At 47.5% G+C, this 144,179-nt stretch overlaps 1 protein-coding gene across 1 annotated transcript; it reads right to left on the bottom strand.

Annotated features, from left to right (window-relative positions):
- Nucleotides 1–26,695: 26,695 nt before the first annotated feature.
- Nucleotides 26,696–115,798, bottom strand: LOC147736880 (uncharacterized). Its single transcript, XM_086953555.1, has 2 exons — nucleotides 115,686–115,798; nucleotides 26,696–29,213 (listed from the first exon to the last, which is right to left on the bottom strand). The coding sequence occupies exon 2, from the start codon at nucleotides 28,509–28,511 to the stop codon at nucleotides 27,762–27,764; it is 750 nt and encodes a 249-aa protein (XP_086809681.1). The 5' UTR covers nucleotides 28,512–29,213; nucleotides 115,686–115,798; the 3' UTR covers nucleotides 26,696–27,761.
- Nucleotides 115,799–144,179: the final 28,381 nt, after the last annotated feature.

Raw genomic sequence — 144,179 nt, 5'->3', positions numbered from 1 at the left:
ATCAGAATCTTCCAACCCCAGGTCGACATTAGGCCCCAAAACCACCCAAGTAGCGTCCAATCCCCTACGTCCACGTGTATGGACTCAGAGATCTTATGCAACTTTGAGATGGCTTGATAGACAGTCAGAGCGTTATCTGGAATGAAAATACAGCAGCTCGAATGGATCACCTTACATTCTCCACCTCGATCTGCTAAAACAACGTCTAAAACCATACGGTTTTGTAGCGTCATAAGCCTGTCCGCCTGAAGTTCTGTGGTGATATTACCAAGGGCACTGGCAGTGATATTAGCTGTCGATTCCACTACACGAGTCAATTGTCTCAGGTTCCTACTATTGACCATAGGACCCCAAAACGGAAGGAAACCCTTGAAAAAGTCTCCTGCCTCTTGACCGGCAGTGTCTTCTTCGCTAATCACACCTCTCACAACTCTAGTCTTGTGATAGTCTGCATCAACGGTGAACGTCGGAGGCAACAAATTTGCGATATAACATGAGCCCACAAAGTCAGAGGGCAACCACGTATACGCACGATCATGACAGACGAAGTATGTACCCTTGGCAGCCAGAAACACAGGGGAAGAGAGCATCGGCAGGATATAAGTCTCGGAGCAAGCACTCTCTCCAAGACTAGCTCTCGATCTTCGGCCACAACCTAGTAGACAGAAATTACCAAGGTGGGGTACGATCCATATCGGAGGCGAGCTTCTAAGCTGTCTTTCACCCACGAGCGCACTGTACTCAACCTCACTCAGGACCCTGTAGGCTCGCACCTCTTCCTCTGGGATGAGCAACGGCTCATAGATATCCCTATCTAAATCGTCAATCGCTATGGCCAAAGGCTTGTGGTACGGACCAGGACCAGAGTGCGGAGGACGTGGCTCTCGATTGGGGTGGGAATCTAGTGCACTTCGAAACATTGTTTGGAATGCTCGAGCTGAACCCTGGGAACTATAAGGAAGGATCAGATATGGAATTCCCTTATCCGTGGTATGTGGCATTAACCCACACACCCAACAATTAGTAGTGTTAACCACTAACTGATGCTGATGAAGGAGCTGAATAAAGGAATTATTTCTGAATTCTGCACGTCTAGCCTGTTCGTGTTGGGGTAGGATATGGAAGGAATGAGGGGAAACGGTTGTAGCAAGTGAAGGTATAGGAAAAGAGGTAGGTGAGGCAGAAGGCAAAAGTGCATGTATCATGTAATACACCCCACCCACCAATAATGGGGAAACAGTTAGGAACAGAAGGAACAACTGAAACATGAAGCATTTTCTTTTTGCAATTCTACGTAGTTCGAATCTTTGAGCCTGAGCCTTTTCCAAGTCCGACAGCTTCGAGAAAGCCATCCTCTAAAATCGTCCACAACGTTTCTTGACGCACTTCGTTCTGTGTAGCAATAGTCAATCCCCAGGAGTTCCTAGGAATCGACGGCCTTTAACCTAGTGTCAAGACCTACTAACCAGAAGGAAGTACACGCGTGGCCCTACGATACACCCGGATGCAGGGTATCGAAAATATACAGTATGTACAAAGTCTCTTAGCTGTGGAAGCAAAAACACATGTATGAAAAAGACTCAAAAACTTTCAATATTTACAATTCAGCCAGTGTGTTCAAAGCTGGATGATAATGTTGGGGGTAACGTAGATGTCAAGGGAGAATCAAAAGTATGAATTTTTATTTGTCTCTAGTGTTAGAGCGGAGAGAATAACGATGTCTCCCAGGACGTGTCTGTTCTTCAAACAATTGGTCCGATGATGAAACAGAGTTCTGTGGATCAGTCAATTGTTCGGATCTTGAGTTTGGTGACAAATGTTCAACAATATCTTCCTGCTGCACTGAGGTATCTCCGACAAGCTGTGCGTCGCTAAAAGGGACGAACTTCGGTATTGTTTCGGTCTCAGATGAAGCAATGCCTTTTTTCACCCACGAGTCTGCTGGTAAAGGTATAGGAACCTTTTTAGTATGGGTGGCATGCACCCAGTTCTTCCGCCCTTCCAAACGAACAGCAGTCCTCGTGGCGAGCAAAACCTGATGGGGTCCGGTGAAACGAGGCTCAAGACTGTTCTTCCGGCTGAAGTTCCTCGTAACCACCCAGTCACCAGGTTGGAGCTGGTGACCTGGACCCTCCGTCTGCGTCGGCAGTGCTTCAAAGACCTGTTGATGAATTAACCTCAGTTTAGCAGTCAGATCATGAAGATAATCGATCAACATTGGGTACTCAAGATCAGAAAACACACTAGGTCTAGGACCCCCCCGAACATTCGCAGGACGGCCGAACACTATTTCGTAGGGACTAAGCCCTACTCGGGAGTGTACAGTCGCCCTTGTTGACAACAGAGCTAGAGGCAAAGCATCAGGCCACGAAAGACCAGTTGTAGCCTGAATCTTTGCTAATTTTAGTTTTAGGGTGCCATTATACCCTTCGACTAAACCAGCTGACTGGGGATGATTGGCGCTGTGGAATTTCTGAGTAATCTCTAATAAAAGAGAGAGGGACCCCAAAAACCAAAGGGATAGGGTTCCACGAATGACGCAAGTCAAAAAGAAATTCCCTTTGGGTAAATTCGCAAAGGTACGTAAATACTCACAGAACAAACAAATAAACTATTGACATGGAAGCAATGTAAACATTACAATATATGTGAAAACACTCTGGCAAAAAAGTAAAGTATAAAACAATTTATTATGCACACATTACATCAATTAAAAAATAGGGAAACATATATAGAGGACGGTACATTTAATAATAAAAACACCAATTCAATTAAAAAGGAGTGCACAGGGAAAAGGATTAAACCCAAACACAAATATTGATTTTGAATTTCTCCTTGACTTATAGTCCCTGATTAGCTCCTAGGGCGTCGACGCGTTTCGGCGGTACAATCAATCAGATCCGCCTTCATCAGGACATTAAACAAATACTGTTTCCCAGACAATTTCTCGAAATAGATGATAGATAAAGCAGTGTGTAAAAAAAGGGGTATTTCGCCTCCTTCTTTGAGGTTTTTCGTCCAGCGAATATTCCTCTGTCTGAATTCAAAGTATTCATAAAGTTATCAACACATCAATGTATGTACGCGGTAATTCTGCCGAGGTGACGAGCAGGACCACACGCGGGACGTACATCTATCTAACTCGGAAGGGCGCTTAAAGAGGGTATCTCCCCGAGTAGACTGAGCCCGGAACGTTAACCTCTCTGTCAGCCGACATTAATTGCTGACATAAGGTGGTGTATTAAACGGTATTTGGAATCGTATCCAGAATTACCGCGTGTTCATGTGGCAGCGTTTTTATTTGCTGTCTTCCAGAAATCTAGCTGGATGCGTGCTCGTTACCCTCATGCAAAGCACATACTTGATGTGTTGATAACTCCTGTTTATTTGTTTGTTCTGTATATATTTACGTACCTTTGCGAATTTACCCAAAGGGAATTTCTTTTTGACTTGCGAATTTCTGAGTAATTCCAAGGCCCTTACACACATTCTTCATCACACTCCCCACAAACTCACTTCCGTTATCAGACCATACAATTCGTGGCATTCCATACCGAGGAAAGTATTCCTTCAGTAGGACTTTCGCAGTGGACAAGGCAGTATTGTCTTTGAGAGGGTAGGCTTCAATCCATCGGGAGAATGCGCAAACCACTACTAAAACGTATTTCAGGTTATTGCATCGCTCCATATGGATGAAGTCTAGCTGAATGACCTCAAAGGGACATGAAGGGGGAGCAAAATGGCCAGCAGGTGTAGGGGTTCCCTTCCCAGGATTGTACAACATACATATCATGCAATTTTTCACCAATCTCTCAGCACACTTCGTGATACCATCATTCTTCCACACAGGAGATAACAACTTACAGATACCTTTCACACTAATATGCGCTAACCCGTGTGCCATCGTCACAACGGCTAGCACATACGCATCTGGCAACATCCATCTTTTATGTTCCGACAAGTCAATCCAACAACCATTCGCATCCAACTTTCCCGTACTCTCTTTCCACTTTGTCTTTTCAGTCTCGGTGGCCTCATTCTGTATCGCTTTCACACTCTCGATAGTATCCTCACACATACCAGTCTCTGCAGGCCACCTAACCGAACTCGTCACATACATTCTAGTGCTAAGGTTTCGAGCAGTCTCCTTAGCAATCTCATCCGCAAATGCATTACCACGACCAACATCATCCGTCACCTTACGATGCGCACTACATTTAACAATCGCTACCTGTTTAGGCAATGTAAGTGCATCCAAAAGATCATTCACAAGTTGTCCATGCTGTATCTTCGTACCATGCGACGTCATAAAACCTCTCTCTCTCCACAATCGTCCAAAGCTATGAGCGACGCCAAAAGCGTATTGGCTGTCGGTAAACACATTCACACGTTTATCCATCGACAACACACACGCTCTAGTCAAAGCGATCAGTTCTGCAGCTTGGGCAGAATTCTGATTCAATCTCGCGGTCTCCACAACAGTATTTAAAGTTACCACAGCATACGCAGTCGTCACATCACCATTCGGCAATTTAAAACACGAACCATCCACATACAAAGTCCCATCGGGATCATCCAATGGAGTATTTTTCAGATCGATACGGCCTTTTGTTTCCTCCTCTGTTCGGAGGTAGCAATCGTGAGATGCAACCTCGTCTGATTCCATACTGATTGGCAACAAAGTCGCCGGATTGAGGACATTACAACGTTTTATCTGAATATGACTTGCCAACAGCGTCAATTCGTACCCAGACAACCTTGCACTCGTCAAGTGCTGAGTTTTAGTACGATTCAAAAGAGTGTCGACTGCATGCGGAACCATCACCGTAAGCATATTATCCATGACCAATCCTGCTGATTGTCGGATGGACACCGCAGCTGCCGTTGTTGCTCTCAAACAACTCGGCAATGCTCTAGCTACCGGGTCCAAGGTCGAGGAAAAATATGCACATGGACGTTGCTTACCACCAAAATTCTGCGTCAAAACACTTAACGCACAACCTTCCCTCTCGTGAACGTATAATGTAAACGGCTTGCTGTAGTCAGGGGTACCTAACACAGGAGCCGAACACAACGCGTCACGCAGTTCAGAAAAACTTTTCTGACAGTCTTCCGTCCATGGTAAAGGAGTTGCACGTAAGAGCCACCAATGGTTTCGCTAGCAATGAAAAGTTTGGAATCCATTGCCTACAGTACGACGTGATACCTAAAAAGGCACGCACATCTCTCTGAGTAGTTGGCACAGTCATTCGAGCAATCGCTGCAATTCTCTCTGGGGTCAACCTTCTTCCCTCCTTTGACAATAAGTGACCTAAATAGGTTACTTCTTGACAACAATATTGAAGTTTGGAAGGTGACACCTTATGATGTAAGTCACAGAGATGTTGCAACAACGACACTGTAGCAATTTTGCAAATGTCCTGAGTATCTGCGGCCACCAATAGGTCGTCAACGTATTGGATCAAGGCTGCACCAGCCGGCAACGTAAACGCATCAAGTTGGCTCTTCAAGGCTTGACTGTATATCGATGGACTCTCACAGTAGCCCTGAGGAGCGCGTTTAAACCTAAAGCTGCGACCACCAAGAGAGAAACCAAAAAGGTCTCTACTCTCTTCAGCAATCGGAATGCTAAAGAAAGCATTCTTCAGGTCTATCACTGAAAACCATGATGCAGAAGCTGGAATCAGAGTTAGCAGAGCCGTAATGTCAGGCACTACAGGGAACTGAGGAATCACAATTTTATTTACCTCCCGTAAATCGATAACAAAACGATAAACAGGCGGTTTTGAAGGATCAGTACGCTTCAAAATGGGCAGCACAGGACTATTGCACACGTTTCCCCGAGTCTCCTCAATAACATCTTTCTCAATCAAATCATAGATGATCGCTAACAGTGCACGTTCTCCATCAAGGGAGATGCGATACTGGGGAATACGTGGCAAACGCACATTAGATTTCAAATGAACAACATAAGGGGAGATATGAAGCAGGCCCACGTCATTGGGACCTGTCGCCCACAAAGATGCAGGAAGAGAACTCAATTCCGGTGGAAGCTTGTCGAGAGACAAGTACATAGGAGAGATCACCTTCTCACCCAACGTAAGCTTCACTCCCGCAGGAGAACAATACAAAGTTGCATACAGACGTTTTAGCAAATCCAGGCCTAAAAGATTTTCACCACAACCAGTAGTCAAAATCAAAGGAGCTTCCAGCTCACAAGGCCCAATTGTAAGAGGCAAAGGACATGAAACTGGATTGCTAACGGGGGCGCCAGAGAATCCAACGGAAACATTTGTTAAGCCAGACAAAGGTGCGCCAGGGAGTTTCGAATGCATGATGGAACTTTTCGCTGCACCAGTGTCCAACAGAAAAGGCTCAACGACGCCCGAGGTGCCCTAACATAGGTCTCTCTGAAGAGGAGTCATTTCGTGTTTGCGATCTATTTGGCTGAGACTGCGATCGATTCCGCTGTTGCGAATCATTCTGATTCGAACATGGAGGATACGCTTGCTGCAACAAGACTTTCGTCTTGAGTTCTTTCGTCTTTTTATCGGCACGATCAGCTTCTTCTTTCTCTCTATTCTCATAATATTGGGCCGTAGCCAATATCTGAGCAGAAGTGGAAACAGCCCAAGCACTTTCTGAATTCCTTAATTTATTGCTCAAGTCTGGTAACAAATTTGACACGAACTTATCTACGAACAATCTCTGACCACCTTCAGTACCCATGTCCTGACCACTATGATCAATGAATGCCTCCTCAAATCTCGTGAAGAAATCAGAGACCCTCTCATCCTTCTTTTGCTTACATGCTGACAACTTGTCCCAGTTTACCTTCATAGCTGGCATAAGCGTTTTCATAAGGGTGATTATTCTCTGAGGGAGATCTGTAATTAGCTGTTCGGGCTTAGCCCCCACCAACTTGTTGAGTATCTGCCGCATTAAGAGCAGCCCAATCACCACCTAATTCTGCGCCATGATCTTGGTGACGAATCTTTGCCCATAACGGTTGCGGTACGACATTGCCAAACAACATATCGATATCAGCAAGATTCATTATCGTAGCATCTACGAGCTGCGATAATTCCTTGTAATACCCTGCAGGATTCTTGCGAGGGTCAGGCAATGATTGCTTCACCTGCAAAACTTCTGATCGTTTCCACGGAAGATGTATCCACACTCTCTGGAAATGTGCCACGACAGGAGGTTGAGCCTGAGGATTAGCTGGCATCCATACTGGAGGAACTTCACGCATGGGATACTGACCAGATGTATCTAGCGGTCCCTCAATGTCTTCTACAAACAATGCTCGAGGCATCATACGAGGACGGAAAGACAGCAACTGCTCGACAGCACGTCGAACATTGCTTCCCACAATCATTCCACTCGCAAACTGAAGCTGAACATTACTCAGAGCAGTCAATGTGTCGTCAGACGCATCAACCTATATTAGGTCACGCAAAACCTTACATATTTCCTCAAAAACACACCTTTGAGTCGGTTCGTTGAATTGAAGGAACGTGTCAAGTACCACACGTGGTGGTTTTCTAAGGGGATATTTCATCCAAGCCATCGCCATATTATATAAGTAGTCACGTTCCCTGCTGCCGGGAAGCCGACTTCGTCTTTGGGGACCATCCGAACCAGCGGACTCAAGAATCGGTCCAAGAGAATTGAAAAAGTTAGCAGCAACAGAAGGGGCACGACGTCCAGTAGACGGAGTATTAGAATAAAGCAAAGGTGAAACAAGAGAAGTGTTAGAAACAGAGGGAACAGCAGAAGTAACCAGAACAGTAGGAGCAGTGGAGACAGGAGTATGGGGTAGTACAGGCGGAGGAGCAGTAGGAACGGGAGCAGGTTGAGGAACAGGCGGAGGAACAAGAGGAGGAACAGGAGCAGGGGGAACCACAGGAGCTGCGGTACCCTGCGCATACGGAGGTGGAGACTTCAAAAGATAGGACATTAAAGGATCCTCTATAACTTCCTCCTTCTTATCCCTATCCGTCGGCAAAACAGGATAACACTTATCTATATTCATACGCTGTAACCTATCGAAAACTTCCTTTTCCTTTTCCTCCTTATCTTGCTGAAACTGTTCTGCCTTCTTTACTATGGTAGCAACACCATCTCTCTGATTACGTTTTGTCTGTCTGATTTCTCTCTGTTTGGCTTCTTTGCGCCACAACCGAAAGGCATCAAACATGGGCGGCCTTGATTTTTTTCTAAACAATTTAGCCTCGAGGTTATCTAAAATCGGGGTCTCAAAACTACCATGAGTTGGCCAACTAAGGACACCATCTTTTTTAGTATATCGGATCCAACACTGATTGAATGTAATAGGACCTAAACCGTGTCGGCTGTAGAGCTCATAAGTGGGAGTTCCAACAGGAGGTATCGAACATGAGTCCTCCAATCGGGAATCCTTACCACAACTTTTGAAGCAACTAAACAAAGTACTACAGTTCGACATCGTGCTCACTAACCAAGTTTCACAAACTTCAAGGGTTACGGGATTTACCAAGTCCCTGCAAAGAACAAATACCCTCGGTTTTTGGCGGTCAAACCCACGAAACAAACGAACGGTTCAGGTTAGCACAGCGAAACTGCGTACACCCACTAAACTCGTCATTTGCGGTTCATAGATACTAGACTCGACCATATTCGTGCGAGTCGAAAACACCACTTACAATCGTTACGGAACCTCACGCTAACTCCGCTCTGCCACGGAGGCATATTTTTTGCCTATTATGCGTTCGACATGGAACGTGGAGTAGGCAAATCTCTGCAAACTCCGCTGGCGGAGTGGAGTTACCCGTCCAGGGTTAGACAATACATATAAAAGATTTGAACCACTATCTACAAAATTAAAGATAGTAGACTTAGGGCCCGATGTAGGTAACCAAATACCGATGTAGGTAACCAAATACCGGTCGGTAATGGCCGAATTTCAGGCGTTTCCGACCGGTATTTGGTGTTTGAGATGTAGGGGCGACAAAAACGTCTGATTCGGTAAATTTACTGAATCGGTAAATTTACCGATTCAGTAAATAAGAAATGGTAAAAATGACTATTGAGATGTAGGTAACCTCTAAAATACCAAATTTGCATGTAATTATGTATTTAAGAGTCTGTATTTACCATGGATTGAAATCAGGTGGTAACCAGGTGCAGGCTATAAAAAAGGGACCAAAATGCAAGTTTGACCAGAATGGCGGCATTCTACGTGATTGTGAGGCGGCTACGGCTACAGGCAGAAAGAGAGAGGGTCTGGAGAAGAGAGGAGCAGGTCTACAGGCAGAGAATCACCCTATTCCAACTGACTGAGCCAGAGATCCTACAAAGGTACAGGCTACACCCCCAAACCATCCTGGAGCTGATCAGGGACCTCCACCCACTTTTGGAGCACCCAACCCCAAGGGCGCACGCCATCCCACCCCATGTGCAGGTGCTGTGTAGCCTACACCTGCTTGCTTCTGGGAGTTACCAGAGTGTGGTTGCTGCGGTAGGTGGGGTTTCCCAGAGCTGCCTGTCCCTTTTTTTAGGAAATTCCTAGAGGCCATGATGCAGAGAATGCATTATTACATCAGCCTCCCTGCAACGCACGCAGAACTGCTCAGAACCAAGACAGAGTTTTATCAAATGGCACATTTCCCCAACGACATTGGCTGTATTGATGGCACCCACATACCAATATGCCCACCTGCTGCCACAGAGTACATTTATAGGAACAGAAAGTCTACCCACACCATAAATGTACAGGTGATCTGTGATGCAAAGTACATCATTACAGACATAGTTGCCAAGTTTCCTGGAAGTACCCACGACTCATAAACAGTGTGATCTACACACTCCTGATAGCGGAAGAATTTGGCGAAGGAAACCTGCTAGGTAAAACACTGTGTGACACTCCCTTGATACATATTGCATATCTATGTGCATGTGTGCATGTGAGTAATGTCTTTTTCTTTTACAAATAGGGGATAGTGCATATGTGGTTGAGTCTTTCATCCTTACTCCCTACCTCAATCATTCAACCCCCAGCCAGAGGAGATACAACAGGGCACACAAATCTACCAGGAACATTGTGGAGCGCACCTTTGGGCTGTGGAAAATCAGGTTCCGCTGCCTCCACAAAAGTGGAGGGGCACGCCAGTATACGCCAGTCACTTACTGCCAGATGATTGCAACCTGTGCAATGTTGCACAACCTTGCCATGAAGATGGGCATCGAGGTGGAATTATCAGATTATGAGGACCATGATGACGAACAAGCACTGCCTGAACCCAACACAGCTGGAGTTGCGACACCGACAGATGGCAGACACAGACAGGAAGAGATCACACGCAACTACTCTTAAATAAGTAAAGAGACACAGACAGGTGGAGTATGCACCCAAAGTAGTTTAATATTTGTCACTACGCAGGTGGTCAAAAGCACAAATGTGCAACACAAATGTCATCCAGGCAATAATGGTAGTCCTGGGTCACTTCCCCATTAACTGAACAAGGCATTTACCCCCACGCCTATTGTTAGAAATGGGATCCCTGGCCGGCCAGGGCTTGCGCCAAGGTCAGTCAGAGACCACCACTTCCACGTCAGGGCAAGGGAGTTACACACCAAGATAACCCCTGCTCACCCCCTTGGTAACGTGACACGAGCAGTAAGGCTAAACTCGGAGGCAATGTGAGTGAAGTGTTTGTGCACGCACCCAGCAACAACACCCAAGGCCCACCACAAAGGAAACTCCACACAAGGTTATGTATAAAAATAGCCTTTGTATTACACCAAAACACATTAGATAAAAACACACACTTTACAATGTGCCAACAGGCACGGGCAGAATTTACAGGGGATATGTACAAGACAGCGCCACATGGATCACTGTCAGGAATATGCACTTTTAGACTTAGTACTTGGTAGAATTAGCACTTGTAGGAATAATAATTAGCACATAGAACACTTGTAGAGCCAAATAGGAAATGTAGCACAAAATATAACAAAGTACACAACCAGTAACCACTGGTAACCGGTAAGTACCACCTACGCAACCCTAACCACCTTAGGAAAATATCACGCAGGGAACCAGGACCTCACTAGCAACACCTGTACTAGGAAGAAGAACCACCTAAGTATCACCATACATTTAGGGGTATAAGCATGAACATATTACACGTGATGCATCACAACATTCAGAGGTGTAAGAACAAGGCACATGACGCATCAAAACACATTCAGAGGTGCAGGGAAGGAAAACACATTATGCCTAAAAACATTCAGCGGTGTAAGAACAATTGCGCAGCACTCACATAAGTCACCACCTGTGACTGTCCCTAGGCCGACTGGCCTCTCTGGGGCAAAGACGCCCTGTGTCCCAAAGTCAGGGGAGCCTAAACGTGGCAGCTGCCCACTAAGTGCTGGGCAGCTGTAGATAAAATGATGGGGCCAACGTTGGAGCCTCACAGGCTCTGAACAAAGTATGCCCCTGGAGCCCTCGTGGCTCTAAAACAGTGTGGGGCAAGGTGGGAGTGGCCCGCTGCCTTCCGGGGCCGCTCTACCACTGAAGAAAGGTGCCCCCTGAGCCTCTTGGGGCTCTGGAAACAACTGTGGCACCTTGAGCCTCTCGGGGCTCTGGAAACAACTGTGGCGCCTTGAGCCTCTCGGGGCTCTGGAAACAACTGTGGCGTTGAAATCGTAGGAGTCCCCTTGGGGACTCGGAGAAAGGATGCACCCGGAACTCTGGTAGGCTCGGAATCGCACCGCGCCCTCTGAGCCTCGTGGCTCCGTTTTCACAAATCCCCCGCTACGATAGAGCCCCCCTCCTGGGGGCTCGAAATAGGTTTCTGGCACTGAGAGCCTCTGTGGCTCTAGAGAAGGATGGTGCCCCTCTCTGGGGGCTCGAGAGCACTCTCTTGCACTTGGGTGCGCTGTGCGTTGAGGCTGGAACGCCTCGTAGCGCTTCTGTGTGCCTCGTAGGATCACCGGCACAGGAGCCTACTGAGTCTCACGCAACCCGTGTGAGACGCGTACTCTGGTCACTGCAGGCTGGTGCGAGGCGTACTGCCAAAGGACCAAGGCGGTACGTCTCGCAAGGGAGAAAAGCAAAGGCTGGTGCGTTTTTGTACGCCTCAGGCGTACGTTCGTGGTGTACTGGGGCCGTACCCTGGTGTACGCTTCTGGCGGGCGACGCCTTTGTTCGAGGCGTACCTCTGTCCCTGGAAACGGCTTCAAAGCAGCAGAGTGCGGCGTGGGCAGCCGCGGGACACCAATCCAGTGGGGCAAATGCTGGGTGGGCACCGGCTGAGAAAGTGCGGCAATGAGCGGAGTTGGCACCCACGCTTCTCCGCTCCACCGCACAGCACGCAAGGAATGCCGGGTGGGCCCCGGCCTTAGCAAATAAGGCGCTCCCCGGCGCTAGCGGACATAAAAGTGCTCCCAGGCGCTAGTGAAAAATAAGGCGCTCTCAAGCGCTAGGGGCCAAAGTCAAGCGCTTCCAGGCGCTATAGGGCAACACAAAATCCAGCAAAAAGTCCTTGGAATGCAGCAGGATTTGGGGGGGGGGGGGGCAAGGCTGGGCCCAGGGCCAGCTCACTGGTCCCTCCAGGCAGGAAGGTGGTCCTAGTGGCGGTCTCTCCTGGCGCCCAGCAGCAGCAGGCCCCCCTCCAGTCAAGATCAGGAACAGACATTTGTAAGGGGACACAGTCCCTTTTTATACTAATAAATCCTTTGTCTGGCTTCAGGGTGAGGGGAAAACCAGTCGCAGCTGGTTTGTGAGCACTCTTGATGTGCTCAGCCCCTCACTCTATTCACTGGCAGGGCTAAGGACATTAGACGCACCACAGGGGGCGGAGCCAGCATTGTGTGGGCAAAGCCCAGCCCTAATCAGGACCCAGGTGCACCCCTCCCTCACATCACTCATGCTAATCTCCACACTCACCACCGGGGCAGACCCACCCAGACTACTGGAGCCTGGCTCACCAGCCAGCTCCAGCCAATCACATGCCAGCACACTCACTGCACACACACACCCCTGTCTAGAAGTGGCACTTCCACACTAGACACATTCACGCCGCACACATCATTGTGCAGCATTCAATCACACGAGTCCGCACATACCAAACTAGAGCCTGCACACCTCACGCATCAGGAACTACCAGGGACACATACATTCCTCATGCATTCCTATGGGAGGGCAGGCCAACCTTACTCCACACACTCAGAGTGCGCACGCACTTTCCACTGGGACACAGTGAAAGTGCGCAGAAAGCAAAAATCACTACCACCAATTCACATTCAGAAGCAAAACGTTTTAGGGGTGAACCTGCCAGAAGGGCCAAGTCCAACACCTACCAGTGCCAGATGTAAGGGGCTGGCTCTCTTGACTGTGCGTTTGGGCTGCTGGCTCACCATGGCACCTGCTGCTCCTCTGTGTCTCCACAACAAGGGGGCTTGTCATGCTGCTTCTACTGGCGCTTTCCTCACTTTCTGGTGCATCCAGAGCAGCAGTTTGTGCTGTCTGGGAATTAATCAGCACCTGTACAGCACTTGTCAAACTAGCAATGCTCCTAGACACCTCATTGCTGTTGTGTGTGAGTTCATCCTGCATGTTAATGCATCTTCTGCATAGCAGGGAAGTGGCTGTGGCAAGGCGGTTAATAGCTTTATTTTGCTGCTGTGCACGCTGCCTCTCCTTGCGCCTAGCTGCCATGTCCTGGTTCAGTTTGGTGCACAGAAGCTGCACCGATTGTGTCATCTCTGTTCACATCTACCAGTTCTCTAATGCCCTTCCCTATTCCTTCCATATGTGTGTTTAGGTTACTCATCTGGCGTTGCACAGACTGGATGGCCTTCCCCTGGATCCTCTGGATTTTGACCATGCTCCCCTCAAGGCCACAGAAGACACTGGGACCCTGAACATGTGCTGGTACAATGCTTTGTCTGTGCTTGCAGCGTCTGGTAGCTGTACGGGCAACCTCTGCAGTGGGCTGCTGTGTTGCAGGGCTACCTTCACCTGCCATGGTTTGTGTGTCATCCACCTCCATGTCACCTGCTGATAACTCCACTTGAACTAGTGGGGCAACTACATGCCTCCTGCTCTTTTGTGTCAGAGGCAGTGATGCAGGCAGTTCAGGTGAGGACAGTAGCAGAGGGGATCCTGAAAGTTCAGGGGACGCATGCAGTTGTGGAGCCATTTCTGTGTCTTGGGATGGTGGCTGTGTAGTTGGTGCACCCGTGTCCTCTGACATTCCCTGCACTTGGTCCTGGATCCTGGCTGTCATCGCTCTCTGGTGCCGTGCCTTCCGTCTCCCTGGTGTGCTTGCGAGATGTCTCGCCTGTGGACATATAAACGATCATTAGCTCAGTGCTACTGCCTCACAACCACTACAATTACATTTTTCACACTTAACTAGACTCATGTCTGACATGATTTGCCTGACTTTTTGCTTGCTGTGCTAAATGACATGATCTTTCATTTACTGACTACCTGTCCCATGATGCATTGCTCCTGTATAGTGCAACCTCTACTGGACTGGGGTTAACTATGCCACATTGGGAAAAGGGAAGGCTGATGGGGTGGGGGTGATCGCTGTGCATGCATCTTACCTTTTTTGGTTGCAGCTCTGGCTGAGCTGTCTGCATCTCCCAATCCACAGACGCTCTCAGGTTCAATGGTGGACCCCACCAGCTCCTCCAGGTCAGTCAGGGGGGGGTGCACAGTTCTTCCCTCCTCCAGTTTTGTTTGCCTGTTTGTGGATTTCAGAGAGTTTCTTTCTTGGTCAGGCTCCTGAGGTCATACCACCTCTTCTTCAGGTCCTCTATGTCCCTTGGAGTCACTCCAACAGCATTAACCTTTGTTTGAATGTTCAGCCAAATCTTTCTCTTGGCAGATTCAGGCACAGTCAGGGACAGCTTGCCAAATAAATTCTGTTGTTCCTTCACCACCTCCTCCACAAGGACCTGTAGCTCCATGGAGCTTAATTTTAGTTTCCTCTTCCTCTCTGGCTGCTCCTTTTCACTGCTGCTTGCCATTTTCACAATTTAAAAGTGCAAAACTCTTTCTGTGGCTCCTGCACTCAGCTCAGCGCCAACTGCCTCTCCAGAACCTTCTAATTACTTGCAGCTGCCTCCCCCTCCCTACCACTTCCTGGTAGGGAGGGGGAGGGTGGTAGCACCCGATTTGCTGCCTGATTCAGTTTCAGTTTTACTTGCTTTCCGATTCGGTATTACCAATTCGGTAAATTCCGAATGACAGATACCGAATTTTACCGAATCGGTAAAAAATACAGATTTTTTTATCTACATAGCATTTACTGATTCTAAAATACCGGTAAAATTCGGTATTTTAGAGTCGGTAAATTACATTTAATGAAATTAGGACTTTCTATCATTGACACTGTGAACACCTGGATTTTGCAAGACTGGAGATTATCATTGTGCTATTTTAAAGCTGCTTATTAACAGAAGAAGCATGAACAATTGGTTTGTAATGGAAAGTTTTGAAAGTGGAAATTGAAAGCAATTAGCAGCTCTCATAATGTTATGTTATTGCAAACGCTTAGGAAGCCATGGCAGACCTAGAGGAATGACCCCATGAAACAGGTTCTATCAATTCTAGATTGTTTCATGGACCACGTAACCCATCTGGAAACAGGACCAAATTATACAGGACAATGAAGTTTGCTATAGTAAATAAGGATTTGAGGATCAAGCGTTCTGAGACAGATGTTCAAACTTCCTATTCTTTAAGACATCTTTCTGCTGCTTAGAAAACAGATAACTATCTTCGGACAATTCCACTCGGAGGAGAAGGAGACTGGCTCAGGGGTACCTCAGGGCTCAAGTTTGAGCCCTACCTTATTCAATCTTTATATGGCGCCCCTGATCAATCTCATTGCTTCCTATGATGTGAGCACTATTGCATACGCAGACGGCACTCAACTGGTCCTGGTTCTGGATGATGATACAGATAAGGCCGAACAGGTTCTGAAAGAGTGTCTGACAGCGACTTTCAATTGGATGCATGATAACCATCTTAAATGCAACTCTGCTAAAACAGAGATCCTACCATTTGGGAAAAACAATCTCTTCCCTCCACACACTTGTTGGCCGTCTGATGCGGAAGCCCTCCCAAACACCATCAGTGCAACTCGAAACTTGGGCATAAAATTCGATGCCATGCTTTCTTTTAAGCAACAATCTAAAGAAGTAGCTGCCGTCTGTTTCAATATCATAAAAGGCCTACGCAAATTCTTTGATTACCTGCCTTTTTCTTTGCCTACTGTAATAGTCTGTATGCAGGGGTGGCAAAATCTACCCTGCATAAATTACAGATGGTTCAGAACTCGGCGGCTCGGCTGGTCCTGAGGTGGCCGAAAAAATCATCAGCCGCCTTAGATATGTTGCACTGGCTTCCCATTCAGAAACGAATACTATTCAAAATCCTCGTGATTACATTTAGATCTTTCCACAAGCGTGGTCCAAAATATCTGTCCAACAAATTTCACAGATACCACCCCACTAGTAAGTAAGTAATTTTATTTGCACAGTTAATTAAAACCAATGCAATGCAATACAAAACATAAAAATTGAAGCACAATGTAAAATCACATATGTTTAAAACCATCATTGTATGAACATTTATGTTCTTTTCTTAGTAATTTTAAAATCATATCAGCCATTCAGTTATCTCTCAGTATTTGATATTAAGTATGATTTGTGTTACAAGACAAGTTGGAACCAAGTCAATTCAATATTCTGGACCTGGCATTTTGTCCCCCACAGCCTTCAAAAATTTTACCAGGCCGCAGCTCAATTGAGGGTCCTGAGATGAAAAGCATGTTAGTACTGCGCTCCTTCGTGTACGTATCCCAAGCCGTATAAAGTGTTGTTTTAAAAGGAATTTCCTCTCATCCAGCAATTTCTCGCAAGAGCATAGTAAGTGAATCATGTCTTCTTCTCTATGACCGCATAGCCGGCATGACAAACCTGCTTTCTTTTCTAACCAGCGCGGGAAATGCTGGATGCAGGGCAGCAGCCCAAATCTGTATTTTAAGAAGCACATTTTTGTCTTTTTTGCATAGCCCAAGCCCAAATAGTTCTGAGGAGCTTTAGCCGAGTAAGAATTCAAAATCATCCAAGCATGCGTTCTTTTTGCAAAAACTGTTTTGTCTTGTACCCACGACTGGTGTTTGATAGGTTTCTTAACCAGTTTGTTGAAGGTTTTATGGTCTAAGGAGGATGCCCAGAGCTGTTCCAGCCCGGTGTTTACAAGACTTTTTGCAAGATATTTGGCTGCAGGCGAGGTAGAAGTCTGCTCTATTTCCCTCCATAGATGATCGTTCAAGGTTCCCTGTGCAGATTTCCTCACTTTGTCCCATACACAGATGTAGGCCCCCTGGCGTCCCAGGAGCTGTTGTTGAATGCCAAACTCCAGCCTAATCTGTGATGGGGAGGTCCACTTAGGAAGACTAAAGATGATTCTATATGCAGCTGTGATTGTATTGTCAAGTATTATTGCATCTCTGCCTCGTAAAACCTCGCTTCCATAAGTGATTGTTGGCAGAAGTTTTGCTCGGATAGCTTGTACCAGTGGTGTTAATGATGGACCAGATAGCTTGTTATTCAAGGTTTTTAAAGCAATTGCCAGAGCTATCCCTTTGCCTTTGATGCAAGACCTTTGTGCAATGAATCGGCCGCCGTTATCAATTTTCACGCCTAAATATTTATATATTGACGTATCTTTAATGCGAGATTTGTTCCAGAGCCACGTGAAGGTTTTTCTTTTTCTTTTGCTGATGGTCATAGATTGAGTTTTCTCAAGGTTAACTATTAGATAATTTGCCTCAGAATAGCTCTGAGTGATGTTCAGGAGTCTTTAAAGCCCTACTTTAGTATGGCTTATGAGAACAATGTCGTCCGCATATAAGAGGCATGGTATACTAAGCCCTCCTAGTTTGGGGGCGTGTGAGTTGCAGTCAATCAGATTTGGCGCCAGGTCACCCAAGAACAGGTTGAACAATGTTGGGGCCAGGACGCAACCCTGCTTGAGGCCATTGTTTGTCGGTATGCGCCTGGACAGCAATGAGCCGTCCCCCACCTTTATTCGTATCCAGGTCTCCGTGTGCAGGTTTATTAACAGGTCCAGCAGCGGTTTTGAGATCCCCCAATTCTTTAGTTTAGACCACAGGAGATTCAGATTGACGTTATCGAAAGCCGCTTTGTAATCTATGTAGCAGAGATGTAGTGGCAGTTTTTTCGTCTCTGCCTTGTCTATTAGTAGGCCCATGGTTAGGATATTAGTCATCGTGCCTACTGTTTTGACAAAACCTGTCTGATAAACTGGTATCAGCGATTTCTTTGCAGCCCATTCCTGTAGTTCCTCCAGCAGTAATCCTGCGAAGTACTTCGCCTCATTGTCTATTAGGGCCACTAGTCGGTAATTTTGAGGAAGAGCCCTGTCCCCTGCTTTGTATATTGGGGTTATAATAGAGCCCTTCCAGGAATCTGGCAGGATGTTCGAGCACCTGATTTCCAGAAAAAGGGGTTCGAGAGCTGCTGCCCAGTAGCCCGCATCTTGCTTGAAGAGGATTGGGGGGATTCCGTTAGGTCCCGGAGCTCCTTCCCTTCTACCTTTTTTAATTTGACATTCGATGCTGTTTTGGAGCTTTGAGATGTTGTTAGGTTCGTATATGGCTTTGGTTTCGGCACGCAATTGGGTTTGTTGTGCAATGTTGGCATTGTCGACTATTCTGTTATCGAATGTAAATAGGACCTTGTTTTTAGGAGGTTCTTGATTAAAATGCGTGTCAAGATAGGATGCCCATATTTCCTCTGTGATGTTTGATGCGACCCCCAGGTGTGCTGGACGTATCAGCGAGTTAATGGTTTTCGAAAATCTCGCCCCATCATTCTGTTTAATGTCTGAGTGTAATTTTGCCCACAAGTCCTCCTCTGTTGATTTGGTTGCTTCCCATTTCAACTTTTTTAGATTGGATTTCAGTGTCCGAAGGTGGTTTTGCTTTGCTATTTCTTTTGGGTCTAGTTGTATTTCCCTCATTAAGCGGTATATCATGTTTTTTGCTTCCTTGATTTTTTTTTTCTGTACTCTTGTGACAGGGTGTCTGCCGATCTTTGCAGCTGCTTTGGGCTGTGTTGCGTAGTTCAACATCGTGATTGTAAATTGTTCCCATTTTGTAACCTCGTTTAATCCAGTCCGCTCCAAAAAGTGTTGTTGTGCACTTCCTATTAACATCTCGCCCATTACTGCGGAGTACTTGATTTTTTTTAAAATTGACAGTTTGGATGGACTCTTTTGGAGCGTTTGATCGCTCAAGTGTAGGTTTCACTATATTCAAAGCCATTTCCTGAGGGCAATGGTCACTATCAATTTTTTTCCCTATCTGGAACGAGGTTATGTAGTGAAAAAGGGGTAGTGAAACAAAGGTATAATCTAAAATGCTGTTTGATCTTGTAGAATGATAAGTTGGAGCTGGCGGACTGTTTCCCGCGAATCTACCATTTAGGGCTCTTGATGTTAAAATGTTCCAATTCTTCAAGTGTCTTCGCTCCTAATTGTGTTTGCTTGGTTATTTGAAATTTTTCTTGTAGTGGTAGTTCCCAAGATATGTTTTGAACTAGGATTTCCTCTTCTTGTGGCATACCCATCAGGTTAAGATTGAAATCCCCTGTAAGCACAATGTTAGTCGTTGACCTTTCCGTAAGACATTCCTCCAAGAAATTGTATAGTTCCTTGACTGCTTTTTTTTTTCCTTTAGGATGGATATAGGCGTTGATGAACAAGCAGTCACAATTGACTTTCTCCTCATCTTGGGGTGCTAGGACTAGCTTAATTGCAAGATTGGCTTCTGAAGAGGAGCCTATTTCTTCTATCCTGACAAAACTAGTAACTGCTACGTAAATCACTAATCCACCTTTGAGGTGCCCGTACTTGGCTGACCTTTTGGCTTCTGTAAAAAATCGTAAGTATCCTTGGAGATGTGGAGGTTCGGCTAGCCATGTCTCCTGCAGGGCCACTATGTCGAAAGATCTTATGTAAGCTAAAAATTCTAAGTCCAGCATTTTAGGTGATAGCCCATTGATGTTCCAGGAGCATATGCGCAGTTGGTTTGGCGTGTGCTCCCGGGAGTTTTGGTCGGGTTGTCAGTTGCTGTTTTTTATAGTTCTCACAATCCGTCTTAGATCTTTCAACTCAGTTAGAACTGCCCTGTCTACTCCTAACCAGCAGGTGCTTTCAGTGATCTCATTACTACCTGTTCTACATGGCCCTGCCGCGCCTCTAAGGACCGAGATTCTATTACTGGAAGCGTTGTCCCTGGGCTCCCGCTTTGCTTCTGGGAACAGAATATCTGGGTATCTTGGTTTTGTATTTTGGTTTTATCGTGATTCCCCAGTTCTTAAATACCTCTGCTTCAGATAGAATTCTCTGTGTTGTTTTTCCCGAGGCCCAAGTCGCCTTTGTCGCTTCCCTTCCTGTGCCTTCTAAGTCTACAAATTCAATGGATAACAGGTCTGTGCTTGATACGTTTGCCAGTGGGGGGATGTGAGATAATAGTCGTAATATATTTGTTCTGTTTAGGATATCATGTCGTCCTTTGGAGATGTATTCTGGGATAAGCCATATGGCCTCTGGGGTATTCCCTTGTTCATTTATGCGCCCCACTCTATTATAGCTGACTGTGGGGGTTTCCAGATCTACATAATCTGTCGATCTTGTTTTTACCATGTAAGTGTCAGTATTAGTTGTTCCGCTTAAGGCTCGGTCAGTTGCGCTTTGGTGGGGCACAAGAATTTCGGGATCTGTGTGACTCCCCCTTCCGCCCAGTAAGTGCACGTTGCTTGTCCAATTTACTGGTGCCGATTCTATTGTTATGTGGTCACCCCGTGTATGTAATGTCGCAGTTGCTTGATTGATATCGTATATTTGGCTTTCCGTCGGTCCTATGCATGTTCCTTGACTTTCTACTCTTTTGTCAATTCTAACCGTGGTGAGACCTGGTTCTGTATTTTGCAGGAGGTTGTAGCTGATCTTTGTGTTGTTTATCAGCTCATTTGACGAGCCGATGTCAGCAGACTTTGGGGGGTTCCTTGTTGGTTGCTCAGGTGCTGGTTTGCCATTTTGAAGGTGTTTGTTTTGTTCGTCTAATCCGAAGTTAGCTGGAGTCTCCAGAATTTCAGATGTTTGGCCTGTTGCAATGGATTTTTGGCTTGACGTTTTCGCTTCCCCAGATTGTGATTTGTTTTGCTCCATTGTAATAGATCGACCAAAGAGTTGCCTAAATCCTTCACGTTTTGAGCAGAGCTTATGTTTTCTGCCTTTACGTTTTTTTGCTCGTCTCTGTTTCGCGTTCGATTTTGTGTCACTGACGTCTTCATCTATGGTGTCCGTTGGTGAAGGGCACTTTGGGCCCGAATCTTTATCCACTGGGCAGTTACTTGGTTCGTTTTTTCTAGGTTGTGCCTGAGAGCCTGTGCTAGTCTGTTCGGTCTTTCTAACGACTTCTATATCTTCACCAGATTTTTCTTTAGCGACCACTTCTGTTTGTGTGTGGATAGCAATTTTGATGTCTTTTTTTGATGGGTGATCCCGTATCTCGTTGCGTGGCGTATTGTTTTCCTGGGAAGGTCTTTTGAGTTGTGAGCACAGGTCTGTTAGTAATGTTGGGAGGGTGGATAGCTTGTCAATGATTGGGCCGCATTTGCACCCACCGCTGGTGCTCCTCTTTGTATCTTGTAGATGACCCAATTTGCTCTGGAGAAGCGTATTTAATGCACCCATTTTCCCATCTATGGCAACCACAAACACAGCTAAAGTGTCTAACAGCGTTAGTTGGGCATCCATTTTCTCCGATTGGTAGTGTAATGCGTTCACCAAGAGTTGTACTGTGTTTAGGAGACTGGGCCAGGCGCTTTCCTGCCCGTGATGTTTTGGGATTTTTTCTTGACGTCCAGGTAGTCCATTAAAATTTACTGCTCCTTCTGGGAAGCTTAATTCCTCTTGTTTTTCCTGTGCACCTTCAATTCTCATGGCCCGTGTATGTGTATTCTTTCCGCTGCTGTTCTGATCTAGGGGGTATGCAGCTACAAGTTCTTCCCACTCTTCCTTCCCCAAGTAAGAGGATATTTCTATTACCTCTGACCCTGAGTTTGTTTGTCTTTCTTCTTTGCTGGAAGTCCTGTCCGTCATTTTATCACCAAGCTCTTGTTGTTTGTGAGAAGTTTCCAGGACTATCATGGACAAGTCCTTCTCTTCACCGCGTTCAATTCCGCTTCCAGCTTCATTCTTGTTTATAGATTCCTCCAAGAGGCTTATAACCTCTGACCTTATGTTGTTCCTCATGTTTCCATCCTTAGCGTTGTCGCTGATGTTGAGTATGCTATTGTCAGGTGTTCTTAGTGGCCTGTCCGTTGCGTTATTAGGCCAATGTACTTGAACTAAGTTGGAGTCTATAGTTAGTTTTTTTCCGGTACTGGGTCCCACAGACCCAATCTTTCGCTGGGGTGTTGATGTTGTTTGAGGTAAGGAAATAGACATTATGCTGTTTTTTCCTTTGCTCTTGTCCGTGTCCTTATCCTGTTGTAGCTGTGTGCCCCCAAACTGGAAAAGCGGGGGTCTATGTGATGGCTCCAGGGGCGATTGTAATTCTAATTCCTCGTTGATCTTTGAGAATAAGGTGTCCCCTGCGTTTTTTAGGAAACAGAATTTTGTATAGATTTTGGGTTGGTATGACGATTGGTTTATTTTTTTGCTTCTTTTTGCAATAACCGTAGGGTCGCTTCTTAAGTTGTTAGAAGTTGATTTGTCCGTCGTTATGTCTATTAACGAGCTTTGTTTGGCTGGCAGAGACCCTTTAGTTTCCTCGGGTGTCTTGTCCGTTTGCTTGCGTTTTTTTCCTTTGCTTGTTGGGCCTCCTCGTATCCTTCCTGATCTCATTTTAATGGGCACTGCCCCTTGATTGCGAGTTGAGCTGTTTTTTTTTTTTTTCCTGGTTGCCCCAACTTAACCCCTGTCAACACAACAGGCGCAGGCCAGCCCACGTGGCGCGCCCCGCCAGTAAACTTAGACTAGAGTAGTTGGTGTTGGTAGTCACTTAACCAGAGACTGGTTGATGGAGATGGTTCAATTACAAAACAGGCGCTAGAGGTCACCTCTGGTGTAGTAATCGATGCCCTGACAACCGAGTGGTGCGGGCGGCAAGTCCACTCCTCCTCTCCTCCTCGTTATCAACTGCAGCTTCTGTTGCGGTATTGTGCTTTGAAGCCAAGGTCGAGGCGGGGGCCGGAGCTCTCACGCGCTCCCCTGCCTGCAGCTCCCCCCGTCTCTGTCTCCGATTTACCTCTGATTTACCTCCGAATTGCCTGCTTTACCTGCTTCACCTACTTCACCTGCTTTACATGCTCAGTAGTAACAGGTATCAGGTAATGAGTAGGGGTCTCAGCAGGGTCTCAGCAGTGTCTCAACAGTGACCCAGCAATGCCCCAACAGTAAAGGACAGTAAGGACCTGCGGCGTGTCAGCAAGCTGGCCTATGCTGACCAACAGCTCCCCACAACAGAGCAGCTGAGCAAAAACACTAGCAGCTGTCTTGACAGAAGTTCAGCCCCCTGATCCAACCTCCTGATCACAGCCTGGCCTCGGCTTTCTCCAACGCTGGCAGCCCCCCCCCCTCACCTGCTCCAGCAGCTGACAGCCGCAGTCAATGTTTCCTCTGCTCTGCTCTATGGCTGCCGCAGCTCCGCGATGACTCCTCCCGGCGGCGTCCTGCACAGCACATCTAGTCCCAGCTAGTCCCAGTGCCACAGTTAGTCCGCACGTCCACAATCTGCTCACTCCCAACAAGGGACCAGGTGGGGAAGACGTGCGAGGACGTTCGGCAGGCTTCCGTGGGGTTATCGCCGGGGCAGGGCCGGGGGCCGAGGGTACAAGGCGGCTGGAAACGCTGTTCCAGGGCTAGTTCTTTGTTGTTTGGTTGCCTGCTCCCGCTCCGCGACCTGTACGCTGCCTGATTCTGGCGATTCTGGCGTTTCCTCGGCGCTTTGCAGCTCTCTAGCTCCCTCCAGTGGGCAATTGCTCTCAGCAGGGAATCATAAGTTACACAAGGGGCCCGTGCACTGTAGAACCCCACTAGAGAACTCCGGTCAGCCACGGCTAATTTGATGACCGTCCCCAAGTTCAGACTTGCCACCAAGGGTGGAAAATCACTGGCAGTTCTAGGAGCCAAAGCCTGGAACACACTCCCTGTTCACCTTCGCCTAATTACATCAGAACAGATCTTTAAAAAATCCCTAAAAACATGGATTTATGGATTAGCAGAATCAACTTGCAAATCTCTTGTCTAAATTACACATAACATCTATAATTCAGCTAAAAACCCTGTTAATCTACTAGCAATGAAGTCGCAGCGCCAAGATGCTCCTTGGAGTGACAGCGTGCTATATAAAAACCCCCAACATCAACATCAACATCTAGCTACATAGAGATTTGGCCACTCAGGAAAGGCAGGATAATCCACTGCTGTTAAAAATGTTTCGTACAGATGGAAATTGAGAACAGAATTCTAGGAGAACACTGCCTAGCTGAAAAATACATAAGATGGCGGTCTGAAACACAAAATCATGGTCATTTTTGGTAATAGACATATCAGAGAGAGATCGGGATTCTCAGGACAGGCTTTTAACCCAATAAATACTATGTAACTATATCATAACATTTGATAATTCAACAAAGGAGGTCTACTTATCCTTATTCCTTTTTTAATAGTCAAATTAAGGGATGTTCCCCCACAGATTTCCCATCAGCAAAGTGAGGTGCATAGAATGGTCAATCTACATTTGTTCACTATTCTGCAAGATGTACATGAAGACGCTAGGTAGCTTAAGATAATTGCCACAATAGCGACAGAGCCACAGCATTTAATTTAACTTGTCATTGTGACCTGTAACATTTTAATAACAACACATTATTAGTGAATGCTCCAGCACCTCTGTATGCAGCTCCTGCGTCTCATAATGATGGCGACAAACAGAGAGAGTCCATGGTAGAAGGTGGACACTATGACGCTTGCAGTCAACAGCAAACAGATAGAATCCCAGATGGAAGGTGGACACTATGACACCGCAGTCGGCAGCAAGCTTATAGAGACACAATGGTTTTACATACGTCTTTATGCAGCCGAAGAAGGCTGCACACTATTTCTACACATAATCGGATTCAACAGCACAGCCACTGAGGGTGGCACACTGCTTTTATACAACATGTGATGCACAGTACAGCTTTGGAGAACGGCACACTGGTTTTACACAACATCAGACACAAAGTTGCAAACTTCCAACCAAGGTTTCTAAGGAAGAATGGATTATAAAAATAAATTGGAGAATTCTGGAAGTTGGTGAGAAGAATCTGTCACTATTCCCCTCTGTTTGAACTGAGGTAAGAACCTCAGGAACCCTCACAACAATGTCCGACATAGCTGGGGCAGTTGGTGTACGTACATCAGACCATTCGTCCTACTTATGGTAGGCATTCTGACCTACTTGCTTTTCTTCAGGAACATTATGTAAAGACTGGCTGTCTGAAAAAGAAAAAAAACTAGGAAAAAATGACCCAGACTTCCTCGTAGAAAGTTCTCAGTGTATCAAGTATATTATTATTGATTTTACAAAAAGCAAACTCACTTTAGGAGTAAAACAAAAAAGTCTGTTGGTCACCCATGTGAAATATGGCACTTAGCACACTTAGGTGCTTTTGAAGGAGCTCCTGTTGCTCCTCTGAAGACACAGGGATAGCCAGATTGGTGGAGATCGCTAAATATGGTGCACGGTAGTCCAACGGGGTAGTGGAAGCTGTTACGCCTGCTCCTCTGACAGACCGGGAACCATCTGTCAAACTATAAAGGAAAGGAACAGTCTTCAAATGTAACACAAAATAGAAAAATCACTAAAGAAAGACGGGCTGGATTCAGGGTATGGTGGACAGGGCACTCTAACAAAAATGCAACAAAACATTATACCAGCCACACCAACGGTCCTCCCACCGGTCCTATTTATAGTTGGAGAGATTGTCAGCCTTTCATAGGAATTCCCACTGGGTCTGTTGATGGAAAACTTCTTCGAAGGAGAAAGGGCTCTCGAAGAAAATCCATCAGACATTATTAGATATAGCAGAGCTATACAAGAACCTTAAAAAAAAAAGTACATTTTGTATTTGACAAATTCATGTTTCAATCCTGGTGTTGCACACTGCTTTCAAGTGCTCAACCTTCTGTGGTATTTTCATGGATTATTAACAAGAGAAGTGCCAGGATACAGACATGTTTTTAGCTTTCCTAAACAAATCAGGTATGGATTGGGTAGAACTGAATTATGGTACCAAAACAGGAGTGAAGGACAGATCTCAGTATTACAGGTAGCACTTCTCTCTTCATTAGCACAGAAGGAGCGGTAGTACCATCTCAAGCAAAGAACCGCCTCTCACTCTGAGAGAAGGCACACTGGCGAGAAATGTCCACTCTGATTCCACCTGCACCAGAATCCCAGCTGAAAGCAGTCACGCTATTGAGATTTGACCCCGCTATTGCCAAATAAACTAGGCTCCTTGCTGACATCACAAATTATCTTTAAAATGTAGGGAACAAATCACATATAAGATCTCCTATACAATTAGCAGTCAAATACCATGAATTCAAATACATTGGTTGTTTTATTACTTATCTAAAAACATACATTTCATATTAATATGTAAAATCTAGTCATCATTGTGTACATTTCATAGCCTCATGATTGTTTCTGCTGTATCATAATTTAGTTCATGTTAATGTTAAAGTAAATTGAGTTTAAGCCTGATACACACCTCTGTAGTGTGGTTTTTAAAGGCTTTTGGATGTCCATACATGGGTGGTGTTTGGATGTTTGGTTATGTATCATTCATACAGATTTATAAAGTATTGGGTTTCAAATGTATTATGCCACTGATGGCTGTACAAACCACTTGTTCCTAAATATAATTTGTTCAGTTTAGAACTTGTTGCTGATAACGTGTAAGGCAAGTGAGTTTGACCCTGAAGCAAACCCCTGTAGTGTGTTATGTATAAGGATGGGTGTGCTGACGAGCAGGCTCGTTCCTGTCTGGCTGTGTGGTTGGTTGGTTGGGATGATGATTGATGATTGAGTTGATGATGATGGAGATGATTGAGATGATGATGATTGAGATGATGATGATGATTGAGATGATTATGATGATGATGAAGATTGAGATGATGATGATGATGATGGAGATGATGATGATGAGCAGCAGGAAGAACTTCCCGGACTCACAACTTTGTTAAAATGAACTCAGTGGAAAACATTTGTTTCTACTATATTTGGCTACTGAAGATGTAGCCTTTCTTCTGATGTACATATTATATCGAAAAACTCCTTCCTCTAGGCAAGGCTGGTCTATGAGAACACTGTTTATTTGGCAGCTCCAGCAACACAAAAGCACCTTACAGATCATTCAGAATGCTATGATCTAGTGTGTGTTCACTGATGTCTCCGCAGAATTGATAACATACTAAAGCTCTTAATACATTCCTGGCACTGTAATGGCGTTTCCCCTATGTGTGTTCGCTGATGATTTCTGAGATTTGAGGAATCACTAAAACTGCTTCCACATTCATTGCAATGGTATGGTTTTTCCCCAGTGTGTGTTCGAATATGTTTCTGTAGGTCTGATGACCCACTAAAGCGCTTCATACATTCTCTGCAATGCTATGGTTTTTCTTCTGAGTGTGTTAGTTGATGTATTGTGAAGTTTGAAAACTGACTGAAGCTCTTCTCACATTCAGTGCAATGATATGGTTTTTCCCCTGTGTGTGTTCGCTGATGTATTTGGAGTATTGATAAGCGACTGAAGCTCTTCACACATTCAGTGCAATGGTATGGTTTTTCTCCTGTGTGTGTTCGCAGATGATTCCTGAGAGTTGAGGAATCACAAAAAATACTTCCACATTCATTGCAATGGTATGGTTTTTCCCCAGTGTGTGTTCGCTGATGTATTTTGAGGTGTGCTAACAGACTGAAGCTCTTCACACATTCAGTGCAATGGTACGGTTTTTCCCCTGTGTGTGTTCGCTGATGTCTTTTGAGGTTTGGTAACTGACTGAAGCTCTTCATACAGTCAGTGCACTGGTATGGTTTTTCCCCGGTGTGTGTTCGCTGATGTATTTGGAGTATTGATAAGCGACTGAAGCTCTTCACACATTCAGTGCAATGGTATAGTTTTCCCCCCATGTGTGTTCGCTGATGATCTTTTAGGAGTGCTAACTGACTAAAGTGCTTCACACATTCATTGCAATTGCATGTTGCTTCTCCTGTGTGTGTGTGCTGATGGCTCTTTAGTAGTGATGATAAACTAAAGCTCTTGCTGCTTGTGTAGGATTTCTCTTTCTTGGTTAGAGTCTCTGGGTCAGGTTTATAATTATCTGCATCCCATGACTGGGTTTCCTGAGGAGCTAACATGGCTGATAAAGCACTTGTATTATTCTCACATTCCTTGTATGTGTGTGGTATTTTGGATGGTTGATTTCAGATTTCACAATGAAATACAAGACTCACCAACTACACATATTATAACTGTGGCAAGTAAAGCTTCTTTGTAGGTGGTTATGTCTTTAGATTGAGGAATGGTTTTGCATGTTTATGAGTGAAGATTAGTCTTCCTTCTGGTCGAAGCAAATTTGGACAGTCTCAGAGACCCTCTTTCCTTTGCCCTTAGTTGTCTGGCTCCACTCCCTTGGGCTTTTCTCTCGCTCCTGTGGTTTGATCAGGAAGAGTTTACAATACACCTAGCGTGCTCAATGGTGGGTCTGTCATCATCATAGGAAGCAGAGCTATGCTGTATCCACTTCATACCGAACACATTATCAAAGCTGGTGGTGGAGGCCTGTTAATACAGGAAGTGGTTTGTCAGTGTTGTTGCCTTAATTTTCTAGAGGTCATTTCTTAGTCCTGTTGCGTGGAGGTGCACAGCTCAGACTCTTACATCCACTGAATTGCTCTTGACTGCCTCTTCGAGGATCTATCAGTTTATGTTCAGGTTTCTCAGTCTCTGACTGTGCAGATCTTTTCCTGAATATTGGAGCTCATTTTTTTACCACTTTTTTCAGATTTGCACGATTACTGTCATTATTCACGATCATTTGTGCATTCAAGGCTGGTTTCCTATTGGATGTAAAGAGATTTAAAATCACTAAATGGAAATGTAACAGTATGTGAATACACAATATTTAACTCGTTGTAAAAGACCATTTATGAAAGTTACCAAGAGATATTTCCCCATACACAGATATGTAACTAAATATTCTATTGAACATGTAAATAATACTTAATTCAGAAAAGGAGGTGATTTTCCAGTGTTCACAGAGTAACTTAGTACAGAAAGAGCACACATGTAGCGCCCACTTGCTAGAAGTACAGCTTTACGAAGACACACATGGCTAAGATTTCATTTAAACAAGGTATTGTGTAAAAACAGATGGATCAGGATGTGCTGCTGTCACTTCAGTTTCAGGAAGTGTATGACAACAGTAACCCTTTCAAGACTAAATGACAAAGAAAACTCTTCATGAAGTTTATAATAAATGTAACACTTCAGGAAGTATATAATAAAGCTAATGCTCCAGGAAGTATATAATAAACGTAACACTTCAGGAAGTATATAACAAATGTAGCTCCATTCACACTCTTCTTGACAGTACTTCACAGTTTATACTGGAGGAGCTGAAGTTCTAACTCCTGTCTTGCCTTTTCTGTTTGTTAAGTTATTTTTGCCACCTTCCTAGGGATGGTTAAAGCACTTGTTGGAAGATTGTACCATTTATTACAGTGATTCCATCACAACTAATAATATACCTGCGATATCTCTGCTGCCTATACGTGTCTGCTTTTTATCTTTTTCTGCCTTTAACGGGGTATCTAACTAAATGTCTTCCGTTTGGTGCCAGCATGCTTCTCGGTCAGTGGATGGAGCATTGGAAGAGTAAGACAAGATGTCCATTGCTTGAGGGTGAGTGCAGCACTTACACCTCTGGATATTTCTTACATTCAGCTCCCTTATGGCTGCATACTCGCTCAGCAGGGTTCATTGACCGCTAAAGCAGGGGAGTGACAATGAGTAGAAGGATCAAAAGCATCTTTAGAGAAGCTTGCCGGGGAAATAAAAACGGAGGAAGTGCACAGGTAGCTACTTATGAGGTACAAACAGGGGAGGCGAACATGTAGGTACATGCTCCATTTTGGGTCTGTTTCAGGCTTTTACTGAGCTGGGAATTGGGGTGCACTGTATCTTAATCCTGTGGCTGATAAAGGCACTTGCTGCAAGGGTGTTACCACTTTGACCCTTTACAAGAGGGGAGCCGAGCCTTAGAAAGCACAACACCTGAAAGTGAGGGTCCAGGTGTCAGAAAATATCAGCAAGAGACATGAAAGGATCCCAATAAACACAGCCCCAGAGAGGCGAAATCGTCAGCCTAGATGGAGAAGAGCTGGGTCCTCCACTGTTTCCGGAACAGTAAGTGATATTGAATCTTTCTAAGGTTAGGAGGCATAGAATATCATTTGGGTTGGAGCTAAGACATGGAAGGAGAAACCTTTCGTTACGTCTCTCCTGTGACGAGGGATGTGGGCCAGGTTTAGATTGGATGGAGCGTAGCGTTCTGGAGGGCATGTAAAGTTGCATCCAGGCAGCTAGGCTGGTTGCTCCTTAGAGCTCGGTTTGTTTAATTAACTTCTTAAGTGCTGCGCCTATACCAACAGCCGACGGCACCACTACATCGGGAGTGCTGCCGTTGGACGTTCCAGCTGCACCTGCGCAATGGAACGTTCAGCACTGGAGCTGGACGTTCCAAAGCAGCTAAGGTGTTAAGTTTTAAACAGTTGTCATGCATACATTTGGCCAACGCTGATCCAGTTTTTAGATTTGACACAAAAGCCAGTCGACTCTGCCGACAGGGAAATAATTAGCTGAGTGTCATCAGCATACAACACTAGTGAGATATTCCAAAATATTTCACTACCTCTGCCAGAGGTCTGATGTAAATTTGAACAAGCATTTGCAATGCAAATAGGTCTCGCATTTGTGAGTTAGAGCTATTGACGTTGTGAATGCCAATTATTTTTTACCTACACGTTTTATTTTTAGAGTGTATGTATGTAGTGTGCAAAATCCCTTCGAAAGGTCCTGCACTTCGTAATAAATATATTGAAAAAGACACATGGTGTGGATTGTGTTAACAAATGCTTGGCAAGTACCTCTTGGGTGAAGTGTCGCCACACATGTACACCGTGGTGCTTTACTAATGAGAAACTCATTAATAAAAGTAGTGCTTACAGACTAACCAACGCGATCGGAGCATGTGAATCCGTTTTCCGGCTTCTCTTTCATTTTCTAGACTATTTGACTCATTCTTCTGCGTCTTGGTTATCCCCCAAACACTTGGAGGCAATGAGGTTTGCCAAGGGGATTGGGGCAGGGGGGTTTTGGGGGTACATGAAAATGTATTCATTGCCTAGTTGTCAAAGTTAGCCCGGTGCTATTAGTTAAAAGTGTGCAGATATTAAGATTACTTTACTCGCATCTATGAGAAAATCAACATTATTTATACAAAATGCCAGAATGCGTGTCAGTTTTCACAGTGCTGGTTGATTAGTTTCCTTGCATTAATGTTTGTATTTACTCTTTTACACAGCATCCTAAGAAGGTTACCTAACCCCAAAGCCCAGAGTTGTTAAATGACCCATAGTAGGGAGTGTTTTACAGCTGAGCAAATGTGTCCAAATGTAATTTTGGTAGTGCCATGGAATGATCAGCCAATGAGGTACTCTATGAGCAGGTATTTAACGACAAGTTCAAAATGTACTGTATTGTGGCTGTTTGTTGGAACACATTGCTCACAGAGGGGCGACTAAAGCACAGAACAAAATGTATTCATTTATCCTGAGTGTGAAGGCACCCGGAAGGTTTAGGTGCCCGCCCTGAGAGACTAGGAATCCCTGCGCTTCTACAGACTCTGCCGTGCTCCTCTGCAACAGCAGGGGACAGCTCAGAATCTGCTGCTTCTGCTAAGAATAGGTGAAGGGGATGAGGTTGGAGCATGCAGGAGTTTCTGGCAGATTTCCAGGTTCTTGAAAGTGATGATTCTGACGGGTGGCAAAGGAGTCTGACTTTGTCTGTTTGTCTGCACCAGTCTATTTCTCTACCATCTCCCTTTCCTAGTTTTGTGCACACTGTCTCGAAGGAGCATGCGCTGAATTTTGCAGAAGAGTGGGCTAAAGCCCTTGCGCCGGCTCTGTACCGTACACACTCAATCAATCAATCAAAGTGTTAGACCTGACATCATTGGCCTGAGTCTCTCCTCCATTTTTTTTCTGTTTGCCTCCACTGTTTACGATGTTTTTGCTGATGTAATGCTTTGGGGACTGTGCCACTGCAGATCAGTGCCACAGTGCAAGTGCTCCCTATGTTAAATTGCTGTATTGATTGAATTCCATGTTTGGCTTATTTGGTTTACTGTCAGTCCCTAGTCTAGTGCACCAGGAGTGCCAGGGCTTGTAAATACAAATGCTGCTCGTGGGCTTGCAGCACATGTTGTGCCACCCACAAGAGCGGCCTAGTAAAAGTATGTCTACAGGTCTGCCATTGCTAGGCCTACGTGCAGTCTGGTACTGTCACGCTGACTGCGCAAGTACACCTACTTGCCAGTCCCTAAACCTTCCCTTAGCTTCATGTTAGTCACCCCTATGGTAGGCCCACAGGCAGGGTGCATTGTAAGCATAAGGTAGGACAAGCCTGACCAAGTTGGCATGTCCTAATAGTGAATTACAGCCATTTTCGTTTTTCACTATTGTAAGGTAACCTGCTCTCCATTAGTTAGAATGGGCTGCCAGGATTATTAATGTTATAATCCTAGCTAGCTCGGGGAGCATGGTGCAATGTCGAGTTTGGTATCCCTGAACTCTGGGTTTAATCACGTATCCGTTGGTGTGGATGGTTTTTGGACTCTGGGTTTGAAAATAGCACTTTTAGAAAGTGACTATTTTCTTGTCTAACTATTTCTGGTTTCTGCTGGTTTGGTGTGTGTGACAGGAGCTGGGTGGCTCCAGAGATCTGCTGAGTCAGTGTGGGATGAGTGGGACATTTGCGTTGAGAGTAGGGGGAGAGTAGCTTCTGATAGCCTGCCCTTCCTGATACAATGCTGGCTCCACCTCCTGCCGGGCGACTGATGGCTCTATGCCTGCCATGGACGATCCTGGCCCCACCTCCTACCAGGAGGCTGATAGCTCTGCTCCTGCCAGTGACAATGCTGGCTCCACCTCCTGCTGGGCGTCTGAGGACCCAGCCCTGCACAGTGAATAGGCCAGGTGCCTCTGCCTGGCTACACCCACAACAGACCCAGGATGTTGGGAAATTCCCCTGCATGGACAAAAGGATCAAAGCCAAAAAGGGGTATAAGAGAAGGACCCCTGAACCAAGACTTTAGATCACTTCTGACAAGGAAACCTGAACCAAGGACAAGAAGCCTGCTGATCCAAGGACTTGCCTACATCTTCTGCCAAGAGTGCTGTTTGTTGGGGGAATCCTGCAGTTGCTTCTTTATTTTTGCCAAGGAACCAGGGGAGAGGAACTGTGTGTGTACTCTCAGACTTTGCTAAAGAAAATCTCCAAGGACTGGAAGAGTGCCAGTCTCCTGTTGAAGTCACAGGGCTAAAGGACTTCATCATGTGCTAAAAGTGCTTGTTGCTGGAACTTGAAAATCCAGCACCTCTGAAAGAAACCAGCAATCTCGACGCCGACGGACGCCGCCGAATCCAGCTCGACATCGTGAGTAACGGCTCCAGTGTCCCGCTCCCTCGACGCCGGCCGCCGGGCCCGAACGACGCCAGCAGCAACGCCAGTGAGTAGCGAGTTCGGCTCCAGCTCCAAGTGACCCCGTGTCTGCACCGCTGCTGATCGCATCGACTTCGAGCCCTCTCGAGGCCGTGAGCGCTGCTCACTCTTGCAACTTCATCGACGACGACGCTGTATCCTGCATCGCCTCGTGAGCGCTGCTCCTGCCTGACTTCTGTCGACGCCGCTGCAGATCGCCCCGACTCCAAGGCTCGATCGACGCCGAAGACGCGACGCCGGACATCTCGACGCCGCTGATCATCGTGTGCTTCGCTTTTCCAAGGTACTGTGTTGTGGGGGTCTGTGCGACTCCGGGCTCGACGTAGCGCTCCTCGCGGTCGGCGCCGACCCTTTGGATTAACTTTGCCTCAACGTCGTGCGACTCCAGTGTGGGTTACATTGTTGCCAAGAACTGTGTTTAAAGAAGAAGAATCGCTTTTGATACTAAAGACTTTGTGCTAAGAAGAAACTACACTTGAACTATTATTTTTCGTTCCAAGAGTATTTATTAAGATTGTGGTATATTTTTGTCGTTATTTGGTCGTGTGCTAAGCCTTATATAAAAATCCTTATTTTTATAATACTACTGTGTCGTGTCCATTTGTAGTGTATTCACTGTATTACTGTATGTGGTCATAAATGCTTAACACATAGCCTCTGAAGATAAGCCTGTCTGCTCTGCCAAGCTACCAAGGGGGTGAGCAGGGGTTATCAAAGGGTGTGATCCCCTTGCCCTGACTAGAAAAGGTGTGTCCCTATTTGACAGAAGTGCATACCTCTGCCAACTAGAGACAGCCGGTTCTAACATTGGTACCAGCGGTGAGGATTTGAACCTTGCATTTATGACCCATGTGCAGTGATTAGTGTGCGCTACATAGTGAAAGCAGACCATAGCGCAGCCACAATCTAATTTGGAAGGATTCCATTTTTGTTTTCCGCTTTTCTGAAGCTTGATTTTTTGAACACTGCCAGTTTTGACCATGAGTGACGCCGGAGTCACTACCCCTGTTGTTGTTGTGGAGGAATTTGATAGGAAGAAGATAAAGAAATACAGGAAGAATCAGCTGCAACACTTTTGCGAGCAGTTTAAAGTTCCTACCACAGGCCTTGAAAAGAAAGAGGATTTCCGCAAAGCTTTGGAGGCCTGGTTAGAGTCCAGAAATCCCACTGATCCGGTGGTGGTACCTCCAGTGGAAGGGGATGAGGAGGCACCAGTGAATGGGGCCGTGTCCTCTCCCGGTAGCAGTGTTTCCTCCAAAGGTCTTTCCCCTGAAGAAAGAGAAGAAAGGGCGAAAGAACGAGAATACAACATGGAAATGGCAAGGCTTAAGATAAATGGGCAGTTGGAGTTAAAAAATGCCAAAGGCAGAAGAGAAGCTGATTTGGAGCTCAAAAGGTTGGAGTTTCAAAGAGAAAAGTTAGCTTTGGAGCATGAGGCCAGGTTGAGGGAGATGGAGCTCAAAGCTAAAGGTTTAGACTTGTATCCCTCTGGTGGCAGCATCCCATCTGTGCCTGCAGAAAGTAGGTTTTATTTTCCTAAAGATGTTATCAAAGATTATCAGAAGAATGAGGATATTTGTCAATGGTTTAAAGCATATGAGTTAGCATTGTTGGCCCACCGGGTCCCTGAGAAGGATTGGGGAGCGGGGTTGTGGGGTCGCTTTGTGAATGAGGGGAGAGATACCCTGTTAGACATGCCTGTTGAGGATAGGATGTCTTATGCTCATATGAAAGATGCTTTAATGTTGAGGTATGGCCTAACCCCAGAAAAGTAGTCAAGCCTTTAGAGAATGTAAGAAATTGCCTGGTGCGACGTGGGTTGAATATGTGTCATATTTTTGCAGAGCCATGGATGGTTGGGTAAAGGGCAGCAAAGTGGAAAGTTATGAAGCTCTTTATGATTTGTTTGCTTGGGAGCACTTGTCTAATAACTGTTTTCCAGTGCTGCGCCAGCACCTTATTGATAGCAAGATATCTAACCCTAGAAAACTTGCTGAGGAGGCGGACCGCTGGGTCAGTACCAGGGTCCACAAGGGTCCAGTGGGAGACTCAGCCAAAGGTGGGCAGGGTCCCCAGCAGAAGAGTGGGGGGGACAAGGGTAAACAGAAGGAGTTCTAGAAAGGGCCCCAAAGTAATCCCCAAGGGAAGAGTTCCCAGCCTCCCCCTGGGAAGAAGCCAGGGGCCCCGACAGGTAAACCTGTTCATAGGGGCCCAATGACCTGCTATGTTTGTAAGCAGGTGGGACATCGTTTTTATGATCCCCAGTGTCCCATGAGGGACTCTAGTGCACCACCATGTGCACCCCCCGTCAGTTGGCGAGTGTAGCCCTGGGAGGGGAGGAGATGGTTGCCCCTGGTGGGAGGGATCCCGCAGAGATGTCCCTGGTCTCTTTAGGAGACATGGAAATGGTCCCTCCACCCCCTCTGCCTAGTAACACTAATAAATATAGGCAGTGGGTGACCATTAATGGCCATAGAGTGGAAGCCCTCAGAGACACCGGAGCGAGTGTGACAGCTGTCAAGTGTCACTTGGTGTCCAGAGAGCAGGTGGTTCCCCACGCATTCTACCCTGTGATAGCTGCTGACAACTCCCAGAAAGAGTTTGAGGTAGCTCAGGTTCCCTTTGAATGGGGGGGGGGGGGAGTTTCAGGTACTCTTCAGGTTGCTGTGAGGCCCGCCATGCCTGTTGATTGTCTCCTGGGCAATGATTTGGAAGACTCCCCTTGGGCTAAGGTGGAGAGGGAGACGCATTTGAAAATGTTGGGTGTGCCAGAGTGGGTGTGTGCAACCACTCGTTCCATGACAGCAAGTAAGGGTGTTGATGGGTTCCCGGAGCCTGAAAGTATGGCCCAGGACCCAGCTGTGAAGAGAAGAGGCAGGGGGCGCAGGAAACCGTCCCCCATAGTTCCCGTGGTCCAGGAGGAGGTAGACCCTGAGGGGGATGCCCTGGAGCCCACAGGGGAACAAGTGGCTGAACTGGGAGACCTACCTGAGCTGACCCACTGGCAGCAGGATGGTGGTCCCTCCAGGGAAGAATGTGTTGCAGAACAGAAAGTGTGCCCTTCTCTTGTGGGTATGAGGCAGCAGGCCTCAGCCCAAACCTCAGGTGATCAGTCAGGGTCACATTTTGTCTACTGGGAGAACGACCTCCTGTATAGCGAGCCTAAGGCTGCTGAGCCTGGGTCAGCCCGTGTGCTGGTGGTACCCCAGCGCTTCAGAGCCTTCCTACTGGGTTTGGCTCATGACGTTCCGTTAGCTGGACATCTGGGGCAGGACAAGACCTATGACCGGCTTGTCACCCATTTTTATTGGCCTCAGATGCGAAGGGATATAGACATCCATTGTAAAACATGTCACACTTGCCAGGCAAGTGGGAAAAGCGGAAGGAAGCAGAAGGCTCCCCTCCAACCTTTTCCAGTGGTCAGTACCCCCTTTGACCGGGTGGGGATTGACATTGTTGGGCCCCTGGACCCTAAGACAGCCCTGAGCAACAGGTTCATCCTGGTCTTGGTGGACCATGCCACACATTACCCGGAAGCCATTCCTCTCCGAACAGTGACGGCCCCCGTGGTGGGACGGGCACTGATGGGTGTTTTCTCCTGCATGGGGTTCCCCAGAGAGGTGGTGTCTGACTGGGGCACCAACTTCATTTCCAATTACATGAAGTCTCTGTGGAAGGAGTGTGGGGTAACCTACAAGTTCACCACTCCTTACCACCCTCAAGGTAATGGGCTGGTTCAGAGATTCAACCGGACCCTTAAAGGCATGATCATGGGTCTTGAAGAACCGATGAGGCGTAAATGGGATGTCCTCTTGCCATGCCTACTGTTTGCTTACCGTGAGGTGCCACAGAAGTCTCTAGGGTTCAGCCCCTTTGAGCTTTTGTATGGTCACCCGGCAAGAGGACCTTTGAGTCTGGTCAAAGAAGGCTGGGAGCAATCTCCCAGGAAACCTCCCCAGGATGTATACAGTTACATGCTGGCCTTTAGGAACCAGACTAGGCGCTTCAGAGATCTTGCTCAGGCAAATCTGGAGGCCAGCCAGGAGGAGATGAAGCGGTGGTACGACCGGAATGCCACTCTGGTTGAGCTTCAGCCTGGTCAGGAAGTTTGGGTCATGTCCCCTGTGGAACCTTGTGCGATCAAGGACAGGTGGACTGGTCCGTTTAAGGTTGTGGAGAAGAAGAGCGATGTCACCTACTTGGTGGACTTGAAATCTCCCAGCAACCCCTTGATGGTCCTGCATGTCAACCGTTTGAAGCCCCACTTAGAAAGGTCCGAAGTGGGCATGCTCCTAGCTACAGATGCTGGAATGGAGGAGAAGAGTGAGCCTCTTCCTGACCTCCTGTATACAAAAGAGCAAGATGGGTCAGTGGATGGTGTTGTCCTCTCTGACACACTGACCCTTGAACAGCAGCAGGATTGTCGCCAACTGTTGGGACAATTCCCTAATCTGTTTTCCTTGATTCCTGGTGTCACTCATTGGTGTGTCCATGATGTGGACACCGGGGACAGCACCCCTGTGAAGCACAAGGCTTACAGGGTGACTGACAAGGTCAGAGCATACATTAAGGAGGAGGTCTCCAAAATGTTTGCCTTAGGGGTAGTTGAGTCCTCTAGCAGTCCTTGGGCCAGCCCAGTGGTCTTGGTCCCGAAGGCTGCAGCGCCTGGTGCTTCACCAGAACTTCGGTTCTGTGTGGATTACCGAGGACTCAATTCAGTCACCAAGACTAACGCGCACCCCATCCCCAGAGCTGATGAGCTCATAGATCGGTTAGGGGCTGCCCGGTACCTTAGTACGTTTGATTTGACGTCTGGGTACTGGCAGATCGCCTTGACTGATGGGGCAAAAGAGAGGTCAGCATTCTCCACAACAGATGGGCTCTACCAGTTCCGGGTTATGCCCTTTGGGATGAAGAATGTCCCTGCCACCTTCCAGAGGTTGGTCAACCAGGTCTTGGCTGGACTGGAGGACTTCAGTGCCGCCTACCTGGACGACATCGCAGTGTTCAGCGCCAGCTGGGAGGAACACTTGCGCCACCTCCAGGAAGTGTTGTTGGCCCTGCGCAGAGCAGGCCTCACAATCAAAGCCAGTAAGTGCCAGATTGGGCAGGGTTCAGTGGTGTACTTGGGGCACAAAGTAGGGAGCGGCAAGGTGGCCCCCCTGCAACCCAAGATAGATACCATCCTGGCTTGGGCACCGCCCAAAACCCAAACTCAGGTGAGAGCCTTCTTAGGTCTCACGGGTTACTACAGGAGGTTTGTCAAGGATTATGGTAACATTGTGCATCCCTTGACTTCGCTGACTTCCAGGAAGCAGCCACGAAATGGGATCTGGACTGACGCCTGTCAGACGGGCTTTGACACCCTGAAAACTGCAATGTGCACAGCACCTATACTCCAGGCACCCGACTTTTCTGAAGAATTTGTTGTCCAGACGGATGCTTCAGAGCATGGCGTGGGGGCTGTTCTATCTCAGGTGAATGAAGAGGGCCGAGACTTACCTGTAGCCTTCATCAGCAGGAGGTTACTTCCCAGGGAACAGAGGTGGAGTGTGATAGAGCGAGAAGCATTTGCTGTGGTCTGGGCGCTGAAGAACCTAAGACCCTACCTGTTTGGGACTCACTTCCGGGTTCAGACAGACCACAGGCCCCTCAGATGGTTGATGCAGATGAGGGGTGACCCAAAACTGTTGAGGTGGTCCATTTCTCTACAGGGGATGGACTTTACGGTGGAGCACCGCCCAGGTACAGATCACGCCAATGCTGATGGTCTGTCCAGATTTTTCCGCCTTAGTGATGAGAACTCCCTAGGGGAAGCGTAGTTCTCCCCACATTTCAGCTGGAGGGGACACGTGTTAGACCTGACATCATTGGCCTGAGTCTCTCCTCCATTTTTTTTCTGTTTGCCTCCACTGTTTACGATGTTTTTGCTGGTGTAATGCTTTGGGCACTGTGCCACTGCTGATCAGTGCCACAGTGCAAGTGCTCCCTATGTTAAATTGCTGTATTGATTGAATTCCATGTTTGGCTTATTTGGTTTACTGTCAGTCCCTAGTCTAGTGCCCCAGGAGTGCCAGGGCTTGTAAATACAAATGCTGCTCGTGGGCTTGCAGCACATGTTGTGCCACCCACAAGAGCGGCCTAGTAAAAGTATGTCTACAGGTCTGCCATTGCTAGGCCTACGTGCAGTCTGGTACTGTCACGCTGACTGCGCAAGTACACCTACTTGCCAGTCCCTAAACCTTCCCTTAGCTTCATGTTAGTCACCCCTATGGTAGGCCCACGGGCAGGGTGCATTGTAAGCATAAGGTAGGACAAGCCTGACCAAGTTGGCATGTCCTAATAGTGAATTACAGCCATTTTCGTTTTTCACTATTGTAAGGTAACCTGCTCTCCATTAGTTAGAATGGGCTGCCAGGATTATTAATGTTATAATCCTAGCTAGCTCGGGAGCATGGTGCAATGTCGAGTTTGGTATCCCTGAACTCGGGGTTTAATCACGCATCCGTTGGTGTGGATGGTTTTTGGACTCTGGGTTTGAAAATAGCACTTTTAGAAAGTGCCTATTTTCTTGTCTAACTATTTCTGGTTTCTGCTGGTTGGGTGTGTGTGTGACAAGAGCTGGGTGGCTCCAGAGATCTGCTGAGTCAGTGTGGGATGAGTGGGACATTTGCGTTGAGAGTAGGGGGAGAGTAGCTTCTGATAGCCTGCCCTGCCTGATACAATGCTGGCTCCACCTCCTGCCGGGCGACTGATGGCTCTATGCCTGCCATGGACGATACTGGCCCCACCTCCTACCAGGAGGCTGATAGCTCTGCTCCTGCCAGTGACAATGCTGGCTCCACCTCCTGCTGGGCGTCTGAGGACCCAGCCCTGCACAGTGAATAGGCCAGGTGCCTCTGCCTGGCTACACCCACAACAGACCCAGGATGTTGGGAAATTCCCCTGCATGGACAAAAGGATCAAGAAGCCTGCTGATCCAAGGACTTGCCTACCCCTTCTGCCAAGAGTGCTGTTTGTTGGGGGAATCCTGCAGTTGGTTCTTTATTTTTGCCAAGGAACCAGGAGAGAGGAACTGTGTGTGTACTCTCAGACTTTGCTAAAGAAAATCTCCAAGGACTGGAAGAGTGCCAGTCTCCTGTTGAAGTCACAGGGCTAAAGGACTTCATCGTGTGCTAAAAGTGCTTGTTGCTGGAACCTGAAAATCCAGCACCTCTGAAAGAAACCAGCAATCTCGACGCCGACGGACGCCGCCGAATCCAGCTCGACATCGTGAGTAACGGCTCCAGTGTCCCGCTTCCTCGACGCCGGCCGCCGGGCCCGATCGACGCCAGCAGCAACGCCAGTGAGTAGCGAGTTCAGCTCCAGCTCCAAGTGACCCCGTGTCTGCACCGCTTCTGATCGCATCGACTTCGAGCCCTCTCGACGCCGTGAGCGCTGCTCACTCTTGCAACTTAATCATCGACATCGACGCCGTATCCTGCTTGGCCTCGTGAGCGCTGCTCCTGCCTGACTTCTGTCGACACCGCTGCAGATCGCCCCGACTCCGAGGCTCGATCGACGCCGAAGACGCGACGCCGGACATCTCGACGCCGCTGATCATCGTGTGCTTCGCTTTTCCAAGGTACTGTGTTTTTTTTTTTTTTTTTTTTTTTTATCCTCATTTGCCTGATCCTCCTCTTATTCAGCCTCCAATTGCCAAGCATTTGTTACTCAGAGTGCAGGCCTCCTGCTGCCCCTGATAATGCGATTGGTTGCCCTCGGCAGAGATGGCCTGAAGAGAGGACGGGGTGTGACTCCAACCTTGGTGTTACACCAGTTGAACTAGCCTTGGAGCCAACCGAAGGGGGCCTAGTTCTTGGAGTTACTAAGGCATAATCATTGGACCGGGGAAAAAAAAAAAAAAAAAAAAAAAAAAAAACCCCGGCTATTGCTTCCACTGAACCAAATAGTTCCAAAACGCCCGGTTACGTGAGCCACCTGATCTCAACATGTCAGTCTTAGAGGTTGTATACAAAGATGTTAACCAGTTTGCATGTGTTGGTGGTGTTTTTTCAATCCAAACCTTGCATATCTCTCTTCTTGCAAGTAGTATCGCATAAAACAGAAATGTCCTTGCATGGCCCTTTATACTGTTGTCCCATCCGAAAATAACCAGGGGGAGTGTTAGAGAAATCGAGATGTTAAGAATCGAATCCAGGGTCGCTTTAACCTCATTCCAGAACTGCAATAGGTTAGGGCAGTCTATAAACATGTGAATGTCTGAAGCTGCGATGTAATTGCATTTATTGCATTTTTTCCCTGGAACGAATTTAGACAATTTTAAGGGGGTAAAATAGGCTCGATGTATCGTAAAAAAATGGTTGCGCCTAAGCCATGCCGGTTTAACACATTTATATAGCAGGGTGCAGGATTTCTGCCAGATTTCAATACTCTGGGCCCCACATTCTATGCCCCATAGCTGTTCCGGGAGGATAAATTCTCCATCTATCTCTTCTAACAGACTCCAGTACCACTGCGAGACTTCTTTACCCCCTCCTGGTCTTCCTACCAATTTCTCTTCAGTGGAGCTGCACTTCCCAAATGTTACCCCTGACCTGTTCATTGTTTTAAACCAACTGTTTATTTGTAAAAATTTAAACCTCGAAAACTCTGAGCCCAGTTGGTCCCTTAACTCCTCCCAAGGCCTCAATGATTCGCCTACCAACAGATCTCCCCATGTTGCTATTCCTCCTTCTCTCAGCGGAGTTGCCAGCCTGTCTTCCAGACAAAGCGGCAAACCCGGAGATTCCCAAATGGGTGCAAAGTTAGAGTAATATTGCAATCCTAGTTTCCTCCTTATATGAAACCAGGTCTTCGCTTGGGACATAAGAATTTTTAATTTAACTTTTTTGAAATATTTCTGATCGCCGTATTTGAACATATAGCCATTAGTTGGTAAACCGGCTCCGGTCAGCATCGCATTAAACATGAGACCTATAGATGTATTAGTTGGGACTTTTAAGAGCATTCTTGAGTGAGACAATTGGAAAGCCCACGCATAATACTGCAAATCAGGCAGAGACAATCCCCCCTTTTCCCTCCTTCTTCTCAGTTTCTTCCATGCCACTCTTGCCGATTTGTAACACCACACAAAAGAATTAAGCTCTCTTTGGCATTTCTCTAAGGCCACATTATCAAAAGCGAGAGGGATAGTGCTAAAAATAAAAGTGAATTTAGGGAGAATGGACATCTTCATCAGACTTATTCTGCCGAGGACAGTCAGTGGAAGACTAGACCAGGATTTTAAAAGTTTCTTGCTTTCATTAGAGACTCTCGCGAGATTAACTTGAGCGATTTTGTCGATGTCATGGACTATCCGAATACCCAGATATCTCATCGAGTTGGTTACGGTTAACTGTAAGTCAGGAATGTTCCAAGCCATGATATCGGTTTTACTTGGGTTAATCTCATAGCCTGAGATACAACCAAACTCTTTGGCTCTCCTTATTACCTCTGGGAATGTTATCTCTGGGTCTGAAGTAAAGATTATGATATCGTCTGCATAAAGAGCTACCCGCTTTTCCCACTCTCCAAACCTAAAAGGTGGAATGAGTACATCTCGTCTTAAGACTTCTGCAAACGGTTCGATGTACAGATTGAAGAGGAGGGGGGAAAGCGGGCAACCCTGCCTAGTGCCTCTCGAAATCCCCAATGCCTCAGACAGTGTGCCATTTATTAAGAGCCGGGCTGATGGTAAGTTGTACATAAGTTTGATAGTACGACAAAATCTCTCCCCGAAGTTGAATTTCTTCAACACGTCATTGAGGTAGGCCCAATTTACCCTATCGAAGGCTTTAGCTGCGTCTAGGGTGAGTGTTGCCAATGGGAGGGAGAAGGCTGAGGCAATGTCAATTGCCCCTACGAGGTCGTACGTTAGATCAGAAAGCTGGCGGCCTTTAATAAATCCCTTCTGGTCCTGGTGAATTATTTCCCCCACTACTGAGCCCACTCTAGATGCTAATATGGACGTGAAGATCTTATAATCACTGTTCAATAGAGATATTGGGCGATATGATCCACATAGGGTTGGGTCTTTGCCGGATTTGGGAATCAATACTATGGTAGTCTCACTCCATGATCGAGGAGGCTCAAAGCCCTCCCTCAAGATATCGTTGAAGAGGACTGTTAAAGTAGGGGCGATTTCGTCAACCAAAACACGGTATAATTCCCCAGGAAGTCCATCGGGGCCTGCAGCTTTACCATGTTTAAGTGACAGAATGACCCTCCTTACTTCTATTTCAGAGATATCCATCTCAATCCCATCACGTTGTATGGGTGACAGGGAAGGTAAAGTAATCTGGTTTAACCATATTTCTCTTAACTGTTGGTTATCAGGGGTATCTTCCCTGTATATTTCCTCAAAGAATTCCTTAAAGGCGATACTAATTTCTTGGTTTGATGTTCTAAGATCATTTTCGCCTTCAGCCTTTATCCCTCTGATATGACTTTTGGCCTGATCTGCTTTAACCCTCCATGCCAAAATCTTGCCCGCTGTTTCCCCGAATTCAAAATTTGAAATTTTGCTAGCCTCCCACCTCTTAGTTACTCTCTCTTGTAATATATTGTCCAGCCGAATTCTCAGATCAGAGAGATTATTTTGATCTTGTATTGTCCCGGATGATGCCACCAGTCTCTGCTCGATTTTCTCTAATTCCATTTCGAGAGTTTGAATTTTCGACAGATAGACTTTCCTCAGATACGAGGCTCTATTTGTGATACACCCTCTCAGGTAGGCTTTTAAAGCTTCCCAGACTGTAACAAGAGAGGCTGAACCTAGGTTTGTTTCAAGGAATGAGCTCGTTTCTATCCTTAAGTATTTCACTTCCTCCGATTCTAGTAGAATGGTGCGATCAAAAGACCAAGAGGGATGTTTGACATGACCTGGGAGTTTTAATGTAAAAGAGAGTGCCGAGTGGTCAGATAAGTGGGAGGGCAGATACTTAATACTGGATATAGAGTTTTGAAGGCTATAACTGAACAAGGCAAAGTCGATTCTTGAGGTATGTTTATATTTTAGGTTCCTAAAAGATACCCCTTGTTTAGAGCCCGCCCTTTCTCTCCATAAATCTGCCAGACCTATTTGCTCCATAATCTCTTTGAGAGACTGCCTGGCTTTGGATGGAGGATGACTTTTATATCTCCCGTGATAGGTGGATTTATCTAGTTTAGGGTTCAATATGACATTGAAATCCCCTGTCCATATTATAGGTTCCGAGGTGGTAATTAAATTGTTCCTGACTATTTCTAAGAAGGATGGGTCGTCTATGTTGGGACCATAGTAACCGACAAGGTTACACACCCATCCATCAATAGACAACTTGACTAACAGCCATCTTCCACTATTGTCCTCGTTGAAGTTAAGAATCTGCACCTTTGCAGCTTTTTTACAAATTAAGAGAATTCCTCTTATATTAGCGTTGTGGTCAGTACTGATGAATTTGTCAATCCACTTCTGTTTTTTCAGTATCTCGCTGGCCTCGCTTTTTAGAAGATGTGATTCTTGGATGACAATGATCTGCGCTGGGGAATCTCGTAGATATTGTAAGATACGTTCTCTTCTCCCTCGAACGCGCAGACCATTGACGTTCCAAGATAAAAACTGAATTGAGGTCATTTGACGCATCCCTCCCTAGCGTTTGACTCTCTATTGTCGTCATTAAAGTTATTGCCTGTTTGAGCTTTGTTTATCTTGCTTATGGCAATTGAGTTGTTTATTAAAGAGCCTAGTCTTCGAGGACCTGACTTCTGAGGATTATTTTGGATTTTTGTGCCCCCCCCCCCACCAGCTTCCAGCTCCCCCCCCCCCTTGGAGAACCCTCCCATACCTTCTCCGACCAGATGTCAGGCCGGCTTTGCGCCGACTGCGCCTTCTCCTCCCTCACCACGGAGTGCTCATCCTGCAAAAACTAAAGAAGAATTTACCTGTATATTTTCCTGTACAGGGCCTTATACCTGATGCTTCATTATTTTCTCCTTTAGTTGTGTTTATGTAATAAAAAAAAAATAAAAAAAAAAAAAAAAAAAAAAAATGTTTCCCTTTATGTGATTATTTATTTGTTATTTAATTACTTATTTACCTTTTTATGCTTTTTTTTTATTTTATTTTTTTGTATTTTTTCTTTTTTTCCATTTTTAATTTGGTAGAAGAGATGCCCATATCTGTGCCTTCTCAACCTTCCTTCCTAAACAGACTTCCTGTAGCCCCTATAAGCCTATGTATTGCCCCTTTATAATACAACTGGTGCTAGTGCAATACAATGCAGTAGAGAAAAGGGGCTTACTGGTTCTGGTCACAGTTTACCCTGAGAGTGGTTACGAATAGTTTCCAAAAGTTCTTCCGCCTCGAAGGAGGATCTAACATTATGCGTCTTGTTATTGTACATAACACGTAAGAACGCCGGGAACCTCATTTGAACTGTTGCACCAGCCGCTCTAAATTTGTCCATCATTTGGCCCAGCTCCCACTGCCTGTCAAGCGTGGTTTTAGACAGATCAGAGCGGACTTCAAAAGGGAAATCAGGGCCTTTTACAGTTTTAAGACTGAGTGCCACATTCAGAATTTTCTCCTTCAAGGCGTAAGTCAGGAAATTTATAAGAACTTTCCTGGGTTTAGTTCTACCAGCGTTCAAACGGAAAGGATCTCGATGGATTCTCTGTATATCTTTGTCCAACTCCTCTACTGTCTCCTCGAGGTTTAGGGATTGCAACAGCAAACCCATCGGAGGGGAGAACATGGCGGCCGCAGGCTAGTGCGGTGCGCGCGCTGAACGCCGAGCTCCGCACCACGGAGCTGCTCTTCCTGCTTCATCTCTTCTGAAGCCCTGACATGACGGAATCCACGCCGTCCTTACCTGCTGGGGGTCCGGGCATGTAACCACGGTGCTGTATGCAGTGTGTGTCTTGGTGTAATCACCGTGTCTCCGGAGCGCTTGCCTGCACGTCTGTCTGCAGCCTGCGGGGGCCAGTGTTGGCTTGGTGTTCCTTCACTTCACGGATGTGTCACGCTTCACGATCTACTCCCAGCAGCTCTCCGCCCCTCCAGGGCTTGTGGCACAGGGCAGCCGTGGAGCTACGTCGGGGGCGCTCGGCGAGGGGACAGCAGAGAGGTAGGCTGGGCTGTGCAGGCTCAGGGGGAGCGGAGGTTCAGCTACTTCAGAAACAAGGTGGTGAAGCTGCTTTCCCTGTTCAAACTAGACGGGAGCAGGAGACAACGACTGGAGGAGACTTAGTCTCAATAATTAGAGAAAAGAGTCGGGAGGGGGTTAATGTTAGCCCGGGAGCTTTGGTGAACCAGAGGAGTGAGAAAGACAAGACAGACAAGGAAATCGCCCAGAGAGGGGGCTGTGCCAAAAATTTTAGCTCGGTAATAGGGAACCTGGAGAGGATACAAGGGGTCAGTAGAAGGCTACTACAAATCCCAGAATCCCCTGTTTTAGGGGCAGCAGCAGCAATTGATCCCTCTACATCCACTCTGACAGCAACCGAGCCCTTAACTTCTACTTCTACTCTCAAGAATTTAGTAAAGGGGAAGGAGAAGGAGAAGCCAAATCAGAAATCCAAATCAAAACCCAAAGGGAAAAGAAATAAAAAACACAGTAATTCTGGTCCTCAGGGGGGCACGAAAGCTTCGAGCTCAGCATGCAACGCTGGGAAAGTAACTCCCTCTTTGCGCTCTTTTTTTAAAGTATTGCCTCAGGTTCTAGATTTGGTACCTGTTAATAATCTGGTTGAGAGTGTTGAGAGTGTCGACATAGGTGCCCCATCTGGTATTTTGCCAGTAAACAACACTGACTCGAACATCTATAGCCCCACCAGGGTCCCTGAAATTCCTGGTTTACCCACTTTAGTCACTGTAATGGCTAATCCACTGTCCCCGTCACCATCTAGTACATTAGCAGACACTCTGGAAAACGACGGAGAGGGGCAAGCTTCGACCCTCACAGGCTATTTACGAAGTTTAACAGATCAGGAAGAAAAGCGAGACAGCCCTATTAACTTAACCAACACCGAGTCTGCATTGAAGGCTCTGGTTGCCTCGATTGCCTCAATGAGAGTCGAGATTCGCAACGACTTTTTGGTCTCCAAAGCCAACCAGAACGATATTCGGGCATCATGTGAGGCACTAGAGCGGAAAGTAGATGGTCTGGGAGAAAGAACAGAGGCACTTGAGAGCTCAGCCGGAGTAATGAAAGCTAACTTAGATGCAGCTGAGTCTAAGATCCAATCTCTACGGAGAGAAGGGGACGCAATGAAAGACAGGCTGGAATCATTAGAGAATTATTCACGCAGAAACAACTTGCGCCTCTTGAAAATTCCGGAGGGGAAGGAAGGTGGAGATCTCAAGGGATTTATAGTTAAACTCCTGAAGGAATCCCTAAACCTCAAGGTACTGTGTTGTGGGGGTCTGTGCGACCCCGGGCTCGACGTAGCGCTCCTCGCGGTCGACGCCGACCCTTTGGATTAACTTTGCCTCGACGTCATGTGACTCCAGTGTGGGTTACATTGTTGCCAAGAACTGTGTTTAAAGAAGAATCGCTTTTGATACTAAAGACTTTGTGCTAAGAAGAAACTACACTTTAACTATTATTTTTCCTTCCAAGAGTATTTATTAAGATTATGGTGTATTTTTGTCGTTATTTGGTCTTGTGCTTAGCCTTATATAAAAATCCTTATTTTTATAATACTACTGTGTCGTGTCCATTTGTAGTGTATTCACTGTATTACTGTATGTGGTCATAAATGCTTAACACAAAGCCTCTGAAGATAAGCCTGTCTACTCTGCCAAGCTACCAAGGGGGTGAGCAGGGGTTATCAAAGGGTGTGATCCCCTTGCCCTGACTAGAAAAGGTGTGTCCCTATTTGACAGAAGTGCATACCTCTGCCAACTAGAGACAGCCGGTTCTAACACAAAGCATTTGTATAGCGCGCTACTCACCCGGAGGGTCTCAAGGCGCTTGGGGAGGGGGGGGGGCTACTGCTCGAACAGCCAGGTCTTGAGCTGCTTCCTGAAGGCGAGGTGGTCCTGGGTCAGGCGGAGGTGGATCGGGAGGGAGTTCCAGGTCTTGGCGGCGAGGTAGGAGAAGGACCTACCCCCTGTGGTAGCTCTTCGGATGCGGGGGACGGCGGCGAGGGCGTGGCCGGTCGATCGGAGCTGGCGTTTGGGAGCGTAGAAGTTGAGGCGGCTGTTGAGGTATCCTGGTCCTTGGTTGTGCAGGGCTTTGTGTGCGTGGGTGAGGAGACGGAAGGTGATTCTCTTGTTGACCGGGAGCCAGTGCAGGTCTCGCAGGTGTCCGAAATGTGGTTGCGACGGGGGATGTCCAGGATGAGTCTTGCTGAGGCGTTCTGGATCCGTTGGAGTCTCTTCTGGAGTTTGGCGGTGATTCCGGCGTAGAGGGAGTTGCCGTAGTCCAGTCGGCTGGTGACGAGGGCCTGGGTGACCGTCTTCCTGGTCTCGGTGGGGATCCACCGGAAGATCTTACGTAGCATGCGCAGGATGTTGAAGCACGACGAGGAGACGGCGTTGACTTGTCTGGTCATGGAGAGGGAGGAGTCCAGGATGAAGCCCAGGTTGCGTGCGTGGTCTGTTGGTTTGGGTGCGCTGCCTAGGGCGGGGGGCCACCAGGAGTCGTCCCAGGCTGAGGGTGAGGATCCCAGGATGAGGACTTCCGTCTTGTCCGAGTTCAGTTTCAGGCGGCTGTTCTTCATCCATTCGGCTACTTCCTTCCTCCCTTAGTGTAGGGTGGCTCTGTGGTGGCGGGGTCGTTGGTGAGGGAGAGGATCAGCTGGGTGTCGTCGGCGTAGGAGATGATGTTGAGGTTGTGCTGTCGTGCGATGGCTGCGAGGGGACTCATGTAGACGTTGAAGAGGGTTGGGCTGAGCGAGGAGCCTTGAGGAACGCCGCAGATGACTTCAGATCAGAAGCCACCGAACGGGGGGAGGCGGACTCTCTGTGTCCTTCCGGCGAGGAAGGAGATGGTCCATTCCAGTGCCTTCTCCTGGATTCCGACGTTGCTGAGGCGCTGTACTAGGGTACGGTGGCAGACTGTGTCGAAGGCCGCGGAGAGGCCTAGGAGGATGAGGGCCGCTGTTTCTCTGTTGTCGAGCAGAGCTCGGATGTCTTCGGTGGCTGCGATCAGGGCGGTCTCGGTGTTGTGGTTGGCCCTGAAGCCAGACTGCGAGAGGTCGAGGGATCCGTTAGTCTCGATGACTTTTGCGGGGAACGGGAGCAGCGAGATGGGTCGGTAGTTCTTGAGGTCAGAGGGGTCGGCTGATGGCCTCTTTAGTAGGGCGCTGAGTTCGGCGTGCTTCCAGCTCTCCGGGAAGGTGGCGGTGTTGAAGGAGGTGTTGATGTCCCGCAGGTGGGGTGCGATGACAGCGTCGGCCTTGTTGAAGACGTGGTGAGGGCAAGGGTCGGTCGGAGATCCGGAGTGGATGGAGTTCATCGTGCGGATGGTGTCTTCGGTGCTGATCGGGGTCCAGGCGCGGAGGGTGGTGGTGGGGTGCGGTGGTTCGGTCGTGGCGTGCGTCGGTTGAGTGCTGAAGCTGTTGTGTATGTCTGCGATCTTGATGTGGAAGTAGGAGGCAAGGGAGTAGCAGAGGTCTTGCGAAGGGGTGATGTCGTCGTTTCCGGCGTTGGGGTTGGAGAGCTCTTTAACGATGTTGAAGAGTTCCTTGCTGTTGTGTGCGTTGTTGTCCAGTCGTTCCTTGAATGCAGTTTTCTTGGTGGCGTGAATCAGTTGGTGGTGTTTTTGGGTGGGGAGCTTGAGGGCAGTCATGTTGTCCGGTGTTGGGTCTCTGCGCCAGGCTTTCTCAAGGGCTCTGCAGTTCTTCTTCGAACCATGGGGCTTTCTTGCTGCCGGGTCTGCTAGGCGGGGTCCTCAGAGGGGCGAGGTCGTCTGCGCAGTCGCTGATCCACTTCGTGAGGTTGGTGGCCGCTTGGCTGGGGTTCGTAGTGCTGGTGGGTGGGTTCTTGCTCAGGGAAGTGGCGAGCTGGTCGGCTGTGATCTTGTTCCAGCTTCTGCGTGCAACCTGTTGCTGGTGGATCGTGGTCCTTTTGAAGCTGAAGTGGACGCAGCTGTGGTCCGTCCAGTGGAGTCCGGTGGTGTGGCTGAAGGTGATGTCCTTGCTGGAGGAGAAGACGGGGTCGAGAGTGTGTCCGGCGTAGTGGGTGGGGGTGGTCACCAGTTGCTTGAGTCCGAGGTTGGCGAGGTTGTCCAGCAGGGTGGTGGTGTTGTGGTCGTTGTTCTCCAGGTGGAAGTTGAGGTCCCCGAGGAGGATGTAGTCAGCGGAGGGGAGGGCATGCGGGCTGACGAAGTCGGCGATGTCCTCGCTGAATTGTGTGCGTGGTCCCGGGGGTCTGTAGATGAGGGTGCCTCTGAGGGTGGTCCTGGGGTTGATGTGGATCTGGAAGTGCAGGTGCTCGGCGGGTGCGAGGGTGTCGTCGGTGTTGGTCGTGATGCGAATGGAGTTCCTGTGGATGATGGCGATGCCTCCTCCTGTCTGATTGATGCGGTCCCTCCGGATGATCTTGTAGCCGTCCGGGATGGCGATGTCGGGTGGTGAGGAGGCGTTCATCCAGGTTCCCGTGAGGAAGGCGACGTCCGGTGATGTTGTGTCGAGCATGTTCCAGAGTTCGACGGCGTGTCTGTGGACTGAGCGGGTGTTGAGCAGGATGCACTTCAGGTGGCTGCTGCTGATGCTCGTCGAGGTCTTGGGCACTGCTGGGGTGGTGTAGGTCCGGATGCAGGTGAACTTGCAGGCGTTGCAGCAGAAGGGTCCGTGGGTGCGTCTCGGGGTGGCTTGGTAGCAGCCCGGGAGTCTGCAGAGTGTGTGGAGGTCGGTGGCGGCGTAGGTCCGGCGGATGGGCTGGTGACTGCGGGAGCCAGGGGTCCTGGCACTGGGCGCGGGCCAGGCGCAGACGGGCTTACCTTTGGCGCACCTTCGGCGCTCAATCGGTGCTCCCGCTGCGCGCGTCCGCTGCGCGGTCGCACTGGGGGCGTCATAAGAAGGGAGCCGGTAGGGAGGGTCTGCGGGGAGGCGGGAGCGAGTTAGCCAATCGGCTGGCGGGGGGGGGGGGGGCCGCGGGCTGGCAGCAACGGGAAAATCGCGGAAAAGTGTGGGCTTGTCGGGCGGCCCTGCGGTGGCTGGGGCGCTGGAGGAGGGAGGAGGGAGCAGGCGGCGGCAGGCACAGGCAGCAGGTAGGCACAGGAGCGGGAGCCAGGAGGAGCGTGGGGGCGACCAGGCCAGTAGAGGCGCAGTGGTCGCTCCCTAGTTGGATTCTGGATCCCTTTAAGAAGGGAGCCGGTAGGGAGGGTCTGGTTGGGATACATTTTCCCCACACCACGAGATTCCTTTTCGGTCTATGCCACAGCCTCAACCTCAATATCCCATTGGACGTGAAGCGAAGGCGTCCGTTGCGGAAATCCTTATACAATTGGAATATCAGGGAGTGATTCAAACATGTGTGTCACCGATGAATAACTCTTTTTACTGTGACGAAGCCTGACGGATCGTATCGTTTGGTATTGGATTACCGCCATTTAAACTAGCATTGCCGTACCTGTGCAGTACAGAATACACACAGCTCTGCCTTAGTGGATAGTCTTGTGCGTAAGCGGTTTAAAACCACGCTTGACATATCCAACGGTTTTTATGCCCACTATTTGGATGGTCTAAGTTCCCAATGGACCAGTTTTACATGCGGCGGGGAACATAAACAGTTCAAACGTTTACCAATGGGCTATAAGAATAGTCCAGGCGTATTTGCTGCCCGCATAGTCTCTCTCTTGGAGAGAGTAGACCCAGATGCGTGTTCATATGTGGATGACATTTATCTCACAGACAACGAACTTTGGGCGCATCTGTGTCGCGTTGACCGCATAATTTGTAGCTTTGCAGACATCGGCTACAAACTCAACTTTGCAAAGTCTCACATTGCAGAGTACACAGTGTTGTTCCTGGGCTACGAGCTCAACAATGAAGGACGAGGATTGGCTCCTCACTTCTTGGAGGAATGCGCACAACTGCGCACTCTGACAACTCTGAAAAAATTACAGTCTTTGCTGGGATTTTTGAATTTCGGGCGAACTTACATTCCTAAATATGCCCAGCGTATCAAGCCTTTGTATGCTTTGATACAACCTACTTTTACCAAATCGTGCTGGATGCCAGAAGACTCAGCTATTCTGCAATCTTTGCAGGCTGATCTGCTGGAATCTAAATTCTTACTGACTCGTGATAACCACACCAACCTGGTGATAAAAATCATCCCTGTTGCGGTGGGTTTCACATACCTGACTTTTAACGAAGGGGACACAGTACCTATTGCTTACAAGTCACACTTGTACACTTCAGCTGAAATGCAATTTTCCACTGTGGAGAAAGTTGACAGCAGTGCAGATGGTGATTCTTAAAGAACATGCTCTCTCATAGGGAAAAAGTATGTTGGTTGTTACCCCGTTTCCTGCGTTAGAGGCAGTTACGAAAGCTAGTGTACCAAATTCTAAAGCTTTGCACCCTCGGTGGAAACAATGGGCAGCATCATTGACATCTCCGGATGTCACCTTTATTTTTGATGCCTCCTTACAGTCACAGGAGTTTTTGCAATATGAATTCGTTCATCCTGCAAATTTGGCTATGCGGCCTCTGGAGGATTTCCATTGCATCATATACACTGATGGTTCAGCGCAGGTTGCGCATGGGTCTAAGCACGCATACGTTTCCGCTTGCGCCATTGTGGTAGGTGCCATGGTGAATGATGAGTTCAAGTCCAGAGTTATGCACACGCAGACTCTAGGCTGCACCGCACAATTGGCAGAGTTTCGTGCTCTGATGCTTGCATTGGAGTACGCTGATCCTAGTGCGACGACTCTTATTGGAAGTGATTCGTATTACTGTGTCCAGTCTTACAATGGATTCAGAATGATTTTCGTGATTCCAAGGGTAGCACAATAAAACATAAAATGATCTGGGTCCGAGTGGCTGAGCTTAAGGAACAGTTGCCACTCGTGTTTGTAATTCATACTCCTGGTCATCAGCGCGTGGGAGTCCACGCTGTTGGCAATTCGCTTGCCGATGAGGCAGCAAAATCAACAGTATCGACATATTTGGTTGCAGCAGTTACACGTTCCAAAAGTAAGATTGATGATGATATCTTGGCAGCTGTTGCTGCGACTGAGAGGGGAGGTAAATATCCTAAGGGGTTCCCTTCGAAGTATTAATACCACTTTAGTCCAGAGAAGGCTCCTTATGTAAAAATACCGGATGTTGGAGAGAGATTTATTCCCAACGCGGATCGCAGGCACATACTGCTCACAGCGGCCCATGAAGGGGTTGCGTCTGAGCATGCGGGCCGTTCGGCCACTGTGGCTCAGTTACAACAGCGTTTCAGGTGGCAGGGACTGTACAAACAGACGCGTGATTATGTCCTTCAATGTGACATTTGCCAGCAGATTCAGCCTTCAACTGCTGCACGTCCGCCCCAGACACAATTGTTCATTTCTAATAAACCCCTTGGTTGTGTTTATTTAGATCACTGCGGTCCTTTTTAGGGCTCGCACTGCGACGCAATCGCGAAGCGATTGTCGCTGTGAAGCCCCATTGTAATCAGTTTTGCTTTCAAGGGGAGACAAGAGACTGTCACGCGCAGCCTGCCGGAATCGGATCAGGTTGCGCGCATAAACACACGCTCCGATTCCGGCAGGCTGATCCCCGTCACAATGGAGCGCGCTCGTAGACAGGCACACACACACAGACAAACGAGCACACACACGCCGCTGCTCCCCCCGCGCACACACACACACACACACACAGACACACGCACGAGCACACAGAAAGTGCCGATCTTACCTTGCACATCCCACCAGAAGATCGTAAAATCTGATTGTTTCCGCTTTCCTTGTTAGAACTGCCGGCGCTGAGAACTGACAGGACCCGGTCCACTTAAAGCCCTGACTCTTGGCGTGTACAGTATAAAGACACCGGATGCTCCTATGATGTTCACCTGTCACTTGCAAAAACCCATATCCCTCTGTCTCGAGCGCTGTCGTTGGCAGCCTATTGTACCCTGGAGATAGGCATGGCCCGAGCAAAGAAAATGCACCACTAATCCCCTGCCAAACCAAGTTAACCTGTCATTGCGCATGCGCAGTACAGACCCGGCGCAGGCGCACTCCTGCCAATTGCTGTTCGATGGGCAAAATAAGAGTCTGGCCCGGCAGGGAACAGGTAAGAAGCAGCCAGAAGGAGGGAAAACACCGGGGTGGCTCAGGGCAGGGGCAGCGCATTAGAGGGAGGGCAGTCAACGCTCGTGGCTGGCTGTGCACAGGCAACGCTTGGGGCTTACGGCATCTAGCACGAGTCAGAGCACCAAAGAAGCCGAGACTGCTGTGCCCTTCACCTCAGGGAGAGGACACCGGGGTCCCGGGGAGGCTGCACACGCTGCATTGTGGGAAGGAACACAGCTCCAAAAGCCTGCACTCCTGAGGTGGATGCAAATGCAGAGTAGTGCGGTCCTCTTCAGAAAATCGGCATTGCCCTTGTCAGACGGTACTTAATGACTGTCACTGATGGTTTACGTTCCATGGTATCATTATTATACGATTGCCTTTCTCCACCATGAAAAGTCTTTCAACCATTTTTCTTGCTAAATGTAAATGTAAATGTAGTTGAGCTTATATAGCGCACAGCTACCCGCAGTGGGTGTCCCGGCGCTTGCTTAGGGAACCCGTCCTGATATTCCCCTGTGTGATAGCCCCAGCGGGTATCCACAAGGTGAAAGTCAGGCATCCCGCCGCGAGGGGCCGTTGTGGAGATTAAGCAAGCTATTGCCCAGAGTCGCAGAGTGTGAACCTGTGAGTCGAGAAGGCACCGGAGCGAGAATTATCGAGTCCCGGGAACTTTTAGCCCAAGACCCGCCGAGGCGGGGAATTGAACCCTGGTCCAGCCGGCCCAAGGCCCAACAACTCTGCCCTTTTCAGCCCGTAACGACCAGATCTACACCCGTGATGACTTATTTGCCTTAAAACCTAATAAACATCCCTCCTGCTCGCGCATCCTGAATGGAGATACTCGATTCTCCGGATGCAACATCTGCGACCCCGCCGAACACAACCCGGCACCTAAGGGCCTGCACCTAGGCCTACTTAACTGCAGGTCGCTCGTGAAACACTCACACGAAGTGAACCTTTTAACCACTAACAATGCCTTAGACATTTTGTTTCTAACAGAAACCTGGCTCACTCCCAGCAGTGGCCCCGACACCGTTCTAGCACTCCCCCCTGGGTACGTCATGTGCTCACAGAACAGACCAGAGGGAAGAGGAGGTGGACTAGCCATAATCTTCAAAGACAGTCTCACCTGTAGAACAACTGACGGCAACATCAAGGGATACGAAAGCTGCCACTTCACGATACAAATCTCCCCAGTTACCTCGCTGTCGGGAACGCTAGTATACCGTCCGCCGGGCAATCTAGGAGACTTCTCGGACAAAATTATTGACCAGACCTCCATTAAATGCACGTCCACCTCTAACTACCTACTATTAGGAGACTTGAATGTGCATTTCTTGGACCCGGGTGACAAACAGGCCAATGAACTACTCCAGGACCTCACCTCAATGGGCCTAGACCTTAAAAACTCACAGGCTACTCATGAAAGAGGGCAACTGCTCGACCCCATCTTCTCCAACATCCCCAACCTGAAAACGCTGGACCACATCCCCCTCCCTTGGACGGACCATTTTTTGGTCTCCCTGGTATGGGACATCCCCACTCCGCCCCCTCCACCTCCCAAAATCAGAACTTATACCAGACGATGGCAGAAACTGGAACCAGAAGTCTGGGCAACCAAACTCAGGGAAAACGTCCCCCACCCCCCCCCCACGACACCCTGGCAGGTGATAAAGAATTCAACACCTGGATTACCCAATCTCTTGACGCCATTCTGCCAAAAACCCACTCTCTGAAACACACCAAGAGAGTCAACCCCTCACCATGGTACACCCCGGAACTCAACCTTCTGCGTAAGGCATGTAAAAGAAATGAACGCATCTGGAGGAAGGAAAAAACCGAGGAACAAAAGGAATTATTCCGCACCTCCATAAAATCTTACAAAAAAGAGCTCCGGAACACCAAAATCAGTTTCTACGAGAACAGAATTAAAAATGCTGCCTGCTCGGCCCACGAAACCTACTCCGTTCTCAAAGAACTCCTCCACGCCCCTGATCCCCCACTTAAACCCCTCGATCCCAAAGAAGCTGAAACTAAATGTAACAACTTAGCCACCTTCTTTGATGAAAAGATTCAAAAAATTCTTCTCACTATACCCCCCCCGTGCAGACCCAAATAGGGCAGGATCTCACCATCACCACCGCTAATCCTCCCCTGCCGTCTGCTTACCCCCAACCCTCCCTGGACGCCTTTGGCCCCGTGACTACGGAAGAGGTAGAAACAACCCTGGCCTCAATCAAAAGTGGCTCCCCCCTCGACCCTGCTCCCCTCCGCCTCTTAAAAAAAGTGTCTAGCACCATCATCCCTCCCCTCACGGCCCTGATCAATTCCTCTCTTTCGGAGGGCACAGTCCCCCCCAGCTGGAAAGCGGCAGCAGTCAAAGGTCTCCTAAAAAAACCCTCCTTGGACCCGCAAGACTTCTCCAACTACAGGCCCATCTCCCTTCTCCCAGGAAACAGCAAGATCGCGGAGAAGCTGGTTAACAAGCAACTATCGCTTTACCTAGAGAGCAACAACCTCTTAGGGGTCTCCCAGACAGGGTTCCGTCCAGATCAGGGCACGGACATCGCTCTCCTGGCAGCAGTGGAGAAGGCCAGAAGCATTCTGGACACGGGAGGATCAGTGGCAGTGATCCTCCTAGACCTCAGTGTGGCTTTCGATACTGTGGACCATCCCACCCTTATCCACCGACTGGAAGAAATCGGAATAAAAGGCTCAGCCCTGAAGTGGCTAGAATCATTCCTAGCAGGACGTTCCTTCCAGGTGCGGGAAAATGATAGCCACTCACCTACTATCCCCCTCCGGTGTGGAGTACCGCAGGGCTCATCCTTGAGCCCTACGTTATTCAACGTATACATGGCCCCACTGGAGAAGAGGGTTAGCTCGTTCGGCGTGTCAATTATTAACTACGCCGACGACACTCAGTTGATCGTAACCCTCTCACACCCCCACCACGCCCCTTCTGACCTCCACAGCTGCTTGTCGGAAGTCCACCGATGGATGAATCTCTCCTCGCTGAAATTAAACGGGTCCAAGACTGAGATACTCCTGATGGGCCACAAGGAGCCATCTCTGCCAACTCACCTTTGGCCTAGCTGCCTAGGTGACCCTCCCGCACCCAAGGAAGAGGTCAAGAGCCTTGGTGTGTGGATCGAGAAGGACATGAGCTTTAAGACCCAGGCTAAAAAGACAGCAGGAACTTGTTTCGGGTTACTCAGAGCCTGCAGGAAGATTTTCCCCCTGCTCCCCGACACCGCAAGAAGGCTCCTCGTTCAGGGTCTAATCCTAGCCAGATTAGATTACTGTAACGCCATCTACCTGGGAGCTCCTGAAGCCACCCTAAACACTCTGCAAAAGGTCCAAAACGCCGCTGCCCGCCTACTCACGGGAACACCAGGAAGATCCTCCGCCAAACCGGCTCTTAAATCCCTCCACTGGCTCCCAGTGAGAGAAAGGGTCGTCTTCAAAGCCCTCTGCCTGGCCCATAAAACCCTCAACAACAACGGCCCCCCTCTCCTCAAAGAAATCCTAATTCCCTACAAAGCGGACAGAGATCTTCGATCCAGTACAGAAAATCTCATCGCGACTCCCAGAGTCAAAAAAGCCAAGACTGGCGGCCGTCGTTTCTCGGTTCACACGGCCAAACATTGGAACCATCTTCCACGAAGACTCAGGATAGAACCGAACTATCTCCAGTTCAGAAAATCCCTTAAAACCTCCCTTTTCCCCCTAACATAATTTCATCAGACGGCAGAAACCCCTGGAGAAGCAGGTCAGCGCTGGGATGCTCTTTGAGTTACTACGCGCTTTACAAAACCATTAAATAATAATAATAATAATCAATAATAATAACTGGGGTTTGAACCTCTTGACTAATTTGGTCAAAGAAAAAATTGATAAATAAATTTGGACTCTGCATTCCCGATTTAAATTGTTCTAAATATTGGGCAAAATATCCACTATAGTAATCTCTAAGATTAGGAAGAGATAAGCCTCCCAGTTCAATATTTACGTAAAGTGTCTTCATTGCTATCCTAGGACGTTTTTTAGCCCATATAAAACTTGAAAATGATTCAACTTTTGAAAAAAAAACTACTGGGTAGGAAGCACGGAATAGCTGAAAATAAAAAATTAAATAATGGAAGTACAGACATCTTTATAAGTGCCACCCGTCCCATAATAGTGAGTGGCAGTGAATCCCATCTAGAAAATAAAGATTGTACTTTTCGTACAAGTGGGTCAAAATTCAACTTAACTAAATCGGATACCAAGGTGGAGAACATAATCCCTAAATACCGTTTTGGTCTTAAATTAATGCAACCAGCTAAATCCGCATGTAGATCCACCTCCTCCCCACCACGCACTAATATTTCAGGTTTTTTTTATTGATTCGGTAACCTCCTAAGGCCTCGAATTCTTCAAAAAGCTGCAGAATAGCAGTTTGAGATTGGATATCCGTCTTGGTTATCAACATGATATCATCGGCATAAAGTTTGATTTTTGCCATAGAAGTGACCGGTGGAGGGATATTTACAGATTCGCGGATAGCTGTGGCTAACGGTTCAATAAAAAAAGCAAAAAGGATAGGGGATAAGGGGCAGCCCTGCCTGGTGCCCCGTTGAACCGAAACTGTGCCTACCATAACAGAGTTAATAATTATATTTGCTCTGGCACCCGTGTATAAATTTTGAATTAAACTAATAATTTGTGAGGGTGTAACCGGGACCCCCGGGTGAGCCCCGCGCTAGGGCGAGAACTGACCATGTGTGCCCCCCCTCTTCTCTCCACAGGCCGCCCATCCAGCCAGTCGGACCAGTCGAGAAAGATACAGTTGTGACGAGGAAGAAGACGGGCCCTTTAACTGGACCCAAGACTTGACCGAGGAGGTGGAGTCAGAACAGCGCATAAAAGGCGTTACCGAGAAGACACCTGTGTGTTATTTCACCGGAGGAGCAGTCAGTGAGGAGCAGGGCGGAGTGGCGGGAAGCAGCGAAGAAGAGTGGAAAAGCGGAAGAAGCAGCGAGGACGAGTGGAGAAGCGGAGGAATCGGAGGAAGCGGAGGACGGGAGAACATCGAGGAAGAGTGGAGGATTGGAAGGCGAGAGTACAGTGATAGAGCCAGGTGGATAAGTGAAGACTGCATAGCGGACGAAGAGGATCCCTCGACCCAGGACCAGAGAGGACGTCTGACAGGCGGAGAAATCCCGGATAGCACAGAGCAGTCGAGAGGACGAGACGGGAGAGCAGAGGACGACCACGACACGCCCGGAGGCCAACACCACGATCCGCCCAGCCATACGCCAGGAGGGGTACGGCTCACTGAGGTGCGTAATCGTTTCCTGGGGTGGTTTAAAAAGCGAGCGAGTCGCTTTAACTAGACAGCGCCTTTTTCCCCTTTGTGAAGTCCCGAGTTTATATACACTGACTCGAAGCCCCCGCTTTACTTTATTGGGTCTTTAAGTTGGGTTCCGGTTTGAGGTAAACGTTGGGTGGAACCTTCTCTCTTTCCCCCCCCCCCCTCCCCTGGCATTTAGGTTAGGTTCACTTTAGGGGTTACTCACTGGGTGGTTCCTTCCCCATTGCCTGGAGTATTTTTTTATCGATTGTACAAACCAGACTGATACCGGCCTCTCTTTTTGTTTCCCCTTCTCGGTGCCGGCGAGGGTGGACAGCACGGAGCCTCCGGAGCTCAGTAGAAGGAGGAGCCCCGTCCGAAGAAGAGAAGAGGGAGTGATCGGGAAGACCAGGCGAGAACGGAGCAGATCACCTCGCAGAGGAGCGGTTCGACGCACATGTACCGATTCATTGTATGACAGAATAAATCCTGGCAAAACAAAGACACGACTCCTGCCTTTTACTAGTCCCGCTGTTACAGAGGGGATACCAAAATGTTTTAAAATAACAAATAAAGTTGACCAAACAACTAAATCAAAAGCTTTCTCTGCATCTAATAATAAAATTAAAGCCGGGATTTTTTTTAACTTGAAAATAATCTAACGCTTCCGTGAGAAAATGGGTATTGGTCACTAATTGCCAGCCTGCCACAAAACCCTTCTGATCTAAGTGAATAAGATCTGTTGCGATTGAATTAAAACGTATTGCAAGTAATTTAGTAAGGATATTATAAATCGGTATTAAGTAATGTGATAGGCCTGTAAGAGTTAGGTCTTTTGAGTCTTTACCTTTCTTAGGAAAACTAACAACAGTCCCCTCCCCAAAGGAATCCGAAACTTGACCACCCATTAACATATAATTAAGTAATTGTAATAATAGATCAGAGAACGCGGTAAAGAAACTCTTAAAAATTCCGCCGGAGAGCCATCCGGGCCTCATGCTTTGCCCATTGGTAAGTTTTTGACCACTAATTCTAATTCTGATTTAGAAAATAACCGCTGCATTGAATCACTTTCTACCTGCGCTAGGGAGGGCATATTGTATCTGGATAAAAAATGTAAGAGCTTTGAGTGATCTATTTGCTGCTGACTGTAAATCTGTTTATAGTGGGACTACCGTACAATTACTAGTCATCCCTCGAATAGAATATGGCAGTATCGCCCTCTGCGGTCTCCCCCTAACTACTACCGCACCCCTAAGAGCTTCTCTAAACGCTGCAGCGAGACTCATCACTGGGTCAAAAAAGCACTCTCCTATTTCCCCCGACTTGAAATCCCTGAACTGGCTGCCTTTTGAAGCCAGAATACATCTGAAAATCGCCTGCATGACACACAAGGCGGTACACCTGAAATCAGCCGGCTACCTCACTCAGAAGCTGACAATCTCTGTCGGCTCTAGAAACACTAGAGGCACAAACAATCTTCTGCTGAAGCCTCGAAGATTCCGGAAGGAAAAAACCTATAAACGCTCCTTCTCAGGAATGGCACCGAGGATCTGGAACTCACTCCCTCCTGAAACCAAGCTCATCTCCTCCACTACACTTTTTAAGAAAGAAGTAAAAGCTATCCTCATGGCTAAATACACCTGAACTATTATTACGGACTCTTAAAATCTCTGCACCGATCTGTACTACTTGTTCGACCCCTTTGCTTATTTGTATTACTTGTATTATTGATTTACATGATTGGCTTTGCCCCCACCTATTTGTACTGTTAGCTTTATTGACTTACCTGTTTGACTATGCTCCCTCATGTACCCCCTCTTTGTAAAGCGCTCTGATATCTGCAAAGATCTTGTTCGCGCTATATAAAACTTTCAAAATAAATAAAATAAACATAATAGCGCCAATAGCATCCGTCTGTGATACTTCAACTTTAGTAACAGGGCACTTTAAAGAATGGATTAACTTTGCGGCAGCTTGCTATTTTGCCTGCCATGCGAGGAGTTTCCCAGAAAAATTACTTTCCTCGTAAATCCTCTGGGATTTTATCGAGAATTGCTGTTCACTCTGTGAAAAAAGAAACGTATTAAGTTCACGTTTAGCCTCATTTAATTCTTTTTGTACATCCCTAGAAGGATTAACTTGGCGCAGCAGAGTAAGTGAATGGATTTTTTGATAGAGTGAGGTCTTAGTTTGTTTAATAGTACGCCATTCTTCTGCATCTTTACTGATTAGGATCCCACGAATAAAAGCTTTTAATGAGTCCCATATAATATGAAGTGGGGCTGTATCTTGATTACGTGCTATAAACTCAGAAATTTCAGTTTTTAAGAAAGAGATCCAATTATTGTCCTGCAAGTACATTTTGTTAAATATCCATCTTTTAGATGACTTAATCTCTTCGCCTACTTCAAATTCAATTAACAACATTGCGTGGTCTGAAAAACCATTATGGAAACATTTTTGGTAGGAAAATTAATAGCCTTGAAGCCAAAAAAAAATCTAATCGAGATGAGGACCTATGTCTCCCAGACCAACACGTGAATTATTTTTTCTGCGGAAATTTAGCCCGCCACGGGTCACAGAGATCCAATAAAGAGGTATTCTGCATAATGGATCTTCTTGATTTTGGTTTAGATTGTTTTCTTGGCCTACTAGTGGAATCTAATTTTATATCCATAAGGATAATAAAATCACCACCTATCACTATGTCCCCCTTAACTAAAAATAAAGATTGAAATAACTCGTCATAGATTGGGGCACGATTTCCACTGGGGCATAAAAGCAGACAAATGTAATTGGTCTTTTCCTACCTTTAATTAAGCACGTGACCCAACACCACCGTCCTGTCCCCCCATCTTCATACTGAACAACTTCTGCATCTAGATTCTGGTTCAGAAAAATAGCAAGCCCACTTTTAGACTCTTGAGCACATTAAAACCCTCTATATAACAACCAGGTTTTAAACATAGAGAGAGTTAATTTTAGCAGTAGAAATAGGAGTTTCTTGAAGCATTACAACAGCTGTCGTTCTGACTTAACCCAGAGCTCAATTGCTCGCATTTTTTTTTTTATTATTCAGCCCATTAACGTTGAAGGAAATCACTCTAAGCCCCCCAATAGACATATATATAATTCAATAATAGTGCATTAAAAAATATATCTTGCCAACTTATTTTTCCATCAAAATCCAACAAGAACTTCAATGTTTTCCTTTTTTCCCCACCCCGCACCCCACCTCAGGTGCTCCCTTCCAGCACCTAGTCCTGTGGCCCTGCCCTTCACCTTCAACTCCTCCCCACGCTGGCCACCTGACACTCACCCCCCCAAAATCATATTCAGATTAGCTCTGCAGTTGATTAAGCATCTCACGTGCCTCATCAACATCAGTAAACAAATAAAATTTGCCTTTTATCAGAACTTTTTACTTTGCCTGCTGTGCCATTGACGCTTGGACACCCTTTTCTTTAAATAATTGCAAAATCTCTACAAAGTCTTTTCTCCGTCTCGCAGCAGCCGCCGACATATCGGAGAAAATCCGACCTTTAGTAGTAGGATTGGCATGAAATTGTCTTTGCTTGAAGGCTTGTGAAAGGATTGTCTCTTTGACCCGTACATCAGCAAAGTTAACAATAATTGTCCGAGGAAAAGGAGAGTTAGGGAATGGATGAGCTGGAACTCGGTGCGCGCGTGTAATTGTTAGGTCTCCCTTAAATTCAGGGATTACCTCTCGAGAAAAGAAGGAAGTAATCCATTGCATCATGTCTGATCCTTCAATATTCTCTGGCACGCCTACCACTCGAAGGTTTGACCTTCTATGGTAGTTTTCTAATTCATCCAATTTAATTTCAAAGGCTTTTGAAGACTTACAAATAGTAGACACCTCCTTCTGCATAGTGGTCATATTATCCTCCAGCCCTGAAATTCTAGTTTCAGATTCTTGAAATCGATTTGTAAAAGAAGCCATTGAGTCTTCAATTTTGTCCAGACGGTTACGGATTACTGCCAATTCGGCCTTTTGAAATTACTTCATTTCTCTTATTTCTCCTAGTATCAGATTTAGCATATCTTTTACTGAGATCTGAAAGTCCCCAGTAGTCTTAGTGTCCGTTTCCAAAATCGGGCTCTGTGTCATTGCATGTGCTGTAGCATCATTCAAATCTAATTTAGATTGCGGCAAGATAGAGAATACAGCAGAGGGGACAGACGTAGTTGAGACTTCATTCTTACTCGAAGATGCAGTTTTTATATCTACAGACGGAGAGTCTATTAAATTAACCACATTACTAGTTGACGTTGTTAAATCTGTCGGACTTAAGGGGGTTGGGGCCTCTGGTGAAGTTGCCCTGGTCCCAACTGCATTCGTGTTAACATTAGTAACATGCCCTGAGCCCTTTCGCTCAAATAACGGGAACTGTTTAGAAACCTTAGGAGTAGAAATTACCAGGGCATCTTTAGGAACCTGTGGATCATGTGCTAGTATAGAATTCGCCCCTTGAACCATTCCTGGTGAATTAGCTGCTATGCTTGATAGGGCCATATCCATCCCAGCCATAGGCAGCTCTAATACCTCCATCGGCTCCTTCCCCTTACTAGTGATAGAGTTACAGGAATCTTGTTGCTGAGCCTGTATTATATTGTCACTTGGAAGATTGTTTTCGCCCTCTCCTGAACTCTCCGAATTTTCAGCAGAAGAGTTCTCCTTTTCTGTAGCAGATCCTGCCAGTTTAGCTTTTTCTGATTTCATTTGACGCTTTTTTATTGCCCTGGTCCTAGCCGTCAATTGTTTGCCCTTAATCAGATCACCAGGCGAAGTACTCTCACCTCAGAGTCACTGATCTTCAATCTTTGGCAGGACAAAGTCGGCGTATTAGATACCAGAGAAAGCCAGAGCGTCAGAAATGTTAATACTTATGATTCACAATATCACGATATCTCTTATTACTGGCAGGGTCCTAATTATTTGAAGCCTTGCACATACAGCGATTTCAGCACAGTGCTAATAGAGGTAGGAGGGCAAAGTATTCAAAAAGTATTCAAAAAGGTCAAAAAGTTCCAATAATCTCTGAGGTCGCTAGGAATGCTGGGACTTGAAGTGTTCAGTGTTCCGTACTATAGGCGGGTAAACACAGTCTTAATCAATCTTCATTCCAAACCTTTCAGCCGGTTCTTAGATACTTGCTAATCCACTCTGAAAAGTATACGTTTCTCGAACTCGGCCTCTAAGGGACATTTAAATTTGCTGCAGTACTGAAAAGCGTTCTTCCAGAGTTTGCCACTAAAGGTGCCGAGTACAGCGTGCTCAATGCTAGGGTCCACACTTCCACACTTCTTCTCAATGATATCGCGGATTATTGCTTTCAATGAGCGCCACTAAAAACGTTTAAAGGCTTATTTTTTGTAAAAATGTCTTTCCTCTTAGACGTACGACGTGCGCTCCCCAAGCGACTTCATAACGAGTGTGTACCTTTTGAGCCGGTCGTTTCTTCGTGGTTTTCTCTGCCTCCGCTTTTTCCCCGCTTTTCCGGCAACAGCCTGTATCCCCGCGGTCACAGCACGTATCCTCTGCTTCAGTCCGCACGGATTTCACCAGCACCGGAGAGGACGCTGCAAAACACCTACGATGCAATCATCCTCGAGAAGCTGAATAGGGAGGGAGGAGCAAGGAACAGGAGGCCCAGGTGCTACATGGAGGCGTGGAGCTCCACCGTAGTGGTCATCCTATCACACGCTCACACACTCACATGTATGCAACAGATACCCCTGTCCAGGGCTTCTACACCTCAGCATAACTTTCACCCATTTTTCCTGAATTCCCAATACCTCAACATTAACTCCATTTTACCCTAGCAACCTAAACATCCATACACATTGCAGCCGCACAGCAGTTCATCCACCAGGCACGTTCAGCTTACAGTGAATCCTATCCAGACTTCTTAACTACATAAACAAAAGCAACTAGAACCTCGGCTCCATACTGCCTCACCACGCTCATTTTTAGGTTGAGCCTCGGCGGCGCATGCTCTGTGCGAGGCATGCAGTATTGGAGTATGGCTTTGAAGCCCCGCCCACTCTCCGGTCATATTTGTAATTGGCTTGTGCCATTGTCCTTTGTAAACAATGGCTTCCGATTTGTTATTAGGCTTGTTAGTCCCTTCTCGGTACCGCCTTGTCTGCATTTGTTACCTCCCATAACGACTGGACCTTTTACTTGTCTTTTTACACGGTCTGCTTTATCTTGGCTATGAGCACTATTTTGTTTAATGATTTGCCCCTATGCCACCCACTACGTCGCAGCACACCGCCCACTTTTATTTTATTTACTAATTGGGGTCCGCTTTAACTATACCAGCCGAGTTTCTTTATTTATTTGTATCCCGGGTACTTTGGATTGAAGAGAGCAAGCACCTTGCGATATCAAAACCTTAAGATTGGGTGTTCTCAAAACTAGTATTTCTCTTCATTTTTTCGGCCTGTTGGCCTCTTCTCTTGTTTCTATAGCAGCCAACGCATGTTTGGTCAGTGAGGGAGTTCCTCATGACTTCTTCAGGGCTGCATGCTTTGTAGTTTGTAAACCACAAGCAACCTGTATACAGGTTCAAATTCTAACCCGGCCATCTCAAATAATTGTATGAAATAAAATGATCTGGAGTAACAGGGAGTAAATCCGTTTTTCAAATAGTATTTGAAATTTGGCGTCCGTCAATAAATGTGCCTTGCTACCTTAATCTGCCAAATGAATACACACAACAGAGTATAATCAGCGAGTACGCTGCAGATCTCAGTGGTATATAACAGCAATGGGGCTTTCATAAGTCCCTGGCCGTAAACATTTCCCGCTTCCTTGTAACCTGCAATCTGAGGTATATTCAGATCCCAGTATGAAGTATTTTTAATTTTCTCGCCTTATGCTTTTTAATCCCTTCCTGATGTTTGAAGATGATGCTGTTGAGGATTTTATTGTTTTTAGGTCCCTCCTAGCGGTGTAGCGCGCATGGTCTCCGATTGAAAGTGAGGCTTCTTTGTTACCGCCCTGTCTCCTTTTGGGACGGCCCATCCAGACTGGATCGTTTGCTTAACGGCTGCAGTGAGGGTATTGATCTAAAGGAGGAGTGTAGTGACGAATCATGTTTCCGAAGTCTGTTTTTTTCCCTAAATGTGATTGTCTGCCAGTGACGACATTACAAAACAGCACCACGCACAGTCTACACTGAAATAAAACAATCACGCTACTGTATGTTTCTCACCCAAATCTAATATTTAGTTTAAACCGATTTCTGTGCTGATATACATACACCATCTCCCCCTCTGCCTCCAGAGCACAAGTGTGCACCATCTCCCCCCTCTGCCAGCCACCGAGGCTCCCTTCAACTTTTCAACCAGCCAATGCTCAACACCAGAGTCCAGCCTTTCTTTGTTATTTATTGAGGTCTCAAGATGCCCTTTCACGCCCAAGGGGATCCTTTCCTTGACCTTGTTGTAGTGGTGTGCTAACAGAAAAAAAGGTGTGAGATCACCATCACTGCATATATAGGTGTGAAATCACCATCACTGCAGATGCAATGATGATCTCACACCTATATCTGCAGTTATGGTGATTTCACACCTATATTTGCAGTAATGATGATTTCAGCCAATTTCAGATATAGATGTGAGATCACCATCACTCCAACTATAGTGTGAGATCGCTATAAATGTAAATATATTTAATACCTACGTGTTCGGTATACGAGAATATAAGCTATTGGCATTGTAAATGACAATGCCTTTTATTTATGTTTTAAGAACGAAAAGAAAAAAAGGCATTGTCATTTGCAATGTCAATAGCTCAAACTGGTGTAAATGAGACCTATTGCACTGCAAATGCTTGTTTCTTCTGATACTGCGTATAAGTTTATCTTAGTAGCAGTTGATTCATGCACACGCTTTGTGTGGGTATAGCCTCACCGCAGCGCTGATTCACGGACTGTCATAAGAGATTTGCATGTCTTTGTAGGGATTTTTGCCTGTGGTACCTTCCATTTGGATCAGGGCACTGCTTTCGCCTCTAAGGCGTATAAGGATGCCATGGCTTCGTTGGGGGTCCAAGTCAAGTTTTTGTCTCCATACAGACCTGAGGGTAATAGTGTTGTGGAACGAATGAACCGTGACTTAAAGCAATATTTGACAGCGCGAGTTATAGGCACTGGCAGGAACTGGCTGGCCCACCTCAATGGCGTCCAGCGTGCACCTAATAACCTCCCTAGAAGATCTCCGGGTAGGGGGACCCCATACGAAATGCTCTTTGGTATCAAGATGTATGTACCGGACCTTGACGGTCTAGACTTGCCGGCTGTTGCTGCCTCCTTTGATGTAGATGAACATTGCAATGTTTTACAGACTCTACAAGAGACGAGAGACAGTCCTGCAAAGGAACACTTGCCCTCCACCTCGGATGATGCGTTGCAGATCCCGGTAGTTGGCTGGCTACCCCAAGTTGGAGAATTGGTTCGGGAGAAGATCGAAAACAAGAAAGAATTTGGACCCTCTTATAGCTCCAGTTCCAGTGCTTGGTGTTAAGGGCACAAGAACAGTCATTTTACCACCACTTCCAGGTCGTAAGGAAAGTAGGTGTATCTCCATTGACAATGTCAAGATACACAGAGTGGCCGATTCTTCTTAGTATGACACCAGCAGTCTCATGTCCTTAGATTGTGAGAAATTCTGTATTGGCCACGGCTTCGATGCCTGAGGTTGCCTTTGAGATGCCTGCAATTTCTAGTCCTTTATTGAGTACATTGCCTGGTACTCAACTTGATGAAACTGACTACACTTACCCAACTGACTTATCAATGCCTGAATTACAAACTCGCTTGGCCACAGAATCCAGATTTTCATTTGAAACTGTTTCACACACATCAAGAAAGCCTTCACGGATTACTGTTTATGCAAGATTATTTAAAAAACATTTTTGATTCCCCCTTAGACATATATTTGGCTAGTGCTTTTTTCGATTTACCTTTTTATGTCAATTGGTTTTGTGTTTTATTTTTTTCATATAGTCAATGGACACTATGTCGAAGAGAGAGCATGCATTCGACATCTTAATGGAACATTGGCACCCCATTCCTCCTCGCATACTGCACACAGATTGAAGAGACTTGGCTTTTGTTAACATCACAGCTTGGCCTCTCCTGGATGGGATTGTATGGGATGCTGTTAAATTTCAATCCATGGCCCCACTGAGGTTATAAATGTCCCTAATGTGCTTAGAGTTAACATGGGGGATGTAGTTAAACAAAATATACGTTCTGATGATTGGGATGTTCAGGCCATAGAAGCATTGTTTTCTGATTTGAAGAAATATGCTGCTTTTGATGCTGAAGATTTGTATTTAGAATCTGCTAATTACGGTGATTTATTTTGTTACCAACATTTTGGCAATCACTACCTACATAAAACTAATACCAGGAAGAGCAATGTGAATTACACACAATGGGAACATTGTCCAGCTCCTATACAAGGCAGTTCTAGTGCCTTTTTGAAAAAGTACACTTATTTTACTGGTTTTAATCAGTCCAATCCCAAAGCATTTTATTTTAAAATGACAGAAAAGTTCATATCCAAGGTTAGACTTACCGATACTCTCGAAGTCCTTTCTAGACCAGCTAGCTGTTGGTGGCTACGAGTTGTGGAAGGAAACAGTTGACCCTAAATCTGTTTGGGGTTCTAAAAGTTGGCAGGTGCAAGGCACTGAGGCTTTGCACCGTGCATGTCTCATCCCGAATCATATGTTGTTTTTGAATTCTACAATTTCACAGACAACATGCCTTGGATTGGCTACCACTAAAAAATTAAATGCTCCTTCTTTCCCTGATTTAGAAGAATATTCAGGTTGGGGTAATACTACAAAATTTTCGATCAGAGAGTTGCAAACTCTGTTGCTAAATTCTTCTTTTAACATGTCCAGTTTGGATCCCAATGGCTGGCTGCTCTGGCACAGAAGTGCTGACTCGTACCAACATTGTTTACTGGGTTTGGCCCAAGGCTTTACACAGGTCAGGGTGGATCCCTGTTTTGAAATTGACCATTCTGTAACTACCTATTCTGTAGGCAAATTATGTCAGAATTGGCTCAAACATTCCACCTTGGCGTCAGTTAAACAGCATTTATCTAAACTGACTGACGATGTTGATCTGAATGATTTCATAAAAGGCCCGGCTAAAGGTAGATCTAAAAGATGGATATATGCGGTTTATAAAGAATTCTGGATTGAGGCGGCTACCCGCCTTAGGGCTATAGATCAGGCTAATTTAGAAAAGGTGCTAGCAGTGGTAGATAATAGCATTAACACGCTTTCTTCCCGCATTTACACATTGGATAACATTGTGTCATCTGTTGTTGATATTGTGCAAGATGAAGTGTCTGTATTGTACCATGGTCAAAATCAATTGCGTTCTCTTATGCAATTTGCTTGGACCCTGCAGACGCTCAAGGCCGGAAAAGTGCCATGGCATTACATGAATACCTCTTCCCTATTTGCCCAGTTTAATTTGACTGATAAGCAACATTTACTTTCAATGAAGGATGCTTCTGTTTCCATGTTACACATTGAACGATTAGAGTCCTTACCATTTTCTGTGGCAGAGGCCACTACTGCAACGTGGCTTATCCACGGATTAATAACTCTACCGTTTCCTCTGTTCGAGTTTAAAGATTGTATGGAGTATTTTGCCATTGGTAGATACGAGCCTCTTGGTAGTTCCTATCTCCATGAAGCCTGGTAGCTTCCATTTACATATAGATGCCTTAGGGAGGGCAAGGAAGTTTATCTGAATGGTGAAGAATGCACTGAAACACCGGATCACTCATTAATGTGTAGACATATCCAATTACAGGGCTCCTGTAATCAAGACAAGCCTAATTTAGCCTGTGTTTTGAAAGGTACCCCCGTGCCCGCTATCGTTCCCACATTCACATTACTGGCAAATGGGAATTATTTACTATTAAACAATGAGGATTGCTGTGGCTTAATAAAAGGCATTGGTTATGTCGTTACCGTCAGTGAGCGTGTAGTTTGCTGTACAAATGTGATGTATCCACCCACGCATGGGAAACTGGATGTTTCCATCTGGCCGAGGATTCCGACCTTGAAAGCAGAGTTCAATAAGATGAGTCGCATAAGAGCTCTATTGTCCCAAAAAGAAGTTGCCCTCACATCTGCTCGTGAAACATTTGTCCTTCACGTAGCCAACACCTGCACAGAGGTGCATGCTTTGTTAAATACGGACTTGCCATTACATTTCGGTGAATTAATTCACACAATCTTTAATGCATCCTCCACAACTGGGCTGGCGCACTTTTTCAAAGTAGTTAGCAGCGGCCTTGTGACATTGTTTCAAAGTATATTTGGGGTCTTTCCTGCTTTCTTTCATTCGATCTTTTCCAGCTTGTTTGGTGGATTTCCCATTTTACTGGCGCTGGCTGCCGGCGTTCTTTTGCTGTTTTGTTTCAATCAAAATTGATGCACATCCTGTGTTTCACGACGAGCTGTCACGATTGGCTCTGTTTCGCAACAGAATGCTTGAATACTATGGAGCGCTGCCACTCGCCACCTTAAGTGCAGTTTATGGATTATCGTTTCGATTTCCCTATTTTACATGTGTACAGCCTGTCTTTCATTGCCCGAGTTGCGATTTCGACTGGGCCCTGGATTTGCGTCTCTGCAATACGGTGTCTCCTGATGTGGATTATAACCAGCTCATGAGCCCCTCAGTTGCTCATGAATTGCTTTGTTCTGACGGAGGGATTATGGCCTTTGCAGCGATGCATGGAATACTGGGTCGTTGGAATGTTTTCGCAGCGGCGCAAGATTTCTTGGCACACAGCTTCATTGAGAACCCATCGAGTTGCCCTCTGATGGTGCTAAAGTCTCCGGTAATTGAAGAGCAAGTATGTTCTTTCCCACTATTAAAGTGGATGGCTGAACTATTTTCGGATAAGAACAGTCAGTTCCTATTGGAAGCTGTTGCTGAGTATTTTGCATATTCAATGTTAGAATGAAGTATTTCTACACCATTAATTGGACATTGAACATTTTTTTTATACATTATTTTTATTTTTTCTGGCATATGATAACTTTCTCTGCCCCAGGCCTATTGACTTTTCCCAAGCCAATGACTAAACTTTCTTGCTTATGAGATTTTTGTGAGTGAAAGTTTTTACTTTTTTCACATGCCCAAATTTGAGCTGACTGTCGTTCTTGGACTCTGCTTTCAAAAGTTTGCCCCTTATCTTATTTTTTCTTGTGTTATCCGTGCTCGGATCAAAGGGAGGGTGTTAGATTGATATGCTTTGCCTTCGCACTGTGTTAAGTTAGCATGAGCTTATTTTACCTTTCTGCTGCTTCTGCACCCGGCACATATTGTTATTAGAGCCTTTAGCCTAGTAGGATATTTTGCATCACACGAGAATAATATGTTTTGCTATTAGTACCAGCTTTGCTTGGTAAGCTATGTCTGTACAGTGAGTGACGGGGCCTTCAAGGTTAGTTCAACACAGTGGTTGTTGTGAGGTTTGATCTTCGCACGTTCTAGACATAACATATATGCAGCTGCGGCCAAATTCTGGCTTTAGGCGCGTTTAATATTGCACTACACAGAGCATTAACACACACTTGATTATGCTTTGAATGCAGAGAACTGGTGGAAGATGATGTGATCCCTTACCACTAGAATCAGAGGTATGGGGCCGCCCTGCTAAAACCCAAAGAGACCTTCTTAGATACAATATAATATACTAGCAAGGGAGGGTGAGAATTAGGTGTCTTTTAGCCTTCTTCCCTCTAGCATTTTAACATGCTTTCACCCTTTGTATTCTATGGACTAGTAACTATGCTGATTAATTTGTTTCTTATAATATGTTTTCTTGTATTAGCTAAGATACTGCGCTTGAGAACACCGCATTAGAAAATAAACATTTCAAATGTGCACGTGTGCTCATTTACTCCTAGTTCTGGATTGATATGATTGTATAACGAAAGAGTGTTCATGTGTTCCACGTTACCCGAGGTGTTCTAAGTCCATGTTCTGGGTTGTCTAAACATTGGGAGTTTGTAAGAACCAATGAGACACTGATTGCTAGTCTGGTAGGGGATTTTGGGTACTAAGGGGAATTTTGGCACAGCCTAATTCACCGAGGTTCCAAGTCTCTATGCACAGTTCTGTGTAGGAGCCGAATCCCTGCGACAATCGCTGCCTGCTCCCTTCTATGAAGATCATGCAGTTTTGATGGCCAGGACACCCCTGGCCCTACACCGCTTGATTGGGTCTCATTCAACTTTCAATGCTGAACTGGGTCTGCTTGTTAACAAAACAACAACCTTCGTTATGATAGCGGGACTGGGAAGGAAAAAGTCTACTTCATCCATCTAGATAGGTTTTCTCAGGAACGGGCACAGTCCTTTATTAGGTCGAGCCTGAGCCAGCATGACGGCACTGCTCAGTGGAGATCTGTGGTAGTTTAGTACGGTACGGAGAGAAGCTTTGCTAACTCCCCGACCTTATTTTTGATTGGCTTGTGTCCTTCCTAAATGCTGGCGTCTGATTCATTATGAGGCTTATTAGTCCCTCCTTAGAAAGGACGTATCCCCATTTGTATTCTGCCGTGGCTACCCGCACCATTTCTTAGTTGTTACATGGTGCGTGCTCTATTTTCTGTAATTAGTTTTTCCTACAGCAGGCACGACGAAGTACCCAGCCGGGACAATGACGTAGCCAATTTTAAAAGCGCTGCAATAAAATTTTATTTGCAGCTTCAAAGCTGCATCGGCTCCTCCTCCAGCCACACCCACATCTTCATCAGCGGCAAAAGCCTGTTCCGGTCATAGTGATCAGCCACTGAGCTGGGCTCAGAAAGGCCTGCCTCCCGTACTCCCCTGCAACAGCTGACCAGCAGCCCATGTGGCTGCAAGGAACGAGATGCACGCCAGTACTGATTTTGTTAAATGTAAAATATCCGCTTACTTCCTAGCATAGATTCGCAAATGGTACTGTAGTGTAGTTCCTAGTTTCCCACTAGGCCCTGCGCATTGGAATAACATAAACAGTAGTATCGACGTGGAACTGCTTATATTCCAGGCCTCCACTGACTATGCTAAACTTAATTGGGTTGTGTTACCAACTAGCTCAGAGGTCACTGGAAACTTTCTTCTCTGCATAGGAAGTGATCAGCTTCCTTGGCACAGACAAGAAGGGATTCAGCTTTCCAACAACCGTGCAACATGACAACTTTGCTCCTCAGATCAAGAGTCGATCTCTAGGGTCGTGTGAAACAATAGACATAGATTTCACTCAGTCAGTCTAGTGCAGTTTACTTTCACGGTATGTAGAGAATAGAGAGACGGGCGTGTATCAATAAAGGTTAACATTTATTGAACAGTCTTTCTTCTCATACAAGAGAAATGTATTGCCACAATTGCAATAACTGTTATTATAAAAAGTACGTACAGTAAGATAAGAATAGCAAAATAGAACTGTAAAAGCATTGATATGGTTTCTTAGCCATACAATGGTTTAAAAGTAATAAAACATTTATACAGTCATATATACATTAGGCTAACATACTCAACTGGTGCTTCTAACTAAGCCTACCCCAATGTGCCTGACCTAGGCCTAACACGTGAGAAGGGGAGTAAGTAAGTAGCTTAAGTTAAGTTGGTTTTGCCAAGGTTTGTTTCAAGAATTCTCTTCTAAGGGTTTAGTCAACACCATACCTCTGAATAGAATGATGGAGGATTGGTATCTCCTTCAGGGGTCTCTCTCGATATCCCAGTCACCTGCGAGGGTAAACTGGAAGCGCCGGGACTGGATTTCTCTGCACGAGAAAGGCAGCGGCTTCTCTCAGCGCGTCGAGGAAGGAGGGGTGACAGCGTCCGCGGGCAGCTGGGCTGGATGTCTTCGCAGAGGACGGCTGCACGGCTCCTCAAGCGTACTGCACCATAGGTCGCGCTGTAGCGGCGATAATGGTAATCAGTAGCTTCACCACCACAGGATAGCAGGCTGCAGCGACAGAGTGCTAGTTTTTACCAACACGGGGTCATGCAGGCAGCTGGCATCAGCAACATGTTCGCTCGCTCAACAGCAGCTAGCTTCGCATTGCTTAAGGCAACGTTGGTAATATTTATACCTGACAGGTGCCGGGTTTGACGCAAGTTTGCTGGACATAAGACGTCAATTAAAGATGTCACTAGGAAGTGATAGTTATCAGTTGCTCATTAGAGTTCCATTACTAATCAAAACATAGCAAGCGGGGATTTCCAGGTTTGCTAAGTTTTTATCTTGTTGAAGAACTCGGAGTGTTATCTAGGAATATCAGATAGTGACTGCTGCTCTGTCATTGCACTAATTGGTCGCAAAGGAAGTAGCAGAGAGTCATGCTGGAATGTGGCTCTGTGGCTCTGCTCGTGTGAGGCCAGAGATGACTTTTCAGAAAATCGCACTTGAACGGTTATGCCAATATAGGGAATAAATGGATTTATAGCCGAATAGGGGCATAAGGTCACAGTATCGATCAGGAACCTAGATAAGCACATGACACCCACTCCACGAATTCATGTCCATCAAAATTACTAAAACTAAGCAATTAGATGCATGTGTAACATTGTGTAACATAGCCCACCCCAAAATACATAAATGCATTCGAAATAGGCGTACTTGTAATACATGGAATTTAGGTACTGTACGTTTTTTTTAAAGCATAGTAATCATTCAAAAAATTATTGCATATGAAATCAATGAACGATTATGCATAAAGAATTACACATGAAGTATCTCTGACAGAAGAAATGCGAGATAAATCATCACATAAAAATGCATTTTAATAATATGTGTGCTAGAGGCTGGTGTTATGTTGTTATGTCTCTAGATGTGTTTTTAGAAATAGAAGTGTGAAGCTTCTGTTCTCTAAGAATAGTTTTTACGTTAAGCAAAGAATTGTTCGTGCCAAAAAGGGTCAATATTAAAAAAATTGTCCAATTCAAAGAAAAATCAGTTTACCAAAGCTCCTGGCAGTTTTATGTTGATCAAAACTGAAGGCCGAATTCAGAGTTCATGGGAACGCTGTGTGTCGGAAAGCTTCTCAAAAGTTATTGTTTCTCTATGGGTGAGAACATCGTATCAGACAGGCTCGCAAAGAATTGGTCTACAAAATCAGGTGATAGTTCAACCAAATTAGATAGCGCTGAAACTTGGCAGGTGTGAGAATGATTGCTGTCATCATAGCCGGGACCAGCAATGCTCACAGAACGTTGTACCTGGATGATGTTGCTTTTGTCACTCGCTCCACTGTTACCACTTGGCTGTAGTACAGGAGTCTCCACGAATGCCGTCATCAGGATTGGTAGCCGCTGGGGACAACACAATGCGTGAGCCGTTATTGGACTTAGCAAAGTATCGACGTCCATTGGTACTGCTGATGGAAGTGAAAGACAGATGTCCAACACGCATTCATCGCCGCAAAGCATACACCGTAGCACAGGTAAAATGCAATTTTGCCATATCGGTCTGAATGAAAGGAACCAGGTCATGTTTAGATCTCTCAGCCTGGCCAATCCAAGGACGTTAGTTATCCTGTCCCTGTAGCGCATTGCTAGGATTGTTTCTTCCATTCCCATGGGAGCTATGTCTGAGCCGAGGCTTGCCATAACGTAGCAGAAGGGTCAAAAATAGAATCCCTGCGATGAGTCCAAAAAATAGTGGAATACCACCAAAGATGGAGTGCACAAAATAAGGAAAGATTCCCAAAATTGCCTGGAAGGGTGTTAGCAGTCCCGTAAAGACTGTCTTAAATATGCCTGGGATGCTTGTAGCACTAGACATGTTAAGGAGTTGCTCGAGCATTTGTACGAAATGCACGGGGCAATTTGTTGATAAAAGGTCATGGACCTCAGTAGCCGTCCTTGCGACTAGAAGATCATACGTCTCTTTAGATGACGTTATAGGCACTGTTGTCTGTAAAAGCACAGATTTCATTTTGCTTAATGTATCAATTCGTATAGAATAGAGATTCAGACGAGGCCAGAGGGGAGTCACTATGTCTGGAGGCCCGCTCGGAAACAATGCTTGCATACAACATTTGACCATGGACGTTACTTCTACTAGATAACTTAGTCCGGGCGCGAGGCCACAGCACCTGTGATCCGTTCTTAGAATGTAACTCCCGTTTGCGAGTTGCATAAAGAAGGGCTCTATCTGAGTTGCAGGTGTGACTAGCTGGTGGCATGAAAGGTTGTTTGAATTTCCATCACATGCTCCGTGTAAATTAATACCCTGACACAAAAGTATACCGCTTAGTGAGTGTTTACAGTTGTCACCACTAAGAAATACATTTTTGTCGCTGTCACTATAGCAAGAATGAGTGTATGGTAATTTCCATTCGGATTTAACATATCCCTTACCCAATTGTTCATATTGGCCAGCAGGTATGTACTCAAGGCATTTATGAAATCGGAAAGTTGTTATAGGAATTGTGATAATTCCGTGTATTATCCATTCAATGACAGGGCTCTCTGACATTGTCAATGGTAATCTCTCGAGTTTCTCGATGCTCAAGATTGTATAGTCTGCTCCTTTCTGTGCCAAACTGATCTGTTTATCAGTAAGGTTAAAAATGGAAAATAATGACGTCGTGTTGATTAAACGCCAAGGCACATAGCCTGAACGAAGATTTTGCAGCGTCCAGCCTAATTCTATAATAGAGCGTAATTGAGACTGGCCATGTTGTAACATTAGCAAATCTCTGTCTATCACATCAAAGGCAGAGGATACAATATTGTCCAAAGAATATATTCTGGAAGACAGAGTCATTAACCCATTGTCTACTACAGAAAGTGATTTTTCCAAATTAATACGATCAATTTCTCGTATCTTTTCAGCAGTTTCAATTTGCTTTACTTTCCAAGCCTCGTTGTAAGCAGCATAGATGCTGGTCGCTATAAAACGCTTTTGACGCTGTTTGCGTGGTCCAAGAATGAAATCGCGCAAATCAGCACCATCTTTTAATAAAGACAAGTGTTGCTTAATTTCAGCCAGTGTGGACGAGGTTAGCCATTCTAGGCAGAGTTTCCCTACACTGTATGTGGTTATAATTCCTGGATGTTGTCTCTGGGAATATCTTGGGTCTAATCTGGTCATTTTTAACCCCTGTGTTTTATTCAGGAACCTATCTTGACAGCTATTTGTGTCTGTAGGCCAGATTAACCATTTTTTCCAATCAGGATGTGTTCTGTTGAAATGCAAAATGTGTGACACGTCTAACTCAGTATCGGCTGTTGCATTTTCAGCTATTGGCTTTGGTATAGACGGTGTTTTAAGGTCTTTGTTCTTAGCTAGGCCAAGACAAGATGTTTGGTGTACAGTGTCATTTAAAAATAACATTTGTTCTGGTATCATGCAGGTTCTAAACAGTGCTTCTATGCCTTGCACCTGCCAATCTTTTGTACCCCAAATTGATTTCGTTTCAATATTATTTTTCCAATAATCAAAACCAATTGTCATCATTTGGCGCAGCAGAACTACCCACCTAGGCGCAGTGGAGCAGAAACATGGATCTACTAATGTTGACAGAACGGGCGGTGTATATCACTAGGGTGTGTCCTCGCAAATGGAACAAAGTGTGGACTTCGTGGAATGTATATAGAGGAGAAATATGTGACCCGTTGCCGGAGGAGGACGTTACAAGCTCCGACGAGGAAGAAGATCTAGAATAAGCAACGTCTTGGGGGGCTAATGACCTGCATAAAATGAATAGTGGTATATCATGCTTGCTACAATACCTTGAAATTTTGTAAATGTGTACCCGTGGATTTCAGTATACATACTTCAGTGGTCGCATTAAATGTCAACGTGTATGTTTGTTACGCTGAAAATAATAAAAATTGTTTTAAAAAAAATGCTTAGCAAACACCCATGGCTTGCCTTGTGGAATATGCGGTTATTAATTTCCTGTTGATCAGTAGTGGCCGGTGGTGGGAGTGCTGCCGGGCGCTGACGTGTGCCGGGGGAGGGACAGGGTGGGGGGTAGTAAACCGCAGATTATGGCCGATTACATGTAAGAAAACATAAACACAAATTGTTTTGAGCACGCTTCTTCGCATTTGGCGTTGCAGCGTGCGCAATGAATTTTGTTTTATTTATTTAAATTCGTATTCAGTTGGGAAATCTGGTAACTTTCAACGTGATTGGTTTGTATGTAAATTGAATACTGGACCTGAACATGCACTGAGCCCATATATAAGCATAGACTACTAATCTTCTGCATTTGGTTCAACTTCTGGATAGGAATGTGCTATTGACCACAAATAATATGGAGTTGGCAGTGCCTTTCCCAGTAAGTCCAAGAGCTCTTCCATTAATCTTACAATATACTTTTTCTGCTTCTTAACCTTGAAAAAAATGCCCCACCCTCCATATTCAGTGCAGGAAGCTGAAAATAGCAAATCTGTGTTACGCGTCATCTGTATTAAAGCCACATAACCGTTTGTTTTCAAAAGCCGGTTTTATTTACAACACACACCACCACCAATAATACCACCACCGCCGCCAGTACCAATACCACTTCAGTGCCTCTCGCTCACTAGTAATAGCAGGGGCTCGGTACGAGGCCGAAGCTGTAGCAGATTCCTTCCCTCCCTCCCTCCATTCCTGCCATAAAGCACAGCCCGCCCTGCACCAGGAGGTGAAGCCGGGGCCCAGCAGAGTGTTTTTTATTAGGCCAAAGATAGCAATGACATTACACAATACCACACTGCACACTCAAATCACGGAGAGGTCAGGAAATAGCCCACCCCCTGCTCTTCCTCCTGAGGCACGACAGTGTAATCATAGAGCGAAAGGCGTTGGAGCGCTTTGTTAGTATTTATAGCTCGGACCATATGTAACTCTCACTTCACACTTTGTGTGTGTAATTTACAACATTTACAAATCTTCTTCACTGCACTATTTATCACTACTTTGAAGACGTCGCAGGCCGGTCGCATCCTCCGATATTTACAATCTAACAAGCGGTTGAAAAGGCCTTTATTGCAATGCAAAAGGTTTGCTAGAGCTTAAGCTATTAGTATTGTAAATGACAATGCCTTTTATTTAGGTTTTATAACTCAAACCATAAATAAAAGGCATTGTCATTTACATTGCCAATAGCTTAAACTTGCATGAATGCAAAACCTATTGCATTGCAAATGCTTGTGTTCTAGTTCTTTTCTTCGATTCAAAACTTGACTGGTCTGCTATGGTAGAAAACAGAATTATTTATTGCAAAGAAGCATAGCTGATCTGTGGAAATTTGCCTCTAAACTGGGTAAAAAATAAATTAGGGAAATGGTATAAGTTTATTTGGCAAACTACTTAGCCATAGCCCCTTACAGAGCGAAATATGGGGCACAGCTGAAGTGGGGGCTCTGCAGACAGTGGAGGATAAGTATGTTAACAAGCTGCTTTCAGTTACTCTGGCTTGCTCGAATCTGATTGCCCACAAAGAACTTGACCTCCCTTTTATTACTGACTTGATCAAAATGGCCCCGCGCCTCTTGTGGCTGGAAACTTGGTTATGTTGAATCAAGCTGTAATAAAGATATAATCAACCTGGAACGAGCCATTAGTATTCCTTGGCTAGCATATGTCAAGAAGTCTTTCACAGATTTGGGCCTGGCTTTTCTGTACACAACACCCTCTGAATGCGTATCTTTCTCCACAATTGAGTTAAGAGAGGCTTTAGTTAATAAATGTGAGTTACAAAGATGGCAATGTAATCAAAGTAAAGTCACAGTTATATTCGACCAGACACTGCCTAGAGTGCCCGGAGGATATGATTCATAGCTCTCCCTTGTCTCTAACGACATGCATCGACAGGGCTCGACAAATCCACTCGCCCGCTCGCATTTGCGAGGGAGAATTGATGAGAACAAGCTATTTTTAGGTCCTACACTCGCCCTTTCTGGCGAGTAGGAAGGCAAACTAACTTTTGTCCTCCGTCTCTGAAAACAGAGCAAAAGTGACAAGATAACCAGATTTAAAGGCATTTTTATTGCTCACAAAGGGAATTAGCAATAAAGATGCCTTTAAATCTTGTTAACTTGTCACTATTGCTCCGTTTTCAGAGACGGAGGTCAAGTAGGTTGCAGTTGGGTCAAGGGGATTTTCCAAAGTACTAGACCTGCAGGACTAGTACAATTTTTCGGATTTTTCAAGCCCTGATCGATATCTTTTAACAAGAATGAGATTGAATTTTTCCTTGATGGTAGGATATCCAGCTTGAATAAAATGAAATGAGACTTATATAGCGCATGGCTACCCCGAGGACTCCCAGCGCTGTGGACAGATCAAGGGGGCAAGGAGCAGATGTTAGAAAGGTATGTTAAAACGATACGTTTTCATGAGTTTATGAAATGCCATCAGGTTGGACTCCTTCGGCAGAACATTCACTAAATAATCTATTGCTATGTCCTTGTGATGGCTTGTCTATTCAAACAAGGTCTCATATTTTTATTCTTATGTTGTTTTTATAAAATGGAAAGAAAAAAAGAATTCTCCCAATGTTAACAGCGCTGAGTCTATTTTCTTACTCTTCAGGCCTTCCTTAATTCCCTGGAACCCCCTTTCATCTGTTTTATGACTGCAAATGTGTTATGCTCAGTCATTCGGACTAGGAAAAAGTTCATTAGAGAGGGGGGTTGTTTTATTCGATCATTTTCATTAGCCTGTCGTTAAATGCTTAATTACTGATAATGAATTGTTGTAAGGTTTTAAACATGTTAACTAGAATTCGACACAGGATTAGGGAGAGTTTGCGTACGGTTGGCGTCATTTTAAATTGCTTGTCATTTTAAGTTGCTTGTCATTAAAATGTGTTCTTATTAGGTTTATACATCCATAATGAATTGTTGTTAGTTTTATAGGCGAGGATGCTTGTAAATATTTTTATTTTAAAAATAACTACTGATTTTAAATGCTTTTCAATCAATTTGCATTGTGATATTTCTTTGTCCTTTTATGCTTTCGCCAAATGCTAGTAAACTTATTTGATTAATGGACAAGTACACACTGTCAATCACCTTCCAAACACTATACAACCTACAGTGGATCAGGATTTAAAAAAGGTGCCTCAAACATGGAATGGTTTACAGGTTTTTATACATGGCTACAAAAGTGGATCGCAGGTCTAAGCAAGGCCTCTTTACCAGTGGTTACAATCTTGCTCTTGCTGTGCAGCACCCTGCAACTAACATGAGCCTGCATGAAGAAGGCTACCCTGAATATAGGGAGAATACACCTGATTAGGACACACAATGCCAAGGGAAACACTCACAACACAAGCCAGAAACAGGAACCATCCATGCTCAAGAAACAGCCACAAACAGCCAGGGTAGTAGATAACTCAATTAGGGAGGGGGAATGTTAGATTTGGATTAATTTATAGAAAGGGCCAGCTCTTAGGAGTCCAGCACACCGGAGAACAACTGTTGCCTGCACTACCTAAATCACCATAAAACACTTGTTACGGTTCCAGAGTGACCCTTTATCAGATCAACATAAAGTTGTCCTCTGTTCATCCCTAGCACTTACCGTGATGGAAACATCAGACATGGAACAAGCCTCAAACCTTCCAGGAAGATTGCAACAGGAAAAATTACATGTTGCCTCAGGATCTAATACCTGAAGAAACAAGTCAGATGCACACTGTTAGAAATAGGGGTATCTAGTTGGCAAGGGATTGCACCTAATCCAAATAGGGACCCTTCTTCCTAGTCAGGATAAGGGAGTTACACTCCTGAAATAAAACCCCTTGGCAGCTTGGCACGAGCAGTCAGTCTTATCTTAGAGGCAGTGTGTAACGTATTTGCTCATAACCAACAGTAATACAGTGTAAGCACTAAAAAAAGGATACCACACCAGTTTAGAAAAATATACAATCTATATTTATAAAAACGAAAGTCTGTCTGTCTGTCCTTTATGCATTACTACACCATTCATCCGATCGCCATGAAACTTTGGGAAGTTGTTGAGTACACTCCGCTGCGGTTTCTGGCATAAAAATTGTTTAAATATTGCCCCCCAGGGCCCTCATAATCTGTCGAATACTGATGTACGCACCAGACAGAAAAACATTGCGTATCCACAAGCACTCGAATAAATAAATGGAATTAAAACAGCATTCATCCAATCGCCAGGAAACTTTTCTGGCGTACATTTTTTTTTCAATATCGCCCCCCAGGGCGCTCATAATCTTTCGAATACTGATCTACCCACCAGTCGGAAAAACAAAAAATCGTGTATCCACAAGCACTCGAATAAATAGAATAGAATTATTCTATTTCAAACAAGGTCTCATAGAATAGAATAATTCTATTATTAGAATTAGAATTAATAGAATAGAATAGAATTAAAACGACACTTTGAAACGTTCTCCATCTTAAAATCAATACGTTTCAATAAAAATGACAATGTAAATTGAATGTTATCATAACGAGTTTCCTTGAATTTCCTTTCTTCTGAGATCGCAACGCGCGACGTCAAGCTAGTACTTTTATATATTTAAGACAAGACCGAAAACGATAAAAATCCACAATACAGTAAAAATCTACAGTTATCAAAATACGCTTTAAAAATAGTTCCTTGATGTCAATAGCTTCGTCCGGAGCTTTCACGGCTCGAGCATTCAAATCCAAACAGTTCTGGCTGACCGCGTCGTCGCGGGCCAGCTACAGTGTCAGGAACACCTGCAAACAATACCTTTAGAAATGCAGGGCATCGTTGAGCTCTCGTTGAGCTTCCGAAAAAATGGCGTCTGCAGGCGCCGGTTCCGGAGGTCGGTTTATGATTTGTCGGGCCCTTGAAGTCACACGCATTGCAGGTAGATCTCCTCTCTGTTGGAGCACTGGCATAGGCAGGCATCATGTGCTGCAGTACGAAGTGCAGCGCGCGGTGCCCTCAGGTCGCGGGGCGAGCAGCGGCTCGGTGGCAGAGTCAGATGGGGTCGTTGGTGAGACCGGTGTCTAGGTGCGAGATGAAGGCAATGCTCGTCATTGTGCTGGCAAGTCATGGTGCAAGCAGTTGAGTCGTCATTGTTGAAGCGCTGTAGTCGGCTGACGAACTGGAGTCGATGGCGCCGGCATTGGTAAGCCATGGCTGCAGTGCGTCGTGTAACTTTACGGATGGTGCCCTTGAACCACGGTGCAAGCAGTGGCGTCAATTTTGGCGTGGAGCGGTGTTGTCCAGGATACCAAGGTGTTGAAGCAAGGCGGTGCGGAGCACTGTGCCCACAGGTCGCGGTGCAAGCAACAGCTCGGTGGCAGCGTCAGCAGGCGTCTTCAGTGAGACCAGGGTCGCGTTGCGGCGTTGCCCTATGCGGTGCCAATGAGTAGACAACAAGGGTTTTGGCTTACGCGCAGTAAGGCTACGCCAATATTATAGTCAACAAATTAGATGCCAGTACTGCACAACTACTACAAAGATACACAAGAAAATGAGTTCTAAATCTCATTTTCACAGACCACTCTTTCAGTCAAGATTTCATCTAATCAAATGATTTTATTTTTTGTATTTTAACTTATTCTTTTTCTTAAAGATTTTTCTAGTATTGCAAAAGAGGAAACTATAGATATTTGGCTTTTTACTCAGTCCAACATATCTTGCATAAATACATGGAAAGGGGAACAGGGGCCCTAGGTGCTAAAAGTTTAAAAAGGTTTGTTTGAAGTGAAAGTGAGTGAGAAATTTAGAAATGGAAGAAGGTTGACGTGACTCGATTCAAAACATTCAACTGATACACACAAAATGACATTCAGACAAACAAAAAGTGAGGGAAAGAGAGAAAAGAAGGTGTGTTGAAGTGTGATGGCCCTGCACTGGTCCTATTTAAAATGGCAGGTGAAACCAACTCCACTAAATTGGGAAAGATATTTTCTACACAATCAACAATTAGACCATCAGCAATTTTTTCATTTGAACAACAAAGTTACAAGTGATTGGCCTAAACATTAAGGTAAACAAGGTCCACGCGTTTCGAATCCCCTAGAATCATTGGATTCTCCTCAGGACCGTGTGACAATCAATCTGAAAGACATAAATTAAAAAACCATACTGTCAGTCATTCTCGGGCAACTCTCAACTTAAACATTCAGTCCAGCAAACATTCAGATCGTACCTGTACTTCTACTGAAGCCTTGTCTGTCAGGGAGCTGTGAAGGAAGGATGGAGAAGGGGGCTATAAGTTGTCATAATCAAGTGAGATGTCCTTGGTAGAGGAAGGGCGTTTATGTTACTCACTTAATTGCTTCTGAAAGCGGCCTCCTGGGTCCACATGATCCGGTAACGTTGTACAGAATGCGGCTTTTAATGCAGTTTTTGTAAAGGTTTCTGAAAAAGATACCAAAGAGGTGCGTGAAACATCGTGCTTTGTTGTTCGTGCTGAAAGTACATCCAATCTCTGTTTGTTAAAAACATTCTGGTAATCAGAAGTACTCGGTCATCGGCAAATCGTAACGCGCGCTGTATTATGGAAAAGGTGACATTTCCTCTTTCTTAAAAAGCTGGTTACTATTTTAGAGGAGCGCTGTTGCTAAACTATTGAATTCGAGGAGGTGTCACTAAGTACGTCTGTTACGAAAGACGACTCGTACTCGCAAGCGTGAGGAAGTTGTGAATGTTGCACATACCCTCACTTTACATAAAGTTACTAACTATCGCCAAGCAGACGGAGGTTACCTTTTTACTTGAGAAACCGATTCCTCATGGGGCGTTGCTTCAATCGGTGAAACGCCGTGAAACTGTTCCGGGTAGGCGGGTTTAAATCGGAACTCAGTTCCGGGCCAGTGGAGCACTGGGAAATGTAGTCAAAATTCTAGTGCGCGTTGAACGCTAGAAAATGAAGTTGACGGTCAAATGCACGTGAATGGACTGGCGACAATTCGGAGGGGCTAGAACGCACGCTCGTGTGTGATGAATCCGATTATTGTAACTTTGCGGACATATCCGATTCCTTATGGGGCGTTGCTTAAATCCATAAAACGCCGTGAAATTGTTCGAGGTAGGTAGGTTTAAATCGGGACTCAGTTCCAGGCCAGTGGAAAACTGGAAATTGTAGTCCAAATTCTAGTGCGTCAAGTTGTTTTTCTTCAGTTGCAGCACAAAACACACAGTTCCCAGTGCGAGGGCAGAGGCTCTACCTCCAGCCCTTGGAGAGACTCACAAAGTGGATTGCAGAAAGTTCAGTCCAGTCCTTTCACACCCCAAGACAGAAGCAGCCACTGCAGGCCAACACAGCAAAGCACACAACAAAGTGGTAGTTCATCTTCACAGCTTCTCGGGCTCTTCTTCTTGGCAGTCTTCTTGATCCAAGAGTTCTAAAGTTCAGGGTTCTAGGCCCCAATATTTATATCCCAAAATCCTTTGATTTATTAGGCAGAGAGTGTGCCCAGGCAGAACCAGTTCTGCATTTTCTGGTGTGATTTCCTGGCAGGAGGTTTAGAAGGTATTGTCAGAGGCAGACCAGGCCCTTGGAGGTGCAAGGAAATCTCATCCCTCTTCCCTCATTGCAGCCCAGATCTATTCAGACCTTTCCTGACCCATCTAGACTATCTGGCACCAATCCTACTCCCCCAGTCTTCTGTCATCTAAAACCCAGACAGGCAATCCACATTCCAGCATAGGCACACAGGAAGACTGAGAAAGAAAATACCCACTTTCTAAAAGTGGTATTTTCAAACAAAGAATGTAAAAATCACCTTCAGTAAAAGATACACTTTATATTCTGAGTTCAGGCATACTAAACTTTATTTTCCTACCCAATTCCCCGGGCCAGTTATGTTTATAAGATGTTATCTTATAAAGATGGCGGGTGGAGTTTAAAGCCGTTTGCCTAGTGCATAAAGCCCTCTACGGAGGAGGGGCGACATACCTACAATCTTTATTTCCCAGTTACGTCCCACTGCGTTGCCTGAGATCCACTGACACTGCACTAGTACTTCTTCCGAGGATAAAAAGAGTAAGACGGGGAGGAAAATGTTTTTCATTCCAAACAGCTAAATTAAGTAACTCCCTCCCCGTCCAAATGAGATTCCGGTCTTGCTGCACGCTTTTTAGGAAAAGTATAAAAACTTGGCTCTTCACACAAATCTAATCTTTTTAGGCTGTCTTGGTTCCACATTATCCAGCGCCAAGACGCCTCAGTAATAGTGAACTCTACAAATATCTTCAGTCAGTCAGTTATAAACAAACTTCCCATCTGTCCTATTGGGGGGGAGAGAGAACAGGTAGCCTTGCAATGGTGAAAAATGAAATTGGCTGTAATTCATTATCAGGACACGCCACACACACCAGGGCATGTCCTACCTTTCACATACTCTGCACCCTGCCCAGAGGGGTACCTTGGGCCTACCTTAGGGGTGCCTGACATGTAAGAAAAGGGAAGTTTAGGGATCGGCCAGTGTGTGCACTGGCCAAGTGGACATGGCAGTTACAAACTGCGCGCAGACTCTGCAATGGCAGGTCTATGGTACCTTTTCAGGGCTACTCACATGGGTGGCACAGTCAGTGCTGCAGGCCCACGAGTGGCATTTGTTTCACAGGCCCTGGCACACTCAGTGCACTTTACTAAGGACTGACAAGTAAATCAAATATCCAATCATGGAAACACCAATCCATAACACACTTTACCACAGGAGCACTTGCACTTTACCACTGATCAGCAGTGCAAAAGTGCGCAAAAACGCTACGCCAGCAAAAACAGAGTCAAAACGTGGAGGTCAGAAAGCAAAAACTCAGGGGAAACATGCCAAAAGATGCCAAGTCTAACACATGTCCCCTTCAGCTGAAAGTAGGGAGAACTACCCACCCTCCTGGGAGTTCTCTTCACTGAGGCGGAAGAACCTGGACAGACCATCTGCATTGGTGTGTCCTGTGCCAGGAGGGTGTTCCACCGTAAAGTATATTCTTTGTAGGGAGATGGACCACCGCAGCAGCTCACCCCTCATTTACAGCAACCATCTGAGGGGCCAGTGGTCTGTCTGAACCTGGAAGTGAGTCCCAAAAAGATATGGCCTCAGCGTCTTCAGCGCCCAGACCACAGACCACAGCGAAAGCTTCCCTTTCTATGACACTCCACCTCTGTTCTCTATGGAGTAGTTTCTGGCTAAGGAAGACTACAGGCTGGTCTAGGCCCTCTTCATTCAGTTGTGAGAGGACCGCTCCCACTCCATGCTCTGGAGCGTCAGTCTGCACAACAAATTCCTTGGAGAAGTCGGATGGCTTGAGCACGGGTGCCGTTCACATGGCGGCCTTCAGGGCATCAAAAGCCTTCTAGGAGGACTCAGTCCAGATCACTTTCTTGGGCTCTTCCTGGAAGTCAGCCAGGTTAAGGGGGCAACAATGGTTCTTCCTAGCTGGAACTGAACACTGCAATGTCATCCAGGTAGGCGGCACTGAAATCCTTCAGCCCAGCCAACACCTGGTTCACCAACCTCTGAAAGGTGGCAGGGGCATTCTTCAAACCAAAGGGCATCACCCGGAACTGGTAATGTCCTTCTGGGGTTGAAAATGCTGACCTCTCCTTGGCCCCACAGGTTAAGGCAATTTGCCAGTACCCAGACGTTAAATCAAATGTGCGGAGGAACTGGACAGCTCTCAACCAATCAATGAGCTCATCAGCTCTGGGGGTGAGGTGTGCGTCAGTCCTGGTGACAGCACTGAGCCCACAGCAGTCCACACAAAACCGCAGTTCTAGAGTGGCACCGGTGCAGCAGCCTTTGGGACCAAGACCACTGGGCTGGCCCAAGGACTGTTGGAAGGCTCGATCACCCCTAACGCCAACATCTTAGAGACCTCCTCTTTAATTGGGTAACAGTACGCTTGCCAGTCTGCGCCAGTATTGTGCTCCGCATATTTTACATAACTTAAATAGTGTGATATCTGCGTCACTTGTTTTTTTAATACCTGCACCTTGTGTGCTGCTCCTCGCACCAAATTAGTCAGTCCCCAGTCCACTGCAGTGTGTACTGTTTCTGTGGAGGGACGTGTCTCCGCCCCCATCTCCCCATTTCTGCTACCGGGGCATATTTAATCAGCATGCTTCATCGACCACGCAGCGGGTGCGCCGGCGGCACGCCAAAGGCAAGCCCGTCTGCCCCAGGCCGTCGCCAGACATGCTGCCAATTTTGGGAAATCATATCACACTTATACCCAGAATGAGATGCTAGCAATCAGGACGATGTCCGGGAGGTACTTAGTCCACAGGTTGGGGGGGTCTAGAGGGCTCCTTTAGCTGCAAATGCTGTGGTTTTTCATCTGTCACTCCTGTAGTCTCTCAAGATTGCCCTCATTCCCCAGGCAAAAGTATGGACTATTTTCCATCTGAATTGTCATTCTTTGGTCAAACATTGCTCTGATGTCTATGACCTTCTTGAAACCGAATCTCCCGATACTTTATTTTTAACTGAGACTTGGCTCTCTGAAGACTCGGTGGCGATTCCAGGGATGGCACTGCCGGAGGGTTATGTTATTTATACCCTGAATAGGGACACGAGAGGTGGGGGTATTGTGGCTATTGTTAAAACCGGCTACTCCTGCACCTTCACTAAACAGCCCATTCTGGGCTGTGAATGTGCTTGTTTTAAAACTACTTTTAATTCTAACTACACTATGACTGGTATACCGGCCACCAGGAACATACAAAGCTTTCAGGGAAGCGCTTGTTGAAACCGTCTGTAATTTGGCGGTTAATACTTCTAACTTTACGGTTCTGGGAGATCTTAATCTACATTTTGATAACCACCTGGATGTGGCCAATTTTATGGCAGATTTGGCGGCTTGGTGTTAAAAGGGGTGGTGATGGACGGAGCTTCTGAACCAATCAAACACTCACACCCAGTCAACAGATCTGGGTTTAATCCATCACCGTTCTTTAGCCCACTCTGCCACCCCAGTTCAGACATGGCCATATGCAAATCAGTCTGACCCTGTGCCTCATGGGAACAGTCCAGCCCGAACTGCCAAGCCATGCCTTCCCTGGACCGGATACAAGTTTACGAGGACCGGTTTCTGGCATTTCAGCCGTCTTCAGCCCGGCTTGCAATTTGGCGGCTTGTCAGCTTGATCAGCGTGTCTCTGGACCCACACACTTGGTTGGTCACTTGTTGGACCCTGTTTTTACTAACATTTTGTCTCTCGTGGTCCAACCTCTGGTCCCGATGGCTTGGTCTGACCACTTTTTGGTCCTTTTCTCTATTCAGGGCATTGCACCGTTGAGTAAATTGAACACCCCCACTCTTCTAAACGCTCATGTCATAAGCTAAACTGAGATTAATTCCGTTCCGTCAGACCCGGATGAGGCCAATTCTGCCTTTTCAGATTGGATTAATCCGCTGTTAGATAAACTGATCCCAGCTAAGTGGTCTCCCACTAGTATGTCTAAATCAAATCCATGGTACAACGAAAACTTAGCGCTGCTAAGAAAAATTTGTAAAAAATGCAAGAAGATACTTTGATCCTTTGCTTAGAGATCGCTATCGGGAGGCAGTAAGGATCTACCACAAAGCTATTCATACTGAACGCGCTGCTTTTTACACCAAGGAATTTAGTAACAGCACTAATCCCACAAAGAGCATCTTCCCCATTGCCTCAGGCCTCAAAAATCAGAAGGGGGTTGCTGGCCACTGATTACTTCAAGTAAGCAATGCGAGGAGCTTGCATTGTTCTTTTCAAAAAGGTGGAAGACATTTACAAAAGCTTTCCTACGGCCAAAACAGACTTCCTTGAGCCAATCAATAATGGTACGATGGCCACCTTAGAGATTTTTCCTCAGATCCAACAGGACCGCTTACCTGCCCTCTGTGTTAAAATCAAGTCAGGCTCACCGACTGACTCACTGGAACCTGACCAATTCAGGAAAATTCTACCAACTACCTCTCCTCTTCTTGGTCAGGTGATCAATAAATCGTTCAGTTCAGCTGTTTTGCCCATAGCATGGAAACAAGCCAGTGAGTTACCATTGCTCAAAAAACCATCTTTGGATGCCAAAAAACCTGAGAACTTCAGTCCAATTTCATTGCTCCCTTGGCCTGCTAAGATCGCGGAGGCATTTATTAACTCCATCCTTTCAGAGCACCTGACCATTAACAACATGCTAGATCCGTCGCAAAACGGCTTTCGCCCCAGCAATGGCACGGAGTCCGCGCTTCTGGCGGTGACAAAAGACCTTTGGACAGCGCTGGACGCAGGACAGACATCAGCACTGATCCTTTTGGGTCTCAGTGCTGCGTTCAATACTGTGTCCCATGCCGTCCTGCTGCACCGTCTGGAAGAGACTGGTATCGGTGGCCTTGCATTGAAGTAGCTAGCGTCAATCCTCTCTGACAGGTTCTATCAGGTGATTGCCCCCCGTTCTCCTCATCTACCTTTCCCCATCAAGCACGGAGTACCACAGGGTTCCTCACTGAGCCTTCTGCTCTTTAATTTGTACGTACAACCTCTGGCTGCAATTGCGAGGAGCAGGGGACTGACGGTGGTCTCCTACGCCGACGACACTCAGCTGGTGGTAGCCCTTTTGAGCAACACCAGGTACGACGCCACTATGTTTCAAGGTGATCTTGCGGTAGTTGCCGAATGGATGACAGCTACCTGCCTCCAGCAGAATGTCAGCATGTCGGAGTTGTTGCTGGTGGGAAGGGATCATGGGTTATGGAATGAATACTGGTGGCCTATGAATCTAGGCACCCCCCTCCTCCTAAACAGGTGGTAAAGAATTTAGGGGTTTGGATGGACTCCTCTCTTAGTTTCCAGATTCAGAAGGTGGCGCTCACCTGTTTTGGTTGATTACGCGGGCTGAAACGTATCTTAGGTTTCTTTGATGCCCCGACCAGACAGATCATTATTTAAGCCTTGATTATATCCAGACTTGATCATGCAAACTCTCTGTACCTAGGGGCTAACAAGGCTGAAATACATAGGTTACAGAGAGTACAGAATGCCGCAGCAAGAGCTCTTCCAGGCCTGAGTAAAGTCTGTTCGGTGACCAGCTCAATTTATCGCCTTCATTGGCTGCCTTTGGCTCAACAAATGGAGGTCAAGGCTCTTTGTAAAGCCTGCAAGGTCTTGAAACTGGCCTCCCCTAATATCCTGACAGAATTGCTCTCTTTTTATGTTCCTCCCAGTCAGCTTCGGTCCATGGGCCAACACCTGCTGGTGGTCCCTCGGGTTAGGAGAACCCAGGCCGGAGGCCGCTCCATCCGTAACAGAGCAGCAATACTTTGAAACTCTCTGCCACCCTATATTCGAGGTCTTGACAAATTGTCTGAATTTAGGAAAGCTGTTAAAACCTCTCTCTTTCCTACTGTGTAGACTGCTTCGTGTGCTGATGCTGCCTATTTTGCTGTTAGCGCCGGGACGCCTCTTGGCTGGGGCGGCTGTTGCGCTCTATAAATGATTTAAATAGAAATAGAATGCTGGCCTTGACCTGGTCAGTCAACCTGTAAATCTTTTTTTTGCCCTCATCTCACCATATAGCGACTGCAAATATAAGCTAGAAACCATCCTTCCGACCTGGGCGCCCATGGCTTCTGCGATTGCATTGGCTGTAGGCCTAGCCAGGCCAGCTTCTTCGTGTGAAGCTTGTTGTAATCATAGGACTTAGGGGCATTGAATCAGTCTCATTTCTCTGCCCCATACTAAAAGCTTTGACCAGATATTACAAACATTATCATTCACATGTCCCAAATCCAATGAGGCCCTCAGCCAATTCTCGTGCAGCGGGGGCTGTGGATGCTTCCGTAGCTTGCAAATCTCCCTCCTAGCAATAAGAATCAGATACATAAGCAAGCCTCTTTGTGTTGCCGACAATGAGTTCATCAGGTTGTTATCAATGCCAAATATTACTATTGACAAATTCAAATTAATCTTAAGTTTCAAAATAGCACCAAGAGTGCATTCCACATTCTGAAAAAACTCCTTTATCATGACACATTCATGAAATATATTTATATCATCGGCCGTGGAAAAATCGCATCTTGGGAATTTTGAAGAGGAGAGAGGGGCAAATTTAGCTATTTTCATGGGGGTGTAGTATAATCTGATAACAAAAAAATAGTTCTTTTTTAACGAGGCAGGTTTGACCGACATATAGAGTCTGGAGAGAGGATTCATACAAGTCTACAGCAGCAGCATCCAAGTCTGACGTGTTCCAGACTGCATGCTGTACGGGAAAGTCTATATCCTCGGCATCCATAAGCTTCCTAAACCAAAACCCAACCTCCTTTTTATGAGATTTGCGTTCGGACATCGAAACTCAATTTCCCAGTTTCAGCCAATAGAATCTTTCTCCGTTATAAACCAGGAGGCCAATTGTAAATATTTAAATCTTGAGAAAGAGTTCCCTATTTTTGATCTTAAAACCTCCCAGGGGAGTATTCAATCTGTAGATAAAAGATCGGACCAGATCAGAATACCTTCGTTTTTGATAGGCAAGGCAAGGCTATCTTCCAGACAGGCGGGTAGCCCAGGGGAATCCCAAATGGGGGCGAAATCAGAATAGTAACCAATCACCCATTGTTTCCTGACCCTGTACCATACATTTAATGCGGATTTTAAAACTTTTAGGTGAACCTTTTTGAAGAACCTCGGGTCGCCGAACTTATATAGGAAGCCCACTCCTCCGCCTCAAAGATAACCATCTCGTTTAGCTTCAACCCATTGGATCCCCCCCCCCCCCCCCCCCCCAGTCGTGCCCAAATGATTTTAAACTGAAAAGCAGAAGAATACCAAAGTATATCAGGGAGTGCAAGACCTCCTATCAGAAGCTTACGCCTTACTTTCTTCCATGAGAGCCTTGAGGTTTTATTAGACCAGATAAAACTGCTTATTTTACCTTGGATTATACTTAAATGTCTACATGGAAAGTCAAGAGGAATAGCACTGAAAAGGTAGGTCAGTTTTGGTAAGATGACCATTATTACCAAATTATCCCTGGGGTATATTGTCAGGGGCAGGTTTTTCCATCTTAGAAAGAGACGGTCGATCTTTTTAGATACCTTCTTTAAATTCATCTTGGGGATATCCTCCATGTTGTTAACTATAATTATCCCAAGATATCTGAATTCTTTGCTTACTTTACCACACCAATTATCGACGTGCCAAAACATTATCTCTGTCTTGGAGGAATGGGCAAGTTATCCAGAATATGAACCGAATTCCTCCAATAGGGCTTCCACTCTAGGGAGAACCTCGGCTGGATTATCAGTATACAGCAGCACGTCGTTCGCATAGAGGGCTAACTTGCTGCTACATTGGTGAACAGTGAAAGGGGCAATTGATTCATCGAGTCTTATAGCTTGGGCAAGGGGCTCTATATATAGATCGAAATGAAAGGGCGAGATGGGACAGCCCTGCCTCGTTCCTCTCGTTATATTGAAACTTGATGTTAACATGCCATTTAACAAAATCATTGCTGAGGCTCCCTGGTAGCAATTAATCAGTGTCTGTATAAAAATTGATATCTCAACAAAAGGAGAGAGAGGGTTTTAGGGCACTCTTAGTCCCCAAGTAATATACAGGTAATCAAAAGACTTCACGTGCGACACCCACCTCTTTCATATACTTTATCTTTATGGTCACTCTTCTTTTGATTACCTGTATAAAAATTGAGCCAAATCTCATTATCTTTAGGGTTTCCCACCAGAAGGCCCAGCTGACATGGTCGAACGCCTTAGCCGCGTCGAATGCCGCCACGGCCAGGGGCTCTGACCTAGCAACGGCCAAATCGATACTCCCAATTAACTGTAGGGTCTGTTCAGGAATAAACCTACCCGGGATGAAACCCTTTTGGTCCGTGTTTATCAACTGTGGGACTAACTTGACCAATCTCCCTGCCAAAATACTCATAAAGATCTGGAAATCAGCATTGAGCAGGGAGATTGGTTTATGTGAATCAGCTTTGAGAGGATCCTTTCCTGGCTTTAAGATACAGAGGATCGTAGCCTCCTTCCAGGAGTTCGGGACTCTACCTTCTGGGCTATATACATAATTGAATAAATCACACAGCCTTGGAGGCAATTCATCCTGGAGGATTTTGTAAACCTCACCTGGGAGAGCACCAGTCCCCGCAGCCTTGTTGTTTTTATTTCACTCTCTGTAATTGGAGCATCCAAGAAGCTCTGCTACCCTTGGTTAAAACTGGAAGCTCTTTAAGCCTCAGCCACTTTTGGATACTCTCTGGACAGGGGGTAGTCTCTTCCCTATAAAGGTCATAAAACGGAGAGAGTAGACACCTTTGCATGTCCACCTGTTTACATGAGGTCGCCCTGCTCTCATTGATAATTAATTCAATTATATTGTTCTTGGCTCGACCTATCCACGCTTTACAGGCTAAAAGAGCCCCTGCCCTTCTGCCATATTCATAGTGTTGCAAGTTATGCGAAAGGCTTTTACTTTTAGATCCAATTTGCCCCTATATTCTTGACAGAGGAGGTCATGGTCTTTATTGACTTGTACCAACCTACTAATAGATATCTGGCGACTAAAGAGCCTCTCATTTTCCAACTTTCCTATCTCTTTTTATAGGTTTTGAAATTCCAGTGACTCTTCCTTATTTTTTGAGCAGATCAGACTATGAATCTGACCGCGTAGATTTGCTTTATAGGCGTCCCAGACAAAGTCTGGGGATGTTGAGCCAATATTAAGGGTGAAATAATCTATTGTAGCAGCTTTAAGTGCCCTGATTATTTCGACATTAGAAAGCAATTGCCCTTTTCAAAGTCCATCTAGATCTGAGGCTTCGCCTACCCCCTTCATAGGAAAAAGAAATAGGAGCATGGTCAGAAAGAATACAAGGTAAAATAGAAATATCACTGACATTCTCTAAGCCCAACCTATCAGTTAAGATGTAGTCAATCCGCGAAGAATTACCATATTTTTTACTAAAAAAGTAAAACCAGTTTTATCACCCATCTTAGCCCTCCAAAGGTCTGCTAGCCCGAGATCGTGAATCATGTTGAATAGAATGAAACTAAAGTTAACTCGGTCCCCCTTATTTCAGTCTGTGCAATAATCCATCTCCCAGATTGGTCCGAGGTGACTGATTTAATAGTGCCATTTGCCCCGTATCTAATTATGATCGCAACCCCCTTATTATGTCTGAACTGCTCAGAGGAACAAAAAGACTCGATCCAACGATATTTACCAAAGATGGTCCTACACTCCGAATGACTCAGGTGCATCTCTTGAAGAAGGCAAACCCGAGCAGAGGACTGTTCAAGATACTTCATAACCAGCCCTTGCCTACGTGGAAGTCTGAGCCCGTTAATATTCCAAGAGATACATTTAATTTTACTACTCATTGAGGCGGTCTATTTCTGACGAATAACAGTGCAACATTCAAACATTCTAAGGATGGCTTAGATTCTAAAACAGGTTTGAGATTGAGGATATTTTTATTGATTTTCTCACGATGCAGCCCCACCCGTGCTCCCCCTCCCTTCTGCCACCCATCCCTGATCCTGTGACCCCCTTGCTACCCTGGGAAACCCCCCTATTACTCCGGGCGAATGCCCTGTGGGCAATGTCTCCTAGAAGCTTTCAAAAAAAGAATTATACATATGATAAGCTAGACCCCTCTAAACAAACCAGCCAGGTGCTTCTACGATGATTGCTACCTAAGGACTCACCCACCCACCCAACCTATACCCCACCCGCGCACTTAATTTTGTCAATGAGGGTATCTACCTCCTCAATCTGTCGCATGTTATACATGTGGTTATTCCACATAATTCGAAGCGATGCCGGGATCCTTAATTGTACCTTAGCAACCAATGAATTCAAGATTGTCATTCTTTTACCCAGCTCCCACTGTTTTGTTGCGGTAATGTGGGATACATCAGACCTGATCGAGAAAGAGAATTGGCTGGAAAAGGAAGTACAGTTGACCACGCCTGCTCTCAATGCGAGGGATAGGATTTTCTCCTTTAGGGAGTATGTTAAAAAGGTCACTAAGATTTTCCTTGGCTTTAAATTTGCAGGATTCCTCTTATTCGGATCTCGATGGACACGCTGAATGTCCTGAGTCAGATCTAATCTTTAAGAATGATGTCTTTTAGAAAAGAAATCACAATTTTTTTAATATCTCCTCCCTCCAGGTCTTAAGGAAAATTTTATATTTTTAAGTAATTTTTCCTAGCATGGTTCTCAAGGCGCTCTATATCGTCTTTCAGGTCTCGGTTTTGGAGAGCTAGTTTGTCCATTTCCACTGAAGAACTATACAACGCTTCCTTTATTTTGGGAATTCCGAGTTCCAAAGCATCTGTTCTTTGTGACACTTCTTCCATTTTTTGAGATAACACCTCACATGAGGATTTAATTGAGTCTTGGTTGGTTTCAGAGATGGTAAATCTTCTACCTAAATCAGGGGTACTCATAGTACAGCCGCGGGCCGCCAGTGGCCCAGCAAGCCTTCCTTGGCGGCCCTGCGGACCTTACAAACATCCTACCGGTGTTTGGTTTTTTTTAAAGTGTGTCAGCAAACACCGCCGGTTGGAGTCCGTGAAACTCTGCTCTCTGGGGGCTGGGCTATGTTCCAGTAATAGAGTGGAGATGCAGGGGCGCCAAGAGGCAAAATACAACAAAGCCTCATTTGCAAGTTAATGGTCTTTAAAAGTCCTGTGAAGTCTTCGGGTGCGGCTCTGTGTGTGCCGGGAAGCTGTCTGAGCCAGGCTGACACTCACTTGGGGTTAGCGGAAGGGGGAGAGGGAATTTGCTGATGCCCTTTCGGCCAGGGTCTGGGCTGGCGTGGGTGCACACTGCACACTTACAAGTGCAGGAATGCCAAAAATGATTCCTCAAACCGTGACCCCGGCTGGGTAAATTAGCCTGCCACAAACAAGTCATGGAAAGAGCTTACCCCACAGACCTAGCACGTGTACATGGGCATTCAAAATTGTACATTTTTATCCTTTGAATAATGAGGCATACAAAACTCAAAGAACAACACATTTTAGGTGGTCACAATTCAGTTCTTCACGAGAAGAATCAGGAATCGTGTGCAACTTCACATGAGGCTGCTTTGTGTTACTGCTCTGTCATGGGAGGGCCTCAACCTAGAAATTAATGTTGCTGAACACTTGGTAATATCACACACAGCCCTGCTAAATATTTTCAGTTAGTACACAACGTTTCAATTTGTGAGATATGCTAATCATACGTGCAAAGTATCTTTTTTTTTTTTAATGAACCAAATTCCGATTTTGACAGCATCGTTTTCACATGCATATGCCCACAACGTACATAGATACTGAAGGGGAATCATAAATATCCCTGTACTTTATGGTTTCCAACCAAGCATACCTCTCCCCAGGACTGTTCTGCTTCCTGTGGTACCCATAGTGCGGCCGGCATGCCTTCCTTGGCGGCCCACTGACTTTGCAGTTAATATACCCATGGCCCTCCAGAAACCCACTTTTACCAGTGACAGAAGAGAGAGGAAAGAGAGAGAGAGAAAAGAGAGAGAGAAAAGAGAGAGAGAGAAAAGAGAGAGAGAGAAAAGAGAGAGAGAAAAGAGAGAGAGAGAAAAGAGAGAGAGAAAAGAGAGAGAGAAAAGAGAGAGAGAAAAGAGAGAGAGGAAAGAGAGAGAGGAAAGAGAGAGAGGAAAGAGAGAGAGGGAGGAAAGAGAGAGGGAGAGGAAAGAGAGAGAGGAAAGAGAGAGAGGAAAGAGAGAGAGGAAAGAGAGAGAGGAAAGAGAGAGAGGAAAGAGAGGAAAGAGAGAGAAGAGAGAGGAAAGAGAGAGGAAAGAGAGAGGAAAGAGCGAGAGAGAGCGAGTACAGTGATAGAGAGAGAGAGAGACGAGAGAGGAAAGAGAGAGAGAGAGACGAGAGAGGAAAGAGAGAGAGAGAGAGAGACGAGAGAGGAAAGAGAGAGAGAGAGACGAGAGAGGAAAGAGAGAGAGAGAGAGAGAGACTAGAGAGGAAAGAGAGAGAGTGGAGAGAGAGAGAGTGGACACAGAGAGTGGACACACAGTGGACAGAGAGAGTGGACAGAGAGAGAGTGGACAGAGAGAGAGTGGACAGAGAGAGAGTGGACACACAGAGAGTGGACACACAGAGAGTGGACACACAGAGAGTGGACAGAGTGAGTGGACAGAGTGAGTGGACAGAGTGAGTGGACAGAGTGAGTGAACAGAGAGAGAGAGAATGGAGAGAGAGAGGACAGATAGAGTGGAGGGAGAGAGAGGAGAGAGAAAGAGCTGAAGAGAGAAAGAGTGGAGAGACTGGAGAGAAAGAAGAGTGGAGGAAGACTGACAGAGAGCGAGAGAGAATGACAGAGCGAGAGAGAATGACAGAGCGAGAGAGAATGACAGAGAGAGAGAGAGACTGACAGAGAGAGAGAGAGAGAGACTGACAGAGAGAGAGAGAGAGAGAGAGACTGACAGAGAGAGAGAGAGAGAGAGACTGACAGAGAGAGAGTGACTGGCTGACAGAGAGAGAGTGACTGGCTGACAGAGAGAGAGTGACTGGCTGACAGAGAGCGAGAGAGAATGACAGAGAGAGAGAGAGAGACTGACAGAGAGAGAGAGAGAGAGAGAGAGAGACTGACAGAGAGACAGAGAGAGACAGAGACAGAGACAGAGACAGAGAGAGAGACAGAGAGAGAGAGAGCGAGAGAGAGAGACTGACGGACTTGGTGGGCCTGCCGAAGGTTCCCCCGTTGGAATGGCTCACTGGGGAGCCAGCGCATCGCGGTGCCTGAGTAACTACTCTCCTACTGCCTCCTTTGCTTCCCCCTCCCCCAAGCAAACTTCAACTGACAGTGACCATACACGGAGCCCATTTGAGATGGCCAGGGGGACTGGAAGGTTTGATGGGCGCCAGGCCCTAATGTGATTATATGGTGCCACGAAATGTATTTAATGTAGTATGATTTACACACCCTTTCCTGGTTACCTCTAAATGTAGTTTTTATGATTATGAGACTATCTTGATTATTATGGTTTATGATAGTGAGATTATGTTCCACCCTGTGCTTTATGCCCCTAATGTTAATGATGGGCCAGGGGGACTGGGAGGTCAAGGGGCAGGGAGGTTTGTTGGGCGCCAGGCCCTAATGTGATTATGTGGTGCCAGGAAATGTATTTCATGTAGTATGATCTATGCACCCAGTCCTAGTTACCTCTAAATGTGTTTTTTTTATGATTATGAGATTATATTGCATATTATGGTTTGCGCTAGTGAGATTATGTTCCACCCTGTGCTTTACGCCCCTAATGTTAGTGATACCTAGGAGGTTAGGGTCTAATATTAGACTGCTAAGATTATGGGCATACAATGTGTTTGGTGCCTAATGTGGTTTTTTAGGTCTCGCCTGTCGATGCGCATGCGCATCGAGCAAGCGAGAGTATTGCGACTTATCCACTCTTTATCTACACTGCAAGGAATCGTGGCGATTCCTTGCAGTGCCCGTGACTTTTAAGGTCAATGCGCATGCGCATTGAGCTTATGCGCATGCGCATTGACCTTAAAAGCGCGTGCGCGTGCACGTCCGTCTTTGTTTACCCGCTCCGCCCCCTCCCGCCGTGTCGCATTTCTCCTCCCCCTCCCCTCTCTTCTTTCCGTCTAACGCCGTCTAACTTCCTTCCGCGTAACACCGCCGCAACGGTCACATCCTGCCGTGTCGCACCTCTCCCCTCTCCGCCCCCTCCCCTGCCCGCCCCCTCCCCTGCCCGCCGTGTTACGGTGAAAGGCTTGTTTTTGGTTTGTATATTTTAACCCGCTCCGCCCCCTCCCCTTCCCTCCGTGTCGCATTTCTCCTCCCCCCTCCCCTCTCTTCCGTCCGTCCGTCTTGTTTTCTTTCTCTCCTGCCTCTCCTCGCCAATGTCTTTCTACTTGTAACCCCATTCCATCACTCGCCTCACTCTTCCCTTGTCACCCCACTCTCTCCCTTGCTCCTCTCATTTGCTTTGCTTCCCCACCATGTCCTCTGACGTGTGCCTTCCCCTCCCCTCCCCCGCGGCTCACCCCAATCCTGCGATTCCGTTGTAATGTCCTTATCAGTACAGTCCGCCGAGTGACGCAAGGCAGGTTCCTTCGATCTCTCTATGCCTCCGACGCCGTCTCGGCATTGCAAGTTTTCCAAATCCAGTGTTTGTGAAGCGGTCACTGTCAGATCGATGCCCTACGGCAACAAGCGCCTAAGTGTTGTGTTTGCGACCGTGTATTATTTCTTCCGATACGGTACTTAAATCTGGGTCTGGTACTGCACTGTGGCAGAGCTGTCCCAAAGTGCGGCATCAACTCACCAGAGAGCCTCGGTAGGGGGCGCTCTTCCAGCCAGTGCCACGCCTCTGCCGGAGTATTGAAGAATAGGTAATTTGCTTAGTAAATCACTTTAAGTTTGGCAGGGAAGAGGAACCCGTTAACAGATGAGCCCCCGATTTTCCACCTCAGGTCTCCGGCTATGCCTCACAACACCCTCAGCAAGTATCTAGTTCAGCGCCAACGAATCCCCCAGGTCGTATCCTGTGTCACAATGCACACTTGACTCCGGGGAGCAGTGTGTTGTCCCACACACCGCTACCTCACTGTGGGCAATGCCGTCCCCTCAGAGTCGCGGTCTGCAGTGTGGCTACGCCTGGGGATCAGAAGTAGGGGCGCACATAGGGCATCTTGTGTTTCGCCTGTGTACCAGTCTTTCATGCTTATGCCTCCCCCCGCAGTGCGCCGTTAATTATTAAACGCTGGTACCCCATTTTAGATTACCATTTCCAAATGGTGCCCCAATCACTCACCAAACGCCGACTGTATTTAAAACTACTGGTCTGTTGCCGGTTCTGTGCCGGGTGTGTTGGCTTGTGTGTTTAGTCTTTGCTGGGTGTCTGTTTGTGTGTTGGTTGACTCTATGTGTTATGTGGGTGTGTTTGTGTGCACGCGGGCCCGCGCTGCACGTAGGTTGTTGGTTGGTTAACTGCTGGCTGGATTCTAGCTAGTGCAGGTTGTGCAATGGCTGAGTTTTGCCTCTGTACTGCATGTGTGCGTTGCCTGCTTGTAATGCCATTGCTGGCTTCTAACTGGTTATGCTGGCAAAATCATACATTAATAGTTTAGAGAACAGCAGATTTAGAGTATTTGGAATACATTATCTTCACTCTGTGTATTTTATAGACTGTAAACATTCCTCAAAGTTAGTGTGAGAAGCTGGCTTGGTATATTGTATTGTATTGTATTGTAATTCTTCACTCACCCTCAACCCCTCACCCTCACTCACCCTCAACGCCTCACCCTCAATCACCCTCAACCCCTCACCCACCTTCACTCACCCTCACCCTCACTCACCCACCCTCAACCCCTCATCCTCACTCACCCTCAACCCCTCACCCTCACTCACCCTCAACCCCTCACCCTCACTCACCCCCACTCACCCTCAACCCCTCACCCTCACTCACCCTCAACCCCTCACCCACCCTCAACCCCTCACCCTCAATCCCTCACCCTCACTCACCCACACTCACACTCACCCACCCTCACTCACCTTCACCCTCAACCCCTCACCCTCACTCACCCCTCACCCTCAACCCCTCACCCTCCCTCACCCTCACTCACCCTCAACCCCTCACCCTCACTCACCCTCAACCCCTCACCCTCAACCCTTCACCCTCAACCCCTCACCCTCAATCCCTCACCCTCAATCCCTCACCCTCAATCCCTCACCCACACTCACCCCCACTCACCCCCACTCACCCCCACTCACCCTCACTCACACTCACCCACCCTCACTCACCCTCACTCACCCTCACTCACCCTCACCCTCACTCACCCTCACCCTCAACCCCTCACTCACCCTCACTCACCCTCACCCTCACTCACCCTCAACCCCTCACCCTCACCCACCCTCAACCCCTCACCCACCCTTAACCCCTCACCCTCAACCCCTCACTCACCCTCACTCACCCTCAACCCCTCACTCACCCTCACTCACCCTCAACCCCTCACTCACCCTCAACCCCTCACTCACCCTCACTCACCCTCACCCTCAACCCCTCACTCACCCTCACCCTCACTCACCCTCAACCCCTCACCCTCACCCACCCTCAACCCCTCACCCACCCTCAACCCCTCACCCTCACTCACCCTCAACCCCTCACTCACCCTCACTCACCCTCAACCCCTCACTCACCCTCACTCACCCTCAACCCCTCACTCACCCTCAACCCCTCACTCACCCTCACTCACCCTCACCCTCAACCCCTCAGCCTCACCCTCACCCTCAACCCCTCACCCTCACTCACCCTCACTCACCCTCAACCTCATGCTAAAGATTTACAAAAAAAACCATAAACAATTCTAAAAGCACTAACTCTAATGCTGCGAGACCTATTGCATTTCTAATGCTTGTGTTACAGGCTGATGCTAGGTACAATGATTACCAGTGGTTATTGGTTGTACGTTTATGATCTGTTTTACTCTTACTAAGTTCGCTCCGTGATGGTTCTGACAGTGGTCCAGTTAGCCCTGTCATGTGTAAACAATTCCATTGAAAATATGATCTAGTGCCAGGTGGCACCATGGATATTATGTGAATAACCAGGTAAAGGGCCCATCATAATACTAACGGAATCATAGAGACTCCCAAGCAGTAACGCTTTCTCAACTACTGGAATCGGTTCCTCCATCTTCTCTTGCTCTGCTGTCCCTAATCGCCTCACTTCCCAAACTGCACATTAGTTCAGATATCTTCACCCGACGTCTGGAATATGTGCCCCCTTTCTGTCCTTATACTTGTCCTCACCACCGCCTTCCTGATAACACCCCTCTCTTATCCTCACCACCCTCCTCCTCCTCCTCCTCATTTTCCCAACATGGCCACCACTCAAGTCTGGAATTAATTGCTATAAAATCATGTATCCTCCTTACCCGACTAAAGCTGCAGCAAATCGATTCAAGCATAACACCATGGAATGTTTCCCTGATTCCCTTTTTGTAAATCAATTTTACAATGGTCGTTATGGGAGGCTCAAAAACGATTTCATTTTCTTCACTCATGACATCCCCTCTTGGTCCACCAGCTTACATAACTCCCTTAAAGACACCTCCTCCTCCTCTATACCTCATGGGAAACAGCTAAAAATCTCCCCCTCTGCGTGTTTCAACAGCTCCCTGACTATCTCACTCTATAACAATGGTACAGTCATGATCCAAGCCAAAGACACCTGGAGCATGGAGGGCACTGTGCTTAAATGGTTTGCTTCTTTCCTCTCTGATAGATCCCAAATGATCAAAATAGCGAATAGTCTTTCATCTCCTTTAGCGGTAGGTCAAGGTAGTCCTCAAGGCTCTATACTTGCACCCACATTGTTCAATCTCTATTTAGAACCATTGGGAAATCTCCTAATCAAATCCGGGATCCACTATCATCTCTATATGGAAGACACTCAAATCTACCTCAAGGTTGCCTCCATTCACGACCTCTCCATCCTAAGCTCTACTCTCGACTCCATTCAAAACTGGATGTTAACTCATCAACTGATTCTGAATCCCTCTAAAACTGAATTCCACCTCCTCCCCTCCTCACTTTCTCCTCCCCCGGTTCAATCATGGATGGGTCAGATGAATCTACTAAACAATAAACCCATCATTGTCCACAGCGCAAAATCCCTTGGTGTTATACTCGACACAAAACTCAATATACTATCCCACATAAATTCCATTGCTAAGTCTGCTTGATACCAACTACGCCTTCTTTGGGGGATATGTCGCTTCATCCCGGAGCATGACCTTAAAACCCTGGTCCAATCGCTGGTCTTCTCCAGACTAGACTACTGCAAATCTCTTCTTACTGGCCTCCTCAAATCCCACCTGTCCCCCTTTAAATCTGTTCTCCATTCAGCAGGTGGTTTCATATATGGGGTCAAAAGAAGCGACCATTTTATCCACCCTCCGTTGGCTTTCCATCGAGGCAAGATCTATCTACAAGACTGCCTGTATCACCCACAAAGCCTTGCACTCCTCTCCTCACTACCTGGCATATAAACTGAATCTCTCTGGAGGCTCTAGACCATCAAGTAATGCGGAAAATCTATTGCTTGAACCACCCACCTTCAAGAAGGAAAGATTGATGACCCAATCCTTTTCAGGCAACGTGGTGAGATTCTGGAACTCACTTCCGCCTCAGCTCCGGACCACCACTTCCTCCCAGGCCTTCAAATCTGACCTCCAAAGCTACTTCCAAATGTAATTCTCTATTATCTGAAGGAAGACCTTCTATTATAGGAAATTCTGTTCTACATGGACTATAGAAGTGCCTTCCCAGTGTGTTCTTGGGTTTTGAGTATCTGCCATTTAGTGCAGTATTATACCTCTACGTGTACTTTGTACGCTTTTGAAACATACACACGTCACTTTTTTTTCCTCTTGTAACGTACCATTTGCTACCTCTTGTATTATTTGCTCTTGATACCTGCACAATTGTCACTTTTGCCTCATGTAACTTAACGTTGCCTTTTGTAATTTGTTCACTTGTAATCTTATCCTCATGTATCAGTTCTGTTCCTATTGTGAAGCGCTCTGACACCTTTGGGTAAAGTCTGCGCTATATAAAAACGCATAAAATAAAAGAAATACTTTGTGGAGTGATGGAGTATTGGCTCGGGCACGAGCAGGGGCGCGCACGTGCTTGTCTTTATCGGACACTTTGTGCTGAAAAGCACCACCTCGCTCACTGTGCATTAATGCCTGTGTCCCAAACCCCTTCAGGCTCCATTCTCTCCTCCATCCCTACAGCCCCCTCGCCCCTCCCTTGTTTCACCAGCCGCCCACAGCTCGGCTAAACTTGACCTTTCTCTCCTTTACATGACCTATCCCTCTCACCTCCGGCTCCAGCTCTCGTCTTTCCTCCCTGTATCCCCCTCCATTCATCTCACCTCTGGCTCAAGCTCTCGTCTTTCCTCCCTGTGTCCCCCTCCGTCCCTCTCACCTCCGGCTCCAGCTCTCGTCTTTCCTCCCTGTATCCCCCTCCATTCATCTCACCTCTGGCTCAAGCTCTTGTCTTTCCTCCCTGTGTCCCCCTCTGTCCCTCTCACCTCCGGCTCCAGCTCTCGTCTTTCCTCCCTGTATCCCCCTCCATTCATCTCACCTCTGGCTCAAGCTCTCGTCGTTCCTCCCTGTGTCCCCCTCCGTCCCTCTCACCTCCGGCTCCAGCTCTCGTCTTTCCTCCCTGTATCCCCCTCCATTCATCTCACCTCCGGCTCCAGCTCTCGTCTTTCCTCCCTGTGTCCCCCTCCGTCCCTCTCACCTCCGGCTCCAGCTCTTGTCTTTCCTCCCTGTATCCCCCTCCATCCCTCTCACCTCCGGCTCAAGCTCTCGTCTTTCCTCCCTGTATCCCCCTCCATCCCTCTCACCTCCGGCTCCAGCTCTCGTCTTTCCTCCCTGTATCCCCCTCCGTCCCTCTCACCTCTGGCTCAAGCTCTCGTCTTTCCTCCCTGTATCCCCCTCCATCCCTCTCCCCTCCGGCTCCAGCTCTCGTCTTTCCTCCCTGTTTCCCCCTCCATCCCTCTCACCTCCGGCTCCAGCTCTCGTCTTTCCTCCCTGTATCCCCCTCCGTCCCTCTCGCCTCCGGCTCCAGCTCTCGTCTTTCCTCCTTGTATCCCCCTCCGTCCCTCTCCCCTCCGGCTCCAGCTCTCGTCTTTCCTCCCTGTATCCCCCTCCGTCCCTCTCACCTCCGGCTCCAGCTCTCGTCTTTCCTCCCTGTGTCCCCCTCCGTCCCTCTCACCTCCGGCTCCAGCTCTCGTCTTTCCCCCCTGTTTCCCCCTCCATCCCTCTCCCCTCTCACCTCCAGCTCAAGCTCTCGTCTTTCCTCCCTGTGTCCCTCCGTCCCTCTCACCTCCGGCTCAAGCTCTCTCGTCTTTCCTCCCTGTATCCCCCTCCGTCCCTCTCACCTCCGGCTCAAGCTCTCGTCTTTCCTCCCTGTATCCCCCTCCGTCCCTCTCACCTCCGGCTCAAGCTCTCTCGTCTTTCCTCCCTGTATCCCCCTCCATCCCTCTCACCTCCGGCTCCAGCTCTCGTCTTTCCTCCCTGTATTCCCCTCCGTCCCTCTCACCTCTGGCTCAAGCTCTCGTCTTTCCTCCCTGTATCCCCCTCCATCCCTCTCCCTCTCCCTCTCCCCTCCGGCTCCAGCTCTCGTCTTTCCTCCCTGTATGCCCCTCCGTCCCTCTCACCTCCGGCTCAAGCTCTCGTCTTTCCTCCCTGTATCCCCCTCCGTCCCTCTCACCTCCGGCTCAAGCTCTCTCGTCTTTCCTCCCTGTATCCCCCTCCATCCCTCTCACCTCCGGCTCCAGCTCTCGTCTTTCCTCCCTGTATCCCCCTCCGTCCCTCTCACCTCCGGCTCCAGCTCTCGTCTTTCCTCCCTGTGTCCCCCTCCGTCCCTCTCCCCTCCGGCTCCAGCTCTCGTCTTTCCTCCCTGTGTCCCCCTCCGTCCCTCTCACCTCCGGCTCCAGCTCTAGTCTTTCCTCCCTGTATCCCCTCCGTTCCTCTCACCTCCGGCTTCAGCTCCAGCTCTCGTCTTTCCTCCCTGTATCCCCCTCGGTCCCTCTCCCCTCCGGCTCCAGCTCTCGTCTTTCCTCCCTGTATCCCCCTCCGTCCCTCTCACCTCCGGCTCCAGCTCTCGTCTTTCCTCCCTGTTTCCCCTTCCGTCCCTCTCACCTCCGGCTCCAGCTCTCGTCTTTCCTCCCTGTATCCCCCTCCGTCCCTCTCACCTCCGGCTCCAGCTCTCGTCCTTCCTCCCTGTATCCCCCTCCGTCCCTCTCCTCTCCGGCTCCAGCTCTCGTCCTTCCTCCCTGTATCCCCCTCCCCTCCGGCTCCAGCTCTCCCTGTGTCCCCCTCCGTCCCTCTCACCTCCGGCTCCAGCTCTCCCTGTGTCCCCCTCCGTCCCTCTCACCTCCGGCTCCAGCTCTCCCTGTGTCCCCCTCCGTCCCTCTCACCTCCGGCTCCAGCTCTCGTCTTTCCTCCCTGTATCCCCCTCCGTCCCTCTCACCTCCGGCTCCAGCTCTCGTCTTTCCTCCCTGTATCCCCTTCTGTCCCTCTCACCTCTGGCTCCAGCTCTCCGTCTTTCCTCCCTGTATCCCCCTCGATCCCTGTCACCTCCGGCTCAAACTCTCGTCTTTCCTCCCTGTATCCCCCTCCGTCCCTCTCGACTCCGGCTCCAGCTCTCGTCTTTCCTCCCTGTATCCCCCTTGATCCCTCTCACGTCCGGCTCCAGCTCTCGTCTTTCCTCCCTGTATCCCCCTCCGTCCCTCTCACCTCCGGCTCCAGCGCTCGTCTTTCCTCCCAGTATCCCCCTCTGTCCCTCTCACCTCCGGCTCCAGCTCTCCGTCTTTCCCCCCTGTATCCCCCTCGATCCCTCTCACCTCCGGCTCAAGCTCTCGTCTTTCCTCCCTGTATCCCCCTCCGTCCCTCTCGACTCCGGCTCCAGCTCTCATCTTTCCTCCCTGTGTCCCCTCCGTCCCTCTCCCCTCCGGCTCCAGCTCTCGTCTTTCCTCCTTGTATCCCCTCCATCCCTCTCACCTCCGGCTCCAGCTCTCGTCTTTCCTCCCTGTATGTCCCTCTCCCCTCCGGCTCCAGCTCTCGTCTTTCCTCCCTGTATCCCCCTCCGTCCCCCTCCCCTCCGGCTCCAGCTCCAGCTCTCGTCCTTCCTCCCTGTATCCCCCTCCGTCCCTCTCCCCTCCGACTCCAGCTCTCCCTGTGTCCCCCTCCGTCCCTCTCACCTCCGGCTCCAGCTCTCCCTGTGTCCCCCTCCGTCCCTCTCACCTCCGGCTCCAGCTTTCGTCTTTCCTCCCTGTCTCCCCCTCCATCCCTCTCACCTCCGGCTCCAGCTCTCGTCTTTCCTCCCTGTATCCCCTCCGTTCCTCTCCCCTCCGGCTCCAGCGCTCGTCTTTCCTCCCTGTATCCCCCTCCGTCCCTCTCACCTCCGGCTCCAGCTCTCGTCTTTCCTCCCTGTATCCCCTCCGTCCCCCTCACCTCTGGCTCCAGCTCTCGTCTTTCCTCCCTGTGTCCCCCTCCGTCCCTCTCCCCTCCGGCTCCAGCTGTCGTCTTTCCTCCCTGTATCCCCCTCCGTCCCTCTCACCTTCGGCTCCAGCTCTCGTCTTTCCTCCCTGTATCCCCCTCCGTCCCTCTCCCCCTCCGTCCCTCTCACCTCTGGCTCCAGCTCTCGTCTTTCTTCCCTGTATCCCCCTCCGTCCCTCTCACCTTCGGCTCCAGCTCTCGTCTTTCCTCCCTGTATCCCCCTCCGTCCCTCTCCCCCTCTGGCTCCAGCTCTCGTCTTTCCTTCCTGTGTCCCCCTCCGTCCCTCTCACCTCTGGCTCCAGCTCTCGTCTTTCCTCCCTGTGTCCCCCTCCGTCCCTCTCACCTCCGGCTCCAGCTCTCGTCTTTCCTCCCTGTATCCCCCTCCGTCCCTCTCCCCTGCGGCTCCAGCTCTCGTCTTTCCTCCCTGTATCCCCCTCCATCCCTCTCCCCTCCGGCTCCAGCTCTCGTCTTTCCTCCCTGTATCCCCCTCCATCCCTCTCCCCTCCGGCTCCAGCTCCTGTCTTTCCTCCCTGTATCCCCCTCTGTCCCTCGTCTTTCCTCCCTGTATCCCCCTCCGTCCCTCTCACCTTCGGCTCCAGCTCTCGTCTTTCCTCCCTGTATCCCCCTCCGTCCCTCTCCCCCTCTGTCCCTCTCACCTCTGGCTCCAGCTCTCGTCTTTCCTCCCTGTGTCCCCCTCCGTCCCTCTCACCTCTGGCTCCAGCTCTCGTCTTTGCTCCCTGTGTCCCCCTCCGTCCCTCTCACCTCTGGCTCCAGCTCTCGTCTTTCCTCCCTGTATCCCCCTCCGTCCCTCTCCCCTCCGCCTCCAGCTCTCGTCTTTCCTCCCTGTATCCCCCTCCGTCCCTCTCGACTCCGGCTCTAGCTCTCGTCTTTCCTCCCTGTGTCCCCCTCCGTCCCTCTCCCCTCCGGCTTCAGCTCTCGTCTTTCCTCCCTGTGTCCCCCTCCATCCCTCTCACCTCCAGCTCTCGTCTTTCCTCCCTGTGTCCCCCTCCGTCCCTCTCACCTCCGGCTCCAGCTCTCGTCTTTCCTCCCTGTATCCCCCTCCGTCCCTCTCCCCTGCGGCTCCAGCTCTCGTCTTTCCTCCCTGTATCCCCCTCCATCCCTCTCCCCTCCGGCTCCAGCTCCCGTCTTTCCTCCCTGTATCCCCCTCTGTCCCTCGTCTTTCCTCCCTGTATCCCCCTCCGTCCCTCTCACCTTCGGCTCCAGCTCTCGTCTTTCCTCCCTGTATCCCCCTCCGTCCCTCTCCCCCTCTGTCCCTCTCACCTCTGGCTCCAGCTCTCGTCTTTCCTCCCTGTGTCCCCCTCCGTCCCTCTCACCTCTGGCTCCAGCTCTCGTCTTTGCTCCCTGTGTCCCCCTCCGTCCCTCTCACCTCTGGCTCCAGCTCTCGTCTTTCCTCCCTGTATCCCCCTCCGTCCCGCTCCCCCTCCGTCCCTCTCGACTCCGGCTCTAGCTCTCGTCTTTCCTCCCTGTGTCCCCCTCCGTCCCTCTCCCCCTCCGTCCCTCTCGACTCCGGCTCTAGCTCTCGTCTTTCCTCCCTGTGTCCCCCTCCGTCCCTCTCCCCTCCGGCTTCAGCTCTAGTCTTTCCTCCCTGTGTCCCCCTCCGTCAATCTCCCCTCCGCCTCCAGCTCTCGTCTTTCCTCCCTGTGTCCCCCTCCGTCCCTCTCCCCTCCGCCTCCAGCTCTCGTCTTTCCTCCCTGTATCCCCCTCCGTCCCTCTCACCTCCGGCTCCAGCTCTCGTCTTTCCTCCCTGTGTCCCCCTCCGTCCCTCTCACCTCCGGCTCCAGCTCTCGTCTTTCCTCCCTGTATCCCCCTCCATCCCTCTCACCTCCGGCTCCAGCTCTCGTCTTTCCTCCCTGTTCCCCCTCCATCCCTCTCACCTCCGGCTCCAGCTCTCGTCTTTCCTCCCTGTATCCCCCTCCGTCCCTCTCACCTCCGGCTCTCGTCTTTCCTCCCTGTATCCCCCTCCGCCCCTCTCACCTCCGGCTCCAGCTCTCGTCTTTCCTCCCTGTGTCCCCCTCCGTCCCTCTCACCTCCGGCTCCAGCTCTCGTCTTTCCTCCCTGTATCCCCCTCCATCCCTCTCCCCTCCGGCTCCAGCTCCCGTCTTTCCTCCCTGTATCCCCCTCTGTCCCTCGTCTTTCCTCCCTGTATCCCCCTCCGTCCCTCTCCCCTCCGGCTCCAGCTCTCGTCTTTCCTCCCTGTATCCCCCTCCGCCCCTCTCACCTCCGGCTCCAGCTCTCGTCTTTCCTCCCTGTGTCCCCCTCCGTCCCTCTCACCTCCGGCTCCAGCTCTCGTCTTTCCTCCCTGTATCCCCCTCCATCCCTCTCCCCTCCGGCTCCAGCTCCCGTCTTTCCTCCCTGTATCCCCCTCTGTCCCTCGTCTTTCCTCCCTGTATCCCCCTCCGTCCCTCTCACCTTCGGCTCCGGCTCTCGTCTTTCCTCCCTGTATCCCCCTCTGTCCCTCTCCCCTCCGGCTCCAGCTCTCGTCTTTCCCCCCTGTGTCCCCCTCCGTCCCTCTCCCCTCCGGCTCCAGCTCTCGTCTTTCCTCCCTGTATCCCCCTCCGTCCCTCTCCCCTCCGGCTCCAGCTCTCGTCTTTCCTCCCTGTGTCCCCCTCCGTCCCTCTCACCTCCGGCTCCAGCTCTCGTCTTTCCTCCCTGTATCCCCCTCCGCCCCTCTCACCTCCGGCTCCAGCTCTCGTCTTTCCTCCCTGTATCCCCCTCCGTCCCTCTCCCCTCCGCCTCCAGCTCTCGTCTTTCCTCCCTGTATCCCCCTCCGTCCCTCTCGACTCCGGCTCCAGCTCTCGTCTTTCCTCCCTGTATCCCCCTCCGTCCCTCTCCCCTCCGGCTCCAGCTCTCCTCCTTCCTCCTTGTATCCCCTCTGTCCCTCTCCCCTCCGGCTCCAGCTCTCCTCTTTCCTCCTTGTATCCCCTCTGTCCCTCTCCCCTCCGGCTTCAGCTCTCCTCTTTCCTCCCTGTGTCCCCCTCTGTCCCTCTCCCCTCCGGCTCCAGCTCTCCTCTTTCCTCCCTGTATCCCCCTCCGTCCCTCTCCCCTCTGGCTTCAGCTCTCGTCTTTCCTCCCTGTATCCCCCTCCGTCCCTCTCCCCTCCAGCTCAAGCTCTCGTCTTTCCTCCCTGTATCCCCCTCGTCCCTCTCCCCTCCGGCTCCAGCTCTCGTCTTTCCTCCCTGTGTCCCCCTCCGTCCCTCCCTGTATCCCCCTCCGTCCCTCTCACCTCCGGCTCAAGCTCTCGTCTTTCCTCCCTGTGTCCCCCTCCGTCCCTCTCACCTCCGGCTCCAGCTCTCGTCTTTCCTCCCTGTGTCCCCCTCCGTCCCTCTCACCTCCGGCTCCAGCTCTCGTCTTTCCTCCCTGTGTCCCCCTCCGTCCCTCTCCCCTCCGGCTCCAGCTCTCCTCTTTCCTCCCTGTGTCCCCTCCGTCCCTCTCACCTCCGGCTCCAGCTCTCGTCTTTCCTCCCTGTATCCCCCTCCGTCCCTCTCACCTCCGGCTCCAGCTCTCGTCTTTCCTCCCTGTATCCCCCTCCGTCCCTCTCACCTCCGGCTCCAGCTCTCGTCTTTCCTCCCTGTGTCCCCTCCGTCCCTCTCACCTCCGGCTCCAGCTCTCGTCTTTCCCCCCTGTATCCCCCTCCGTCCCTCTCCCCTCCGGCTCCAGCTCTCGTCTTTCCTCCCTGTGTCCCTCTCACCTCCGGCTCCAGCTCTCGTCTTTCCCCCCTGTATCCCCCTCCGTCCCTCTCCCCTCTGGCTCCAGCTCTCGTCTTTCCTCCCTGTATCCCCCTCCGTCCCTCTCACCTCCGGCTCCAGCTCTCGTCTTTCCTCCCTGTGTCCCCTCCGTCCCTCTCACCTCCGGCTCCAGCTCTCGTCTTTCCCCCCTGTATCCCCCTCCGTCCCTCTCTCCTCCGGCTCCAGCTCTCGTCTTTCCTCCCTGTGTCCCCCTCCGTCCCTCTCCCCTCCGGCTCCAGCTCTCGTCCTTCCTCCCTGTGTCCCTCCGTCCCTCTCACCTCCGGCTCCAGCTCTCCTCCTTCCTCCTTGTATCCCCTCTGTCCCTCTCCCCTCCGGCTCCAGCTCTCGTCTTTCCTCCCTGTATCCCCCTCCGTCCCTCTCACCTCCGGCTCCAGCTCTCCTCTTTCCTCCCTGTGTCCCCCTCCATCCCTCTCCCCTCCGGCTCCAGCTCTCCTCTTTCCTCCCTGTATCCCCCTCCGTCCCTCTCACCTCCGGCTCCAGCTCTCCTCTTTCCTCCCTGTGTCCCCCTCCGTCCCTCTCACCTCCGGCTCCAGCTCTCCTCTTTCCTCCCTGTGTCCCCCTCCGTCCCTCTCACCTCCGGCTCCAGCTCTCCTCTTTCCTCCCTGTGTCCCCCTCCATCCCTCTCACCTCCAGCTCTCCTCTTTCCTCCCTGTGTCCCCCTCCATCCCTCTCACCTCCAGCTCTCCTCTTTCCTCCCTGTGTCCCCCTCCATCCCTCTCACCTCCAGCTCTCCTCTTTCCTCCCTGTGTCCCCCTCCATCCCTCTCACCTCCAGCTCTCGTCTTTCCTCCCTGTGTCCCCCTCCGTCCCTCTCACCTCCGGCTCCGGCTCCAGCTCTCATCTTTCCTCCCTGTATCCCCTCCGTCCCTCTCTCCTCCGGCTTCCTCCCTGTGTCCCCCTCCGTCCCTCTCACCTCCGGCTCCAGCTCTCGTCTTTCCCCCCTGTATCCCCCTCCGTCCCTCTCACCTCCGGCTCCAGCTCTCATCTTTCCTCCCTGTGTCCCCTCCGTCCCTCTCACCTCCGGCTCCAGCTCTCGTCTTTCCCCCCTGTATCCCCCTCCGTCCCTCTCTCCTCCGGCTCCAGCTCTCGTCTTTCCTCCCTGTGTCCCCCTCCGTCCCTCTCCCCTCCGGCTCCAGCTCTCGTCTTTCCTCCCTGTATCCCCCTCCGTCCCTCTCACCTCCGGCTCCAGCTCTCGTCTTTCCTCCCTGTGTCCCCTCCGTCCCTCTCACCTCCGGCTCCAGCTCTCGTCTTTCCTCCCTGTGTCCCCCTCCGTCCCTCTCCCCTCCGGCTCCAGCTCTCGTCTTTCCTCCCTGTATCCCCCTCCGTCCCTCTCACCTCCGGCTCCAGCTCTCGTCTTTCCTCCCTGTATCCCCCTCCGTCCCTCTCACCTCCGGCTCCAGCTCTCATCTTTCCTCCCTGTGTCCCCTCCGTCCCTCTCACCTCCGGCTCCAGCTCTCGTCTTTCCTCCCTGTGTCCCCCCCCCCTCTCACCTCTGGCTCCAGCTCTCGTCTTTCCTCCCTGTGTCCCCCTCCGTCCCTCTCACCTCTGGCTCCAGCTCTCGTCTTTCCTCCCTGTGTCCCCTCCGTCCCTCTCACCTCCGGCTCCAGCTCTCGTCTTTCCCCCCTGTATCCCCCTCCGTCCCTCTCTCCTCCGGCTCCAGCTCTCGTCTTTCCTCCCTGTGTCCCCCTCCGTCCCTCTCCCCTCCGGCTCCAGCGCTCGTCTTTCCTCCCTGTATCCCCCTCCGTCCCTCTCACCTCCGGCTCCAGCTCTCGTCTTTCCTCCCTGTGTCCCCTCCATCCCTCTCACCTCCGGCTCCAGCTCTCGTCTTTCCTCCCTGTGTCCCCCTCCGTCCCTTTCCCCTCCGGCTCCAGCTCTCGTCTTTCCTCCCTGTATCCCCTCCGTCCCTTTCCACTCCGGCTCCAGCTCTCGTCTTTCCTCCCTGTATCCCCTCCGTCCCTCTCCCCTCCGGCTCCAGCTCTCGTCTTTCCTCCCTGTGTCCCCCTCCGTCCCTCTCCCCTCCGGCTCCAGCTCTCGTCTTTCCCCTCTGTGTCCCCCTCCGTCCCTCTCACCTCCGGCTCCAGCTCTCGTCTTTCCTCCCTGTATCCCCCTCCGCCCCTCTCACCTCCGGCTCCAGCTCTCGTCTTTCCTCCCTGTATCCCCCTCCGTCCCTCTCCCCTCCGGCTCCAGCTCTCGTCTTTCCCCTCTGTGTCCCCCTCCGTCCCTCTCACCTCCGGCTCCAGCTCTCCTCTTTCCTCCCTGTGTCCCCCTCCATCCCTCTCACCTCCAGCTCTCGTCTTTCCTCCCTGTGTCCCCCTCAGTCCCTCTCACCTCCGGCTCCAGCTCTCGTCTTTCCTCCCTGTGTGCAGACTCCGCAGCCCGCTCTGTTGTTTGCTTCTCCGTCCCCTCCAGGCAGTTCGTGCGTTTCACACCTCTCCTTTCTCTCGCCCGGAAATCTGATTTGCGTGTCAGGCCTCGCTCTCGCTGTTCTAGGAGGCATGTTCAGAGTTCCTTTTGCGTGCCATGCCTCGCTGTCCACTGCTGTTCTTAGTGAAGCATGTGGCATGGTTAGTGTTAGTTTTGCGTTCCAGGCCTCGCTCTGGCTGTCCACTGTTGTTCTTAGTGGAGCGTGCGACATGGATATTGTTAGTTTTGCGTTCCAGGCCTCGCTCTGGCTGTCCATTGCTGTTCTCAGTGGAGTGAGCTGCATGTTTGGGGTTAGTTTTGCTGCAGGGCCTGGTCTGCTCGGGTTTCAGGGACTCTGGTGTTGGCCTCTAACGCAGCCTGTGTATGTGCTGTGTACATTTGCTATTTCCTAGGAATGTATGAAGTGTTTGCACAGTTATGGGTGGGATTGTCCTCCCAGGAGGATGACACGTGCATGCTTCGAGAGAAGCAGGTGGAGCCATTACGGTTCTTTTCGATATTTTTTATTTATGCAAAAAAACTATTCTTTTGAAAATCGTTGCCAAATCCTCCTGTGGATTTTGATATTTCCATGACGTAGGTGTTCAGAAAGTCTCCAGGCATTGCCAGTACTCTGAAAATCCAAGCCTGGGAAGTTACTTTGGGAAACCGGTTCAGGCAAAAATGTCAGAAATCATAGTTCAATGAGGGTGAATTCAAGAAATATGTAAATGAGAAATAGTCTTATTGTCATGTAAATGAGACCTGTATAACAGCACTTTTAAAGGGGTCACATTTATTTCTATTCTGTCATCAAAGGGAAGGTAGGGGGGTGGGAGTGAGGCTTTGATACTGAAGGTCGAGTCTGATTCAAAAGTTACAAGGGCATTACCTCTAAGATGAGATCACTTTCTCTCTCAACATTTTGTCACAGGTTTGCACCCAGAAAAGTAGGTAACGGTGTTGCTACAGTACTGGGCCTAGGTAGAGATAAGGGTAGTGAAATGTAATCCTCCAAAACGAAATGGTAAAGACATTTTTTTTCGGAGGACCCTATACAATCACCGATATCTGAATCAGACCTTAGCTTTGCAGGCTTGGGGGACGCGCTGGCATGGCAGCTGCACTACTGTACAGATCAAAACTATTGATCATTATCCTCAGCCAGGGAATAATACCTCATCCAAGTCTCCTTAGTTGTGTCGTCATCAGGATTCAACTTGGCACGCTCTGAATATGTAACACCAAGAAGAACAAAGCCCCAGACGACTGGTCTTCCCTTTCATGCGTAAGGCCACCAGGGGTGATTAGTCCTGTAACTTGAGTGCTTATCAAACCAGCCTTGACGTCCAAAAGCCTACGAATTGGCCTTTCTAAAGTGTTAAGAGGGGATTATCCACAGGTAAACATCACAGGCTTTACCCAAATTCTTACAGGTTGGATTTAGGGCCTGGAACGTACAGAGGGGGGTGGGCTCGATTCCTAGCAGTTGAGATTAAGCCGGTGGGATGTCCCGAGCCCAATTATGCAGCGGAATGTCCAGGAATTTTGATTCATGTACATGTGATTGAGGCTGCATAATATCCAGGCATCCCAGTTCTGACTGATAATTTGAGACTTTGGAATTTGTAAGGGAACCAGTACTAGCCAGTAGGGCGTAGGCGCCTGGATATTGGGTGTACGTGAGGCTGACATGTAATTTCCAGGGATCTCTATTCTTATAAGAGAGACAGAGGCGTTGGTTGTTGTACGGGCTTAGTGTCTAAGGATGAGATCGAGGCAGTGCGGTGCTAAGGGGTAGGTGCAAATGAGGCTATGTAACGTCTAAAAGCCTCTTGTTGTGCAAATGGTGAAAAGTAGCCTCTGTAAGATTCAAAAATGTCTTAAATCTAAGCTGGTAGAAGACATTCCACAGAAAGGCATGGGACCTTTTGGCTTGTGGGAGCACTCTTTACAAAACAATTGGCCTCTGTTTATTGTTTTATACCCTTGAATAACATGGAAAATCATTGGGTCTGCCGTTGTTTGGTCCCCAGTTCTCCCTTGAAGCTCATTCAGAAATCCTCTGCTTCAAATCCAGGGGAGATTTTGCAAAGGACTTTGCTCAGTGCACATCTGGACGTTGCATTCACACCTCCACTGCAATCTGAAACCACTGAAAATACTGTACCATTAAATAGGCACACAGTAGAAGTGATTTTGGGGAGATGGTTATTAAACACCAGCAAGAAGAGTAGATCTTGTTTAAACCTTGAGTAGTCTCCTTCCTTTAATGAACGAGAATGGTTTCTTCTGCAATATGTACAGTCACGGTTTGCCTCCATCTTAGACAGGGAGATGGGGCATCTTTACGGACACTGTTTAATTTAAATGTTTAAACTTTATTAATCTCTAGTGACATTGGAATGACAGCTGTCAGCCCTAGTACACAATGTGAACGTTCTGAACATTTTTGACTGACATACTTTTCAGTCAATATCCATCTTTTTTTTCTCAGGGAAAAAGTAATGTTCAGCACATTTTACGAACACTTGTAAGAACGCAGCGGTTTGAGCTTTTTCTCCAATTGTATGGAAGCTATTAGTGCAAATGAGCATGGGTTAAGAGAGCCGGCCAGAACTGGGACGCCATATTGAATAAGCATTTGCAATGCAATAGGTCTCGCATTTACTCTTACGCGAGTTTAAGCTATTGGCATTGAACAAGCATTTGCAATACAATAGGTCTCGCATTTACGCTTACGCGAGTTTAAGCTATCGGCATTGTAAATAACAATGCGTTTCATCTATGTTTCAAAAACCAAAACATAAATAAAAGGCATTGTCATTTACAATGCCAATAGCTCAAACTCGCGTAAATGCGAGACCTGTTGCATTGCAAATGCTTGTTAATCAGAGTTTCGTTAACTAAGCTCTAGAACACAGTTCAATCAATCAATTCAATCAATTTATACTTTACTTCGGTCTATTTAGACCATAAAAGTGCATAAAAAATAAATTACAACACATCAATATCAGGATCCGCAGCGATTTTACAACTTTGATAATAAACTGAGGGGGGGAGGGAGAGTTTACACCAGTTCATCATCTATTTACAATTAAAAAACAATTGATTACTAATACAATAAATATAAGTTTAAAAGTGTTAAGAATTTTTAAGAAAAAAGCTTGCTCTTAAAAGAGTAGGACATTCCATCACAGATCACAGTATTGCTATTAAAACAAATAAATCAAAAATGACTAATTGGTCCACGGCTTTCAGAGAGTTGAAGGAAATCAACATTTGAGTTAAAGAGACTAATTATATACCCGTTAATTACTAGAATTTTATGCTGCATCTTTTACAATTTCAGCCCATTTTTAGCTCTGATGTACATTACATTACAAAGGAATCTCGATACACAGAAAACCACCAATTGTGTGGTATCAGACCGTAAGATCCGCTCTGCCTGCCCACAATGTCTTAGTTTTCTTGGATATTCGTATGCGGGGCAGAAAAATAAAATGTGCATATCATTTTCCTTCACTTGAAACAAGTTTCTTTTACAAAAAGTACACTTATCAGAGTCTTTGTCGTTTGCATTACTACCCCATTTGGATTTCTTATCGTTGGTTTGTAGAACCCCATATCTAAATTTCAGGTTAGTGAATTGGCAATTGGTGGATTTACCTCATCCAACAATGGTTCGAACTGGGGGTTATCTTTAAGCAGGAGAAATTATATGGTTAAAAGTCCTAAACTGGTGTCATGTATCATGTTAGTACCTAAATAGTTCCATAATGATGATTTTACTACCTTGCTACATGCCCTAGTTAGATCTGAGGGATTGTCCCAATAATGTGATATGCTTGTTAATCAGGGTTTCGTTAACTAAGCTCCAGAAGACAGTTAAAAGTGCTTTCTATTTTTATTTGCTGTTTGAAGTATGTACAGATAATGGGTAAAAATACCCGCTTTCTGTGATGTTTCTTATTATAGTTCCAGGCGGTACCGTTGGTGCTGGTAGAATACTGGCCAGGTGGCAACACTAGCCTCAGCAGTGCTCCCCCTAAAGCATTTCACTGCCACCTGGCATGGGGTCTGCAAACACTGAACCCTTCTCTTTCCCTCACATGTGTAGTGACAGTAGGGGCTGGGCTGCAGTGCCCTGTGTCCAACCAGGTGAATGGAGCAACCTTTCAAGGGCATTGAGGTGACCCAGCCGCTGTGGCTGACAACCATACCATTGTCGTTACCAGACAGGACGATTGGGTTGACGATTTACTCGCTAGCAGTAGCAGTGATTAAAACCCCTGAGAGCCTTGTCTCCCGCCCTGTTATCAGGCTAAATTGATGGGAAAATCCATTCTTTTTTCTTACACGTTTACCTTATGAAAACTCAATTGCTTAATGCATTGTGCCAAAGCCCGCGGTGTACTGCGCGTGAGTCTACCTGCACGCTGCCTGGGGTCCCGACCTGCTTCAGCCTTGCCTGGGGTCCCGACCTGCTTCAGCCTTGCCTGGGGACCCGAGTGACTTCAGCCTTGCCGACCGGAGTTGCTGCCTGTTTCCAACTGCACCTGCTGTCTCCTCCCCCCGCCGCAGCCCTCGAACACCGAGACTGCCGCAGAGCGGGGGAGTAGAGACTACAGCCCCCAGAAGCCTCCCCGACTGGCCCGGAAGTCGCGTTGAGGCTTAGCGCCCGGAGGCACCATTAAAGGGGCTGGCCTTGCGGTGAAGCGGGTGTCATTGTTCCAAAGCCCGCGGTGTACTGCGCGTGAGTCTACCTGCACGCTGCCTGGGGTCCCGACCTGCTTCAGCCTTGCCTGGGGTCCCGACCTGCTTCAGCCTTGCCTGGGGACCCGAGTGACTTCAGCCTTGCCGACCGGAGTTGCCGCCTGTTTCCAACTGCACCTGCTGTCTCCTCCCCCCGCCGAAGCCCTCGAACACCGGGACTGCCGCAGAGCGGGGAAGTAGAGACTACAGCCCCCAGAAGCCTCCGCGACTAGCCCGGAAGTCGGGTTGAGGCTTAGCGCCCGGAGGCACCGTTGAAGGGGCTGGCCTTCCCGCGTCGCGGGACCGCGTGCGGGGCCGTGCTCGGGGCTAAGCCCGGGCAAAGGGCGGGCCCTCTGTGGCCCTCAGAGGCCTGAGGAGTCTGGGCTGGGCCACAAATCCTGGTCGATTCAACTGCGTGCCAAAAGGTAATTACACAACCAACCGAATACAGCTCTCTGTCAATAGCGGATATGGAGCCCAAGCCCCACGCTAAGACTATGGTTAAAAAAACGCCTATTCATACACGTTCGGTTACAAGGAACATTGTTACAGCAAAAACTCCACTACCATCTCTAACTGCAATCGACCGCATGCTACAACAGACAATCGTGGTAGTAGCTAACGCCATTGAAAACACCGAGAGACGTTTATCTTTACCACCCAGTGCTTGCTTAATTTTACAGTCATCACAAACTGAAGAACTCATAGTAAATAACACAAATAACATAAATGTGACATCACTCTCAAATGATTCCATATTAATGCAATCTTATACAGGTCTCCCTGGGGCTGAGTTAATTCAAGTGGAAGACCATCCCACAGACCCTGCTGTGTTCAAAGATAGGGAAAGTCGATTGTCCTTAACTCCCAACTTGTTAACTAATGATACACCGGTTGGGGCTTTGGGGTCGAGTAATGTGCTTAATGCCAGCGCGGTCTTGATTACCTGCGACATCGAAGATCCCATCCCTATAGCCGACCCACCCAATAACAGCTGTGCAGACAGCACGACCGACCATGGCTCTGCCCACCGTAGACCTAGACACACACGCAACAGGAAATTATTGGCCCCAAGTAGGGTGTATGTGAAACAAAGGGGCAGGAGAAAGAAGGCAACATCACCGTTATTAGACCGGGCGAACGGTGGAGAGCCGTCACCACAGCAGCCCAGCTTAAATGTAGGACTAAGGGATAACTCTAACCCAACTATACTTAATGGGGAGTCTCTAATGTGTCACCTTATGGATGTCATGAAGCTTCTTATTGCCCCTCTAACTGATAAACTGGAGTTGATCTGCAAAAAAGTGGAAAACTTGGAGAAATTGGGCCTCGCCAAGTTAGAAATCATCGAACACCTGGGTATAAGTTATACCAAGTTCCTTGCACGCACCCCCCAGGAATGAGGATAATTCGACCGTTAGCAACACAATAAAAATACCGGGTATACCCGCCAGAAATGCGGCCCCTGTGGCAGCCACTGGCAAGTTCGGTAACTCAAATACCAATAGCTCAGATATTGCTACAAGCGGGACTAACGGGGTCAGAGGAAGCGAGGCAACGGGTCATGCGTCAGTAAACGGGAACCCTCCAGCACGCAGCTATTATAACAATACTATACCCGCTGTGATCAATCTCCCGCCAGAAAGCAGACCATATGTGGCAATTCTTGCCAATGTCCCGAAACTGAAACCCTCTCAATTTGAAAATAACGAGACACTAAAAAACAAAATTCTGTACTGGCTTGCCCACAACTGCGGATTCCCCCTAAGAGGGGCAAGTCAAATCCTCTCAACCCAAAGGGTAGGGTGGGTGGGACCTAGTAAAAAGGAAATAAGCTGGGACTGTGTAATCATAAATTATAAAACCACTGAATGGGCAAGGGACTCTATCTTGAATGCACCGTTCCCATCAGATAATGATTATAATACCACCTTGTTCCCCCTGGACTACTTTTACAGGAACCAGGTGGGATTTAAAATTCCTGTGCAGAACTTTAAACACCCCAGAGCAGTACATATGTCTCACCCGCCTGTACAGCAGGCACCAGTGCAACTAGCTGAGCACCCAAGGATTGCTTATGACTATGGTACCCATTATGTACCACAGCAACTACCAAACCTAATTAGAACACCAAACCCCAATTATTTTAATAACCCCAATGTACCTGGGTTAGGAATTAGCGTCTACAACCAATATGCAGTTCCAACAGCTAATAGGTTCCAGATATTTAACTCCCTAGATGAGAATGATTGACTAGGGGGTACTCACGCTGCTAAGTCACCCGATATTGAGGCCCCAGGGTTGATGGACATTGCCTTAGCAAACTCAAACGGCTCAACCCTGACAGATGTAATTATATGCACTGGCGATAACCAATTGGAAACCCCGTTAACACCTTTAGCCACAACTATCACTGACCCACCATATGTAACTTTAGAAGAGAACCTAAGGGCCATTACTTGGAACATAGCAGGGATAGCTTCTAAGGTAACTACCCCCATCTGGGATGATTTCATTAAACAGGGCTTCGACATAATCTGTCTGCAAGAAACCTGGCACAGGGATGAAATACATGTTGAAGGATACACTTCTTTTAGTGTGAAGGCGGTGGCATCCCAGGCTGGCAGAGCCAAGGGAGGACTAGTGACCTTGGTATCCACCGCACTGACGGAGTTTAGTGTTAGCCATCATGTAGTACTTGGAGAGCATGCTTCCGTTTTGCGCATGGCCCATAGTAGATGTAGAGATTTAATAGTAGTAAACTTCTACAATAACATTGTGGGGCCCAAACGGGGAATGATTATTTCTGACATAGAGCGGGCCATTGATGTGACTTTATCAAGAACATCCAAATCAGCCGCAATCCTATGGGTAGGAGATTTTAATATTAAAACATGTAACTATGCTCTTAAGGGGGCCTGTGGCCATAGGGAGGAGTACTCAGGAAGGGACACTAGTGTATATAACTATTTCCCACACAATAACTATGGCAGCGCATTAAATAACCTATTAGCCAAATATGACCTGGATCTTTTAGAATGTAATAAGAACAAAAACAATGTTAGGTGTCCAACATTCCATGGGAGAAACAGCCAATCATTTATTGATCACATTATGATATCCTGTTGCGTAGTTTACTCCAATGTGTGGGTAATTGAACAATCAGTAAGTGATCATAATAGTGTAACCGTTGAACTATTGGGATGGGGAGCCAAAAGGAATGTTTATAGTCAACCAATCCATGACATCGTGGCTGAAAGACCAAACGGGATGAGGGTGAAATGGATAAAAGTTGACCCAACTCATTTTGTAGCCAATGTGATCTTAAAATGTAGCAGTGAGGTTGAGTTTTGTCTGTCTTCTAATACATGCCCGCGAACCTTGTTATCCAACTTTCTAAACATTACAAAAATGATTGAGAAATCCTTGACATACAGAAATCGGAAATCAAGGAAGGTCAAGGCTGTGTTGTGGAAAAAGGTAGGGCCGGTGACCTTTTTCTGAGTTGCCCGGCGTTAACCGCCTCTATACCCACTCAAGTTACCAAACAAAGAGGCAGGCGCTGGAGACTGGAAGGCAGGAAACAGAAGTTTTTATTCTGACGGAGCAGAACACATCAAATCAGACAACAGGGTATCTTCTCGAGGTGCTCTTACCGCATCTCCGAGGCCTGGCCTCTTATACACGAGTTTATTGCTTTATTACGTTAAACACATCTCTGTCATTACTTTGATGTAAGGAAAGACATCCTCGGAATCCCCGCTTCAGGCCCGTTCCCACACACATTTACAGTTGAAGTCCCCACCCCGGTCACAACAGGTGATGATTATCGCGCAGCTGGACATTCCGCCGATTCACAGAATGTGTGAGGTTGATCGGATCTCATGGGGTGGGGGCTTTGATCGACTCTTGGATCCTTTGATGGGGGAAGCTTTCTACTGTACAGGAGGGGGGGGGGCAATAACAGTATCCGCAGGGCCAGGTGGCGGCCTGGGAACGAGGAAGACAAACGGGTACAGAGGAAAGGGGGTTTTATCAAAGGATCCGGGACCATGAAAGGAATGGAGGGAGGTGTCGCGCTGGGAACAGGATGGGGTTCCGAGGCAGAGCTGCGTGGAAGAGGGGTTTATGACCCAAGGCATATGAGAGCGGGGGGCTGTCAGCGTGCGGGGGATGCTTTGCGAGGTCAGGAGAGAGAGAGAGAGAGACGCGCTGGCTATCAACGATGGGCAGAGAGGCCATGGTACTCAAAATGGCTGCCGCTTACGCGCATGAATGGGCTCGAAAAGGGGGCAAGATGGCGCCGATAATGTTGATGTTGCAGCCTAAGTTTTAACAGTCCTCCCTTTTCAACATATCTAGCCAGCTTGCCTACTCGATATCGATCTTCATTAAATTCCTGACCTCGGCATCATACAATGCTCCCATGCGTTCATTTCCAAAGTCCACAGTCTTAGGGCAAATACAATTTGTACATAATGAACACAGAGGTGGCAGACATTGAATTCCTAAGCATAGACCGCATATTACAACTACAGGAATCAGGATAATGGTAAACAGTCTCCAGCCCCAGTTCTTAACAGTACTCCAGAACCATCCACCAAGTGACCATTCTTCCTGCTCCTGGTGGACTTCTGAAGAGAGTCTGTGGAGATGTTCGATGGCTTTGTACACTGAGGGTGAATTGTCCAGTATGTATGTACAGCAGCTGGACCCAATAATGCGGCATGCTCCACCACGGTCCGCAAGAACCACATCTAGGACAAGGCGGTTCTGGAGTGCCACCAAGCGGACCGCTAGAAGCTCGGCGGTGTTGTTAGCAAGGATACCAGCTGTGATGTTCATTGTTGTCTCAACTGCCTGAGTCAGATGTCGGATGGCACGGCTGTTTGCCATCGGGCCCCAGAGCGGAACAAGTCCCTTCATAGTATCGAGGAACTGTGCTCCTGTTGAGTCGGCTTGTTCAATGTCCTTGGCTCGTTTTTGTCTATGGTGATTCGCTGGAGCCACATAAGTCGGAGGAAGGATGAAGAAGATGAAACAAGTGCCCCCCCAGCCTTTGGGGAGCCAGGTGTAAGCCTTTGTGCCGCAGACGAAGTACATGTTGGGGGACGATACAAAGGAAGGTGGATCAGTGGAGTCCAAAGTTCTGGTAAAACGGCAAGCACTGCGGCCTACCAACTGTGTCCCAAGCCCTTCTATGCACATGTGGCCTGTGACGTTGATGACAGATAGAGCCACAGTCAGGGTGGCAGCCGTTCGTTTCCGTAGGTAGGAGAAGGTGGGTCTGGTTGGATTGTTGAACACCTGCATTTCAATTCGTTCTTTAGCAGGGATGTCCATGTGGATAGAGTTGTTGGAGGTCTGGGGACAGAAGTGAGTCTTGGTTTTGTTTCGCCAGACCTCGTGTAAGAAATGCGTTATGGTTTTGCTGGAGGTGGCATTGTCCTTATAGCTTTCTTGCAGGAGGATCAGCCAAGCAAGGCAGGAGCCGTGAATTGAGAAGGGCGAAGGGATGAAAGGTATGGAATGTCCAGTGGCGTGGGGTAGCAACCCACAGATCCAACAGTTGGTGGCATTGGTGGCAAGATTGTGCTGGTGCAGCAGCTGTACAAAGGAGTTATTCCAAAACTCTTTTCGCCTCTCTCTGAGTTGAGGAGAGAGCGAAATCAGATAATGTTCCTTCATGGTGGTAGGCTGAGCAGTGGTCAGGAATGTTTCATGAGCAGGTGCATTTTCTTCCACAATCCAGAGTGTGGTCATGAGGAGAAAGCAGAAAAGGATTGTGATGAAAAGTGCAATTGTCTTTGAGCTGTGGAGTCTGTCTGTTTTTGGGTTTCTGTAGTGGGTATTTCCTGTTGCTTCCATCATCTTCTTATTTGGCGCTTCCATCATCTTCTTATCTGGCGCTTCCATCATCTTCAAGGTGCTTCGTAGCGGGCAGAACCACAGACTTCGTTTAGCTTCTCTCCGGGTGACCCTTGGTGGTGTTTAGGTCACCGTTCTGAGATTTAACTTAGTCCGTGGTCTACTTAGCCGAAGCTCCCTCCTTTCGACGCAGGAAATACCCTTCTCTGGATGGCACAGTGGGATCAGGGAATTTTGTAAGTTCAAGTGCCTCGGTATCAGGATAGCAGGTTAGTGACGGTCGGTCCTTGTTCAGGAGCTCTTCTTGGTTGTCGATGCTTTCTGTTGTGGCCAAGGTTGAGGAGACCTTTTTGCAGTGGTGTGCGTGCAGCCAGTGCCGTTTCCCCTCCACTCAAAGAGCCGTCCGGGTGGTGATCAATACTTGCCAGGGGCCCGTCCACCGGGGTTCCAGACTCTTCGCCCGCTGAAAATTCCGGATCAGCACATAATCCCCGGGTTGCATGTTGTGATCCGGACCCCTGGAAGCATCGGGGATGGCCTGCTGCACCTGCTGATGAATGACAGACAGAGTTTCAGTCAATTTATACAGATAATCGGACATTAGGACGTCCGGGACGTCATGAATGGAAGTTGGTTTCGGTGCAGACCAGACACTCATGGGTCGACCGAAAACAACCTCGTAAGGTGTCAAGTGATGTTTGGTGGGGGTGGAACGCATCGATAGCAATGCCAGTGGGAAGGCGTCTGGCCATTTCAGACCCGTGGTAGCCACTATCTTGGCCAGCTTAAGCTTTAGTGCGGCATTGTGTCGCTCAACAAGTCCAGCAGACTGGGGGTGGAAGACTGCGTGGAACTTCTGCTTGATTCCCAGCCCCTTTAAGATGAGCTGGATGACTTCGGCTATGAAGTGGGGGCCATTGTCGCTCCATAAAATTCGACAAAGGCCGTAGCGAGGGAAGAATTCCTTTAACAGTACTTTTGCAGTGGCCATAGCAGTGTTGTCACGGGTTGGGTATGCCTCCACCCACTTGCTAAATGCACACTCCACAACAAGTACGTATTTCAGGCCTTGGCATCTGTCTAACTGGATGTAGTCCATCTGCAGGACTTCAAACGGGTGATTTGGGACCCCAAACCCTCCCCGGGGTACTACAGTTCCTTTCCCGGGGTTGTGTTGCAGGCATATCAAGCATTGTTGGACCAGACGTTTGGCGGAGTCTGTGATTTTATCATTGTGCCAAACTCTGGAGACAAGTTCAATCATGGGGGCTGATCCTATGTGGGCAGGGGATTGTGCCATAGTCAGTATGGGAATCAGGTATGAGTCAGGTAGCAACCATTTGTTTGTGTCTTTTGTCCGCCAGCAGCCTTCGTCGTCTTTTAATCCCACCCGTGCCCATTCAGTCAATTCGTGTTGTGTGCTAGCCATTTGAATGTCTCTAATAGTGTCCCTAGCGTCAGTCCATTTTTCTGCTTGTGACCTGGTCACGTACATACGTGTTGTCGTCCTATTTTCAGCTGTCGTTCAGGCAGTGATGTCGGCTAGTGCATTTCCCTGTCCAATAATGTCTGTCACTTTCTTGTGTGCCTGGCATTTGATGACCGCAAGCTTTTTGGGGAGAAGGACAGCTTCGATCAAGGCGGAGACTAGATCTCCATGCAAGATGGGGGTGCCGTGTGAGGTCAAGAATCCCCTTTCCCTCCAAAGGAGCCCAAAATGGTGAACCACCCCGAAGGCGTACTGGCTGTCGGTGTAAATATTCGCTGTGGTTCCTGCTGCTAGAATGCAGGCTCGTGTCAGGGCAATCAGTTCCGCTGCCTGGGCAGATCGTTGCGTGATGTGGGCTGTCTCGACTACAGTTTGAGCCGTGGTGACTGCATAGGCAGCTGAAGTGGTGCCATCGGGGAGTTTGACGCAAGAGCTGTCCACCCACAGTTCTCCGTCGGGGTCAGGAAAAGCTGTGTCTCTGAGGTCAATTCTACTTCTAGTCTGTTCGTCCGTAAGGGTCACACAGTCATGCACAGGGGGCGCATCGGGTTCGTTCTCTGGTAGGGGTAACAGAGTTGCTGGGTTCAGGGTGGTGCATCGTTTCAGGGTGATATGGGGAGCAAGCAGAGTCAACTCGTATCCAGTCAGTCGTGCACTCGTCAGGTGTTGGTTCTTGGTCTGGTTCAGAAGGGTGTCAACTGCATGGGGTACTAGTACCGTGAGGGAATTCGAGAGTACGATCCCCTCACTCTGTCGGATAGAGATAGCAGCGGCAGCTACAGCTCGAAGGCAGGCAGGTAAGGCTCTGGCTACAGGGTCAAGAGTGGCAGAGAAGTAAGCGCACGGTCATTGCTTTGGGCCAATGGACTGGGTGAGGACAGATAAAGCGCACCCCTCCCTTTCGTGAGTGTAAAGGGAGAAGGGCTTTGTGTAATCAGGGGTACCTAGGACAGGGGCCGAACAAAGGGCATCTCGTAATTCCGTGAAGGAGGATTGGCATTCAGTAGTCCAAGGGAGGGGGGAAGGGACATCTTTGGCTAGCAGAGAAAGCAGTGGTTTTACAATGAGACTGAAGTTTGGCAACCACTGTCGACAGAAGGAGGTGAGGCCTAGTAGGGAGCGAACCTGTTTCTGAGTCTTAGGGACAGGAGTTTCGAGAATGGTTTGGATCCGGTCGGGAGTGAGTTTCCTTCCGTCTTTGGACAAAAGGTGGCCTAAGTAAGTGACCTGGGGTTGGCAGAATTGCAACTTCTTCTTGGAGACCTTGTGGCCATTTTCCGCAAGGAAGTGCAGGAGTTGAATGGTGGCTGTGACTGCTAATAGAGTGGTGTCGGCTGCTAAAAGGATGTCATTGACGTATTGCACTAACACCACTCCATCGGGTAACTGGACTTGATCTAGCTGTCTCTTGAGGGCCTGACTGTAGATGCTAGGGCTTTCTGTGTAGCCCTGGGGTGCTCGGCAGAACCTATATGAGCGGGCTTTTAGGGTGAAGCCGAAGAGATATCGGCTGTCTGGGTGGATGGGGATAGAGAAAAATGCATTTTTTAGGTCAATGACAGTGAAGGTGGTGGCAGTAGAAGGAATCAAAGTCAGGATGGTGGTGATGTCTGAGACCACGGGGTACTGGGGTACAACCACTTTGTTGATCTCACGAAGGTCAATGATAAAGCGGTATGCTTTCTCATCTCCCTCTCCTTGTTTCTTGATGATGGGCAAGATTGGACTGTTGCAAACGTTGCTAACCACTTCCTCTACCACTCCTGCGTCTATCAGTGACTGAATAATCTTTACCAATGCCTTCTCGCCCTCGGGCGATATCCGATATTGTGGAAGTTTCGGGAGTATCGCGTCCGGTCGGACAGTAATGTGTACTGGGTCAATCATCATGCGCCCTACGTCCGAATCTGTCTTGGCCCACAGATACGGAGGCAGAGTGTCAAGCAGGGATGTGTCAGCGTCAGTGATGGAAAACATGCGTCGGGGAGGGCAATGTCTAAGCAGAACGGGGTTGTCGTAAAGGAAAACTCGAACTCCGTCTTGAGAACATCTAATTGTCGCTCGGAAGTGTTTCAATAAGTCAAGTCCCATAATGGCGTCAGGGCTATTGGAGGAAAGCAGAAACGTGGTGTCAGTGGTGTTGTTTTCTAAGTCGAAGAGGATCGGAGCGGACAAAGGGTTAGTGGAGGGCGTTCCATTGAAACCTGTCGATGTTATAAGTGAGCCAGACAAGGGTGCCCTTGGAATCAGTCGTTTAGATAACGCACTACGTGTTGCGCCAGTGTCTACCAGAAATGGAGACTTTGTACCTAAGACCTTAGCAGTGACATAAGGGCCTTGCTGGTCAACATAGAGCTCGACTGGATCCCTCCCTTGCCCTTGGCAGTCCTATGCAAAGTCGTGGGTGTCATCGTAGTCAGATTGCTGGCACTGGTTCTGTCTGGGTCGATCAAATGTATTTGGTCTGCTTAATCTATCGTTAGTCGTGTCATTTGTGGGCCCTTGCTGCTGTCCCCTATTTCTCGGTCCACTTGCTATGTCCTTGGGGTCTTTATTTCTGATTATTTCCAAAAGAACCGGGCACTGGGATTTCCAATGGCCGGTTCGTTTACAGAAAGCACACTGGTCCTCTCTAATGTCTGTACGTCCAATGTGGGGAGTCGAAGTGCGGTCTTTGGGAGGTGCAGTCCTAGGGGCGTTCGTCTGATAGTTTCCCTTGTATTGGTCACGTCCTATAGTCACCCCTTGCAGTTGTGCAATCATCACCCTCTCTTTCAAGTCTTTCTTCTTTTTCTCTGTTGCTCTATCGTTTTCATTTTTCTGATGTTCGTAATATTGGGCCATCTGGAGGATAGCCGCAGGTTTGGAGGCTGCCCAACTACTCTCGCTGGCCTGCAGTTTCTGGGAGACCTCTGGTGACAAACCCTTAACATAATTCTGGACAAACAGATGGTGTCCGGTTGCAGTGGTCATGTCCTGGCCGCTGTAATCGGAGAACACCGTTTCAAACCGGGAGAAATAGTCCGATACATCCTCCTGGGGTTTCTGGCAACAGGCCGTTACTATCGACCAGTCCACTTTCTTTTCTGGAATCAGGGTTTTTAATTTCTGTACGATTTTTTCTGGGAGGTCTAAAATGGATTTCAAAGGCTTCTGTCCAGGTTCCCGTTGTTTATCAATGCCATCGAGTTGTGACCAGGTATGTCCGAACAGCTCAAGGTGGTCGACTTTCCGGATTTGCTTCCACACATCAGCTGGTAGACATAACCCGAAAAACAAGTCGATGTCAGCCAGGGTCATAATCGTTGAACCTAGGGCTGTACCTAAATCAGTATAGAAGGCAGTGGGGTTTTTACGTAGATCAGGCAGAGATTTCCGGAACGTCAGAATCTCTTGCCGGTCCCATGGCTGGTAGACCCAGTTGTACACTACCCTCCCTTTTGCATCTTTGTGGTTTACATCATCGTTAGTTCCTTCACCTCGTGGAGGAACCCAGTAAGGGGCAGCCTCTCGTATCGGCATCATGGCGTTAGATCGCTCAGTTTGTGGTTCGGTCGCTATGGATGTCGTGGGTTTAGCTCCCGATTCTTGTTCAGTGAGGTGGCAGAAAACCTCAAGCGTACGCATAAGGAGGTCCGTCACATCACACTCACCCTCATCCCCGATATCGACCTTCCGGTACAGAGTCGTTAGGCTCTCTGGACCTTTGTCTCGATATCGGTCCTCGTATGCGTTCAAGACATGATAACACAGTCGGATGGTAAAATGTCGTCTGTGACTCCCTGTATACGAGTTGAACATATCAGTGATGTATTCTTCATCTTCCTTTCTTTCTACCAATGTCCTTGCTATCTTGTCAATCCCTGCTCGCTCATCTTTGCTTAATCTGTTTGTTCTTGCGGAACCAGCCCTTCGGGTCTCAGGGTCGCCTAACGTTGTCGTTTGTGTAGTATCTAATACAAGGAGTTCGGCCGGCACAGAGGCCATGGGGGCCGAAGCTGTGGCGCTACTCTCGTTTGTGCCTGGGGGTAGTGGGTGCTGTGCTAAGGGTTGGGAAGGGTCGTATGGAGGGGGCATATAAATGATCGGAGGTCCTAACAAAAGATCATCGTTAGCTCGTTGTTTCAAGGGCAATTCAGGATAGAGCGTAGGGGGCGTTCTAACCGGACACTGGTTTGATGTTTCTATCTCTGGTTTCTGGTTGGCTTCCTCTCTTTCCTTAATCTCTTCTTCTAGCTTCTTAGCAGCTAGGTGAGCTGCCTTTCGCAGCTCTTTTCCCAACCTACTCTCATTTCTCTTGTTACGCTGTTCGGTTTCTTTGCGCCATACGCCCAACTATCAAGCATAGTGGGCGTTGTCTTGTGTTTCCCAAGGGCTGTTTCTAGCGCGTTTATTTTATCATCATCGAAGGATCCTATCAGTGGCCACTGACTTTCTCGATCCTTTTTCGTATATTTATGCCACAGCTTGCTATATGCTATAGCGGTCAATCCATGCTTTATGAACATGTCCTTATTAGGGGTGCCTTCCGGTGGAGCCGGATGGTTCATCTCTAATAAGCGGTCCGGGCTAAACAGGCTACCAATCAGTGGGGAGAAGACAGGCATGACAGGTTACAATAGGGACAAAAAGTCTGCACTACCTATCTTATCACTGCGTGCAAAGACTAGACAGAATATTTCTATTCTTCGTTGTTTGCAGGCAGTGAATACCTCAAGAACCAATATCGAACAGTCAATGTTCGGTCAATCAAACAATCAATGGGGAGAATAAGTAGGCACGACGGGTTACAACGGGGACAAAGGTCTGCGTTACCTATCCTTTCACTACCTGCAAAGAGAGAACCTGTTCTTTCCTGTTTGCAGACAGAGAATCTCCAAAAAACAATCCGCGAACAGTAGTTCGGGTTCAAACAATCAATCAGTGGGGGAGAAAAGATAGGCACGACGGATTACAATGGGGACAAAAGTCTGCGTTACCTATCCTTCGCTACTTGCAAAGGGAGAGCCTATTGCTTCTCCGTTTGCAGACAGCGAATCTCCAAACAAATCAATCAAAAGAGTAATACTAGTATTTTCAAAACAAATCAAACAATCATTTCGCAATTCGTCGTGTTTACACGACCTTACCCGGACCGCATGGACAGTTTCTTGTCTTCCGAATCCAGCGCCCGATCGTCCTCTATTCTTCGTAGTCCTCGCGGCACTCCTGATGGTTCCCAGTCAGGACCGTAGATCACTCGAGAGAGGTCTGTTCGGAACCAGTGAAGTTCGGATGATCGGCTGTCAGACGAGGGTCTATCGGACAGGAGCTCTCCCGATCGTTGCAGTCGTTCACTCTGTCGTCGGGACCTCTCCCACTGGATCCACGAGTCGCTGATGGGCCCTACGTTGGGCGCCAATTGTGGAAAAAGGTAGGGCCGGTGACCTTTTTCTGAGTTGCCCGGCGTTAACCGCCTCTATACCCACTCAAGTTACCAAACAAAGAGGCAGGCGCTGAAGACTGTAAGGCAGGAAACAGAAGTTTTTATTCCGACGGAGCAGAACACATCAAATCAGACAACAGGGTATCTTCTCGAGGTGCTCTAACCGCATCTCCGAGGCCTGGCCTCTTATACACGAGTTTATTGCTTTATTACGTTAAACACATCTCTGTCATTACTTTGATGTAAGGAAAGACATCCTCGGAATCCCCGCTTCAGGCCCGTTCCCACACACATTTACAGTTGAAGTCCCCACCCCGGTCACAACAGGTGATGATTATCGCGCAGCTGGACATTCCGCCGATTCACGGAATGTGTGAGGTTGATCGGATCTCATGGGGTGGGGGCTTTGATCGACTCTTGGATCCTTTGATGGGGGAAGCTTCCTACTGTACAGGAGGGGGGGGCAATAACGGTATCCGCAGGGCCAGGTGGCGGCCTGGGAACGAGGAAGACAAACGGGTACAGAGGAAAGGGGGTTTTATCAAAGGATCCGGGACCATGAAAGGAATGGAGGGAGGTGTCGCGCTGGGAACAGGATGGGGTTCCGAGGCAGAGCTGCGTGAAAGAGGGGTTTATGACCCAAGGCATATGAGAGCAGGGGCTGTCAGCGTGCGGGGGACGCTTTGCGAGGTCAGGAGAGAGAGAGAGAGAGACGCGCTGGCTATCAACGATGGGCAGAGAGGCCATGGTACTCAAAATGGCTGCCACTTACGCGCATGAATGGGCTCGAAAAGGGGGCAAGATGGCGCCGATAATGTTGATGTTGCAGCCTAAGTTTTAACAGTGTGGTTCGATGAACATTGTGCCCAGTCACTAAAAAAGCTAAAAACATCACTAGATTCTATACCAAGAGATGCCAGTAAAATCAGGGAAGAGCGGCACAACTACAAAACTGCACTTTTAACCAGGAAGAAGGAATTGCAGGATGAGGCATGGGCAAAACTAGACTTGGCTGCAGATACAAAAGATCACAAACTTTTTTGGGAGACTGTAAACAGCCCGTTTCTGAAGAACGATAACATTCCAGAACTAACTTCGCACGTCAGTTGCCGGGCCTGGACAGCACATTTTACTGGGATTTTTAACTCTGATTTTACTCCTGATTTTAACTCCGATGTTTTAACCATAAATACTGACGTTGCCACCTGTTTTAAATGGGAGAAAATATTGTTTACTGTGACACTAAGCGAGGTGATTGAGGCAATTGAGAACAGCAAGGGGGGAAAAGCCCCTGAGCCCGATGGGGTCCCCGTGGATTTTTATAAATTTGAGATCACCCTATGGGCCCCCATTTTGACCCGTTATTTTAATGCTGCAATTGAAGACAAGTTACCGACCTCAAGGGGACAATCAATCATAGTGCCACTATTTAAAAAGGGTTCCAGGGCAGAAGCACGAAACTATCGCCCAATTTCACTCTTGGACTCGTCGTTGAAGATTTTGAGTCGCGTTCTCCTGGTGAGACTAGAAACCTGGGCAGAAGACAACAATATCCTCTCACCTATCCAGTATGGGTTTCGAAGGGGCCTAGGAACTATGGAGCAGTGCGTGAACCTGGAACTTATTATTGGCAAGTACACGAAAGCCAAGGAAGGGAATTTGTTTATGTGCTTTGCCGATTTAAGTTCCGCATTTGATCTGGTGGAACACGCGCTGCTCTGGCCAACACTTCTTGCCATGGGTGCACCACCAGAAATCATTCACCTCCTGGACAGAATGTATAGTAGTCTTTCAAGTAAGGTTAGATTCGGAACAGATGGTGATTGTACCCCCTTTTTTCAAATCGGAAGAGGCATCGACAAGGGTGCGTGTTAGCCCCACTTTTATTCTCTCTTTTTATCAATCAGGTTGATCAATTTTTACAAGAATCTAATGCCGATGCACCGATAATTAATGGAAAGCAAATACCCGTCCTTTTATATGCGGACGACGTGGTCCTGATTTCCAGGACCGCGAAAGGACTGCAAAAGTTAATTGACAGGGTAGAAATACACAGGGTAGAAAGCTTAAAATTAACAAGGGCAAGACGATGACTATGACCTGTGGAAAGAAAATGAGGAAAAATAAGGAATTCTTTCTGGATGGGGAAAAACTCGAGGCCGTCCGGAATTTTTGTTATTTAGGCATCACCTTTTCAGGAGATGGGAGATGGGCCAATGAACAATCATGTGTTGACCTGAAAATGATCAGAAATGTAAATTGCATTTTTAGATTTGCATCAAAACTCGGGGGTCGCAGAATCCGTGAGATGATCTCCATCTACAATTCAAGGTGTATGGCCTCTGCCCTGTACGGAGCTGGGATATGGGGTTATACTCCCCAAATTGCCCTGTCCATCCAGCGGGAGGAAAATAAGTACTTAAAACGATTATTATGCCTCCCTGCTGCGGCCTCTAGCGAGATTACACACAGAGAGCTTGGCCTAATCTACGTTACAGATTTGATTGCATTGCGTCCCTTGTCCCTATGGCGATCTATATGGGCCAAGGAAGAAACCAGGTTCACACAGGAAGTAATTGTGGATTGTATTAAACTTGATCGTCACTCTAATATCCCCTGGCTTAAACATATACAATTTTGGTACAAGACCCTCTTTGGTCAGGATATTTTTAAAGATACCTTAACAGAGTCAATTTTAACAAAGCGTGACCTCAAATCCACTTACCTGGACCATGCAAAAGGGACTAGAATGAACAAGTATGCAATGGAAAGTACCTTTAACTTATATATGGAATACAACCTTAGCACAGGTCTATCTTATCTTACATTTGTTAGTATTAATTCCCATCGCTTTGTCCTTGCGCGTCTGAGGCTGGGAATAGTTCACCACCTAGTGGCTTTCCCCACTGCAAAAAAACCTGGGATATGTCCGTGTCCATGTGATGGAAAATCCAAACAGAGCGTCTGCCACTTTTTACTATTCTGCAATTTTTATACTGGTTTTAGAAAGTTTTATCTGAAGCAATTGTTTCTAAACTATAACATGTGCAATACAAGAGCCACGATGCAACTGATGTTTAATTTAGCTTCCCCAGACGTGTGTTAATATGTGGCCACCTACATTTTAAAATGTATGTCACTAAGGAAATCAATCATAATATGATTTTTATAATATGAATGTGTACTATTTTGTGTGTAATTTACCGCTTGAGTCACTGTTTACATATGTATTTATTTGCTATGCACTTTATATTGCATATTTGCACCTGTCGAAAGTACCATATGTATACGATAGGTTTGGTATTTTGCACTTTACACTAGCGTTTTTGCTTAAACTTTTCTTACTATAATAGTTGCTGCTACAATGTTTTAGTGACTGAATAGCCTTTTTGCACTCAAATGAGACATGCTTTGTATAATAATATAACGAAAAATGGGTTTGGTGTATAGATATTGATATAATTTAAACTGTTTTATCATTTAAAACCTACATAAATGTGAATTTGAAATTGTATTTATGTATGTTGCTATATGGTTGTACTTGTACAAACCGAATAAAGCATTTTGAAATTGAATTGAAATTGCTTAATGCAATTACTGCGGAGTGAGTGTGTGGGTAACCAGAGAAAACAGAACTGAGCCCTGTTTAGCACCATGAGGGTCTGACTTATATACTCATAGTGCTACGAGGTCACATCCTGCAATTAAAGCACTGTGATAATGCAACTGTCAACTTAGAAACCAATTTCAAGAGTTTTGCAGCATTTTCAAGATCCCTTTGCAGCTTCTCATTGCTCAAAAGGGTGTCATTTCTGATATTGTTGGATTTCTGTTCACTTCATTGCTTGGTTTTACTCCTGCAATCTGGAAGCGTCTCGGATGATCACAATGCCTTAAACATGGGCGTCCGCAGACATTTTTCCAGGGCGGGGGCAAATTGTTAACGTCATCACCATCCTCCGACATGATGTGTGCCAGGTGGGGCACATGAAACACTGAGGCGCAGAACTAGGATAGACTCAATTGAATGCCAGGAATCCAGGACATACGACTGACCCTGCCACGGGCCAACAAACACCACCTGTAGGGAAAACGCTAAACTTTCTGACAAGGTGGTTTATCTCTGTCTGCTAGGTGTGCAGACTTCCGGGTCCTTGATCCAACACCAATCAAGGCTGATTCAGCACGGTTCGATTTTTATCAGAATACTTTAAAACAGCCTATGATTAAAGCACCAGAATAAATATACTGTATGCACAGTGTATGTAAGGGATTATTTGTAGCAAATATATTTACCAATATTGGCTTCTTGGTGCTAGAATTCATGATAACGTTTATCCAAAGTTAAAGCACAACGTCAAAGTTAGTAATAAATAATGTAACAATCACACACGCTAGTGATTTGACAGTGGGTGCTCCCTTTACTAGAATTCCCCAGGCATTGCTAAATTTTACACACATTCAATTAATTTATACAAAATAAAATGTATAGGTCAGAATGTTAGCTATATTTTTAAAAGAAACTTAGAGTCCCTCTACGTGTAGTCAATGTCAAACTGGCATTGTGTGCACGTTTAGGGATACAATAATGGCCAGCTCCCTTATGCGGAAGCCTGGCACCGTAAATGTGTGGCACATGCGGCGCCCGCAGCGGCGGCACATCACAGGTCCAGGGATGCTGAGTCTTACACAGTGGTCTAAGTGGGGGAAAAAAGTAGGGGAACAGTGGGCGGAGAATCAGAGGGCGGGAATAACCCAAGTATTGGATCTGTGGGTGGAGCCAGAGGTGTGGCTAGAATGCGCAGACAACCCAATTTTTAGTATTTGTTTGCCATTTCACTTGCCAGTTTAACCAACCAATGGATACACATGATTATTTAAGGTTATAATGAGTTATTGACATTAAAATATATTCACAAAGTGGGATATGCTTCTAATCACAGAATGTACCAATTACGATAAAATGTGGAAACACAAGCCATTTGTCTCCGAGCCATGGAGTTTCTGTCATCAGCACTTCACCCTTTTTCAACAACAGCAGTTCAAACATGAATGGCAAAATATCCTAGTTTGCTAATGTTTTCCCTACAATTGTGGCTCTGCCATATTTGCCTCATAATGCAAGATCTGCTGCATGATCTGACCATTTAAAATAATAAATTGTTTGTAGCTCAAACATATCAAAAGTTAATATAAAATGTGACTTGTGTTGCTGCGGAGTGGATGGCCTATTGTAAAGGTTGACTGGTCACCTTTCTCACTGCTGCATTTGTATGTTACACTGGTACTAATAAAGCAAAATCTTTCCAGAGACTGTTAGCATGTGTACACACGTCAAAATAATAAAATATCTGAAAATATACTGCATTACGATGCAGCCTTTTTTTAATGCATAATTTAGTCAACACTATGGCATAATGTTGTCATCCTTTGCTGCATACTTAATTCCAGTGGCCCACAGCAGGCAACACATGTTAAAAGTGCTTGTGAATGAAGCAGGGAGACTGTGAAGTTTGCGAACTTAGTTTGGTGTGTGCAAATCCTGCATTGCCAATCCCTGGTGAATTGCAGCTACTGCTGCTGAAACAAGGCCAATGGAGGTACCTTTGGGTGAGGCAGACTGGCCTCAAGGGCAGGGCCAGCCATAGAACTGGTAGTGTCCTGTGCATTAACGTTTGTTAGTGCCCCCCAATGACCACCTCTGCCATGGATTCCCTCACTGCCACCCTTTAACTGTGCCCCCCAAGTCTCCATAACCACTCTCTCTCAGATGCATTTAATTTGATTTACAGCGCCACTCATACCATTGTAGGGTGTCAGAGCACTTTACATCACACACATTACACAGAGACAATCAATATGTGTGTAAATCACTGTATGGAAAATGTTACATAAGACTAACGACTACAAGGTGCAGGAGTCACATGACAACCATACTAGTAGCCCGTATAGTTTTATAGTGATTGGTCTGGAGAAACACAATACCCGGTGGTTGAGGGTTCTCCTTAATAATCAGAATTGATTTCTGTCCAAAAGAACACTTTTTGGGACATTAGGATAATCAAAGACTGGGGGATGGGGCGGGGGAACATAATGCTCGAATTTATACCTTGCAGCTTGTATGCAGCTCTTAGATGACAGTTAATAGCTCACTGTTCTAAGTTAGGATTTTAACTTATAAACTGCAAGTTACAAAAGGATCTCTGACAAAAGCAGTAGATCACTGACCTATTTACATTATGTGCACTTTGTGATATGCATGGCACATGTTCTTTGCAGCCGGTACATTAACCCTCTGAGCTACCTTTCCATGAGTCAAAACTTCCACTAGACAAAATTCTGATCTCTCTCTAGGAAGAACATTAATCACCAGAGTCATCATGACATTTTTATTGTTGCCAAAAATTGCTGGAGGCCAGGAAGGAGGCAGCAAGCGTTTTTAAAACCATAATATACTTACAAACATGATGCCTTCACCTAAAGTCAGCACCTGGTGTGGTCCCACTGGTTGCACCGCCCTAGAGCTGGCCCTTCCCAAGGGTCCTGTGACCTCAGTGACTGTTGTTCTAGGGTGTGCTGCTTCATTGGCCTGCCCCCAAGACTGGAGGTGAACTTCAGTATGGATAGTGGTGGACAAGCCTTGAAGGTTAACCTACACTTGTCATGCTAGGGTCCACCTGCTGGTGCGAAGACACCAGGACTACTAATGTGTTGCGAAGCCTTCTAAGGTCTAGCATGTGATTGTGCTCTCGCAGGAGAGTGGTCTGGTGGGCTGGTTATTAAGGCTGAACCTGGTTCCCAGTTCCAAATTCAGCAGCTCTGACCATAGTGCCACATCCTCTCCCCAACTGAACACCGTATATCCCTACTGATAAAAACTCCCACTGTTTTCAACTACAACCCAATTGTTGCCCGCTATAAATGCCTGGATGCACAATTTATATTACGCACTAGACAAGAGCAATATGCGGCCTACAAAAAAAAAAGGAACAACATCCTGGAAGAAGTAAACACTTATAGGGAATGCAAAATGTAGCAAACCATGGGAAATGTAAGCAGGAACAACATGGTTACCTTAATGCTTTTACACTCACTATTCAGAAATCAGTGAGTGCTTTAGCCTGAAAAGTTAAGGACACGACTACAGGGCCCTGAATGGACCCATTTCAATGGCCATTGCTTATATCCATACAAAACGTAAGCAGTATGGTAAAAAGACCACATCCCTGGACGCAGAGCCGCAGCACACATTTTGTTTTCCAATCCACAAATTTTGGTACCTCCAGGATTGGTGCACTAGTTCCAAATCCAGGGAAAACAAAGACAAGAAAACAAAAATAGTGCTTCACTGATAAACTCTGTAAAAGTGGCAGTAATGTGTTTCAGTGTGAATAAAATCAGTTTGGCCAGTTTGCTACCACTCTGTCTTACTTTATTTAGTCATTTATCTATTTTTAGCCTTTTATTCCCAATGCTGCACTTTGGAATTAAAATGTCAGAAAAATACTACGTTTCCAGCAAAAGCATCTTTCTTTTTTGGATCCATTTAACAGGGAAGCAAATAAAAGAAAGGAGTGGAAAGAGAGTGAGAACACCGTCTTGAGGTCACGGTTTTCATGGGCGTCTGCAGGGGGGCAAGGAGGGTCGCTCCAGGGGGGCAAGCGCCCCTCCTTGCCCCCCCCTGCGGACGCCCATGGAACAGAGGGCGGAGAATCAGTGGGCGGGAATAACCCAAGGATTGGATCTGTGGGTGGAGCCAGAGGTGGCTAGAATGCGCAGACATCCCAATTTTTAGTATTTCTTTGGCATTTCACTGGCCAGTTTAATCAACCAATGGATACACATGATTATTTAAGGTTATAATGAGTTATTGACATTAAAATATATTCACAAAGTGGGATATGCTTCTAATCACAGAATGTACCAATTACGATAAAATGTGGAAACACAAGCCATTTGTCTCCGAGCCATGGAGTTTCTGTCATCAGCACTTCACCCTTTTTCAACAACAGCAGTTCAAACAAGAATGGCAAAATATCCTAGTTTGCAAATGTTTTCCCTACAATTGTGGCTCTGCCATATTTGCCTCATAATGCAAGATCTACTGCATGATCTGACCATTTAAACTAATAAATAGTTTGTAGCTCAAACATATCAAAAGTTAATATAAAATGTGACTTGTGTTGCTGCGGAGTGGATGGCCTATTGTAAAAGTTGACTGGTCACCTTTCTCACTGCTGCATTTGTATGTTACACTGGTACTAATAAGGCAAAATCTTTCCAGAGACTGTTAGCATGTGTACACACGTCAAAATAATAAAATATCTGAAAATATACTGCATTACGATGCAGCCTTTTTTTAATGAATAATTTAGTCAACACTACGGCATAATGTTGTCATCCTTTGCTGCATACTTAATTCCAGTGGCCCACAGCAGGCAGCACATGTTAAAAGTGCTTGTGAATGAAGCAGGGAGATTGTGAAGTTTGCGCACTTAGTTTGGTGTGTGCAAATCCTGCATTGCCAATCCCTGGTGAATTGCAGCTGCTGCTGCTGAAACAAGGCCAATGGAGGTACCTTTGGGTGAGGCAGACTGGCTTCAAGGGCAGGGCCAGCCATAGAACTGGTAGTGTCCTGTGCATTAATGTTTGTTAGTGCCCCCCAATGACCACCTCTGCCATGGATTCCCTCACTGCCACCCTTTAACTGTGCCCCCAAGTCTCCATAACCACTCTCTCTCAGATGCATTTAATTTGATTTACAGCGCCACTCATACCATTGTAGGGTGTCAGAGCACTTTACATCACACACATTACACAGAGACAATCAATATGTGTGTAAATCACTGTATGGAAAATGTTACATAAGACTAACGAGTACAAGGTGTAGGAGTCACATGACAACCATACTAGTAGCCCGTATCGTTTTATAGTGATTGGTCTGGAGAAACACAATACCCGGAATTTAAAACTTAATACCATGGTTGAGGGTTCTCCTTAATAATCAGAATTGATTTCTGTCCAAAAGAACACTTTTTGGGACATTAGGATAATCAAAGACTGGGGGATGGGGCGGGGGAACATAACGCTCGCATTTATACCTTGCAGCTTGTATGCAGCTCTTAGATGACAGTTAATAGCTCACTGTTCTAAGTTAGGATTTTAACTTATAAACTGCAAGTTACAAAAGGATCTCTGACAAAAGCAGTAGATCACTGACCTATTTACATTATGTGCACTTTGTGATATGCATGGCGCATGTTCTTTGCAGCCGGTACATTAACCCTCTGAGCTACCTTTCCATGAGTCAAAACTTCCACTAGACAAAATTCTGATCTCTCACTAGGAAGAACATTAATCACCAGAGTCATCATGACATTTCTATTGTTGCCGAAAATTGCTGGAGGCCAGGAAGGAGGCAGCAAGCGTTTTTAAAACCATAATATACTAACAAACATGATGCCTTCACCTAAAGTCAGCACCTGGTGTGGTCCCACTGGTTGCACCGCCCTAGAGCTGGCCCTTCCCAAGGGTCCTGTGACCTCAGTGACTGTTGTTCTAGGGCAGGGGTCTTCAAAGTGTGGGGCGCGACCCCCAGGGGGGCCGTGGAGTGATGGAAAGGGAGTCGCGCATTCCTGTTCACACTTCTGCCCGGGCCCATCTGACAACAGTGATTCAGCCCCCCTCCTCCCTCGTAGTGTGTCTCAGCTCGAGCTGCTGTGAGCTGCGCTGGGCTGTGTCTGCAGTCTTATCTCAAGCGCAGCCCGTTTTTCACAGGTCGTTAACGACCATTTGCATATTTAAATACCTATTGAAAACTGGTTACTGAGGCTTAGTTTTGTTCTATAGTTCCAGTACCCCCTGGGCCCCAGCTCAGCCTTTTCCTCACATTTGTATTTTACATTTACAGCAATAGTGTGAGAATGCATTTCATAAAATACCAGCCATTTCTCTTGTAACACACTGTTTGCTACCTCTCACATTTTGTTTGCTTTAGATACTTGCACAAGTGACACTATTGCCTACATAATGTCTGTTCTTGTGCTGGAGTGTCTACCAATTACTGCAGTATTATACCTCTACTTGCACTTTATACGCTTTTGTAACCTGCACACATATCCCTTTTTCCTCCTGTAATGTACAGTTTGCTACCTCTTGTATTTTGGTTGCTCACTATTGTCACTTTTGCCTCATGTAACTTAACGTTTGCTTTTGTAATTTGTTAACTTGTAATTTTCTCCTCATGTATCATTACTGTTCCTATTATGAAGCGCACTGACACCTTCGGGTAAAGTCCACGCTATATAAAAACGCATAAATAAATACATTCGTAATGTGACTTTTCTGTCTTTGTTCCCTTTATTATTTATTTGTTAGACCTGTCTGCTTCTGGGAATTCCCTCCAGTCCCCTTAGTCGACACCCGGGTACTAACCCAGATGTCCGCCTCCTCAGCAAGCTTCCTGGGGCTGGTCAGCTTGCTGTCCACCAGATGCTGTCTTAGTTCGGGAAGACACTTCTCGAGTAGGTGTTCCTTGAGTATGAGGTCATATAGTCCCTCATAGTCTCCTACTTCGCTGCCTCTTACCCAACCCTCCAGGGCCTTCCTGGAGTAGTCCAAAAAATCTACCCAGTTTTGCGTGCCCAGCTTGTAGCTGCCCCGGAACTTTTGCCTATATTTCTCAGGGGTCAACCCAAACTTCCTGAGCAGCGCTGACTTCCTAGCCGGGTAGTAGGTCTGTTCACTCTGATCAAGGGCCAACAAAGTATCCCTGCCAGTGGGGGGCATGTATTTATATAACCCACCTCCCCAGTGGACTTCCAGAATCCCATGGGCCCTCAGCGAGACCTCGTAGGCGGCTAGCCATTTAGCAATGTCGTCA

The sequence above is a fragment of the Lissotriton vulgaris genome, chromosome 1_2 (genome assembly GCF_964263255.1).
Source record: "Lissotriton vulgaris chromosome 1_2, aLisVul1.2, whole genome shotgun sequence".
NCBI lineage: Eukaryota > Metazoa > Chordata > Amphibia > Caudata > Salamandridae > Lissotriton > Lissotriton vulgaris.
The sequence above is the reverse complement of the archived record's forward strand: the minus strand, read 5'-3'. Positions and strand labels throughout refer to the sequence as shown.

What these genes read in the sequence shown, in the direction of transcription:
- LOC147736880 (XM_086953555.1), bottom strand. Translation starts at nt 28,511, where the DNA reads ATGTTAGCTCCTCAGGAAACCCAGTCATGGGATGCAGATAATTATAAA.